At 42.5% G+C, this 119,002-nt stretch overlaps 3 protein-coding genes across 6 annotated transcripts; 1 reads left to right on the forward strand and 2 right to left on the reverse strand.

Annotated features, from left to right (window-relative positions):
- Positions 1–24,420: 24,420 nt before the first annotated feature.
- On the reverse strand, positions 24,421–51,201 carry GASK1B (golgi associated kinase 1B). Its single transcript, XM_035112486.2, has 5 exons — positions 50,271–51,201; positions 48,129–49,481; positions 36,172–36,386; positions 33,243–33,469; positions 24,421–32,734 (listed from the first exon to the last, which is right to left on the reverse strand). The coding sequence occupies exons 2-5, from the start codon at positions 49,096–49,098 to the stop codon at positions 32,527–32,529; spliced, it is 1,620 nt and encodes a 539-aa protein (XP_034968377.1). The 5' UTR covers positions 49,099–49,481; positions 50,271–51,201; the 3' UTR covers positions 24,421–32,526.
- A 2,401-nt stretch (positions 51,202–53,602) lies between these two features.
- Positions 53,603–58,949, reverse strand: LOC118083734 (1-phosphatidylinositol phosphodiesterase). The gene is made up of 2 exons (XM_035112487.2): positions 58,902–58,949; positions 53,603–55,931 (listed from the first exon to the last, which is right to left on the reverse strand). Exon 2 carries the CDS (start codon positions 55,912–55,914, stop codon positions 55,060–55,062), a length of 855 nt encoding a protein of 284 aa, XP_034968378.2. The 5' UTR covers positions 55,915–55,931; positions 58,902–58,949; the 3' UTR covers positions 53,603–55,059.
- Positions 58,950–64,783: 5,834 nt separating this feature from the next.
- TMEM144 (transmembrane protein 144) lies at positions 64,784–84,553 on the forward strand. 4 transcript variants are annotated; one of them, XM_035113234.2, is made up of 12 exons: positions 64,784–64,889; positions 66,655–66,857; positions 67,488–67,610; positions 69,956–70,055; positions 70,699–70,779; positions 71,548–71,626; positions 72,650–72,735; positions 73,022–73,140; positions 76,005–76,124; positions 77,276–77,373; positions 79,687–79,740; positions 81,676–84,552. In XM_035113234.2, the coding sequence occupies exons 2-12, from the start codon at positions 66,719–66,721 to the stop codon at positions 81,757–81,759; spliced, it is 1,083 nt and encodes a 360-aa protein (XP_034969125.2). In that variant the 5' UTR covers positions 64,784–64,889; positions 66,655–66,718; the 3' UTR covers positions 81,760–84,552. The 4 variants fall into 4 exon arrangements, with proteins under 4 accessions (XP_034969125.2, XP_060134657.1, XP_034969126.2 ...); XM_035113235.2 differs by having other exon boundaries at positions 64,823–65,119; XM_060278674.1 differs by lacking the exon at positions 76,005–76,124 and having other exon boundaries at positions 64,822–65,119.
- Positions 84,554–119,002: the final 34,449 nt, after the last annotated feature.

The raw sequence follows: 119,002 nt of genomic DNA on the forward strand, positions 1-119,002 counted from the left end.
GCTGAGAACACCACGGGCGATGGTGGCTTTATCATTCATATATTCAGTGCTCTTCAAGCTAATCTCCATTTCCACTCATAGCTCCTCAGGTGCCCACTGAAATCAATTGGACTTTAAAAATACTTAACTTTGCCAGCATTGCATCTGATGTTCAGGCAGCATAGTGTCTGATATATATATATATATATATATATATATATATATATATATATATATGCCTATTTTTCTTCCACACAGCTGCTTTCATCCAGGGAAGCAGGGCATTATTCAGCACCTGCAAAATAGGACAGTGTTAGTCACTACATTTTCAAATCTGTTTCATTTTTAAATGGGTCAAAATAAGACCACGACTTCCAAAGCAATCCAGATGCACAGACCTGCTTGGTAGAGGGGATTGGGATGGGGCCGAAATACCCCCTGCCAGCAGAGAGACATTCTGCTGGAGTGGAGGCACCTCTGACCTGGTGTGTGCACTAGTCCAGCTGCAAACAGATCCACAGGCATAAATCTCCTGTTGGTAGTAAAGGTAAAGGTAAGGGTAAAGGGACCCCTGACCATTAGGTCCAGTTGCAGACAACTCTAGGGTTGCGGCACTCATCTCGTTTTATTGGCCGAGGGAGCCGGCGTACAGCTTCCGGGTCAAGTGGCCAGCATGACTAAACTGCTTCTGGCAAACCAGAGCAGCACATGGAAATGTCGTTTACCTTCCCGCCGGAGTGGTACCTATTTATCTACTTGCACTTTGATGTGCTTTTGAACTGCTAGGTTGGCAGGAGCTGGGAACTGAGCAACGGGAGCTCACCCCGTCACCGGGATTCGAACCGCCGACCTTCTGATCGGCAAGCCCTAGGCTCTGTGGTTTAACCCACAGTGCCACCCATGTACTACTGTTGGTAGTAGCTCCCCAAATATTAGTGCTGTTGCAGGACTAGGGCATAGGTGACCTAGGATCTGCTGACTCCAAAGCTCTTCAACTACAGCAACCTAAATCTCCCCTTGCACCCAAAACCAATACTAAGGAAATAAAAAGATGAGGAAACCACCCCCAGTTCTTACCCCATCTAGCACAAGCCTGTTGGGCTTTGGAAGTAGGAGAATCACCTGTCACTTCACTCTGCCCCCCCCCCCCCGCCAACTCCATTGGACTGCTCTATTACCCAGAATGCCCCAGAACCTATGCTAAATTTCCTATGCTACAGAACTATTAAAGGTGCAGGAGGCAGTCTTCAAAACTCCCATTGTTCTAGGCGCATTTTGCGACAGGGAATTTCATTAGCGCAAGCAGTTTCTGAGCTCTGGGTGCAGTTCTGCGCTTAAGATTTCAGATTAAACCTGCAGAGTGGAAGGAAAGGAGGACCTTTTTCTGCCTCCCCACTTCCAGCCACTCTCTGAAGACTGGAGAAAAGACCCTCTGAAGAATATCAGAGGGGTGGGCAGGGGAAGGACTAGACCATGTGAAAAATGAACATGATATTTTAGCTGCAGTTCATTCATTTTCAGCTTTGTATTCTTGTTATAAAAAAGTGTGCCTAGACATTTCGTTGTTGCACCCATAACCTAGGTTGAAGGTGCCATTTAGCTCCTAGCTTTCATATCTCAGTCTCTACCACTGGCAGGAGCATCTCTAGAGATACTGTGTCACATGATAGAACTGCACAGCCATGTTCTAATCTAAAACATCATTCCGTCTACATTCCTAGTCTGCTGTGTGTGAGAGAGAGGGGGGGGTTAGTTCATCCCCCATTCCAAGGGATCAAGAAGACAGCTAACAACTTAAAATAGCATGTTGATGGGGTTGTTGCCATCTTTGTTTCTGTGTTTTAAATAACTGCATGAGTTGTAGAAATGTTTCAGATGTTGCCACTTTTCCCAGCACTGAGGTGCTTTGAAGGGGAAAGTGTCATCTGTTGCATGCAAGCCTGTCTTGCAGCTGCAAGGGGAGGTTAGTATCAAAAATGAGGTTAAAACCTGAAATCAATACAATATCCACCTAAAAACCAGCGCATGCAGCATAAAATAATTCTAGAAACATTGTATAAGCCCCCACTAGAAATCTTTAGTATCCAGTACTAAACATGGTTTTAAATGGTCTGGGAAAATAAAAATTAGAAAGTCTTTAATGAAAAGAAAGGCATTAGCATGCACACCAGCAGGCAAGCCTTGCTGGAAAGGGGATTCCATTATTGGGATGCCTGCACCAAAAATGTCTCCTCCTTAGTTCATAGAACAGCAGCAGCTTTGAAAGCCTCACACCATCCTGCAATTAAGCCAACTAGAAAAACAATCTCTTCCTCCACTTCAAAAAGCTGTATGGTAAAGGTGCTCTAGGTCTGCTTTTTAATGAGTCTCTCTTTCACCACTGACAGCATCTTCCATAAGTACCTGTCTATTTGCTTTTATACAAAGATGCATAGGTACGTAAGTATGTAGTTACAATTACATATGTGTGTGCAATTGGTAGAAGCAACTAACCAATATTTGCAACACTAGATGGCAGCAAACTTCATATAAGGTAGACCAAGATATATGGCCTAAATTAAATTTTCTTTCAGCTGTTGTGTCTCTATGGGACTTCTAAGGCTCAGCTGTTGCAGATTTCCTGCCAAGGAGAGCCGATACTTTTCCAATTCTGCACTTAGGGAGCTGCAAATTAAAGTTTTGCCAATCATGTTGAGAAAAATCAGTGTTACTTTGTTTCCTGTAATAATTATTAAATGACATGCACTAATACCGTACAGGCATGGTTACAGCAAAGGGCTTCAGACTACAATCTTAAAAATGCTTACTAGAGACTTATTTCCAAGTAAACATGTATAGGACTGTATTGGAAGCGAGACTGGTACATTGACATTTATGGCACTGAAGTAACTAGACCCTATTAAATCACATTGTAAGTGATGCACTGCAAAGAATCCATTATTCACGTGATATAAGACTTCTATTAAGCACTATATAGCAACCTAGTTTTATAATACAATATACTTTATGCATAACCCCACCCAATACATTTCCCCCGGTCATCACGAAGCATATACACGAGTATCTCTGCATGTAATCTTCCCAATAAAACTAATGTTTATATTTTTACTAAAGCAGAACTTTTATTTCAAGCTGTCAGCCTCCCGTGTAGCAATGAAGCAGGAGTGAACCAAGAGTGGAAAAGCCAGATGCTTCCCTAAAGATTTGTATCTTTTGAATGTAGGTAATAATTTAGAACGTCTGTTCTGCACTCCTTCCGTTGCTTCATTTCTTACACAGTTTGAACATGCTGGGTTCATTTATCAAAGGACTTGTTTTCATGTGTGCAACAGCAAAGATGACCAGTCATCAAAGTTGCGTCAGGCTTCTAGATCCCAAACCCAGTAATTTTTAAGGGGAACAGTAATGTTTTTAATTTACTTCACAGAGCTTTTTTTTTTTTTTTTTTTTTTTTAGGGCAAAGACAGTTGCAAAACCGGCTTGAGAATCGTTATATAAGAAGCCACCAGACTCCACAAGTAGAGGAGTAACGTAGCTGGAAAGATCTTCCGACCACTTCAATGCATTATGCAGTCCCAGCAGATGCAAAGCCAATCAGTTGACTCCACCATCATGAACTGAATTAGATTCTTGGCATGCCACCACAAACCATGCTAAGGCTGCATTCCTTGAAACAAAATAAAAAAAATTCTTCCAGTAGCACCTTAGAGACCAACTAAGTTTGTCATTGGTATGAGCTTTCGTGTGCATGCACACTTATTCAGGTGCTACTGGAAGGAATTTTTATTTTATTTTGACTACAGCAGACCAACACGGCTACCTACCTGTAGCTACATTCCTCTTTACACTTACCTGGGAGTAAGCCCTACTGAGTGGTGTTATAGATTTAGGGTGAACCCCCCTAAACCTTATAAATTAATAAATGCTAGGATTTGGGTTATTTGTGATATGAAGGGAGAATGCAAGCTGCAAAGGAATTCCTGGCCTAGCTTATGGGGAAAAAAACCTGGCTGAGCTACGGCTATCAAAAGAACAATAGAGGAACATTAACAATACAAGTGAACTCCTTCCGCCTTGCCCCAGATGTGAACAGAGACTGGAGATTTGGGAGGTTGCCAAGGTAACTGCTGGGGGGGGGGGAAGGATTGCTGGAAGGAAGGAGGAGGAAGAAGAAGAGCTGAGATCCATCTTGGGCAGGCTGGCAGAAGATTGCCTGTGCTGCTGTGGGCTCTCGAGAGGACTATGCTGTAAAATCCGGATTTCCCTCAATGCAGACTGAAGTTGTAAAAGCCACAGCAGTCTTTGCAGTCTCTTCCATCCTCCAAAGGGACACAGACCCTGTGTGGGTGCCTGGGACCCCATGGGCTTTTGCCACCGCTCAGCCGAAAGAGGGGCAGACACCCAGACTTTTGTAACAATATTTAGGTCTGAGTAAACATGCACGGGGGGGGGGGGTGAACAGTAGTTTTCCTGAAAGTTGGAATTGGCACATTGTTCCTGGTAATCATGAAGACTAGCTCATGTTAAACAGAGACTAACAGAGGCTGTTTTATCTCTCCTGACACCAGGAACTAACGTTGTGAGTGCAGAAAAATGTGCACATGGGATAGGGAACTTGTGGCCTTCCAGATTGGATTCTGACTTCCAACAGCCCCAGCCAATATCGCCAGTGGGTCACAGGAGCGTAGCTAGCTGCTCTGGCACCCAGAGCGGCAGGGGTGGGGGGATCCGCCCACAGGGGCGCTGCAGTGATCCGCCCAGGGGGACGCTGTGGTGAGCTGCCCACAGAGTCCGCCTGGCGGGCACAAGCCCCACGCTGCCGTTTGGGGCAGCACAGGCCCTGAGCCACCACATCACTCCCAGGTGAGGCGCATGGCTCGGGAGCGCTGCAGGCCAGGCCCCGTGGTAAGTACCACCTCCTGCAGTGTGCCATTTTGTCACACCCTCAGGGAGGACACCCGGGGGAAAAGGTACCCCCAGCACCCCCTTCCTATGCCCCTGGTGGGTCGTGATGGGAGCTGGAGCCCCACAATAGCTAGAGAGCCACAGGTCTTCCTCCCCTGATTCACACAGTAGCCAGGATTGGTTCTAAGGAGGAGGAGGAGTTTAACCTCCCATGCAGCCATCCCTCCTTGCCATCTGCACTCACTGCAGGCTTTTGCGCAATGTCTCTTCATGGCAGATGGAAGTGACTGAAAGAGTGGAGAAATTCATGTAGCGTGTATAAATGGCTTTGCAGTTTCAGCACAAAATCTCCAGGAGAAACTCTGCCAGCTTTTTAACGCTCAATCTCTGCCCCCCCCCCCAAAAAAACACCTTAGGGTGCTTCCAGATTGTAGCTGTTTTCGGGATGTGTTCAATCACAGACTAGCAAATTCAGGTTCTACAATTAAAGCTGATTTGGAGCTCTTGACAACAAACTTACTTTCCTAAGATTGGACTTTTTGCAATAAGAAAAGGGAGATAAAAATGCATTGAAAATGGGTCAACACTTGCTTTGCAGCAGCATCTATCCTCCCCAGAAAAATAATTAGAATGAATACTCATTAAACAGTCATCACTACTGGGCCAACTTCAAGGTGCTGTTAGTATTAGTATTATTATAGATTCATTTATACCCCACCTTTTTCCCTGACAGGGACTCAAGGAGTCTTATTAGCTGTCTTGAGTTGCCATTTAGGATCAAAGGGGGATATAAATATTTCAATAAATAAAAAAATACTTTAAAACCATAGATGTTCTTCCAGTCCATTTTGTTCTGTATTAGTGTGCAGTTAGATTGCCTAATTCTAAAAAGAAGCCTAAAAAGAAGACAGATTTGTAGCGAGGAATCGTCCAATGGTTGTTATTGAGGAAAAGTGAGACAGACCCAGCACAAACTGTCTTCTGGACATCTGGAAAGTCTACTTCAGTGTGAGGACAAAATGGGGCTTCAAAGAGGTGTTTCTGGATAAATAAATCCCAGTGTCCCGTAGCAGAAATTTGCACACAGGAAGCCATTCATGGCAAAGAGTGGACCCAGATGTTCCTTCAAAAAAAAAATGTTGACAGGCTCCAGCAGAGAACTAGAACAGGGGATGTGGCAACAATAAGTACATAATGGATATTGAAATACCACACCTATAGTGGCTAAGTTTTTGTAGTTTTTGTCTACTAGTGTTTTCCTATCCTAAATATTAACCCTAAAGTGTTGTGAATAAGAAACCATGTACATTTTAATGTTAAAGCCCTCTTTCAACTTATTAATATTTCTTCAGCAAAACTTTAGAAATATATGTGAAGTTAAATGCTTATGCACTGGCTATTTTAGGAAACCTGGAGTGTATATGCATACAGTATTATCAGCTCACAACAACAACAACAACAACAACAACAACAACAACAACAACAACTCATTTCTTGCTAAGATTAAGAACCAGGATGGAAATCTTAAAAATCTGTGTGGATAAATCTGGCCTCATGATTTTCAAAGAATCCATCCCTTGCTGCTACTGAAAATGCCCTGACCCACCACCGCCATACCTCTGATGCTGAGATAACATGGAGCATAACTTCTGTTTGTAGCTTATGTGTATGGGAGGTTCAGACGACAGAAGGTTTCTTGAGATAATTTTTTGAGATAATTTCCAGGGTGCTACGATGACACATAGGCAGGCAAAGTTGATCAGGAGAAATAAATAAAGAAGCAGAAGTGGTAGTCTTCCTTCCCATTTACCCACAATTTCTGTCAGCTGAGAAAACACTCATGACCCATCTCTAGAAACTTGTCTCGGATGGAAGGGACAGTCAGATTGAATGAAGGCCTTTTTGTACTTCCTTTGATTCATAATATTTTGCTCATTGGTGGCAGGAGAATCTCAGCGGCATCTTCTTCCTGACCGGTTTGAATCATCAAATTGCAGAGTTGGAAAGGAACATCTGCCTGCAATGCAGGAATAGAATAGAACATCTGCCTGCAATGCAGGAATAAAGCATCCATGACAGATGGCCTTCCAGCCTCTGCTTAAAAACCTCCAAGGAAGGAGAGCCCACAATCTCCACTGTTGAGTCATCAGAAAGTTCTTCCTGGTTTTTAGTTTGAATCTCCTTTCTTTGAACTTGAAGCCATTGAAGCTTGCTCCATATTTCATGGGAGAGTCCTTCAGATATTTGAAGATGGGTCTCATATCTCCTCTCTGTCTCCTCTTTCCTAGGCATGTAACATTAAACCTTTGTTAAAAATAATATATGGTTTATGTTGTGACGTGGGGTTTGTGATTTCAGCTCTCTTGACAAAACATGCTGGAGACAGTTCTCTAGTAACAGCTCTTTATTAAAGTGAACAAGACTGAAGACTGAGGAGAGGAAAGCTACATTTATAGGGACAGGGGACTAGCTAGGAAGGGATACATTTTGGAGGGAACAATATCAAGCAATCACAGTGCTGCCTTTTGGAGGAAACCAATAAGACAGAGGATCCAAATACAGCAGCTTAAATGAACCAATAGTAGCTGTACCCTCTGGAACCAAAAGGCAGTTACTTTATCCTAATGCAAATACAGACAATAATAATACAGATATAAAATCCTTTGACTCAATACACAACACCCCTCCCCCCCTAGTGAGCACAGCAGACGTAATCCCTCAGGTACTGTGGGGTCCTACAACTTCTACCTGATCTCCTGACAACAGGTGTTGCAGGTTCTGGATTGGGTGTTACCTGTGGTGGAGGGGCTGCTATAGGGGTTTCATCAGGAACAGATGGAGTCCCAGACATCTCAGGGTCCCCGACCTGTACCTCGTCATCATGAGGACTAGCAGACCCTGGTTCATTTGCTGAAGCCCCTGGTGACTGTACCTCTGGACCATTTTCACTCTGGTCTTGCAGCTGTGCGTCATTAGCCAGGGATGAATTATCTGACTCCTCCCTGCTGAGCGCCCTGCGCCTCAGCTGATCTATATGTCTCTTCCAAACTTGCCCATTTTCCAAGGTCACATAATAGGACACAGGTCCACTAGCCCGGGTGATCACACCGGCCACCCACCGCGGACCTCGTGAATAGTTCCTCACCCAGACCAGATCTTCAGGGGCGAGATACCTTGTTGTGTCAGTCTCAGCCTGGGGGGTTGCTCTTGAATTACGGTTTGGCATTTTATCTGGGTGGACATAATCCAGCACCGTTACCAGTCTTCTACCTAAGAGCAGCTCGGCTGGCGACTTGCCCGTCGCAGTACACGGCGTCGCATGCTGCAAAAATAACATTCGCGCAATGCGAGCCGACCAGTTACCCTCCATTAAGCGCGCAATGGATTATTTGGCTGTTCTTACCATGCGCTCAGCCTGCCCATTGGAGGATGGGTGAAAGGGCGCGGATGTGACCCCTCTTATAAAGTTATCAGCCAAGAATGCCCTGAATTCTTGGGATACAAAAGCTGCCCCATTATCTGATACAATGGTCTCAGGTAACCCGTGGGTAGCAAACAGCTGCCTCAACACCTTGATTACGGCAGCTGATGCCATGCTAGGGACCATCGCCACTTCTAACCATTTGGAATATGCATCAACGATAACCAAAAAGACCTTCCCTTGGAATGGCCCAGCAAAATCTATGTGCAGCCGGCTCCAGGGAGTCCTGGACTGCTCCCACCAGTGGACTGGTGCTCTGGCCACTTCTGGCCGCACCTCTTGGCATGCCTTGCATGTTCGTACCCATTGTTCTATGTTCTGGTCCATTCCAGGCCACCACACATAACATCGGGCTAGCGACTTCATCCTGACCATTCCCGGGTGTCCCATGTGAAGCATCTCAAGAACCCTGTTTCTCAGTGGTGCTGGGATTATCACCCTATCTCCCCATAGGAGACAACCCTTATGCATGGACAATTCGTGCTGCCTTGTCGCATAAGGCCTGAATTTTTCTTCATGCGGACCACCTGGCCACCCCCTCCCCACCCAAGTGAGCACACGGGAGAGAACAGCATCTTTCCTAGTTTTCTCAGCTATATCCGTAGCTGTTACAGGAGCCCCCGGAAGTGTTTCTAGCATCATAATGTGCTCCGCCGGAGCAGGATCCTCATTGCTCCCGCCAGGAAGGGGCAATCGACTCAGCGCATCAGCATGGCACAACTGTTTCCCCGGCACATGGGTCAAGGTGTACTGGAACCCATTCAGGAATATTGACCAACGCAACATTCTGGGGGAGAGAATTTGTGGCGTTTGTTTGTTTGGGTTGAACAACCCTAACAGTGGTTTGTGGTCCGTTTCAATGGAGAAATGGCGACCGTACAAATAATCATAGAACCTTTTGATTCCGGACACAATAGCCAGTGCCTCTTTATCAATTTGAGCATAGTTGCGCTCTGTGGGCGACAACGTACGGGAATAGAAAGAGATGGGCTTTTCCGACCCATCCGGTTCCCTATGACTCAGCACAGCCCCCAGACCGTATTGAGAGGCATCACATGCCAGGACCAGCGGCTTTGACTCATCATAATGAGCAAGGACGCTCCTGCTACTCAGCATTCCTCGCAAGGAGTCAAAAGCCTTCTGCTGCTCCCGCCCCCATCGCCACACATTCTTTTTCTGCAATAGTCTATGTAATGGTTCAGCTACCGAAGCTTTCTGGGGTAAGAACGAATGATAAAAGTTAATAAGTCCCAGGAATGACTGCAACTCCGTCTTGTTCTGTGGTCGTGGTGCCTCGATGATGGCCTTAATCTTAGCATCTGTGGGGTGGATGCCTGATGCATCAATTTTAAACCCCAAGAAATCCACAGTTGGCACCCCAAAACTGCATTTTTCTTTTTTCAGTTGCAACCCCACCTCCTTGAACTTGAGCAACACTGCACGGACACGCGCAACCAGTTCCTGTGGGTCTTTTCCAGCAATCAAAACATCATCAAAAAATGGCAAGACCCCCGGCAGACCTCTTAACAGGCGTTCCATGAGCCCTTGAAAAATCCCTGGGGCCACACAAACTCCGAACTGTAATCTGTTAACTCTGAACGCCCCTTTATGTGTGACAATAGTCTGTGCTTCCGCTGATTGTGGGGTTACTGGCAGCTGTTGGTAAGCTTGTGCCAGGTCAATTTTGGCGAACACCTTGCCCCCAGCCAGTTTAGCCAACAGATGTGATACGACTGGAATGGGGTATGAGTTTCCCCTGAGTGCCTTATTGATAGTACATTTGTAATCTGCACATATCCTGACTTCCCCATTTGCTTTAAGGGGTGTGACGATTGGAGTCTCCCACTTAGCAGAGTCCACGGGTGAGAGAACTCCCTGCTTGACCAATTTATCCAGCTCTGCCTCGATCTTGGGTTGCAGTGCAAATGGCACTCGCCTTGGTTTGAGTCGGATTGGAGCCACCCCGGGGTCCAACTCGAAGTCAACTGGGGGCCCTTTATAACAACCCAGTTTTCCATTAAAGAGACCAGCAAATTCCTTGCATAATACCTCACTCATCTCAGGGCAGGTTTGGATTGAATTAAGCCCTGAGATACTCAGTCCCAGGGCAGGGAACCAGTCAGTGCCCAGGAGACTGGGGCGACTGCCCTTCGCAATCACCAGTTTGAGTACAGCCTGTTTGTCCCGGAACTGTACTCTCACGGCACACATTCCCATAACATGGATGCGGCCTGCTGAGTACGACTGCAAGGTTGCCGGAAAGGGCTCCAGAGGGGGCAACTTACCCCTGGGGAAGAATGTCTTCGCGGTCTGGTCCGACACGATGGTGAATGCGGATCCGGAGTCCACCTCCATGTCGCACTGCTGACCCTCAATCTTCACCTTGACGTGTGCCTTGCCTTGCGCTGGAAACTGCACGGCCCTCCCGTTGATCTCCGTTACGTAGTGGCAGTCCTTTAGAAAACGAGTTGCTGTGGGCGGTCTGCGATGCTCCAGTCTAGGTGCTCCTGTCGCTCCCGACGCCGCCGATCTACAGACCCTGGCGATGTGACCCGTCTTTCCGCACGTCCGGCAGATAGCATCCCTGAAACGACAACTCTTCCTTTCATGGTTTCCGCCACAACCTGGGCAACTGCCTCGGCGATCTCTGTGCACTGTGCAGGCCTGACGCACCGACTCGACCCCACGGACTGGGCTCTGGCTCGGAGTAGCCTCTAGCTCGTCCATGGCATGCGCAACTTCTATCTGTGGCTTAGTGGCCTTGCGACTGGCATCAAGCTCCTCTCTTTCATAATTCTCCGTGGCGGTGGCCTCTTTCAAGGCTGAAGCAAGGGTAACCTCTTCTTTAGCCACGATGCGTCTTCTGGCTTTCTTGCTGCTCAGACCACCAATAAACCGATCCAGGAGAGTCTCTTCCAGATTTTGGAAGCCGCAGTGCTGAGCGAGCTTCCGGAGTTCAGCCAGAAATGTGGATACAGACTCCCCAGCATGCTGCTGCCTCTTATGGAACTCCATCCGCCGGGCCATCTTGGTCTCAGTAGGCGCCAAGTGGCTTGTTAGGCAGGCAAGAATATCTTTGAGAGATGTCTCACTCAGCTTCGCTGGAGCAAGTAATGCCTTGGCCAGCTTGAAGGTCTCGGGCCCACAGTAGCTCAGGAATGTGGCCCTTCTTTTGCTGGCATCGGTGATCCCTTGAGCCACTGCAAAGAACTCGAAGCGTTCGACGTAGTCTTCCCAGGTGTGGGGCTCTGATGGCTGGAAGGGCTCCAATACCCTTGGACTCTCCATTGTCCTAGCGGGCAGGGTCGTCTTCTCAGCTGGCCAGTGAGTCTTGTTCTCAGCTGCAATCCGGACTCTGAGGCAGGGTTGTGTTTAACCGCTCCTCAGCATTCCGGATCCCATCCTCGTCGCCAGTTGTTGTGACGTGGGGTTTGTGATTTCAGCTCTCTTGACAAAACATGCTGGAGACAGTTCTCTAGTAACAGCTCTTTATTAAAGTGAACAAGACTGAAGACTGAGGAGAGGAAAGCTACATTTATAGGGACAGGGGACTAGCTAGGAAGGGATACATTTTGGAGGGAACAATATCAAGCAATCACAGTGCTGCCTTTTGGAGGAAACCAATAAGACAGAGGATCCAAATACAGCAGCTTAAATGAACCAATAGTAGCTGTACCCTCTGGAACCAAAAGGCAGTTACTTTATCCTAATGCAAATACAGACAATAATAATACAGATATAAAATCCTTTGACTCAATACACAACAGTTTAATTTAAATGAGTAGTATGATAGTGCATGCTGCTATAAAGTGCTTGCTTTGCTCCTCCCTCAGCCAGACTTGAGAAAAAAAACTGGTTTAGCATTATATGTGAGCTACACTTGTGGTTTGTTTCCTCCTCGTGGGGTAATGGGACCAGCAGGGGGAAAGCCAGCTTTAAAGCAATGTCCACTGGCACACTTTTCATTGATATTACACCATAGTTTATTTATAACTGTTGTTCAACATTACATGCAAACTGGGGAATAGCTGATCTTTTCTTCTGAAGGTTTTGCATTTAGCAGAAGCAAGGCAAGCGCTGATTGTTATATCTCTGTTAAACACACAGCAACACTTCCAGAAAAAATAAATGGCAACCCTAACAGCTTCCATCCTTCAGTTGCAAGCTCCTTTCTTCCTTAGCCATGCTTCTGACAATTAAGTCTTTTTTCTCTCTTGTCATGCTAGTTTTGCATACACAGGGAGATTTTGAAGCTGGTGTCCTTTCAAACAAGCTATCCCTTGTGTCTGAAATGGTAGACTGTATCAAATGGTGGGTCTGTTTATTCTCTGAGCTTGCAGTTCATGAAATCTATGTGGGCATGCGGGAGAAACAGAGGCCCAGTTATTTCATTTTTGATTGAAATATTTATACCCCACCTTAAGTATGAATCCTATAAGGGCAGCCAAGAAACAAGCAAACAGATAAAATGATAATAAACTGAGCTGATTTAAAAGCAGAGACAAGTAAAAAAAAAGATCGCCATTCATTGAAAAGGGCACCACATCTTAAAAGGCCCTCTCTTGGGTCACAGCTAGCGATGGAAGAATCTATAAATTTTTGTTCTCTTAGTTTCTCATATATATGCAGCAATATATATGCAATATATACATATATGCAGCAATTTGCCATTTTTAAAATATAAAAAATAAATATAAATAAATATAATCCAGATTAAAATTCTCCAGCATTTTAGTGCAAATTTCTCCTAATGAACACATTTTTGCGTGCAGGTTTTCACTAAAGTACTTTTTTTTTTTTGTTATCAATTTCTGTGGTGGCTTCCCATTTTTGGAATGCTCTCCCCAGAGAGGCTCACCTGTCTCTAGGTGCCAGGAGAAAACATTCCTCTTTCACCAGGCCTTCAGCCATTAAACAATCTATGGTCTTTTAAAGTGGGGGGGAGTCTTATTATGATTTTGTTCTTCTTTGATTGTTTTGTTATTGTTTTTATTATTCTTTGTAAATTATGCTTTGGTGTTGTACGCTGCCCTGGGATCTTCGGATAAAGGGCAATATATAAATTGAATAAGTAATAAATTAATAATAATAATGACTGTTTCCCATACAGAATCCGCCCATCTACTGCAGCCAGGTGGTGGTAAGTCTATTTGCCCTTCTGGGGCAGGTGGCTTTGCTGGCAGGCCACGGGGCCGCAATCATGAACCGACATATGGCAGGCTGGATCGTTCCCTGCAGCCCAATTGACCAGTGGTGGCAGGGCTTTGTGGGTATTCCTCTGAGCGCAGGATTAACTGCCAAATGGGGGCACTTGGCCACGCATCCAGGGCCAAGGTAATAGGTGACCTGCCGGGCCATTCGGCTTCACCTTGGTGGATAGGCATTGGGTAAGCTTAGATCTTGAATGCAGGGGAGGTTGTACCCTACGCCAACCCCTCCACGCGTAAGGCATAGCTGCCAAGTTATCCCTTTTTTAAGGGATTTTCCCTTATGCTGAATAGGCTTCCTCGCGAGAAAAGGGAAAACTTGGCAGCTATGGCGTAAGGGTATCCTGTTATAAAGATCCGGGAGGAGCGGCTCCTGTCCAATGGCCAGGTGGGGGCTAGGGCCATTCCACTCTTCCAACGGGAACCATTTGGGGGATGCCTCAATTTGACGTAGGCCATAGGGCATCCCCTGTCAATTGGCTTCACCCTTAGTGACACTGCCAGCAGATGGGCTAGAGCAATATTTACAGTTGCTTGCCTCAGTGCTTGGGATGCGGGTGGCACTGTGGTCTAAACCACAGAGCCTAGGGCTTGCTGATCAGAAGGTCGGTGGTTCGAATCCCCGCGACGGGGTGAGCTCCCATTGCTCGGTACCTGCTCCTGCCAACCTAGCAGTTCAAAAGCACATCAAAGTGCAAGTAGATGAATAGGGAAGGTAAACGGTGTTTCCGTCCGTTGCTCTGGTTCATCAGACGCGGCTTAGTCATGCTGGCTACATGACCGGAAGCTGTCTACGGACAAACACCGGCTCCCTCAGCCAGTAAAGTGAGATGAGCGTGCAACCCCAGAGCATAGCTGCCAAGTTTTTCCTTTTCTCGCGAGGAAGCCTATTCAGCATAAGGGAAAATCCCTTAAAAAAAGGGATAACTTGGCAGCTATGCCCCAGAGTCGTCCGCAACTGGACTTAACGGTCAGGGGTCCCTTTACCTTTTACCTCAGTGCTTATGGCCAAAACCTACACATCTGTAACCAATAAAGTTGTGGCCTTATTTAAACCCATATCACCAACCTATTGTGTGCTGTCTAGTTATTTATCCCCTCGGGGAACAGGGTAGTCACCGGGCCTCGACACGCAACAGGAAACAGGGCCTTTCCATAGCAGCACCCTGTCTGCCAAACTCCCTGCCATGTAAGCTTTACTTTGCCCTCTCTCTTATTTCCTCCCATACTCACCTGCATTCCAGTTCTGATATGAAACAGTCAAAACTTAAAAACTCCCACTAGGCATTTAAAAGGATGAGTCTGAATAAATAGCTAACAACACTGTATTTGTCAGAGTATACATTCTAAGTTCCTTTGCTTTATGTTGCAAACAATGCATTTAAAAAGCTCAAGGGAAAAAGTGACACTGATGCAGCTTCTTATTGCTAGAGCTATTTTGGGCAACGTACTAGTATGAGGCACCATGATAGCCGTAATATTTCCTTTGGAGGAATGTGATTGTGAAGATAAGTGCTATTTTCTTTTCCTTAGCTTTCATACATCAGCAACTTTTTAGCCTCGTAGCCTGGTGATCTTTCTAAGCATTACAAACTATTTCTATTTTTATTTGGAAATAGACAGTTGGAAAGCAGCCTGCATGGGCATTGCACTTTTTTTCCTTTCCTGCATAAGACCTGCAGAGTGACGTTTCCTGTTTAACATTGGAAAAATCCACAGCAAGCAGGTTACCCACTTGGGTCTTGCTCTTAATAATTGCTGGATCCGGTTTATTTCAGATTCAATTGCAAGAATTCTCCACATTAAGAACCAAGCACAGAAAAGTGTTCACTTCAGAAAATGAAAACATACAAACAACTATTTAAATTAAAGCAATGATTGTACAAATATCAACTCCAGATTATATTGAGTGACATTCATTTTTTTCCTGTCTTACTTTACCAAGTTGCTGGTTTTCAGAGTATATTTGAAGGTCTAAACAGAACCAATGCATGCGCAACTTGCACATGTGTTTTTCGGGGTCAATTGGCTATATAAGGAGTGAGGTGATCTTTCAGGTATTCTGGTCACAAACTGTGTAGGGCTTTATAAACTGGAACCAGCACCTTGAACTTGTAGCAGCAAAACATGATGGTGTTATCCTGTCCCAGTAAGCAGTCAAGCCACCGCACTTTGCACTAGCTGCAGCTTCCTGACCAACCTCAAGGGCAACCCCACATAGAGTGCATTGCACTAATCCAAGGTGGAGGCTACTTGGCAGGAATGACAGCAGTCAGGTTCAACAGCATATGAGGAGTCCTGCTGGATCAAGCGAAAGGCTCATTTATTCCAGAATCCCTTTTTCACATTGTCCATCTAGATCCCCATAGGAAACCTGCAAGCAGTGAGCACAATAGTACTCACCTACCTTTGAATCTCTGCAGCTGGTATTCAGAGGCATCCAGCCACTGACAGTGGAGACATAACTTAGCCATCAAGGCTAGCAACCAATGCGGGGGGGGGGGTTCTTCAGCTAATTGTCCATTGCTTTTTCAACGTGCATAACATGTGTTTGTCAAGAGCTGGACGGTGCCAGTGCAGTTAACTCTTTATTCAAAGAAACCAAAACACCGCAAGCCTACATAGTGATCCCAGCAACTCTTCCCAGTAGGTCTTGCTCCAACAAGGCAGTTGTGAGGACTGAAGGTCCCCGCCTTCCCACCACTCCCTAAGGTTCCTCTCCAGGGTCTGGTATGCACTGCGTATGCACACAATCATTCTCTGCTCTGCTTTTTTCATTTCTCTGCATGTTCTAGGGGACTAGGCGTAGGGGAGCTGGTTGCAGCAGGGGAGGGGGAAGACTCCCTGGAGCCTATCTCAACTCTGCCTCTTGGCTAACCTCCTCTCCAGCCTCCGCTTCAGCCTCAAAATCTGAACTGCACTCTGCCACAACCTCTTCCTGCTCACTAAACCCTGTTACCTCTTCAGCTTCCAATACCTCATTCTTCCAGGCTGTTGCTGGTTCTCCCTCTGACCACTCATCACTGTTGCACCACCACTCCCCTGGCTTTGAACCTTCTTCTCCTGGGGATTCCCTTTGGGGTTCCCACCACTCCACTGCATCCAACCAGTCCACGGCAGTGTTTTAGGTCAGAACTTTGGATCTTAATCAGAACTGCAAAGAAAGGACAAAATGATCTTTGTATAAGAGGTGGAAGGAACAGGGGCAGTGGGGACCATACCCCCTGACTAACTAAAAATGTTGCAAGAGTTATGATCAGACAAAAATGCAGAATAGAGGGGTGGGAAGTCTAGCCCAGGGGTTTGCCTGTTCCAAGCTTGAAAGTATATGTTGCAGTAATGGGATGGGGAATGAAAACAGCTCTCAGCCTGATGACCAGGGCAACCCGAAATAAATGGAAGAGTGCTATTGTTCTAGAAAAACACTGAAGACAGATTCCAGGTGTTACTGCAAATAGAAGTTGAACAGGGAAGGTCAGAAAGATACCACCCAAAAAGCACAGGTGTTTGTTTGTTTTTAAGTTACTGGTGTTTTTTAAGTGTCTCATGGGGTCTATAACTTCTCAGCAGCCTGCTCTCTCTGCAAAGGTATATCCAAAATGCAATCAAGGAAGAATTAAGAAAATACAATCTTTGTACAAATGGCCCATTATTATGCAGCATCTGTTTGGAAACTTACAATGTAAACTTTTATAGGAGTTGCACAATGTTCCTTTTGCAGCTCCTTTTGTCTTGCCATTCCTCTGCATCAGGTTTTTTTTGGTTATGCAAGCAAATCATGTTGAGGCTGCAGAGAAGGGACTAGGTTTGTTAGCACTCCAGCCTCATTGGGAGATTCCTCCTTAATAAGAGCTAAATGAGCATATACGCAGAGGAGCAATCATCCATTATGGTGCTTAAACACCAATAAATATCCTGTTTAATATGCCCCAAACTGTTGTGCATTGCCGAAGGGGCCTGGACAAATCAAAATTTCATTTTTAATTCATGGTGCTGTGGGCACTATCCAGTTAGTTGCCTGTTACAGCTGCACAATGATTAAAAAACGGTGCTTGCTGGAGAAGGCTTCATCTGGTTTAGACATAGGAAGCTGCCTTATTCTGACTCACATTGTTTGTCCACCTTGCCCAATATATTGTCTATGGCTACTGACAGCAATAGCCCCCCAGGGCCTCAGTGCTCTAAGCAAGCATTGAAATGGCCTGATTGTAAATATGGAGTGGCAATGGAAAATTGATTTATGTTGACCACATCCGTTTCCCAGTTTCCTGGCATTTTATTGTTGTCCCACTGTAACCCTTATACTCAGGCCTTGACAAAGAAAGAGATAAGGGGAGAGGGGCAGCTGGGAAATCATTCGCCTCTCACACATATTGCGCATGCATGTGACTCAAAATCTGCACAAATTGTTTTCTTCTTTGATTCCCCTCTCTGTGCGTTGTATTCCTTATTCTTTTTCAAAAACAGAAATGCTAACCCAAACTCCTGCCCCAGAATTTGTTCTTCTGGGATTTTCTGGCATCACAAAGCTACAACTTTTGCACTTTGTGATATTGCTTGACATATACCCTTTTTCCTGATCTCCCTTCTACATGATTGGCGAGAATGTGGATTTGGGGGGGGGAGCGGGGGACAGCAAGAATCATTCCTGATCTTCTTAATCATAACTGTTAAAGTTGGGATAGAAGACTTTAAATTTGCTTACATAGATGGAGGGCTTGTCCACACTTCCCCCTTGACCCCTTGGCTAGAAATCCCCTTGGCTAGAAATCACAGGCCTGAGACATCGGTGGTGGCGCCTGCCCTGTGGAACGCCCTCCCATCAGATGTCAAAAAGGAAAACAGCTACCAGATTTCCAGATTTTTAGAAAACATCTGAAGGCAGCCCTGTTTAGGGAGGCTTTTAATGTTTAAGAAAATTAGTGTATTTTAATGTTTCTGTTGGAAGCCACCCAGAGTGGCTTGGGAACCCCAGCCAGATGGGCGGGGTATAAATAATAATTTTTATTATTATTATTATTATTATTATTATTATTATTATTATCCACTTGCCCATTCTTTCTAGGCACAAGTCCAAGTCTTCATTTGCCTTGCTGCTGCTTTCCCCAAGAAAACCCACTCTTTACCACTGAATCAGAGCAAATGTCATGGAAAACCTAATTGGCATTTGTTCAATGCAGCGGTAAGCAGAGGACTTCATCAGGGGGAAGTAGCAGGGCAAGCAGAAGTGTGGACATGAAAGCTCCTAACAGTACTGCAAATTTACTGTCCATAGATGTGATAGATGGTGTGTGAATTCGTCAATGAACAGAAGGAGAAGGTATGGTAGACTGGATAGCCTTGATTCACGTTGTTCCATGCATTCATTCCATCTTTCATCATGCATTTATTTCATCTTTATTTAACTAGCATGGAACAACAAGAATCACTTACTTATTCTATATTTTACAGCCCTGCAGCCTATGCATGTTTAAAAAAATTAATTTCAGCAGGACTTATTCTCAAGTATGTATTCATAGGCTTAGAGTCTTTGGGCTTGTGCATACTTCTGCATGTCCAATTGGAGAAAATGCCAATCCATGGAAAACCTGATTGACATTTGCTCTGACTTAACAATAAAGAGCAGGTTTTCCTGGGGCAAAGCAGCAGGACAAGCAGAAGTCTGGATGAGCCCTTCGTTTAAAGGCTGGTTGACAAAGCAGATTCTTTCTTATACAAATGAGAGTACATTAAGTCTTCATCAAACAGGTTAGCTAAAAAAAATCCATGCTAAATGAAAAGAAAGCTAGCAGAAAATTGCTCAAGTCTAATTGGATGGTCACCTTATATAGTATATAAGCAGAAGGCAGACAACTTGTACACATTTTATTTCCGCCTGCCCCCCCCCCTTACTGATACACCTCTTATATGTAGTGTCACCGCTTCAGGTTTCTAAGTGAGTGATACCACAAACTGTGAAATGTTGTTCTATATATTTCTTTTATGTGAACTATCCTGCTAGCAATGTCTAGATGAGAAGTATGGTCCCATGCTGTGATGCAGCAGATCTCAGTGAATTATCATCACGGCTTCTCTAGGAAAACTATCCCTTGTTTTTTCTAATAAGTAAATGGATTTTCAAACAAATCTCTTTTGATTCCATTCCCCCAGGAACAAGGGTCAATGCACATCCAATGACCTAAAGTACCCATTTCTGAGAAATACACATTTTTCTCCCCAAAAAGATTCCCACAAATATACATATCTCCTGTGAGTTCTGACCCCGATCATTTGTCTATGTCTGTTTTGAGATTTATGAATCCTTGTTATGTGTAACAGATGTGTCTAGCTACATAAGGCAAAATTAGATGTGATGCATTGCAGTGGAATACACATTCTTTATATGGAATGTTATAAAGAAAAAAGCCTCCCCAAATCTCATGGGATAAGGAATGTGACCTCTGTATGAAAATAGTCCACACTTTTATAAAGACAGCTCTGTGCGTGGAACTGTGAGCCACACAAACCCTTACATACATGGTAGAGGGAAAGGAGGAATAACAAAATAATTACAGAATTTCTGCAGACATTTAAAGGCATTTCCCCATTAAACGGGGGCAAATCAGAGGTGAAGCTACAACCACTGCATTGTTTTCTGATTTGCTTTGTACTGTTCATCAGCTGCCCTTTTGACCCAAGGACAGCTTTCTGCTCGCCAACATTTCAGTCATCAGTTACTTACAAAATTTCTGGAAAGCATCCAATATCACATTCATTGAACATATTCAGCATGTCAAGACGCATGACCAATAAAAATAGGACTCACATAAAATGTGGAATGAAATCAATTCCAGCTAATATGAATCTGAATGCATCAGGAAACTGAACTTGTGAATTTGGGGTGGTATTATCAGCTGAAATGAGCTTCTTAGAAAAAAAAAAGCTCACAGTAGACACAGTCCAAAACATGATACACAGAGGGAAGAAAATGCTGTGCATCTAGCAAAGGGTAATATGAAACTGGACACTTGGACTCATAATTTCTGTTATGGTTTATTGTAAAGGTCTGAGCAAATTTTTTTAATGTTTTGATATGTCCATTCCCATTGTCTTATCTAACGTCTGTTCCGTAGCAAAGGCTAATGAGCTGACGGAAGCTGAATCATGACAAGACTGGAAAATGAGATAGCTTGCCTTGTTTGGAACCTTTTAATTTAGAGAAAAAGCAATGATGACGTGACATGATAGAAGTTTACAAAGTTATATGTGACATGGAGTAAAGCTTCGCTCCCTCTCTCCTGAAAATGCAATGAAGCTGAATGTTGGAAGATTCAGGACAGATAAAAGAAAGGACTTCTTCCTGCAGCACTTAGTTAAACTGTGGAACTCACTCCCACAGGAGGCAGCAATAGCCAGCAACTTGGATGGCTTTAAAAGAGGATTATACAGATTCAATATTAATTTAAATATTTAAGGTTTATTTAATAGAATGGTGGGGCTGTGGCTTAAACCACAGAGTCTAGGGCTTGCTGATCAGAAGGTCGACGGTTTGAATCCCTGCAATGGGGTGAGCTCCCATTGCTCAGTCCCAGCTCCTGCCAACCTAGCAGTTCGAAAGCACGTCAAAGTGCAAGTAGATAAATAGAGACCGCTCCGGTGGGAAGGTAAACGGTGTTTCCGTGCGCTGCTCTGGTTCGCCAGAAGCAGCTTTGTCATGCTGGCCACATGACCCGGAAGCTGTCTGCGGACAAACGCTGGCTCCCTCGGCCTATAGAGCGAGATGAGCGCCACAACCCCAGAGTTGGACACGACTGGACCTGATGGTCAGGGGCCCTTTACCTTTTTAATAGAATGGTGGATGGAGCTTCCAAAATATTACATTAAAATACATCATCACCGATAAATAAAGTTCATTAAGTTTTATGAGGCTGTTCTTGGAAGCAGCTACCTTACAGTGTAAAGCCAGCAGAAACCAAAAAAATTCTACAGAATTTTTGAATTCTGAATATTCTAAAATATACCAGCTTTACATTGCCATATAACAGCAGCTGCAAAAATAAGGAGCTGCATGCAAAGTCACTATCCTTTCAAAGGCAAACTTCAGAATCATGACTTTACAAAAGTCAGAGCTTGCTTAGAGTTTCATATCCTTTTCAGAAATATTTCAGTAGCCTCTGCATCTGATAGACTGAGGCCTATAAATTATGCAGGAAGAAACATGCCACTTGATCCAGTAGGCTTGGTAATGCTTTCCTGTATGCCCAATAAAAATAGATCAAAGAATTTAGCACTTGTACAGACAAATGTTAACCTGGCAAAAAATGAAACAATATTTGAGAGGCACTTTCTGAAATGAAGAAGAAAACCAGTAACTGCAGATCAGACCAACACAACAGATGTTTCTTTCATCTTCCCATTAGGAGATCTGGAAGTACCATCTGCAGCAGAAAGGTTTCCCTTTTACTCTAGAGAAGGCAAGTAAACTCAAGTAATGGTTAATTTAATATTCCACATTGAATATAGTGCTTTCTAAGTGGAACAACATGGTAGCTTTGTGCTGATTAGGTCATGATTTGATATTGTAAATGTTCTAAGTTTTGTACCAAAGTTGTATATACTGTATATTCCGGCGTATAAGACGACTGGGTGTATAAGACGACCCCCAATTTTCCCAGTTAAAATATAGAGTTTGGGATATACTTGCCGTATAATAAATACGACCCGGCGTATAAGACGACCCCCGACTTTTGAGAAGATTTTCCTGCGTTAAAAAGTAGTCTTAAATGCAGGACTATACAGTATTTACTGAATGACATTGTATACATTGCAGCAGCCTTTGGCTATAAGCAATAAACTTGATACCATGGTAAAATAGGTAAGTATTATGACGTCATATGCGTGTTGGGTAACAGATGGGGGGATTGATATCTGTCCACATTTTAATACAACTCCACCTGATGAAAATGATGTACAAAAATGCAGTAGATATTATATTACATGTGACATTATATTGCTTATTACTGATGTGTTTGCTGCCCTGAGCTATAGAAGTCATGCAATGTACTCTTCCATTGTTAGCAGGTAAAACACTGATGATGGACATCATGCAGTCTCCTTGCAAAAGCATCATAAACCTTCCTATTCCACGTTCCAGCTTTCTGTCCTCACTCCAGAGAACAACTAGGACTAATTGCTCTCTGACTGAAATTAGTTAGGCTCATTCCTCACTGAGTTGTTTGTTCCCTTGCTGTTAAATCTTGGGAAGGAACCAGCAGTAGCCTCATGAGAACAGAAATAGCTAATTGGGCGGGGGGGAGTACTGTACAACATGTACAGGAAATTCGTGCTATGCATAATGGAATATTAATGTAAAAAAAAGGAAGTACTGCCTTGCTGTCAAGTTGGGGATTCATCAGATAAACTCATTTCTTAATCTTGGCCAGAAAAAAAATCCATTTTTAACATTGCCACACTACCATGAAAACATATTAACACCCTGCCTTTCATCCTCCCAGTGCAACTTCTAATGGAACATTATCTATTTTCAGATACCTGTTTGGTTAAGAGCATGACTTCTACTATGTAGAGATGGTAGATCATGGGCTCACATTCAGAACATTCAGCAGCAATGAAAGTGCAATGAACAAGACCCCTTTCTCCCTTTCTTCAGAGCTGGTAACCACATTTAGTTCCGGTGCTAAAGCTTCCCATACCCGTTGTGTGAGCAGCAAAGGCTTTTGCAGAAGAAGGAAGGATTTCAGATTCAGGAACAGCCCTGCTCTTAAGGAACAGAGGCAATTGCCTCAGGCGGCACAAGCTGGGATCTGTGCCAGTTGGCATCCCCAGTCCCACCACTTGCCTCTCCTGACCTGACCAGCCTGGCTGCTACCCCATTGGCCCGAAATGCCCTCCCCGCTCACTGGCTTTCTATTGAAAGGGCCAGGGGGATCCTTCCTCAGAACAAAGCATTCTGGGTTGGGTGGCCAGTTTGGTGTGGTGGCTAATAAGGCCTAAAATTAGTTACTGCAGTGTTAAATTCCCACACACCATGTCTAGCGTGCATGCTGAAACCTTCCATAGGCTTGTTTGGTAGGCAGAACTATTTCAATGAAGGCATAGCTGCCAAGTTTTCCCTTTTCTCGCAAGTAAGCCTATTCAGCATAAGGAAATTTCCCTTAAAAAAAGGGAGAACTTGCCAGCTATGCAGTGAAGGTTTTTTTCCTGCATACCTTTGGGATTCTTCCAACCTGCAAGGTGGCCAAACCTTCCCTCTCCCATCACGCCTACTTTCTTATGCTCCACTTTACTAAGAGAACGGGTGATATATTTCTTTGGCAATGTCTAACATACACAAACATTAAACTACACACCCTTTGGTGGCCTTTGAGTATGAGGAGAGACGTGACTTAATTTCCTATTTTCCCCAATCTCATGAACATTACTAGGTTTCTATTCATTAGCCAAAAAAAGAATCTATTTTATAAAGTGCAGGAAGGAAACAATGTTTGGTGGGAAACCAATTTCATTTTCCATGGAAACAGGCTGAAGAAACAAATAATTGTTTAGGACAGGGGGAAGCTGTTTCTCCTGTTTGCTACAAACACTTACGCAACTATACTGTATATTGTGCATTTTGATTTCAGTTTTGTCAGTTTTATATACTGTACATATTGATTCTAACTGTTGTTGATGCTGGCCCAAATCTAGGGTGAGTTAAATAATAGGACCAATTATGTTGTATTGATTTCAGTGGAACTAAATTAGTGTGCCTTTCTTGGGATTTGGGCCAATGTGTTTTTATTTATTTTCATTTGTAATACAGTTTTGCAAATCATAATGGTGGACACTATGAATACTGGTACATATTCGTATTAGCAGTCCACATGGTATGGATACACCAGTGGTTATTATCTATATTTATTCCTATATTCTAGGTTCAACTGATTCATCCTTCTCCAACCTGATCTTTGGGACTTCATCTCCCATCAGGTTCAGTCAGTTCGGTCAACAGTTAAGGGAGATGGGATGAATGGTTGTCCAAATACCTGGAGGGCACCAGGTTGGGCAAGAATGCACTAGTGTGTCATCAAAGCCATGCTACATATGATCAGGTTCAATACATGGAGTAGTGGGGGCAGAGAAGTGATCCTCCCTTGTCCCAGGCAGCAAACTGTCTTGGGCTAGTCCCGACTCGATGAACAGATCAAACATTCTTGCTTAGAACCAATTTATTTCTTTAAAAAACCATTTAGATGCTATGGCAGTCATATTAAAAAGAATAGGTTAGGAAGCAGAACCAATTCAAAATGCTAAAATCTGAAGCCAAGAGGAGAAAAGAAAAGTGGTTGGGGAAGACAGAGACGTTTTCTTGGTAGCCAATTTGTAGCTTACTTTCCTTGATGTGATTTAATTATACAATTATACAATGATGCTGTAAAAATATGAGTGGAAACTGAATGAATGAAACTGAATGAGTGGACTAATTTCCCCATTTTGTACAGTTTTGCAAAATACTTTTACATTTTATGGAGAATACATTGTCTTTTCACAAACTTTCTTTTTTCCTTTCTTGATAGCTTGTTTATAGCTTAAAGACCTGCTTCTTATATCCTTATTTCCTCTTATAGAATTTGATAACATTGCAAGTCCAAAAGTTAATTTTAGGTCACTGATATTTTTAGTTTTATGGTTTTGTGCTTCCTTTTGTGGAAAACAGGAAGTCCATGATCTTTTTCTTTTCTTTTCCTGAATTCTGTTGTATCTTCTTTTTCTGCTCTTTAGGGTCAAGGGCATGCAAGGCCCAAGAGGATAACTCTGTTTTTTCAACATTCCCAAATCAAAAAGGCTTCGGATAGGAGATAGCTCCCACCATCTGTCAGACATAGTTCTCACACTTCAGGCAACTGCCTTCAACACTGGCATACTTTCTTCTGTGTTTGTTATGAATTGCTGCCAAATCTGGACATGTTTCACATGGCCCAACAAAGAATATCACTGAGAAGTCAAGCTCACATTGCTCGGATGGCCTTCAAGGAATGCCAGATTAATTCCTGACGGGAAAATATCATTCCTCAGATGACGCTAATATGACACAATGAGATCACAACTGCAGCACAAAAGTCTTGCAAGGAAAACTGGGAGGGGGACCACAGTTCATGGTATGCATGCAGAAAGTCCCAGGTTCAATACCCTGGAATCTCCAGTTAAAAGGATCAGGTAGCAGCAGATGACATGTGCGATCAGAAATAAGTTTTTTTTCTGACAAAGAAAACAGAAAATGGAATTGCTAAGACATTGTATTTGGAGGGGACTGAAGATGCTTTCAATACTAATTCTATCTTTCAGCTTGCCCACTCCCCATAATCAATTTATACATTTATAAATGCTGTAGCTAAAATTAAAATGCTGCAAGTCCCCAGACCATTTTCACAAAATTGAAAAAAATCTGTCCTAAAGGTTTTTATCTTACAGGAAAACTGGAAAGCTTTCTGTCTGTCTGTCTGTCTTCCTTCCTTTCTCTTTCTTTCTTTCCACCGGTACATTTCTGTTATAACATTTCTTATGCTGGTTCCACTTTTATACAGTATTTGGTCAATTCTCCCTAAATCACTGATCATAGGTTGTCACTCTGAAATGACAGCCAATGAAAGTATTATTTGACTGTGTCAAGTTATCTCAGAGCTAAACAGATTCTGGAATGCAAACCCTCTCCATGCTTATGAATGCAAATACATTATTTCACAAAAGCATAAAAAAGAAAAATGTTGGCACGTTGTGGAAAGTAACAGCTGCCTTCATTTTGTCATGTTTCCCTTTCTGTTTAAAAACAACAACAACATCACTCTCTTATTCCATGCTGAAATACAGGCAGCTGTTCTATAAAGTGGACTAAAGATCTGTTGGCAAACAGGGTTTTTTCCTTCCAGAAAGTCTGCAATTTAGAGCTGCTTTAATATAGATTTTTCTGTGGGAGGAAAATCCTTTTTTATCAGTTTTGTAGAGGTATAATTTGTGCATATATCTGACTTGAAAAGCACTGGGGAATAAGCCCAAATGGTGCTGTGTTTTCTTTTATTACTTATTATTTTATCTATTCCAAATGTATATTTTCCCAAATATGTTTCCTTCCCCCAGATTATTGATTTACTGGCAGCCTTAATGTTACTTGGGAATTCTAATTAAAAAAATAACCATTGCAGTTTTGAAATCCGTGATTAACATCAGTGCAGCTTTGAAAGGTTCATTCTGCCATTTTGATTCAAAATGTTGTCCAATTATATCCAAACCTGTTGAAAACCTGCTCCTTGAATTTAGGATCTGTATGCAAAAAGTTGGTAACTAGCTGAAGAAGTGTCCAGATTTCTAGTGAATGAACAGCTTTCCAAAATAGATATTACATTTTTCATGTCCCTGTTGTAACTTATGATATATCTGTGGCATTCAGGCTACAAGTCAGTAACTCCTGATTTAGAAGATAGAATTTGGGTAGCCATAGCTCCGAGTACCACAATTCTCAGAAACTGGACTTCTTTGTCTTCTCCAGGTGCTTCAAAGCAAATAAGAAGCCATTCATGCAATTTTAACAACTTAAGCGACTTCTGGATCAAATCATAGACCAGATTGAGATTAAATCCCCATTTAATGTATTGGTACTAAAGAGCAAGAATTTTCCCTTTTCTAAAAGTATCACCAACATGCTAAAAGGGAGAAATAAAATAATTCCTTTAATGCCACACAGCCCTTCATAATTAAATTCTATATGAAGAATAGGAGCAGTAGATCCGGAACGCATTTCCCATCTTGGTAAAATTAATCATGTGCAACCATTGTCATGTATGGAACTAAGCATTTCAGCAAGCAGTGAGACAGTGTGGCCATGTATGTGGGAATCTTGTATGTGCTGGTGAGTGTTTATGACAAGTCTACAGTCATAACATACAGGCTATTCAAACAGCCACCCAAGTTAGGGGTGTAAGAATATGTCAATATTGGTACTCTGTTTCTCATTTTCCAATGTTGAATTCAGTGAAATTTCATCAGCATCTGAATGTGAATTTCTCCTAAGAAGCATATTTTTGAGTGCACCTTTGACCAATGTCCACATTTTCCCATGGATTTCCTCCAGGTATTATGCATTTTGGTATGTTGCTTTCAAAAATACATTCATTCTTATGCACATTTCCCCCAATATATGCATTATTTTGCAAAGTATTGCTTTGCTGAAGAACTGCACTGTAAAATTCAGATAGGCACAAATTTCAAAGAATGGCTGCTTTTCGGTTCTCAGGTTGTACAAATTTGATAGATTTGCTTTGAAATGGTGTTTTGAAATGGTGCCTGACATATCTAGCTGCTCAGGGAACTCAGAAGTGAGCTTTAGAAGAGCCTTGCAGGGTCAGGCCAAAGGCCCACCATAGTCCAGGATCCTATTCTCACAGTGGTCCCTCACAGAGGGAGCATGAATGTTCCCTCCACTTGTGATTCCCAACAACTGGCATACAGTATGCCTCTGACATTGGAGATAAAAACACAGCCATCAGAGCTAGTATGCACTCATAAACTTATCCTCCATGGACTTCTCAAATCTCTTCTGAATCCTCTCAAATTGCCACTTTCTTTTCACAACAGGCTTTTGAGAACTGAATGCTCTTAATGTGCTGCTTTTATTGTAATTATTTGTATGTTTATAATAGATTTTTATGTATATCTACAGTTTTGATTTTAATGTTTTCTAAGGATTGTTTTTCTTCTATGTTTTTAGCTGTCGTTTTTATCTGTAGGCCACATTGAGTGGGGGAGGAGGAGGAGGAGGAGATGGCTGATTCAAATTTCTCCCCCATCTCCCATCCCAAGCCATAGCTGGCTGATGTGCAAATCCATAACTACAGTAGAAATGCCACTAGCTTTGGGAGGGGATTCTGATTCAAAACACATGGTATTGTTACAATCCAGTCAAGATCTGTTTTCATAAAACAGGGCAGGTTCACTTAGTAAGGAAAGAAGAGGGGACCACAGCACTCCTTTAGCAACACTCTGTTTCATATGATGTCCTTGGCTCTTCGAGGAAAGTAGACACAAGAGGTTTTCATGCTTTAGTTACACAGCTGCTCATAGCAGATGTTGTCCTTTAGGGGAAGATCATTCTTCCGTTATCCTGGTGGCTGGCCAGTTGTGGGGGGATAAAGGAGGCCCTAGTGAAGTCTGAGAGCCAACATGGTGCATTCTCAGACTTATTCAGGCCAGAAAACTAGCATGTTTTTCAAGAAGAAGAAAAACCCCTGGCCTAGCCAATGCACTTTTATTTATTTTTATTTACTTGGGAAAGCATCTAAACATGTGGCCTTCTGGCCAGAGCTGGCCCTACCATTAAGCAGAATAAGGTAGCCATCTTGGGGAGCTGATTCTGGGTGTCATGAAAGGGAAGAAAATATTGTTGTATTTTTACTGTTAGGGAGGGGAAGAGGTGTTTCTGGGATTTTTTCCCCCCTTGAGTGCCAAAATAACTTGTCCAGCTATGCCCCTTCATGTGCATGTAAGCCCTGTTCTCCACCTGCATTCTTAAGTGGTACATTTCCAAGCGTATGACATGATTTTGAGCATCAGCCAGTTTATGTTGTTTGAAGTTATCGCCATTGCTTTCCACCTCAAATACACAAGATTAGCTTTGAACCTAAATATGTTTGGAAGACCAAGCACAGAAAAACCCAGAGGATATATTTAAAGGCAAGATACTGGCAGCCATTGCAAGTCAAATGAATAAACAACTAAAAATATTTCCATCAAACAAGGTTTCATAATCTATTTTGGGTTGTTTTCCTAAGCTAAGCTTATTCAAGTTTAAAATTAAATTAGTGACCTGTGCTTTTCAATAGAGTTAATATAATTACTTCAAAGCATCCAATATTTATAAAGCTGTGAAATACTGTTTTTAGTTTTTTATTTTATTTACCAAGACAACAACAGAGACATTTTTAAAAATCCTCTTATAAAACCAAAATATATTTAACTTCCACAGTGCAAGTGAAATATGCTAATGCTGCAAAAAATATACATAAATTCAAAGCACATACACAGATGGAATCAACTGAAAAGTTGTTAGCAACAACACAATCCACATTACCCTGTATTAATATTCTAGTGAGTCTTGCTAATATTTCAAATACATGTTTGCTTGGTTTTGACTTTCATTATTTAATTTGTATACATGTTTTCTTATATCTTTAGACTAATTTCAGCAGAAGGGTAGAGTTGCCTGCTCTCAATACACTTCATCTTTCACAGTAATGTTTGCCAGTGAGAGTTTCATTTAAATTTCATTTTACTGATCGTCTAACACAATGTGTTTTAAAAGGACAGTGCACATTCAGGTCAGGTTCCATGTTGACCACAAAGGAAAGTCCCAGAAAGTTCAGAGTCTGATTATAATTTCTGGTGTCTGCCAGTTCAGACATAAGGAGGGACTATTTCTTATCAAGCTTTGTCTCCTTGGGTAGACTCTTTGTGATCATGGAGGAATGAACACCCATCTCTCTAGTGTACGCAAAGACTCCAAGCACCAAGTGTGCAAATAGAATTTATTCACAAGTCTCTATCAAACTGGATGGGAGAGATTGGGGCGGGGGGAGTTTCGTGTGTGTAATGCTGAGCTCTAAATTGGAGCATTTCTCCTTAATGTTTTTAAAAAAAAACCAACAATGAACAGAGTTTTGTAAATAAGTGGGCATTGCGATGGGGCTCTGAACAGACCTGTTTTATCATGTGCAGCAAAAGAGAGCAGGGGATTCCTTAGCGTGAGAACAGCCAGCAAACATCCTTAGATTTTATAATTATGAAAATATTCAGTTGTTTAAAAGTTGGCATTTCACCCAATCTTTTTCTTGAATATTTCTCCCACACAAAGAGCTTGGATTCCTTGCTACTCCCATTGCTTCAGACTAGTCTGGAATGTGAAAATATGTCTGATCCCATGTGCCCATAAATGGAAAGTAGCCTGATACAGATTATTACAAAATAAGTGACTGAAACAGTGTACACTGCTCCGTGTTTGCCTGGGAAAGCTTTGTTTCATAGTTCATTTTGTCCTGTTTCCCAGGCTGGAATAAAAGCCTGCTGCTTAATTTAGCTGTCACCCTTGCCCCAGCAGTTAAGGTGAGCAGGAAAAATATTAACAGCATGTAAATGCCTGTGGTGAGTGCTTGTTTGGCACAAGCCATGGTTGGGGAAACAGGCACACAAAACACAGGGTGGATTTATGGATACAAAAAAGATCTGTTTTCTTTCAAGGACAAACACAGGCCATCATAATATGAGCTGTTCAATTATTTCCATTCAGCATGCCATCATCATGCATGTGTATAATTAGATATAGGAGTGGTTGCAATCTCTCATACAAAGAACAACAGGGGGGGGGGAGCTACTTTGAGAACTTATATTGCAGTGCTGTTGTGGCCTGGGGGGTTGGTTTTATGCTTTCCTTTGATGCAGTTGTCTCCCTTTTCAGCCAAGCCCTTCTGTCATTTGCAGCTGAATGAATAAAGGGCAACCACCTGAGAATAAGATTCTGTACGACCTGAAACCTATGACCCAGAGACTTGGGTTGGTTAATCCATACTCTACAACACACTCATCAAACTATACATTTCAGGATTCTTAGGGTGAGACACAGGACAATGCAGCTGGTCACTATGAAGCTATACAAATACTAAAGACTCTTGAGGCAGACTCCAGGATACCAGAGCATAGCTGCCAAGTTTTCCCTTTTCTCACGAGGAAGCCTATTCAGCATAAGGGAAAATCCCTTAAAATAAGGGATAACTTGGCAGCTATGTACCAGAGGTGCATTTGCCTCCATCCCATCATGAGTTCAAAGCCTATATCCTAACAATGAGATCGAAAAACCAGAACACAATGCTTTATGTCAAGCTTCCATACTAGTGACAATACCAATATTCATGTCCCTTTTAATTATGTTTTTATCAGTATTCTTACAAATATATTAACTGGAAGGAATGTCTTCAAAGTCACAGTTTATGATATCATAGAATACTCAAGAACTAAAGTTACAATTGCCAGTATTTTACATACTGTAAACCTGATTTCATTGGTTAAACAGCTAAACAAAGGTAGACGGTGACCCCCATGTTGGGGACTGGGGGCTTCTAGTTCTTTGTGGAATTTTTGAACAATGGTTGACAGATTGTAGATACAGTAAGTTCTAAAAAGAACCTCAAAAGCAAGTATGTAACATAACCATGAAACATCTGCTTAGTTCAGTGGATAACTTATTTCCTTATTTTTTTAAAAAAACACTAAATATAAAGTATCATACTCCTAATTCCAAGAACACTGAACATGGTCTTTTTACTAAACAATACTTGACACATACAGAAATATCAACAGCAGTTGGGGTCTGCTATTTTTGTTGGAAAGAAACATAGAAAAATCCTTGTATAAATGTTTTCCTGAAGCAAGTCTGCAGCGATCCTAAAAACCACTTTTTTAGAACAGTCCCATTGAAAGGAGTAGTCTAAGAGCTACAACTTTTGTCATATGTTTAGAGGATTTTTTCCCCCTAAAGTGAGCAACATCCATTGAAATCAAATAAATGGTGAAACTTCTACCATATGCTATTGGTGTCCAAAGGAGAAACAAAAATAAATATATGTATGGTTTATAAAGCAAGTGATTTGGGATGCTTACCTCCCAGGCTCCTATAGAGAATACCTGTTTTTTTTAAAAAAATGTTTGAACATTTGTTCATGTGTGCTTTATAAATTAAAAGTATTGTCAACAAGTTTCACATCAGGTGTGCCTGTCTGAGTTTCTTATTTAATGAAACTCTGTGACCCTTTCATTAGAACTAGGTTTTTTTCTCATTCCCCTATTCACCACAATCTTATGTGTGTTTACTTGGAAGTAAGTCCAGCTGTGGGCAGTCTTCCTTATTCCCATGTAAGTGTGCACAGGACTGAGCTCTCATTCATTCATTTGCAGTACTTTTGCCCCATGGGCATTAATGTAAGTAAGAAGAATTTTGGCCCTCTGTTCAATCACATCAATTAATTTATCAATGCCTTGACGACCACCTTGGCTTTCCCAAAAAATTCTGTCAAGGAACAAAGACTGTAGAAGCTTCTCTCGCAAACGCTGGCTTTTCAGCACGGAGACTGCCGATTCAGGGAACCTGCAAGTAAACAAACAAGTCAGCTCTGATCAAATTTCACGGGAACGCTTTTTTTGTCGGAGATTTAAGCCTTTCCTATTTTTATACATCATTATTTCACTTGTAGTAAATGTAAAAGAGGCAAGGTGAGTTCAGTCCTCGCCAAAACAAGTATGTCAAGTGAGAAGCAAAAAGCAGGTAGCAAGAGTAGTGAGACCAGTGAAAGGCTTGAAGATTCAAGAAGCAGAGTTAGAACAGGAACAGCAATGAGCAATATTTGTGAGATCTACGTATATAGGAAGGTAGGCATGAAGAGGAAAGGGCAGTGATTAATCAAAGTGTAGTGAGATACATCAAGGTCAAGAGCCCACAATTATCCATGTGGAAAGGGATAATCCATAGAGTTCTCATCACTGAAATTAACCCCAGTGTTCTTCCATCTCCCCAGCAGTGTTGCTTGATGCATTGTATGGCCAGACAGAGAGGTCTGGAGATCTGCATTCAGCCTCCCCACCCTATTAGAACTTACTCATTTATGCCTTGTAATATTTTGAAATCCAGATTGTCTTCACTTCTGTCAAAGTAACCTTTATTATCTATAAAGACCAAATGCCTTGGATCATCTTTTCTCTGGATAATGTGTGTCAAATCAACATTATCCTGGTCATCGCAATTCAGGCTCAATCCTTTCTGGACACAGGAATCTTCTTTGCGCGGTTTGAACCCACAGCAGTTCTTGTCCAAGCGATGGTAGATCTGAAAATCAATTCAGGTAAATCATCAAGATGTGATCATATGAAAACATCTACCAGGTTTATGGGATGCCACCAAAGCACATGTGAACATGAGGTATCACAACTGTTTAGAAATAAATTAAAATCCTTAATTCATACAGAGTTCCTGCTCCCTGACTCCCTGGAGAGTTGCTTCCCAGGCTTGAGAAGAGTCAGCTACATGACTCTGTAGAGGAGCTGTTTCAAATGTTACAGGGGGGAAAATAGACCCTAGCATTTCCAGAACCTTATTAACATTTGAAGACAAGACAGGCATATACAAATGTATAGGAAACTTGCACTTGACAACTACCTAGAGTTGTGGCATTCATATTCCCAGCACACATGCATGTGGCCTGCAAAAAAGAAAAGTTTCCTCAAATATGTTTCGCTCAGCTCTTATAATAGATGGGATGTGGTCTACAGGATAGCTATATATTCCATACTCAGCATGACTGCTTCTGCATGTGCAATTTTTGGCATGTTCATGTTTGTTATTATCATTCATTCTTGGCAAGGATCTGTTTGTTTGGGCCCAATCCAGCCACTTAGGTACAGTTGCATGCTTGCAACACTCTCCTCCAAAGAGCTGCCCATTTGTGTATGCCTGGAATGTCAATCAAAGGGGAAGAGGTCAGTGGCAATCAGCTCCCATGCACAAGGGTATGTGGGAAGAGAGTGAGGAGGATACAAAGGGAGACTAGATCATGTTGCAAGTTATGCAGCAATAATAGTAGCAGTACCATCTGACCAAATAGCAAATTACCATTCTGAAAAGTTGCACTACTTGTGTTATTAATTTCCTCTGGATTATTAATAATAATAAAATAATTTATATCCCATCCATCTGTCTGGGTTTCAACATATATAAAAACACAACAAAACATCAAACATTTAAAAACAAAATATCCTACACAAGCAACAAACAAACCAATAAATCAATAGAAACCACCAACAACAACAACCAGTTTACAGTTACTGTATACCCAAATTAAAATAACCGCCAACCCCAACTAAACATTTAACCAACACTAACCCAACAAAAATAAAACAGAGGAAAACATAATTAGAACAGTTTAAAACACTTTAGCCAGTTGCCCCAATCCAAGAGTTGTTCCAGCAATGTCCCAGTGCCCTCCTAGGAGCCTCTTTTAACTCTTCAAGGTGAGTCTGGGCTCCGCCCCCTAGGCCAGGTGGAAATGGGCCTTGCAGCAGGGAGCAGGCCTTTCTTCCAGCACTCGCTTCTTTAAATTTCAGTGTGGTAAACTCAGCATGTGCTCTTTCCCAAACATAAATCCATATTCTGTGTCCTTTCAGTTTACCAACACACTCCAGCTACTATTTCTGAATGATGATAATGGTGCCAGGCGTTCTGCTAAGCTGCAGTGTTTACGCTAGAGGCCCCTAAATTTCAAAGTTAATGTGGCTTAAATGCGGTTCCCCAGAGAGAAGACCATTTACTATATACTCCATTACTGAGAGATATATTAATGGTTCCACATGAACACATTGAGACTGCTACAGTCTCCATGCTATTCCTGTATGGTTGTTGCTATGCTTAGTATCCGTACAATAAATACCATGACTTTCTATTGGGTGCCAAGTATGACATACTCAGGGATGTACTGAGAGACATTGGACGTGACAATCTATTTTTAGTTTAGAAATCAATGTCCTGTAATAGCCATACCTATAGTGTTTGCATATGAATTATACTTACATATTGTATGTACTACCTTCGTGCCATTATGAAAACCTGCCACTCAATGATTTCTGCAATTTACAAGTGTACAGAAAGCTGAATTGTATTAGAAATCAAAGGGCAATTTATACAAGTAACTAGAAGTTACAGACAACCAGAAGCTTCTCCTGAATTTGCACCAATGGAATGACTGAAAGCTGCATGTGTAGAAACGGAACTCTAATAGTGCCCTGTTGCCAGCATCACATGCTCTGGATAGTATACTTATTTAAGGATACCTAACCAGGCCTATTTCATGTTTCTCCTTGTAATAGGTAATGATAGAATTAAACATTGCCTCCCATTATATGGGTTGGAGCTACGATTCCACCCTTTAGCTTGTTCTTGTGGTTGCTTTCATTTTCCCATGCAGTTGTGTGTTAAACTGTTCATCCATAAAGAGCCTCCTGTTCTGGGCTTACAAAGTGAGGAATCTTACCTTGTAAGAACTTAGCACCCTAGATGAATGAAATGAATGAGATGATTCCCCCACACCGTCATTATTAGCTCTGGAACCGGGGAGGAGATCCTCTGTGGATCATCGTACAACTCTGAGAATTTCAAGCTCTAGACAGTTTCATAATGATGTGCTTGAATTGCCAAGCCTGTGACATAACATTGCTACTTCTGCCCTAGTCAGGAACACAAGGACTTTGCAGTTCTTAAGAGTAAAGCCTTGGCACAAATGGACCAGAATTTACTTAGTTATTAATAAAGTAATTGAGTTATAATGGAAGGGCTAGGACATGTCAACCATTAGACCTCTGGGTAAGAATTCTCTGTCATACTTTGTTTTGACTTCTAATTTCTGTAACACTTTTGCATTGTAGAAGTTTCAAATGTGGCTCCCTTACCACTAGCATTTTTTATATAAATAGTTTATTCAATAAAATGTGTTGCTATAATTAATCCTGTGTACCAACAATAAGTCCCATTTGCCTTACCTGTAAAAGAAAATCAAGTAGTGCCATCTTGGACCACTCATAGTGATGGATATCTGTACATCCCCACTCTGTTTTGGGTACTTTGCCATTTTGCCAACATTTTTGCTTTAATTGTTGCTTGTAAGCCCCCCATGTTAACTTCAATGACGAGTGTGTGTCATTATCGGTCTGAGCCAAGGAGGTATCCCAAAGAATAATAGGACATGGTTGATCATCTAATGAGAAAAAATAAGAAGACCAAACAAAACCATTAATGTACTTAAGATTTGCATTTTTCAACCCTTGATCATTCTGTAGGCATTTCCTAAAATCACAGTAGTTTTCCACACATGTTTTTTAAAGAGGTATTTTAAAGATGTGGTAGGATGAATAAGAAAACAGCAATGATTTGACTTCCTTTGGTTAATGTGGTCATACTCCACATGTAAAGGAAGCTACCACAGTAAAGGAAGAACCCTGGACATTATAATTATCATCATTGTCTGAGAATAACTGCTGACTTTATGCTACAAACCGCTTAAAACAATACTACTCTATGAGAAGATATATTAAATAGATTAGAAGTGGTTTGACAGATCAGCAGCTGATGTAAATCTCTGTAGCACATTCAATTTCAACAAAGCAATATTCGTTTATGAGAGCGTCGTCATTAAATGATATATGCATGAGCAAGCCGTGAATTCCATCTTATAACAAATAGATTTATAGCCTCATCTTTACCACTCTGGGTTTTTTTCCCTCTTTAGCGATGTATGATTTTGTAACTACAATATCTTAAGAGAGACAGGATGTATAAAATATATGTGGCTGAATCACTCCCAAAGGTAAACCTACAGTGAGATTGTTCAGGCTATCCAAGATAAAAGCTGGGCAACTCTTAGCACATGGCATAGAGTGCTTTCATGCATTCTTGATGCATGCTGCATATGTTATACAGCACACATTTGAAAGTGTAAGTTTTAAAATCTGCTTAGCTCTGCATCTGGAAAACAGAGGTGACTCTGCCTAGTTCTCAAGATCAGGCTAAACATGAAGTGGTGGGTGTCTGCTTCCCCCCTCCCATAGAATTCAGGGGGTACCCAAGGGCCAGACTGGACATAGGTTGTGAAATGATCCCTCAGAATGCTCAGATGAGGATGAGATTCAAGCCACTTTCCCCTGGGCAGGACCTACAGTAGCTTCTCCCATGCCCTCCCAACCAGAGGATATGGCCCTACCTCTTTCCTTGGACTCAGGAAACCATATTGAACAGTTCCTCCGTTTCCTAGAGTCTAGGACACAGACGGTGCAAAAGTCAAAGGATACAACATCAGACAAAGGCCCTTTAAGGAAAGCAGATGGCTTCAGATGGCGCCCTGTTGGAGCAACATCTTTCATAGCTCAGCTAGCAAGGCCCATTAGGAGCTGTCCAGGGTCCTGATTCTTGCTGACTGGTACCCTGCCCAAGTAGATTTGACTAACCTTGACCATGCCTAATCTGACCTTCCTGAAAGAAACTTAACTTGATTAGACCTTTCCAACTTCCCACGGGAGAATGAAACCCTGAGTACAATGGATAGGTTAGGTCCAATATAACAGTTTTCTCTTAAAGCAATATGCCACCTAGTGAAGCCTCAAGATGGATTGGAGCTGTGATGTGGGGAGAGGGGGCATTAAACCCTTTACCCCCACTGTGGTCCCAGTTGGAACTGGATGCCCACCACACGCATGTTTGCATTTTCTTACTATTGTGAATCGGAAGGGAGGGGTGGGCCCAGCCACACAGGAGCATATGGCATCACAAACATAAAAGAAATGTGCAGGAGAGGGACACTGAGCCTTCCTCCCCTGCCGCCCAAGCCCACTTTACCTTACATTCTCTCAGTCTCTTTCTCTAGGCATTTGTCTCTCTCTTCTGCCTACTTCTGCTATGGAAAGGAAGAAGAGCATTTGGAGCAAAGGGCTATGGGTAGTCAGCTGTGAGAGAAGGAAAGCATCAGCAAACCTCTCTCCCATTTCACTGCTAAAATGAGTCTTGCCCACCAACTTCCATTTTACATATGATCAGAATAGGGAATACTCCCTGTGAAAAACATTTCCCTATGCAAACAAGCCTAGGTGTGTGGGAGGAGGCTAGGCTGGAAGCTTTCTCTCCAGTTTTCAGGGAGGATTTGTGTGTATAGAAGATAATTCTCTCACACCAGCTTTTTAAAGTGGTTCAGCCACGGCACAGATTTCTGTTGGTTTATTTTCATTATTACATTAATATCCCACCTTTCCCTTTCCCCCAATCATGACCTACAGCTTTCCCCTCCTTAGCATTTCCCCCCAACTGGGTCACATCCGGTATCTGAATGGGCATTTGGGATGAGTAGATTAAATCAGGGTGGTGAGGAAGGGATTGCTCTGTCTAGCAATCAAAGTACTTCCCCACCTCCTCCCCCACTTTATAGCCAAACTAGCCAGTATGTCTATAGTCACAGGTCATGGGGTGTTTTTCTCCCTGCAAATCAGAGAAGTACATGTCTTCCTTATTCATCTCCTCTGTATGTTGACCCAGTCTTGCTTTACAAAAGCACATTCCTCACGTGAAGCCCTTCCTGTTTTTCTTTTTACTTGCTTCCTCCCCTGGGCTCATGATGGGGAAGGGGGATAGGAGAGACAGAGACAGAGAGACAAAAGTTTTGTCTTGAAAAAATGTGAAAACTTGCCGTTCGGAAAGAACAAAATGCAGCTAAGGTGAATCAGCGGAAATGTGTGTGATTCACAGGAAACAGACCTAGCAAACATCAATCAACCCAAACAGTGCTATCTCCAATGTGCTCCGCCAAAACAGACTCAACTGAAACAAATAAACCTTGTCCAAAGAAATACAGGAGGGGCAAAGCTGGAAGACACTGAGTGCCACATTATAATATGAATAAAATGAACAGAAAAATAATTTCTTCTGCACCCCATCCTAATGGAAACCTATAGCCATACTGCAATACATTTTCTGCTGATTAAGGGTTCCTCCAGGTCTTTTTATTGCACATCCGTGATTCTTTGTGCTCACGATGTTACCAGGGTAGTCATATGTGATGCGGCTTTCAATAGCTACTGCAAAAGTTTTGGTGTAGCCACACTGCTTCATCTCCTATCAGTGCATATCCTGCAACTTCCTGCTAAGCACCCCATAACATTTCATACACAAAAATATTCCAGTTTATTTTTGTCCTGCTTTCATTGCACTACAGTTCCTCTGGGCAGCAATAATGAGGCAGCGTTGGGGAAGAATTGCAAATGAAAGCAGAATAAATCCACCATTATTTCACTGTTATTGTGTCAAGAGCAAGTTGCAGAAGACTCTCAAAACAAAATGCCCGTCTGGAGGGGCCCTAAGTCACAGCTACATTAAAGGATTCCTCGAGTGAACAAGGAATCCCCTCAGAAGAAACAGCAAATATAATTGTTTAGCTAAATGACCCAACAGCTCACATAGCAGATCTACCAGCCAGTGTGACTGAAAGGCCACGTCTCTCACCTCAAAGAATATCATCTATTTTATTTAGCCTCAGCTGATATAAGATAGACCTTGAGCTAGAAGCAGAAGCCATTAAGCTCCACACACACACACACACACACACACACACACACACACACACACCGGTCCTCCCAGCAAGCAGCCTCCATTAGCATTCAGCCACACTGTAGGTGGGGAATGAAAAGGAAATGGCAACTCAGTGGCCTGCTGTTTTGAGATGCCCAAGGATTGGGTAGGAAAAGCTATTACTGCAGCCATGAGAATGCTTGTTCTGCACTGAACCTGGAACCTCTAGCCAACCTCCCATCATCCCACCATTTTGACTCTCCATTTCCATTAGAAAAACCACGCAGCATATGGATCACACAGAGCTCGCAGGAACATAGGAAGAAGCTGCCTTATACTGAGTCAGTCATTGGTCCCTCTAGCTCAGTATTGTCTACACCAACTAGCAGTGACTCACCACAGTGACACGTAGGATTTCTCAGCCCTACCCAGTGTCAGGGATTGAAGCTGGGGCCATCTGCACAACAGATGATCTAACTCTTGTCCTGCAAGTAGCTGAGCAAGAAATAAGGCTATGGAGAGAAGGAGGGGAGAGGGAGAGAGAGGGTGAGCGCAATGCAGAATCACTAGCTTGGTGATAAACACAGCATTGGTGACATACCAGCTATTTTTACCTAACTTGGTTTCCATCTCCATAGCAACTTAGTGCCTCGCCTACACTAATGTATTCTCCAGATTTCCCAGTGTAAGAATTGCAATTTTGTACATTCTGCTACATAGTCAGCGCATGAAAAAAAATCACCTTAGAGAACTCTTGCCTGCCTCTTTTCCCTTAAAGGCTTTAATTCCCTTAAAGGTTTTAATTCCCTTAAAACCATGTTCTCTTCTGCAGGTTCAGTCACCTGGTTCTTCAAACACAAGACTCATTAAACCACAGGCTATAAAACCTCTGAAGGATTCAGAACTTAAGTTGCTCTCAGAGGTCCATGCATGCAACTGTAAAGGATGGCAACGCATCAGTAAGATTTTGGGAGTGGCCTAAGCAAAGTAAAAAGGCAAGAGGAACCGAAAAGCCCTTAAAACCCCAGAGTTGCTGCCAGAGACATTTCCATTGCAAAACTATAACAGTATCCCTCACATTCCCGTTAAGTTCGCAGGCAGGGAACAAGGTAAACTGTAGCCTTTCTGTAGCTAGCTATGCATTCAAAAATTATGTCTTCCCTTGCATCTGGACACATTTAAAAAAATGCAGCTGAGAAACAGTCACTGATACAGACAACCGTCTCCCAGGATATCAATCCTAGACCTGCAAGTCTATGCAAGTAAAGATGGGGGCATGAATCAAGGGTGCCATCTTGACTTCTCTAGTTACTGCAGAGTGTAATACCACTTGCATGGCAAATGTAAATCACAAGATGTTGGCTGCATATTCTGGAGCTGGAAAGGGGAAATTCTATGAAGTTCAGACAAACAAACAAAGGGCATGGGAAATTTGTCATACGAAGCAGGTTTTCCAACTTAAGGAGGAGTGATATTGTAACCCAGACCTGCACAATATTAAGACCCACCAAACTAAGCACAGCTCATTCACAAATTCATGTATTGTGAAGGTTTATCAAAATCCTGGCAGCTCACAATTTGGGATGGGAGAGAAATTCAATTCCATTTGCATTTATAGATGAACCTATGTCATCCACACTTTCAAATCAATATGCAAACTGAAACAGCCATCTTTGGAAATCCACACATACTGTCTCTGAATTCTGCAATGCAATTCTCATGCCAAGAAATATGTACAAAATGCAAATACCAGGGTTAGACATGCATACAAAAAGTATGTATTCATGAAAAATACATTCAAATATGCACTATATCAGGTGAAATTGTTTTGCAAACTTTTGTAGATTAGGCAAAATTGCACACAAAGATGTGTACTGTATATTGGGAGAAAATCGCATCAAAATACTGGTGAATTTTCATGCAGACTTAGTTTTATTTAAATCACAAACTGATGTAGAAATATGGAGTGGGGAAATGAGAAACTGAGAAATATTGAAATTGACAGATTCACCCATCCCTTGTCACAATACAAGGCTAGCAGGTCCAGCCCAAGACATGCAGGAGGGAAAAAATAATCACCGATATGACCTATAGTTTGTACTGTGGGATACACAAATATAAGAATATAAAAAGAGCCCTGCTGGATCAGGTCAAAAGCCCATATAATTCCATATCCTAGCCAGTGGCCAACCAGATGCATAGCTGTCAACTTTTCCCTTTTCTCACGAGGAATCCTATTTGGAATAAGGGAATTTCCCTTTAAAAAAAGGGGAAAGTTGACAGCTATGCAGATGCTTAAGGGAAGCTTGCGAGCAGGGCTGAGTGCAATAGCCTTCTCCCCACTTGTGACTCCCAGCAACTGGCATTCACAAACTTAATGCCTCTCATAGTGGAGGGAGAACATAGCCATTGTGGCTAGTAGTCATTGATTGCCCTATCCTCCACTGATTTGTCCAGTCCACTTTGAAAGCTATCCAAGTTGGTGCCATCTTTACATCTTATGGATGCAAATTCCATTGTGTAGCTGTGCGTAGTGTGAAGCAGTGCTGTCTCTTGCCTGTCCTGAATCTTCCAACATTCAGCTTCACTGCATGCCCTCAGGGTCTAGTATTGTGGGAGAGGGAGGAAAGACACCTCCCTATCCATTTTCTCTACACCATGCACAACCTTCCACATTTCTATCATTTCCTTCCTTACTTGTCTTTTTTTCTGAACTAAAAGCCAACAAACATGGGAAGTGACCCAGTAGAAGCCAAGGTGGGACTCTCCAGATATTGTTGGACTCCCAGCCTGCATGATCAGTGGTCAGGGATTAGGAGAGACTGTCTCCAATAGCATCTAGAGAGTGCCAGGTTGGTTACCCCATTGTAACCATTCCTCAGAGGAGAGTGGTTCCAGTCTCTTGATCACTTTGGTTCCTCTCTTTTAAACCTCTTCCAGTTCTAAAACATCCCTTTTGAGGTAAAGTGACCAGAATAGTACACACAGTATTACAGCACTTAAACAACAACAACAACAGCATCTACCTCAATCTTCCTTTGGCCCCTGGTAATTATGTTAAATATCAGGATATGAAAGCAAGCTGTGAACAAATGCACTTAAATCTGATCCAGGGCATGCAGTAAAACTGAATACTTCAGCAAGGACAGGCTTTCTACTTGTCCTTTACACAAACATTAATCATAATGTTGACATCCAATTTTAAAGGGGGGGGGACAGCATCGTAAACACGTTGCTTGTCGGCTGCTGCTTCTTTTTTTAAAGGCGGCACTCTGACTACGCTTATCAGCATGTGGCGATCGCTACAGTAACATGGTAAATGGAATCAATGGAGCTTCCCCTTCTGTCTGGGCCAAGTTCCCAGCCTCTGTTGGTACAAGACCAATTACGGAGTGAGCAAACACAATGAGGCTAAACGTCAGTCAGATGCTTTTTCATACTAAGTATATTTCAGATGAAGGCAACTCTGAATTTGAGATCGTTCCTTAGCTAGCATTGCTGCGGCACTTTTGCCAGCAACAACAAGGGTTAAAGTTCTGCTTCTCACTCGTCTGCAGAGGACGTGAACAGAGGCAATGTTTCTAAGAGAGCTTAAGATGTTTTGTTAGCTGCTTGTTCACATGTTACACTGAACACAGATGCAAGCTGATTCTACACACGTACAAGTGTTTGTGTGACAGAAGGTGCACGTGCTGATTTGCAGAGCTCAGTTGCTATGCATGCAGACTGGACAGTTGTTGAACATTAATGGGTGGATAACTGTCCATGAGTACAGCTCAACTAGTAGGTACATGAGATAGTACATTTGTCAAGTGTAATGTGTGAACATCCCTACAGCCAACTCTCTTCACAGGTTCAAAACCCTGCACAGCGCATTTGACTAGAGAGGATCACAAGGCAAGAGGATCTAGTGTGGCAATGAAATCTCCTCCATAGTTAATACCTTCCAATCTGAAAGTAATCACAGCTTGGAGCAAAACCTGCTGTTGAGCAAGTGGGTGGCTCTTCTACTCATTAATGGTGGCACTCAATTTCTGCCACTCCCCCTACCCCATGAAGTGCTACATCCCATACTGTACCCCCAAAGTTTCCAAATATTACGGAATGGAATTCAGGTATAGGGCCATGAGGTACTGAGAGGAACTTGCTTGTAATTCCTTTGGATCCAACCTATTAGCTATTCCCAACTCTTGCCACCAGCTGTTGTTGTTTTTTTCTGGCAACATTTGTGTTTCAACACCACCAAAGAAACCTGCTTCTTCACCATTTCAGTGACTTGCTCTGTTTGTGGATAAAGAGACCTTTGTCAAATCATCATGTTGCAGAACACAGAGCTATAAATAATAAAATACTCTGCATGTCAGGAATCTGATTGTGCCCTGACATTCCTGTCATACGGCTTATTTTATTATTTGCTTTTAATTCCCCCATGTTGATTCCACTTTTCCGCCAAAGTGGCCCTCAGGATGGCTTCCCTCACATTTACTCACACCCTATAGTTCTCCCCACACATCCATCATTTCCCTGATTATTCATTTCACCATTAACAGAAAGCCCTCTTTTAGAGTGGAATCTTTTCCTTCCTTACGAATGAGTGGCTCTGCTAAGTAAAAGCATGAAAACCTGGGTGCTGGAATAGACCTGGAGAGAAGCAGGTCAGACTTCTACTCAGTTTGACACTCCTTAGGTAACCTCAGGACAGCCTCTGTCTCTCAGCCTCATCCAGCACCCACAGGTTGTTGTGAGGAACCAGCAAGATAAAAGAAAATATATAATATATAAAAACTCCTGCTTTCATATTTCCTCAGGCTGAGATCCAAAGAACCATGTAACTAGTTCTGTTCATCTAAGGCAGGGGTCCCCAGACTACGGCCCGCGGACCAGATGCGGCCCAATTGGCCTCTCAATCTGGCCCGTGACGACCCCTGCCGCCCACTGCCGCCGCCCGCTCTGCATTTCTACGCATGCGTATGGGCCTCTCCCGACCCAGAAGAGGTCATTTCCGGTGCACTTCCGGGTCGGGGGAGGTGCACTTCCGGGTCGGGGAGGCCCATACGCATGCGCACAAACAATTTTCGGCGATTTTTCCAGCCTGGAAGCGCGCCACTGCGCCAGTAAATGGGTGTGCGCATGCGCACTGGCGCGCACTTTCCCCACCCTCCGGCCCACTGCGCGCACACTCCTCCGCACTCCGGCCCGCTGCACTGGCCCAAAGGCGGGTAAGTCTGGGGACCCCTGATCTAAGGTTTGGACCTTTTTATAACAACGAAAACAATTTTCCCCCATGCATGGTTTGGGGGAAAGTGCATGGGGGGAAATTGTTTTCATTGGGGGCAGCCAACCAACCAACCAACCAAATAAAGCCCCAAACAGATCTTTGACTCCTGGACCTATTCCACCCAAAGTATACATATAATAGAAACCTTTATTCTTATCTTTGCCACTGCTCACAATCCAGGCTCAGCAAACACAGATGGCTGAGGAATTGGATCTATGCACTTGCTGCAAGTTTCTCTCGCTTCATACATACCTATTTGTTCATCCTCCTCCACTGCCCCCCCCCCTTTGGATGAAGGGCCATCATTCAGCCAACATCACATGTGAGCTCAGGGACAAAAGCAGCAAGTTTGCAACTGACATTACGAATTATGGTTTGTTTGCTTTGCAAGTCAGAACTATGGGAGGCTTCCTTCTCTTGCAGCCCCCATGCCTTTATAAATTTTGATCTGTCAACAGTAATGAATCTTAGGGGGAAAAGTTGTCAGGAGTCAGCTTTCCCTTCTAATAATGCAGACGTGTCACAGAACAATGTGAATTAATTCTCTTGATTTAGAAAGGTTCACAATTCATTTGGGCAACTGCAAACAGAGTGCATTTTGTTAGCCTGTCAAATGTGAAAAGGACTTCAGGCAGGAGAGGGGTAAGGGGGGGAGCAAGGGGGGATGCAAGCAAAAGTTGTTTTATATGAGCTTCCTAAGTGCATCTCTGAAAAAAGGCTTCCACCAAATGAATGACAGCTTTGAGGAGCTTATTTTGTGAGATGTTAACATGGCAGCAAATTTGTCTTTATATATCACATCGGTGCTGAGGCAGGCTGAAACGGAGACATCATGTGGAGATGTCAGCCCCAAAGCTGGATTTCAACAGACAGAGAAAGTCACTGGGTACAAATGTTTGTGTAACCTCACCTGGAAATACATTTTCTGAGTAAGAGAGAACTGAAGAGTCCAAATGAGAATTTATTGATTATCTCATGTGTTTGATTTTCTTGATTTATATGTACTCATTTGGGGGGGGGAGGGGTTGTGTATATTGCTTTTCTATCACAGAGATGTGGGGGTCCAAGAGAGCTTGGTGAATAAAGCTAATTGACAGCTCAATCCTACTCATACTCAGAAAGAAATCCCATTGAATTCAGTGAGGCTTAACCCCAGGCTAAGTGAGTACAGGATTGTGGCCCAGGTTTGCTTCTGACCCCAAAATAACAATAGTCTCTTTCCACTTCACCACAAAAGATTCTCCAACACAAGGCCCATTAGAAATCATTGGAAGAACTCCCACTCATTTGAGTGGGACTTGTCCACAGTAACTACCGGTATTGATGGTTAAAAGGGGATGCTTCAAAACCGAGCTGTGGCTGCTCCGCATTCTGATCTCATCTGTAGCTAAGAAACTGCCTGTCGAGAAATAACCCAAATGAAAACTGGCTATTCACTTCCTCCTACTCATGGCATAACAACAGCTCTTCATGTCTGGAACATCACCAAGGCCAGAACATGAGAATGAGAAAGGGAAAAAAGAAAGAGAAGTTCAGTCTGACAATCTAGAATAATAATGCAGACTGAAAGCAATGCTTCCTAACGTTAGGCTAAGAGCTGTCCACGAGGAGCCTGCAGTCAATCATCTGTGTGATCAGGATCCCTAAAATGGATTACCTCATTCCTTCTGAAAGCTCTGCAGCAGTAAAAGCTCTCACTAAAAATAACATATGCATAATGTGCCTTCTATGCTCTGCTAACCAGAATATCTCTCGGAAGCAAGCAAATAAAGCACATCGTTGCTCCAAGAAATCTATTGACACTCTCGTAGGGTCTGCCACTGGGAAGGCTTACAAAATGTAGATAAACCAGAGACTGTTATTTTATCTGCTTTCTGCAGCCTGCTGTCAGTAATTTTTTATTTTTTCCTTTACTCGTCTTTTAATGCTGGTAACGGATTTTGTATAAAATAAAGTAACGATTCCTCTAGGTCAAAATTAGAACATAAACAGCAAGCCTGTTTTAGCACTGATTCATTCAAACGCAGTGCTACCTTTTCCAGTTATCACTACCGTACTGTGCTATATTACATTATTCTGACTGAAATTTCTGCCCAAGCCATAGTTTAGTGCAACTGTGGCCTATGAGACACATATACCGAGGTGGTTCTATTTTGGTCTCATTTTCATTTCATTTCCAGATTCGCCTAATATAAGCAGTCTTGAAGTTCAATGCCTAAAGTATTCAGCATCTTTTCTTGGCACACTGAGAAATAAAAGAGTTAAAAGCAAAGTCCTCATTATATTTTTTCACTGTTTGAATTTTGGGGACTTTGCTACTCTTCCCCCCCTTTTTTCTCATTGATAGTAGGAATCAAAACTAGATAAAAATGGCTGATTGTCCTCTAGTCTGCCTGTCACAGAAAATGTTGGTGCTATGGAATGCATCTGTGATAACCAATGGTGTTGGAGGAAATCTAGCTTTTATCATATTAAGGGCCCCACAGTTCACCTTAATCAGTCTGAAGAATTCCCTGATGTTTCTTAAACTCTGGGCAGAAACCACCAGGCACTGCTGTTTCACATCTTCCATTAAATCCACGTTTGCCCACAGAAGTGAACAGATATTGCACTGCTCCATCAGGGACACTATCTTTGGCTCATAAAGTTTTCTAGTATAAAAAAACCAAAATCCAATCAAGGCCTCCTGTCCAAAACCCTGATGTGGTTTGCTATATCTGATGGCAATTTCAAAGCTCTGCCACACTATCAATTTTCCCTTCTCATCACATTCTGCAACTTTTATATTGACTATGGATAATGAATCTAAATAAAAATACCCACACCCCTCTACTTTACATTAATTACCATACAAGCAAAATTGGAGTCGCTCCCCTCCTACATTTTATATACATTCTGATACATTTATACATTCCAAAGAGGAACAGTTTATCAGGAAACCTGAAATCCTATTTTCGCTATCTGAAGGATTTTCTGTTTATCTTTTGACTCTACTCTTCAGGGCATTTGCACTGCATTTATTTCTGGTTACTGAACACATATGCCCAATAGTTGGGCCGGGTGTGTGGATAGGAATGCCCTGGGTTCCTATCCATGATGTAAACCAATTACCTTGTACAAATTCTGATTTCCTGCTTATTGTAGGCAAGGTCCGATTCAGCCCCAGAATCCTGTCCAAATGGAAGGCAAACACTTCACTCATGTCAAGAGGTCTCTTCATGAGGCCACAGTGCCCTTGGCTGCAAACGCCTCCTTTGGCTGACCTGTTAACCGTAGCAGCCCCCTCAAGTACCAGAAGTACTCCATACTGAGAAGGTGCCTCTTGGATATTTTCTATTTTGGAATCCGCCAGGAGACGCATGCTTAAGATATCATCTTTGCTCAGCCAAGGTGGTGGGCTTTCACTGTACATCCTGATATTGCTCTCCAGAGCACTGGGCTGTACATTTGCTCCTCTTAGCAGAGGTCTCCCATGTCTCTTGTCTTTCTTGGGTGTTCCTTTCTCTTTGAACTTCTCCTGGTGGTCCCTTGCTTTCTCTGGGACTTCTCCTGCTCTCCTCTTATTCACAGAATTATTAGTCCCACGAAGCGGCTTTTGGATTAAGCTCTTCTCCTGGCCAGCGACAACCAATGGGTCCTTAATTTCGTGGTGCAAAGGTACTGTTTGCTTCTTCCTTCGCTTGGGCTTCACGGTGCCTCGGATGTTGGCAGGTTTGCTGCGCTTGGACCGCAGAGTGATATACACCACGTTGGGCAGCGCTGAAGTATCATTTGCTCCCACCTGGGGTCTTTCCAGATCAGAAAGCAAGAAGGTGCCATCCAATGGGATTTCGAGGGAAAGAGTCTGGGCAGCATCTTGGAGATTCTGGGAATTTGCTTTCGAGGGTCTCGCTCTGTGCTGTGGGACAATGTGACCTACTTGGCTGACAAGGAACCCCAGATATATCACAAAGGCTGTGCCCAACAACAAATTCCTTCTGGTCCTTGGGCACCTGCCGCTCCAGAGTCTCAGCAACTGGGGTGCGCACAGAGAGCAAATGAACCAGTTTAAAATTTGGCATGTCTGATCCAGGAAGCTCATTTCTCCAATGAATCAACATGATGAAGGTAGCTTAGGAATTCACTGGTTGCCTGCTAGGGTGATGGTGATGATTCATGCCTTCTAAATTATCAGATTTCTCCTCCTCTTTTTCCAGCTCTTCGTGTGTGTGTGTGTGTGTGTGTGTGTGTGTGTGTGTGTGTGTGGTGTACACACACAAACACGCACACAGTGGAAATGCCCAAGGAATGTGAATGTTCAGTTGTAATTAATCTGACAGGCTGCCCCAACAAGCTGTTAAAATCTTATCTGCCACCACAGAGGGTATGAGTTTGTTTCAGAGAATGAATGGAGTCGGCTGTGTAAACACTGTTAACTGAGTCACTGTAGGAAAGTCTGGGAGTCCCTTCTGGGCTGGCGCACGGCTATAGAGGAGAGAATTATAAATACCATTTTATAGTCATCATCATTCATGGAGTTATTTTTAAACCCATGTAAATCTTTATATTGTAAAGCTACAGCTAAGATATATATATGGGTATACAGTATATTATATGCACACCGAAAGGGAAAAGATATTAAAATGCCCCATATTATGTATATCAAATTAATAGACACCCATGAAAATACCCTTCCAAGCACAGCACAAAATGAATTTATTATCCACAATAACTGAACATGTAATAACAATTGTGAAAAGGAGACATCTTTCCGTAATTCAGTGAAATCAGAGTTTCCTCTCCCCATGCTAATGATAGGGAAGATGTTTTATAAAACCATTTTTGCCTCCTATAATTATGTTCAGATATTGCATTAGCTACCCTACCCTCCCCCAATCAGGCATGCTTACATTATTTTATAACTCTCTTAGGCCTAACTTGAGCTAAACATATCCGCCAACTATTAAAATGCTTCCTGACCCTGCATTAAAGGTACATTGCTATTAATTGCATACATACTGGTAAGTGGTGTCTCCAAAAATGGTCTGGATGTATTCACAAAACTATGCTGCTGCAAATAACAATTCTAAGCTGTTCCTTGTTGCAGCACATTGGTGTGAGTGCTCGCAGTTCAAGAGCAACAGTTATATTGACAATAAACAAATGTGTACATGTCTGAACTTTATTACACAAGCACACACATCCCTTGCAGTGGAACAAGAAATCACTTATGTTCAATTATAATAAGTTCATTATTTTGAAAAAGCATCTTACCTACACAGCTTGTCTCAGTCTTTGTCTATTAAAACCACAAAAGAAACTGTGCTGGTCCATGCAAAAAAGAATTAAAAAAATCCAAAATCCACAGTTGGGCAGTATCTTTCTTAGGGCCATCCAAGCTGTCACAAAATAGAGAGCAAGCTTTCAAATTATCCAAACCTGTATTTCTGTGTTCAAAGTTCTGGAACACACAAGTCATATCATGACTCTACAGCTCATGTTTTGGAGATTTCACTGCAAACTCTACAGACCTTCAGAATGCTCTGACTGTACAGGGCGGTTGTTTCCAGATAACTGCTACACACTTACATGAACTTTTCGTCATTATTTTTTAAGCTATTTTAAATTCTGCATTGGAAAACCCCAGTGTGATGTCTTGTTTCCAAAAAGAACAGCCTTCTGTCTGTTTCTTTCTAACTCCTGGGAGCCCCCTAGTGCAAAAAAACAGTTAAGAAATACCAACCCTCTTGACTGAGAAGAAACATCTGGGAAGTCTTGACAATTTACAGCAGCACACCTCAGCACATCGAACTAGGCAGTCGTTTCCACTGAATGGTGTGAGGCTGGCTGTGATTCATTCATTATATTGGGCCATCAATGCCCCAAGAAGATTGTAATCAAAAATGCATAAGACAGAAAGAGGCAAGAGGGAGGTGGTGGTGAGGGTCCACAAGGAAATATATGTTCAGTTCAATTCAATCCATCCTAACCTTGAAGATGGGCACTAAGGGATTAAGCCAAAGATGGGGTAACAGCAGCCGTCCAAGTATTGTTAGACTCCATCAGCCCAAGCCAAGCAGGGACAAGTCTCATGGATGATGGGAGTTGTAGTCTAGCAATGCATGCAGGGCTACAGGTTCCCCATCTGTGGGTTAAACCAACACCCCCCTGATTGAGGAGAGTCCTGCAAGTTGCTGAGGCCCAGAGAAGGAGCCCATCCGCCATGACACAGCCTTTTTATTACTGATGCTCCGTAATGTTGTGCACAGCCCTGGGATCTTTTGATAAAGGGTGGTTATATATATTGAATAAATAATAATAATAAACTGAACTGGGGGGATTTGTGTGTATGCTGTCTGAACAGCCCTCTAGTTGTGCTTTGAGGCACCTTGGCAGTTAAAACTAGATTCTTGGTCTCTATGAAGAAAACCTGACTGCAGACATAAAATAAAAATCTTCAAACTGACGGGATTAATGATAGCGAACTGGTGAGGTGTATTAACAACTTTGCATTAATCTTCTTAGCATATTTTTAATATTCCTCCCTGCTTGACAAAGTATTTTCTTTCCCGGTGAAAGATGCTCTGAGGATGCATTAAAATGTCGGTGACAAGAGCCGTATGGAGGAGCCAGAGTCCTGGTACTCTTCTCGCCTAAGTAGAGAAATTCACTTCTGACAAATCCCATAAGCTTCCCCCATGTATGAAATTCAACCTGATTACATTATGATCAGCCTCTGCTGCAATTTTATGTTTTGTTGAAAATGCAAACAATATATAAGCTACTGATATTTTAGTGGGTGCTTTTGTACTCAAGTTTGTTTTAGGCCAGGCTTGGAATGAATTCATTCCGTTGAACGAAGAGAAAAAATGCCTTGTGCCTTTGTTATGTATTGGTGTACTGTATATAGTTTTCCCTCAGGTTCTTGGCAGTTGTTTTAGGAGGGAACTTTTGGAGGGAACTTCGAATTATGTTTTGTTACATTGTTCGAGCCCGCCTCTATAAAAGCAGGCCGGCTCAGCAGTAAGTCAGTCCTGTTCCAGCCTCCAAATAAAGAGCAGCTTTTGATGAATCACTGTGTTGTTGACTCAATATTTAATACTGGCGACGAGGATGGGATGCAGGGTCCATCCAGCTTTGAGGCCTGAGTTTGAGGCCTGAGTCAGCACTGCAGCACCGCCCTGCCGCTCACTGTGAGCACGACAACACTGCCATGATGGACTCTGCAGAGAACCCCAGTGACCGAGAAGGGCCCGCGTGCCTTCACAATCAACTGCCACCGCTCAAGTGACAGCACAAGGTATGAGAATGGCCGCCAGGCACTGTCGGCCACCACCAGATTTTGACATGAGCCACCCGAGCAATGGCCACAATGGCTCCGCCGGATAAGGAGCTATGTTCAGCTTCAAGGGTTCACTAGGGAGTGGACATGCTTCTCACAGTGCTGGGAAGTTCCACCATCACCTTACTGGAGGGTTTGATGGCACCTAAGGACATTGAGGCCTACTCCTTCGATGAGCTAATGAATGCAATGACAAGGCACCTCGCACCCCAGCCGACAAAGAACCACCGCCATGCAAGACAGCCACCTCCGCCGGAAGCTGCTGGCGAAAGATGACATCACGATGGCGGAGGCCATGAACATGGGAACGGCTTTCAAGAAGGATAGTGCCCACGAGAAGGCTCCAAACCCCCGAGCTGAAGAGGGCACCCATCGCATCCAGCGGGACCGGTCATATTCTGGCAAGTTTCCACCGAACCATAGTCTGACCTGACCGCGACTGCCGTTCCCAAGCTGCATGCGCGTCATCGAACCAGCATCGGTCAGATACACACAGTACCTGCGCCAGTTGTGGGGAGAACCACGATCACAAGACATGCAGATTCCGTGACCTCATGTGTCGAGGCTGTGGTAAGGCAGAGCACATCATGCGTGTCTGTCACTCCAAGAACGCAGGAACACGAACCAAACAGCGCGTTCATGAGGCCCTCAATGAGGAGGTGCTGCAGTCAATCTCTTCAGCCAGGGTATATCAGTTTTCGTCCTCAGGGTCCAATAAGCTTAGGGTGCAAGTCAGAATTGGTTTCTGACCCATGACCTATCCCGCCTCCTCCTCCCCCACCCCCTGGCTCATCCCTTTGATTGGCCCCACCCTGTCCCGACCCATGACCTATCCCGCCCCATCCCCCCCATCTCCCACCCAGACGAGCCCCCACGTCCACTCAGCCCAGTCTGGAAAGCCGAGCTGAGATGCTGTGGAGAGGGAAGCTTTCCTAGGTGCAGCACCAGTGTAGCTGTCTCTAGATGCTGCTGTTTTGCAACCTCTCCTGTGCTCCCAGCATGAACTTTCGTCTGAGTTGCGAGTTCTGGAACACGTGGTTTTTGGGGTTTTACCTGGCCCAGGTGCGACATCTGTCTATGCAAATGGTATGGGGTCACTCGCATATTCGCTTGGGACATTGTGTCAAAATTTGAACGCAATCGGTCAAGCGGTTTCGGAGAAAAGTGGAGACACACACACATGGCCAGTTTACATAGATAGATAGATAGATAGATAGATAGATAGATAGATAGATAGATAGATAGATAGATAGATAATCAGTGCTTTATTTCTATTAAAAATGTTTAGGGATACTCTCATTGTGACTCTAGAAAACCACCATTTTATAGTTCAAATTGGGGAAAATAAATACAGTAAATGCACTGGCAGAGGAAGGGGTGTGGGGGTGCGGGTGTAATCCCTGAGGGGGGGGGTGACAAAATGACAAAAAGTGGTTGTTGGTTGTTGTTGTTGTTTTTTAAAAAAGGCCTACAACATGGTGTTTGCGTCTGCCCACCGCCTCTCCCTCAGCCGCCCTACAGCTGAGGGAGAGGCGGCAGAGAGGCTCCACGCAGTGTGCCCCACCCCCGGCTGCAAGATGTGTGCACCGCCCCCAGCACCCGAGCGCCTACCTACACCGCAGAGTAAATGGACAAAAGTACAAAGATTCACAAAATGTTTAGGGGTATGCGTACCCCTGCATCCCTTCCAGAAAAAGCACAGCATATAATAAAAAAAACTAAGAATGTCACCACACTGCACTTCGCTCGGCCACAGACAAGTTGGTGCTGCTAACTGCAGCATAAAGGCAGCTCAGAAGTGATGGGGTGGTGAATGTAAATGTGAGGAAAGACTTTCTGTCCCTCATTCCCCACCCCTGCCATAGGCCATGATGGCATGAGATGGAAAGGGACATGGAAAGCACCCAGAAGTGGCAGCCAGCCACTGGCTCTGGAGCAATGGTGGCAGCAGCTCAACATTTTAACTTCTGGTGTCTAAGGTTGAAAGGATTAGCATGGGAGAGTGAAATGAAGAGGAGAAAGCCTCCCCCCCCCCCGTCCACTCTGCTGCTACTGCTGAGCTGTCGCCATACTGTTCACAGTGCCCTCTGTCATTGGCCAAGTGAACTGCAGCGTGACAACATTCTTATATTTTTATTATGTGTATAGAAATATGACTTTTCATGTGCATTTCTTTTTAACATACAGGACTCTTTCTGGACTCTGCCTGGAAATGCCATCTCCATGCAAAGCATGGACTACCATTGAGCTCTGGTCTCACTCCCCTTAAAGCACTTCACTGAACTTCATGTTGGCAAACAGAACAAAGTCAAATCGACTAGTTAGTCAGTAGTAAAGAAATAATGGACAAAACAAAGTGATTCTGGACACCACTAGGTGATCACAACCTGCCTACAAATATCTGTGATTATAGATTAGGCCCTCCTTAACTTGGCTTCCTTAGTACAGTCATACCTCAGTTTAAGTACGCTTCGGTTTGAGTACTTTCAGTTTAATTACTCCACGGACCCGTCTGGAACGGATTAATCCACTTTCCATTACTTTCCATTACTTTCAATGGGAAAGTTCGCTTCCGTGGACCGTCTGGAACGGATTAATCCACTTTCCATTACTTTCAATGGGAAAGTTCGCTTCAGGTTAAGTACAGACTTCCGGAACCAATTGTGTACTTAAACTGAGGTACCACTGTACATCTCTAAACAAAAACTAACCTCTACTAAGCTAAGTGGTTGTGTGGCCACTCCCCATCTCCAAATTACTCTCCACAATGGTGCGAATCAGTCCTGTACCTGGAAAATCCATTATCACCACACCCCAGCGCACAACTTCCCCAGCCTGAGCCCTCAGGTGTTCATAGCAACATGGATTGATGTATTTGGCTAGTTCCTCAGGGTTGGTGAAAAGCCCATTACCAGAGCAATAGGTAAGGTGTATGACAGCTTGGTCACCAATAGCTGCTGCATTAAGGTGCTCCTTAACCCGGTCCCATTTGCGCTCTGCAGAGAAAACGTGCCAGGCATCGCCAACACTCAGTTCCTCATACGGCACTCCCAGCACCTCTTTCTCTAGTTCCTCCAAGATGACCACCTTGCCTCGTGCCTGGCCTAAGGTGGGAATGGCCTCTTTTGTCCAAACACAGCCCTGGCCTTCTTCATCCAAATACTGCCGCAAACGGGGGGCAAAGTCTTCTTTGGGAATAATTGGGAGTTCCTCTTTGACCCTCATAAGTACAGTCTCCTGTGGGTGTTCCCTGAGGAAGCTCAATGTCTTGTTCAGAACTTCAGAAAAATCAGCCTCCTGGAAAGTGTTGACATGGTAGATAAGGAAATGGCCACCTTCGAGTTTGCAGCGGATATCCAGAAAGCGCACGCCAGCAGCCAGCTGAGCCTCGAGAGGCCAGCTCTGACAGCGGATCTTCGAGTCACCAAGGAGGCTCATGGAGTCATGGGTACCAGGGATTGAGACTCTGGAAAGGAGAAGATGGTCAGGTAAACCTGACATCCAGTCAGGGAGGGTAACAGCGGGCCATGGAGTGTTGTCAAATGCCTCCGTCTGCTCCTGATTTTCAGCCTCCATGGTGAAAATGAAATTTCCTGCAAGGGATAGGAAACATCGTATCTTTACCACTTCCTGTAGTAACATAAGGCAGCTGAGAACTTGGGAAACGAATGTTTCTGCCTTTCTCTATGTGTCGACATGAAAAAAAACATACACAGAGAGAGAATATACGCGTGCACACCAAATTCAAGTTATTCAGTGTGATGTATTATGGTATATATACAGTACAACTACAATTTTAAAAATATACAGTTAAAATCAAGTCCCAACAAGCTTTCATTAACCATTCTACAGCAGCTAGCATCAACAGCTAGCAAAGACCAAGATGAACATGGAAGTTTTCAGCATACACTGGTATTGTATAAAAGTTGGTGCATCCTTTATTTCCAGTGGGTAGGCCATTGCAGAGCATGGCCGCCACCACATAAATGCCCTCTTCCTCGTTTATATCTGGGAGGTTGATGGGTAGGTGCATGGGTGAATACCCCCATGAACACTTAGACACATTTAAATCTCTCAAGGTAGCAGAGGAAGAGGCATCCAAAGTTTCCCCCACCCATTCCCTTCTAGATTTGAATGTCCTCCCCCTCTCTGCTCAGCAGCATGCCTGATAACTAAAGTGGTTGAGGGAAGGGGGTGGATGGAAGGACCAGCAAAGGATGGGGCAAGAGGAGCTGTGGCTGCCTCATCTCTCACAGCATTGGTGGATTTAAAGGCATATGGGAGGACTTCTGCTACAGAAGCACCGCCACTGAATCCCAGTTCTTCAGAAGAGCAGCCCACTTTCAACACACAGGCACTTATCTTCTGTTTGGGGAGGTTAGCGCTCATATTTTTAATGTGAAAAACCCCTGGCTTTCAAAACTCAACCCTTTAATTTTCAGAACACCAAGCACATGAAATTCTTTAGGAGGATTTGCTGGAGTTTGAATTGCATAAAAATGGTCAGTAACTGTGGCTGCTCCGTCTTCATGCTTGGAGGCACTAATGCTTCTGAATATCAGGATGGGCATAAATTGCCTCTTCACAGCTCTGTAAGGCAGTAGGAGCTTGGCAGGGAGCCTGTAGAGGGGGGTCCTGGTTGTGCCCCCCCAATACACCACTGACCCAAAATACCCTAGGTTTTGCAGAAGTACAACTAATCTTTAGGGGAAGAAACCCTCAGGGGAAGGGACCCCCCCACTGGTGGAGGAAGGGGTATGCAGGGTGTGTGGCCCACCCCAGGTGTCATCCCTGAGGGGGGGTGACATCACTGCAGCGCCCCCCTGGTATGCTCGCCCCGCCCCCGGGTGTATAGCATGTGCGCCGCTCCAGGTGCCAGAGCCACTAGCTCCATCTCTGGGACCGCCCCCCCCCAAAAAAAAAGCAGCTCAGAGGAAAGCTGGACTGAGCATGCTTAGTGGCATTGAATGATCATGCACTGCTGGGAAGAGAAACAGGAAACCTACAGGCAATTTGGACATAATGGAATGCTTGGAATCCTTAACACCCTGCACTGCAACATTTTGTTGCAGGTCTCAGTTCTCTGACCACTGGTCCTTTTGTAGCCAAAATGGCATACACAAGAGGGTATTATATCAGCTTTTTTTTTTTTTGCAGTAAGATAGTCTTTATTGAGATTATAAATTAAAGCTCACAAATCAAACAAAACAAATCAAAGCAATCAAAACATACTCAAATCAAAATCAAATCAAAATCATACATCAAATCAAAATCAAAACAAATCATAATCAAACATACATACAGCCCGTCTTCAATCCCCTCCCCTCTTCCCTCTGGCTTCCCTCCGTACCAATGTTGACTTCTATCTTAAAAGTTGTTCTCTCTTCTATTTACACCATAAGATCTTATCTTTCTACTATCCTCCTGTTCCACCTTCATATCCCTTAATCCAAGCATGTCAGCATATCAACCTTGGAGCAAATGTTTTGCCAAATAATCTTCATAACACCTCCATTCACTTTCTAAATTTTGCTTCGGTTGATTCCTTATAGCTGCTGTTAATTCTGCCATTAATAGATACAGTGGTACCTCGGGTTACGAACACGATCCGTTCCGGGACGCAGTTCGTAACCCGAAATGGTCGTAGCCCGAAGTGCCATTTTGCGCATGCGCAAACCGCACATGCTGCTTCTGCGCATATGCAGAATGTGCGCGCGGTGAAAATACTTCCGGGTTTGCGGAGTTCGTAACCCGAGGTGTTCGTAACCCGAGGTACAATTGTACTCATTTAATTTAAAAATCCACTCCCCCTTTGATGGGACCTTTTGCTCTTTCCACTTTGATGCTAGAACAACCCTCGCTTCTGTACTGGCGTAAAGAAACACTTTTTCCTTTCCTTTAGGTATTTCATTATCTATTAATCCTAAGAAATACACCTCCGGCTTTTTGATTATTGATCTTTTTCAACATTTTCTTTATTTCCTCATGGACCAGTAGCCAGAAAAGTCTAATTTTCTCGCACCCCCACCACATATGCACCATCGTTCCAACTTCTTTATTACATTTCCAGCACAAATTATTTTTTAATTTATATATTCTATACCTGCTCAGACACAGAGCTTTGAAGCCCGGACCTGTGCCAGGAAAGCACGGTGCAAAAGGAAGCAGGCATGAGTCCTTTACCACCTTTTCCTTAAACTAAAAAGCTCAGAACAGTGAAGGTAAAGGTAAAGGTAAAGGGACCCCTGACCATTAGGTCCAATCATGACCGACCCTGGAGTTGTGGCACTCATGTCATGTTATTGGCTGAGGGAAACTTTTCCCCAATAAGGGAACTGCTCCATTGTGTTCTGGGAAACCCAGGTTTGTAGAACAAAAAGAAAAAGAAGCAAACTGATGAGGACTGAACATGCTCAGTAGGCAAGGAATGCTGAGGAAAATAGAGAAAACAAAGTGCTGGAAAGAATCAGAGGGTGAATAGGGAGCACTCATAGTGGAACATTTTGGGTACAGTTCCCCCTTGTTCTATGGTTAACCAACTCTTCTGCCCCAGATCCACTTACTTGTTTTGGAAATCACGATCCTCTCCTGCCCCTCTCACTTCAGAGTTCAGATTTAATTGCTAAAATGTTACAAACATATTAATTAACATTTCATCAGTTTGTGGGTGTCACCTTACTCAACAGGCAGGAAAGACGGGTTTGATTGCCTGCTTAATAAGCCTCGTTTGCAAATCTGGCAGGGCTTTATCAACCAATCTGGAACATCATGCCAAACACCTCCCTCGTTTAGCCAATCTTCACCAGCTTCACCTGGGCTGGACTGCCAAAGTTACTCGAGCTAGGATGCTGGTGCACTGCTCTTGACACATTTCAAATGTGCCCTTTGCACTATGGGCTCCTCCAGACTTGCACTTGTGCCTAGAAAACATGGGTCCAAGCAGTTTCTCAAAGCTTAGAAGGCCCTTCAGAACACACCAGTATTTTCTTGTATTCTTTCATTAAGTACAGTGGTACCTCTGGTTAAGAACCTAATTCATTCCGGAGGTCCGTTCTTAATCTGAAACTCTTCTTAACCTGAGGTACCACTTTAGCTAATGGGGCCTATTGCTGCCACCGCACTGCCAGAGCACGATTTCTGTTCTCATCCTGAAGCAAAGTTCTTAATCAGAGGTACTATTTCTGGGTTAGCAGAGTCTGTAACCTGAAGCGTTTGCAACCTGAAGCATTTGTAACCCGAGGTACCACTGTACTGTCCATGGAGGCCCAGGTCAGTTCTGTGTCCAGGGCAGCTGTCTACCAGCTCCATCTGGTACACAGGACGAGACTCTACTTGCCCACAGACTGTCTCTCCAGAGTGGTACATGCTCTAGTTATCTCCCACTTGGACTACTGCAATGCGCTCTGTGTGGGGCTACCTTTGAAGGTAACCTGGAAACTACCATTAATCCAGAATGTGGCAGCTAGACTGGTGACTGGGAGTGGCCACCGAGACCATATAACACCAGTCCTAAAAGACCTACAATGGCTCCCAGGACATTTCCAAGCACAATGCAAAGTGTTGGTGCTGACCTTTAAAGCCCTAAAGTTGGGAAAACCTGAAGATCCAGGACAAACCTGTAAACCACAAGACTGTTGTTTTTGCTACTACATTTCTTGCCAACTTAAGTCTGAGCATTGTTTAATCAGGACCACCAGAGGGCAGTCAAGACATTCAATTATGATTTAGTTTCTACAATAAATATGTAGCCATGCAATCCAACCACGTCTGCTCAGAAGCAAGTCCAGCTGAACTGAGTGTGGTTTACTCCAAGGTAAGTGGAGTTAGGATTGCATAGGCCACCGTTTTGGAACAAATCCACAAATCTAGCCTACATCATCCTGGATCCAAAAGAGCAGTTCATTCATTCATTCATTCATTCATTCAGCGTTCCACATGCCAATGCAGCCAAGTTTGCCATGCTACTTGCTTCCCCTTCATCCCCCTCTCTTGTCACTACAGACTCTGGAACTCCCTCTTCCTCATATCTTTTAAAAGCACTGGTCCGTCCGCTTTTGCAACCCATGAGCGTAGCCCCCCCCCCGCCCCATCACAAAAATTATTTTAAAAAACTTGAAAGTACAGTACTCAGTTAAGCTGAGGTTCTGCCCTCCCCCCAGCAGAAGCCTGCCCTCCTAACCAAAGCCTTCCCCTTGTAATGTCCCATGGGGGGTATTTTTACCCATGATTTCCCCAAAAAAAGCTGAACAACCTTAGGGGGAGATCTCCTTTTAAAAAGCTGATCAACTTTGGTGGATCCCATTTAAAAAGTTAAACAACTCTGGCGGATCCCGTATAAAAAATTGAACAACTTGGGCAGATCCCCTATTTTAAAAAGCTCAAAAACTTTGCCCCCCCCCAAAAAAAAACAAAAATTCTGGCTACGTCCATGTTGCACCCTTACTCTGTGGTGGCCTGCAGGTGACTCAAGGGGGTCATGAGTTGCTAAAAACAGCAGAACAGTGGGGACATTTGCTGTGTGTAAATACAGTGGTACCTTGGTTCTCAGACTTAATCCGTTCCGGAAGTCTGTTCTAAAACCAAAGCATTCAAAAGCCAAGTCGTGTTTTCCCATAGAAAGTAATGCAAAATAAATTAATCCATTCCAGACAGTAATTTAACATGATTTTTACTATCTAAACAAGACCATTGATCCATAAAATGAAAGCAGCCACACAATCACTCAATCAGCAGCTGAACTGGGTTCCACACAGTCACAAAAACGAAACAAAAAAGCAGTAAAAACAAAAACACAAAATAAATAGCAAAACCAAGACAGACCTCAGCTACACACTCAAAATGGAAGTGTGGTGCTCAGAATGGAGGCATGGCACTCAAAATGGAGCATGTTTGGCTTCCGAAAAAAGTTCGCAAACCGGAACACTTACTTCTGGGTTTGCAGTATTTGGGTTCCAAGTTGTTTGAGTACCAAGGAGTTTGAGAACCAAGGTACCACTATATACCAGACAAATAGTGTTGCTTGCTGTTTGATAATCATAACCATCATCACCGCCTACCTCTCAATTTAGTCACGGCAAGGGAACAAAAAGAAGAGGCCTACCTAGACCCTGGTGGGCTGGGTTTGGCTCAGTGGGTCACAAATTTCTTCAAAAAAACAGAATGAGGTTAACAGCAGCAGAACTTGTGGATTTACTGATGCATGAACATAATGGCTTACCGTAAATCCTAACTTCCCTTCCAGAACAGAAGTAAGGTTTCCTACCGTCCCCTTTCTTCAGCAGACCCTGAATACCGTGTTTCTCATATTATAAGACACGTCTTATATTTATTTTTTCCTCAAAAAAACACACTATGGCTTATTTTCAAGGGATGTCTTATTTTTTTCCTCCTCCTCCTGCCGCGGCCAGCATTGCTGCTGCGCCTATCACTATGTCTTATTTTCGGGGTATGGCTTATATTCCTTGAATGCTTAAAAATCCTGCTATGGCTTATTTTATGGGTATGTCTTAAAATATGAGAAACAGAGGTATCTGTTTCTAGGGTAAGGGAATCATTAGTAAAGGTATGGATCGTGATGCAGCGGGCTGAAAGTGGAGGGAGAGTGTGATTCACTTCCAAGTAAAAGTGATTAAGGGTCGGTTGAGAAGCACAGCTATAATGGCTGTTGCAATCACAAGAAAGGAAACTGACATGTTAGAATAATTTTGGGCAGAATACAGTCCCAGCTCAGTTGGAAGCAAGGTTAGGTAGAAGGGGTTCTAATAATAGAAAGACCATTCTAATTAATTGCAGGAAACCAAAGCTGTCAGAGGAAAGTTAAAAGAGGCGAATCGTTAAGGAAATCAAGGCTGGCTGACTCAAGTTTGAGTCAGCAAGACTGTCAAGAACATCTGACAGCCTCTAAAAGTCACCTGAAGCTACAGACTGCAATGCAAAATGCCACGTTCTGTATTATAAGAATTTTGGAATAAGCCTATTTCTGGGGGAAAGCGAAAGCCTCGGGAAAGAGCCATAGCTCAGTAGCTGCCACTTGCGCCTAAGAAAACGTGATCATCCTTTTTTGGAGACGAGTGTCCCCTGTCCTGTTTGGACTTCAAATGCCATTTACCTTCCCGCCGGAGCGGTACCTATTTATCTACTTGAACTTTGGACTTCAAACAGGACACCTTTTTTCAGGTAGCTCATCCTCATTCTCAAAATTGCACGGGCAGAGGGTAGGGTAGGTCTGGGAGGAGGAGTCTGAAAGAGAAAGTTTTAGCGTTGGCAGAGGGTGCATCACAGAGAGCGTGAGAGGGAGTTTGCCATTCACGGGCCTGTTACAGTTGAGTCTTGGGTTTTGCACAGGCAAGGGGCGGCAGGTGGGTCAGAGAGTGAGAGGCGGGATTTGCTGCGGCCTGTGCAGGAGATAGGGGTTTTGCATGCACAGAGGGGGCAGGTCAGGTCAGACTCATAGAGCAAGAGAGGGAGTTTGTCAAACCAATTCGCCTTACAAAGCCGAGCTATGCATGTAATGTGCAATATTTTTCTTGCAGTTGTAAATCATAGTGCTTTTGTTGTTGTTTTCACTGAATAAAAAAGGTAAAGGGACCCCTGACTGTTAGGTCCAGTCGCGGACGACTCTGGGGTGGCAGCACTCATCTCGCTTTACTAGCTGAGGGAGCCGACGTACAGCTTCCGGGTCATGTGGCCAGCATGACTAAGCCGCTTCTGGTGAATCAGAGCAGCGCAAGGAAATGCCGTTTACCTTCCCGCCGGAGCGGTACCTATTTATCTACTTGAACTTTGACATGCTTTCAAACTGCTAGGTTGGCAAGAGCAGGGACCGAGCAACGGGAGCTCACCCTGTCATGGGGATTTGAACCGCTGACCTTCTGATCAGCAAGCCCTAGGCTTATCTCACTTATTTCACTGAATAAAGCACTGCAAACCCTGTGTCCCACTGTAATGGATTGAAGTCATTTCTGCAAAAGGGAAAGTAATTTTCAGTCCCCCAATCCCCACCCCGACCTGTCCCACATATTTTGGCAGGAGCCTTCCCTCTATGAGACAAAATATTTGCCCTCATAGGCTTGGTCACAAACACTCTCCCACACAATTTATTGAATGAGCACCAACATATGATTCCCCCCCCTGAAAATTAACAAAAAACTATCAACCATATATAACAAAAGTTAATACAATGCTGGCTGCATAAAACAGAGCTGCCACGTTTACAGTGATACAGAATTGCTTGCACTATATATTTCAGTATGGTTGGATAGCCCAGGACACAGACACACCTGTCTGCTTATTTATCACCATCTAGAGTAGCCATAGGCAAGCTTGGCTCTCCAGATGTTTTCAAACTACAACTCCCATGATCCCTGACCACTGGCCCTGTTAGCTAGGGATCATGGGAGTTGTACTTCCAAAACATCTGGCGAGCCAAGGATGCCTATGCCTGATCTAGAGATCCACATTTACATGAATCTTATCCATGCATTGGCAGAACTGTCCGTTTGGGGATCTTTATTGGGTACAGCTGCATACCCCAGATATTACCGTGTTTCTCCGAAAATAAGACACTGTCTTATATTTATTTTTCCTCAAAAAAACAAACACTATGGCTTATTTTCAGGGGATATCTTATTTTTTTCCTCCTCCTCCTGCCACGGCCGGCATTGCTGCTGTGCCTATCACTATGTGGTATTGCATTGGAGACACCCAATGTCACATAGCTCATTGTTGGAGAAATACATTTCAATACATTTCAATCTTTCCTTTACCTGCATTAGATACACCACCAGCACCAGGGGATTAATTAGATATACTGTATGCAGATTCCTGCCTGAAATCCTGGAGGAGCAAGGCAGTGCAGACCAGACCTAGATGCTGCAGCGTCGTATGTTGTTTGACTGCGATTCCCATCATCCCCAGCCAGTTTACCTGGTGACCAGGAATGATGGGAAATGAAGTCCACCAATACCGTATCTAGGGACTCAGATTGTATCTAGCCCACAAACACTGCTACATCTGTTAAGTCTTCAAGGGTGTGTGTGTGTGTGTGTGTGTGAGAGAGAGAGAGAGAGAGAGAGAGAGAGAGAGAGAGAGAGAGAGAGAGAGAGAGAGAGAGAGAGAGAGAGAGAGCTGCAAGGACACACACACGATTACCATTCAGGAATTTCTCTTCTGGTCGACTACAAAAGAGGAAAACTTTAACAACCTTATCAAGTCTGCCTTAAATAAAAGCCATGTCTTTCCCTTAGCTCCTAATCGCGTGATCACGTAGAAGCGCACACGTGGCATTAAATCCACGGCACAGAAAAGGAGGGGGTGCAGAATTGGGTTTAAACCCAGCGGTTTCTCTCGCCAGCCGTCCCTCTTCGGCTCTCCAACGTAGCCAAAACACAAAACTGGCCGGCCAGCCTGCGAAACGCCTCCCAAATGAACGTAGCCCTGGAGGCACATAGTGGGAGGGAAGGTGGGTTGATCACATGAGGACAGGGTGGAGCTCCTCGTTCCCATCCGCAGTTTAGCGTTGACCAGGAAGCAGAATCCGCAAGGGAAGCTTTGTAAGTAATTTCAGGAGACAGGTTTGCATATCTGATTGAGAGCACTTGAGCAACTTCTCGGCGAAAGAGGTTGAAGGGCAGAGGAGCAAGTAGGAGCTAAATTCCTCCCGTGTTGCCGGTTTGCAAAGCAAGACTTGGGAGAAGGAGGACCCTGCGGCTGAACTACAGCTCCCATCATCCTTTGCCACCGGCCGTGCTCCTAGGAACAGTGGGAGTTGGAGTCCGGCAAGGTCTGTAGGGCCGCGGCTGCCCCATCCCTCCTTTGGGGGTGGTGAATGGTATAAAATCTGAGGGTTTTAGTTCAGTGGCCACTGTGGTGGTTTGTTGTCTGGAAACAACAAATATTACCAGATTGGGGATTAAACAAAATGTTCTTGTCTAAATGAGTGGAACAACTCTGCATGCGAACAGGTTTTCAGACCTGATCTTGCTAGTTGCAATTCACTCCCACAGCATTGGCAGGTTTAAAAAAAATCGCATGTTTGGACAGGCTGCTCCTGACTCGTAATTTTATGACCACACACTGCTTTTTCATGTTATGTATTTACTTTTTGTTTGTAATTTTATTACTGCAGTTTGTGCGAACCGCTTGGAGATTTTTGTGGCTCCTATAAGTGATGCCTTTCCACTCTGCATAGTGTCCATTTATTATTTCATTTATGTGTGCCCGCAAAACACTGTAGCCCCTTTGTTATGAATTGGGGGGGGGTGGCATTGCAGTGAGCTCCCCTCTCTCCCACAGCCAGCTGCATATTTTAAGCAGCTCCATGCAAAATGCCCCCTCATGGTGTGTGTGTGTGGGGGGGGGTCATCTGTCAGTAGTTCACTGGCTTCACTTGGGTCTAACCATCCTTTAAATTCCCACAATGCCTCAGAATGATGCTAAGCTGGGGGCATTGTGGGAAATTCAAAGTGTGACTAAATACAGCTGCCCGATGCTCCATGGAGTAATTCCCCCCCTCCCCTTTTATGGGTGCTCAGAGCAGGGGTGAGCAATTGGCCCTGCCAGCCCTCTGGAGCTCTGGCAGGTGCCTGAGGGTTCATGTGCTGCTTCAGCCCTGCCCTCCTGAATGCATTTGTTATAAGATGTTAATGTTGCCCTCCACCTGTCTGTTTGTTTGTCTGTCTGTCTGTCTGTCTGTCTAAAGGGGAAAGGAGATCTGATCCCAACATTGCTGTGCCCATGGCACTGTCCCACCATGCAGAACTTCTGAAAGATGCATCTGTGATGTGTACAACTGCATAAACTTAGGGTTAGGAACCCTGTACTTCTGCAATTCATGGTGGCGTGGAACACCTGTGCTCATACAACTGTCACTGTGTAGGCAATCACCATGATGTTCAATGCATGACAGTCAGGAATGGGACTGCCTGGTGCCCATGGGCTGATGGGCAGAGTTCCACTTACCCCTCCATTCATTGAATATGTGCAGTGTGTGTGTGTGTGTTTAGAGAGGGAGAAAGAAGTTGTGTATTACCCTAATGGAAACCCTCCTAAATATTAGTGTTAATTATATACATTATATATATATATATATATATATATAGATATAGATATAGATATAGATATAGATATAGATATAGTATATGAAACCTCCATCCATATTAAACATTGCTACAACCCATGCTGCATTTAGATTTATTGTTCAATACCCATAGCAACATACCGAAACAGAGATCATAGAAGAATTCTAGAATGATTCTTGCATATAACCGTTGGGAATACTTTTGCCGAAATGTGTTCCCTTTATTTCTCTGGTTCCAGAGCTGCCAGAAACGGGATCCAAGTAGCTCCTTAAAGACTTCCGAGTCTCTCTTGAAGAACAGAGATGGACAGCTGGCAAGGAACCACCAGCCCTGTCAGCAGCAACGTGACAGATCTAACAATTGGTTTCACCTCCTCAGCAATAGCTGTCATCTTGTTTGGAACAAACTTTGTACCAGTTAAGAAATTTGACACTGGTGATGGTAAATGTTTGTGCTTAAACTGAATTGCTATTGTTATACTTTACATGGTACATGTTGCAAAATTTCCATACTCTTTAAAACAACAGCCACTTTATATTAGGTTCACAGAGTTGAAATATTTCTATAACTAAATAAACATTGTTATAAATGAGATTTAGTATTTGACTCACCCACTAAACAAGCTGAGTAGCTGGTGTTTTCTAGAAGTTATCACATCATCAGCTCAGTTGGTAGAGCATGAGGTTCTTAATCTCGGGGTTGTGGGTTCAAGCCCCATGTTGGGCAAAAGATTCCTGCATTGCAGGGATGTGAAGGGTCAATGCAAATGAATTGCCCCTGCTTCTGTTTGCAACAGACGCCAAGCTTTTTATAAAACCCAACAAAGCATGCTTTGAATGTTGTTTTTCAGTAAACTACATTTTAAGGTAAATGCCTTAAATTTCCTTCTGTTTCTGACATCTTCATTTCCCAAATAGTTTGGAAATATTCCGTGATATCGCAGCTGCTCAGCCAAAGACGTCACCACCACCAAATCTCACAAAGTTTCTTATGATATAGACTAAAACTAAACAGCCATGACTGCAGAATGATCTGCTGTGCTTAATTATCTTGAATTTATTTGTGTTCTAGGAATGTTCTTCCAGTGGATTCTCTGTGCTGCTATCTGGATAGTTTCTTTGATTGTTAACCTTATTCAGGACAGCCCTCGATTTTGGCCTCTTGCCATGGTTGGCGGCTCTTTATGGGCTACAGGTATGGCTGAAATAACACTTACCTTGTCACAATTTAACACCAATTCACATATGAATCTATTCACCATTTGCAGATTGCAGGAATATTGTAAAATGCAATTGTTAATACTGAGAATAATAATAATAATAATAATAATAATAATAATAATAATAATAATAATTTATTATTTATACCCCGCCCATCTGGCTAGGTTTCCCCAGCCACTCTGGGTGGATTCCAACAGAAGTATTAAAGTACAATAATTTATTAAACATTAAGAGCTTCCCTAAACAGGGCTGCCTTCAGATGTCCTCTAAAAGTCTGGTAGTTGTTTTTCTCTTTGACATCTGGTGGGAGGGCGTTCCACGGGGCGGGTGTCACTACGAGGGAACCGCCAGAAGGTACGGGCAGAACGATGGAGGTGGAGACGCTCCTTCAGCATCTCCTTCAATATGCACGTATTGGCCTTCTTCAAACACTTTTTGTCTTAAGGCAGGATGGGTGGGGCTTTAATGATAACAAAAACAATAGTAATGTTATTATTTATACCCCACTTATCTGGCTGGGTTGCCGCAGCCACTCTGGGCGGCTTCCAACACATATACTTTGCAGGCATTTTTTATTACAAGAAAATAGAACACAGTTAACATTTGCTTTTCATTTTAAAGTAAAACCTGCACTGCCAGCTACTCTGCAGTGTAAATACGCCATTAATTTGACCTTAAGGTGTGCATCGTGGTTTCAAATAAAAAGCAAGATACCAAGGAAACACTTTGGCAAAGCTTCATAATAAGCAATGAAGGGAATTACCAGCATATTTGCTCTGCCCACATCCACACCTTGGTTCGCATTCTGATCACCCTCCACAGGCCGAAAAGTGATATTCTGCAGCACGGCGCCACCTGTGCTCTGGGAGGCTTCCTGCACATTTTAGAATCTAGGAAAAAAACTCACAGAGGGTGATCAGAAGGACAAAGCCAGAGCACTTGTCCTCATACCCCCTTCCCACCTGTTCACTTAACACGACGAGAGAATCTCTGAAGAGGGCTATTAATTTTGTCTCACATCCATTGCTATGTAATTCAGCATGACGAGAATACTAAATGCTATTGCGTGGTAAAGGTAAAGGGACCCCTGACCATTAGGTCCAGTCGCGGACAAATCTGGTGTTGCAGCGCTCATCTCGCATTATTGGCCGAGGGAGCCAGTCTACAGCTTCTGGGTCGTGGCCAGCATGACCAAGCCGCTTCTGGCGAACCAGAGCAGCGCACGGAAACGCCGTTTACCTTCCCGCCAAAGCAGTACCTACGATATTTATCTACTTGCACTTGACGTGCTTTCGAACTGCTAGGTTGGCAGGAGCAGGGACCGAGCAACGGGAGCTCACCCCGTTGTGGGGATTCGAACCACCGACCTGATCGGCAAGCCCTAGGCTCAGTGGTTTAACCCACAGCGGTGCATAAAAAAAAATATCAAGTGCTTGATCCTACAAGGACTTTCAGGGTTCTTCCAGCTGTGATTTGTGTGTCTTTTTCCCCTCTCTGAGATTTCATGTCAAATCACATAAAGGCTGTTAGAGCAAAAGAGTGCCAAGTGTGGCATTCAGTTACTGTATTGACAACACTGGGCTGACCCAGACTAAGTCTGAATCCAACCCACGGGGAATATTTTAAGTTTGCTTACATTGACCAGGAGACTGTAGTGATGTTGCTGCGGGGTTGTGCTGGGCTACCACCCCCACCTGTCAGCCGCAAAGTCATCAGTTATGTGAAAGAGACCTTTGTGCATAAGGGCTCTGAGCATACACATTTGTATGTATTTAGGGCCTATTCTGTGAAGTGGGGGGCATGGCCAAAAAGAGTAGTGGCAGATATGGCTGCTCAAGATGGTTTCACAGTCTCCTAACACATCAGATGAATGTGTGGTGGGAGTAATTTGCACCCCCAGCATGTAAATGTACAGTATGTGAGTACGGAGGAATGACAAATTGTTATCCTCCAGTTCCTTACATATGTTAAGAGGCATGTAATTTGAATAGTTAATGTACATAAGAGTTGGACACTGTACACATTCACCAAGCCTCATGGCGAATGTGCACATCATCCATCCGCAGGGAGGGAATTGTGCATAATTCCTGGTCAATATACAAAATCCTCAACGAGTTTCGGGAAACGTGTATATATCTCGGTTGAGTTTTGTACATTCTCTGGCCATGATGCGTAATCTAGCACATTAAATGTAGTTATTTATTGTAGGTTATGCTTATTAGCAGTTGCATTAATAATACTGATATAGCGCTACTGTAGTAAGATTATACTGTATTAATAATCAGCTAATTTTGCTTTTGTTCTTTTCATACTGTGCAGGTAATATAACAGTTGTCCCCATTGTTAAAACCATTGGGTTGGGCCTTGGTCTCTTAATCTGGGCATCTTTTAACTTGCTAACTGGCTGGGCAAGCTCAAGGTAAGCACCCTGACATCATTTATGTATTTGTAACATTTAATTAAAAATTACCATTAACAAGACCAATGTCTTGACAAAAGCATTTTCTCTTTCTCTGTAATGTACTTCATCGTAATATACGGTCTTGCCCCAAAGATCAGGCTCAAAATATTATCTGGATACTTCCATCCTGATGTAATTTCCTCCCTGATGTAATTTCTCAATCTTTATACATTCACAAGTTGACTTCAAGATGTTATTATGTGTGTGTCAGATATAATGTCAGCTAGGCCCTATAAACCATATGAGGATCCTTAATAGGCTGAATTAAATGTTTCCACAAGCAATTAATAGTTGCTTATATTTTTAATATGTGCAATGCACAAGACTAGCCTCAACTACTAAATATTTTTCAAGACAGTATTTATATTGTTCAGATGGTACATGAGATCGAGACATCTTTACTTCCAGGAATGGATTCATTTATATCTTTGTATAAACCCTGGGAAAAAATCAATGTTCTTTGCCAAGCTATCATTCGCTTGTACTTGTGATTGCCACACGCAATTTATTTATGCAAGCTAAATAGCTTTCCCTGCACTTTTCTATGCCCATCTCATTTTGGAAACAATTTAAAAAGAGTTTTTAACCTTTCTGTTCACAGGTTTGGCTGGTTTGGGATTGACCCAGAAGAAGTAGCAAAACCAGCTTTAAACTACATTGGAGCTGGACTTTCAGTATTAAGGTATGCATAATCTTACTATATTTCTATTTTGAAACACTACTTATGCATATAAGTGTGTGTATGTGTGTGTATGTGTACATACATATATGCAACTGAATCAGAATTTAAAAATGACTGAGGCAAAGTGAAACTTATATTCTTTTGAGTCTGCAGGTAAGCATATGTGTTGAAGGCTGGTTCCTAACCACATACAGGTACTAGGTAGGAAGGAAGTTCCACTGGCCCAGTGGAATTTGCTTCTTAGTAAATATCCATAGGATAGCACCATTTATGGAGCAATGTTGTCCCTCAGCAAAATGAAGTAAGGAAGACTAAATCATGTATGATTTAACAGAGATTCCTTGCATTGCAAGGGGTTGGACAAAATAATCACAATTCTATGACTCTTTAACACACACACACACACACACACACACACACACAGTCATGCCTTGGAAGTCGAACAGAATCCGTTCCGGAAGTCTGTTCAACTTCCAAAACGTTTGGAAACCAAAGTGCGGCTTCCGATTGGCTGCAGAAAGCTCCTGCAGCCAACCGAAAGCCACAGAAGCCCCGTCGGAGGTTCAACTTCCAAAAATTGTTTGCAAACCGGAACACTTCCAGGTTTGCGCCATTTGGGAGCAAAAACATTCAATAACTAAGCTGTCGAATACCAGGGTACGACTGCGTGCACATGTGTGTGTGTGTGAGAGAGAGAGTGTGTGTACTTATATGTATAAAATCCTACAACATGGTGGTGTTTAGTTCATGATGATATTTCATTTGCAGTGCCATCCTATTTCTTTTCATAAAAAGTGATGTTGAGAGCTCTTCACCGTCATCAGAGAGCACCCCACTATTAAGACATGTAAGTTTTTGCTTTTGTTCATGTTACGCTTCCGCACTAGAAAAAAGCATTATAACACAGAACTTATTCCAAACACTTTCTTTTCAAGATAGCCCCTATGAGGCTTCCCACATTTTTTTCACAACTTTAAAGGTTATTGGAAAGAAGAGAAAGTACAATTATTTGTACCCTCTAAGGTTAGGAAGCAGGGACGTGGGTGGTGCTGTGGGTTAAACCACAGAGCCTAGGGCTTGCCAATCAGAAGGTCAGCGGTTCGAATCCCCGTGACAGGGTGACCTCCTGCTGCTCGGTCCCAGCTCCTGCCAGGCTAGCAGTTCGAAAGCACGTCAAAGTGCAAGTAGATAAATAGGTACCGCTCCGGCGGGAAGGTAAATGGCGTTTCCATGCACTGCTCTGGTTCGCCAGAAGCGGCTTAGTCATGCTGGCCACATGACCCGGAAGCTGTACACCGGCTCCCTCAGCCAGTAAAGCGAGATGAGCGCCACAACCCCAGAGTCATCCACAACTGGACCTAATGGTCAGGGGTCCCTTTACCTTTACCTTTAAGGTTAGGAAGCAAGGAAGATGTAGCAAGACAAACTTATCAGGATACAGGTTCCAATGTTGTTCAATTATCAATTAAAAAATGAAAATAACTGGGGAGTTGAGAAATCTCTTTTCTTGGACATCTCAGTGTGTGTGAGTGCTTTTAAATGGTTTTCTGTGTTTTCAGTGCATTTTTTTCCATAGTTACTTATTCATTTGTTTTTTAATATCTATATTTATTGTGTATTTTTGTACCTGCATTAATTTTTGCTGTGAGCATCCTTGGGTCCTGCACTAGGAGAAAGTGGGTATATAAAGAAAAGAAGAGCAATGAAATGAATAATATCCGCAGGGGCACCAGCTGTGAATTCTTTAGTTATCAGCTCCTAGCTGTCAGACTTCCTTCCTCATCCCCAAGTGAATGAGCATACCTAGCACAATCCAGGTCTGAATGTTTTCAGAAATCTTAGCCTTAATGACTTTCCTTTTCACCAACAGTCAGTCAACAGCTCTGAACATAGCGCTGAAAACAGGACTGATGCTTCATGGGTAGACCATCTTTCTCCGCTAGGAAAGAGAATGATGTAAGTTGTCCAGCCCTTTCTGGTGAATTACCTCTAGCCTACCTGGCTTCCTGTTTCATGCTTCCTTTGGTGAACTTCACAAGGCAATAAAGACGACAAACTGTAACCATTCTGTGGCAGTGATGAGTGCTCCAACAGCTCTTTCAAGACAGCAATTTCTAGAAAACTACTGGCAGTTCTCCAGCATGTTTTTGGCCGCAGCCCTGCAAACCTGCAATGAATGTTGTAGTCCAATGGGTGTCTTTGAGTTTATAATATCTTGATCTTTCTTTCTTTTTCCTGGAAGAGGCTGCTCCCTGGCTGTGATAGCTGGAATGTTTTATGGTTCAAGTTTTGTGCCAGTGCTTTACATCAAGGACCACGGCAGAAGGAATGGAACTAAATATACCGGAGCAAGTCAGTTTGGTAAAGGCAGATGAATTGTTTTAATATCAAATCTAAACCAGTGGGAAATTTTGCTCATTCACGATGGACAAAGGGGGAGGAAAAAGTCTTTCCCCCTTTGCTTATCTGCCCCTTGTTTGCTTGTTTATTATATGTATTAATCACCTCATAATATAGTTTCTCTAGATCATTGGTGAGGCGTTTCTAGCTTGCAGGCCAAATTTGCCCCATGACATGGTTTGGCCCAAGCCACACCCACCTGTCCATACTTGATGTCATATGACATCAGGTGCCAGACAGATAAAGTCACGGCGGCAAATTTAAAAGGAAGAATTAGGAGCACACTTTCTCAGCCCTAGGCTACTGTGCCTTTAAAGCACATTCTTTCCCTCAAAGAATTCTGGGCATTGTAGTTCACCCCTCACAGAGTTACTGTTCCCAGCAATCCTTAACAAACTGCAGTAGTTCATGCACTGATGACATCAACATTGAATTACAGCAGTGCACACTATGTTGGGCTTCTCTTGCGCTTGACCTGAGAACTGCAGTTAGTGCAGAATGCTAGTGCAGTTGCTGATTTCTTACCGGGTAAAGTTTTAAGTTGCTACTATTGTTATATCAAGCCATTAATGGCTTGGGACCAGTTTACTTGCAGAATCGCCTTATCCCATACATACCCACTCAAAGGCTTTGATCTGTGAAACTGTCAACTTCACTGTATTCTTTCCGGCACTTACAATTGTACCTCGGAAGTCGAAGACCTTGCTAGACTAACGTTCTGGCTCCCAAACGCCACAAACCCGGAAGTGATTGTTCCAGTTTGTGAACGTTCTTTGGAACCCGAACATCCATCACGGCTTCCACAGCTTCCTATTGGATGCAGGAGCTTCCGGCAGCCAATCGGAAGCCGCGCCTTGGTTCCCAAATGTTTTGGAAGTCGAATGGACTTTCGGAACAGATTCTGTTCTACTTCTGAGGTACCACTGTACTTGAAAACCTTTTTTCATTTTGGCAAGCCTATCCAGACACACAGGTGTTGATGTGTTTACATATTTTCTGCTGTTATTTTTAATTGTTTTAAAATGTTTTAGAATTGATGCTTTTAATATTTGTTGTAAACCACAAAAAATCATTTAGTTCAAATCAGTGAAATATTTAGTATAGTATTTACAGTCACATTTACATCGCACATATATACTGAGCAAAGCCTCTTGATCATCTAAAACTGGGGAAGGTGTTGAAGGCCTTCTATGAACAAACGTGTGGCTAAGGTATGAGCAAGACCTTACCGTGTTTCCCCCTTTTTAAGGCGTAGTCATAAAATAAGCCATAGCAGCATTTCTAAGCATTTGAGAAATATAAACCGTACCCCGAAAATAAGCCATAGTGATAGGCGCTGTGTGGAAGAGAGCACTGAGCTCCCCGAGTCAGCAGCAGCAACGCCGGCCGCAGCAGTGTTTGCTGAGTCCTTTCTTGCTTTTGGGACTTGGTTACTGTGCTGGCTTGGGATGGTGTGTGTGCAATTGCTGTTGCTGCTTCGTGTTTTTCAGCTGGATTCTCTGGGTTCTAAGCACTTTCCCCCGTTTGTTTGCGAAGCAGCACTCGGCTGCAGCCCCTGCCTCTCCCGGCGGCTGCAGGAGGCTGCAGTTGATCGCTATCTCCTTTTCCATTTCTTTTGTCTTTGAGCACCCGGCCCCGCCCCCTCTCCCCTTCGTGGAATGAAGAACGGAGTTTTAGCAGCATTTCCTCATTATAAAAAAAAGGTCAGGAACTTTTACTTTAACCTCAAAAATGGGATATTTCCTCTCTCTAAAAACAACTCTGACCTGAACACCAATAAAACGGGGGTAGATCACCTCCAGTTTATAAATCCGCAAGTAGATCGCAGTCTCCTGGAAGTTGGGCTCTATACTTTGGCTGATTGCAAGCCTTTGCATCTTTAAAAAACAAAAACCATGCGCTTCTCAGTCTTAATTTTCCTTTAATTCATCCCCCTATACCCTCCTCCAACCATTGCCTCCTTCCATTCCTTACCCCCCTCCCTCTCTCCCCACTTCCCTCACTCCTGTGCGATCTCATTGCTTTTTCTGTTGTGTTGTCTATTTTATATTTAATATTATTACCCTTTATGATGTTATTTTTTCCCTTGCGATAATTATTTATTTTTTATCTTTAACTTTCCTTTCCATATTTTTCCATATATAACTCAACACTTTCAAATTCATTCTTAACTCTTTGGATAGAGTGCCCCCCCCCATTATTGTTGTTAATTTTACAATTCCTGGATTTTTTATGGAACCGAACAGCTTGGGTGCTTCAGAATGTGCCTTCTGTTGCTACAGGGCTATGGGGCTTCACTATTTGACCCCCCCCCCCCAGGTTGGGATTTTTAAAGTAGCTCTGTGGGTCCCAGGGCGCAGAATCACCCACGAACCTTTCCTTTGTCTAAACAGACCTCTTCCCCCCTGACTTTGGAAGGCTGTGCTTCAAGGGTGATACCAGGGGTTTTTTAAGACCTGCGCCTCTTAAGGATTGTTACGGTCCATAACTTCCATTGCTTTCTACAGGGTTGGGGGTTTAAAGCACTGCCACCCCACCCCACCCTGCAGGCGCTCGGAACTGGCAGCGCCAACAACGCGCCCAGCAGCGCGCAGAAGAGAGCACCGAGCATCCTGAGCCAGTGGGTCCCAGTAGTACCAGCACTTTTTTTTAAAAAAGACACCCCCTGAAAATAAGCCACTGTGTGTTTTTTTGAGGGAAAAAAGTTATAAGACGGTGTCTTAAAAAAGGGGAAACACGGTACCTGAAGTAATTGCTGCTTTTCTAGAATATTGTTAATTTCCTAAACATTTTCTACATGCATATGCCTCCCATTTTTGTTTCAGATTTAGATTACGCCTTTGCCCATTTTAGTGGCATCTTCCTTACAAGTACCATCTACTTCCTGATCTATTGTGCCTTAATGAAAAATAGACCTAAGGTTTATCCTGAAGCCATCATCCCAGGTAGAATTCTGAAATGCATATGCATTTCAGATCACTAGCTAACATACTTCGTTCTGTTGCTATTAGACAAATGTAGGCAATGTTTAAGTATGCCACTCTGGGTACCTTCAAGAGTGATGAGGTTTCTATCCTGCACACAGTCTTTAACAGCCCTTTTATTTAAATAAAAATCCAGAAGGTATTTTGGGGAGGTACTTTTAATAATGTAGTAGTGGAAAAGTAGCCAACATGGTGCTCTCTAGAAGTTGTTGAACGCCAGCTCACATCATCTGGACAGCATCAAGAGACCACTGCACTTGTGTCTTGTGAAAAGAAACATGTTACATATGGAAGAATACATCTGATCAGCTCATTCAACAAAGAATATGTTTGCATTTGCAAGGATACATACAGCTGTGCCTGCATCCAGAAGCAGGTGGGGCGTTTCTGCTGCACTGACTTGACTTAGTTCCCCTTAGCTCCTCAAGGGACACAATGGCTGGTGTTATATAGTGGCTGTCACCCCAGGCTAAAAATCAGGTAGTCCCTGCTTCATATTCATTTCTGACATTAACTCCTGGTGAATTTAAGGTGAGCTGTTCTGCTTCAGCCTCAGTTCCGCCCATTTACAATAACCATGACCGGATTGCTGTTAAAGAATAGGAAAGTAGCCAATGCAGGCAGGCTAAGAGCTTTGAGCCCTTGAAAGCCCTTTGCAAATGCTGCATGGCCTTAGGATTCGAGCTGGGCAATATATTGGTAAATTGTCTGAAACCTGTATGGCATTCAGATTGCAATGCCCGTTTCAGACATTTTGGGCTGGTAATATATCACACTAGCTCAAAATGCTTGCAGTGGTGGAGTCTCCTTCTTTGGAGGTCTTTAAGCAGAGGCTTGACAGGCATATGTCAAGAATGCTTTGGTGGTGTTTCCTGATCGGCAGGGGGTTGGACTGGATGGCCCTTGTGGTCTCTTCCAACTCTACGATTCTATGATTCAGACGGCTCCTTCCTCGGAGGTTTTTAAGCAGAGGTTGGGTGGCCATCAGTCATACATGATTTAGCTGATATTCCTGCGTGGCAGGGGGTTTGACTAGATGACCCCCGGGGTCCCTTCCAAGTCTGTATTGCTATGATTTCTATGGGTAATAATATATGCTTATTTGTTGTCAGGATTTGTTTCTGGTGTATTGTGGGCGATCGCCACTTCCTGCTGGTTCCTAGCAAATCATTACCTCAGTGCTGTGGTCAGCTTTCCAATAATCACAGCGGTAAGTACCAAAGAAGGACCTGCTCATGAACTAAGGTTTCAAAGGGTGGGCTCTTTTGCACATCAAACCACACATACACCCCACTCCTGCCTTTGTTATGGAGTTTTACCGTACAATAGAGTGCCATGAAATTCTACTCAATATTGATCCAAAGCAGAACTCTGACGTATGGTTAGCAGATCAAAAACTTAAAACACGTTGCAGGATTCCCAAAAAATAGATCAGAGGCAATTACATTTCATCCAGCAGAGCTTTACTGCTACTGAAGGCAAATGAGCATAATGGTCACAAATCCAATACATTCAGGATTGGCACTGTCCATAAGAAATCCAGTCGCAGCATACCCAACTTCAACTTGCAATAACTTATAAAAAGTCTAAAACCTTAACACTATATACAGAACACCACATCAGAAGGAAAAGAGATGGAAAGAGAAAGTGAACGCTAGGCTCCTTCTGGCCTTACTTTTATAGTAAGCATGACCTTGACCTTGGCTATCATTAGATAGTAAAATTCATGGTAAATTGCTGTTGTTTGTAAAAGTCTGGAATGGATCAATTTATTTTGCATCACTTTCTATGGGAAAGCACGCCATAGTTTTGGAACGTTTTGGTTTTGGAACAGACTTCCGGAACGGATTAAGTTTGAGAACCAAGGTACCACTGTATAATGCAGTTCCACAGCTTAGCAGTTACATGCAGTTGTAACATAAAGTCTCCTTGCTGCGTTCCAACACACAATCAGCTCTGGCCAAGGGCAAACTGACTTCAAACACCTGTGCATTTATACTTTAGATTGTGCTGAGTCACTCTCACATGTTTAGCTAGTTGCAGGTGCAGGACAAATGCACCCAGAATTAACCAGCACACCTAACTTAATCCTTTTTTGTCCCTTTCTCTGCATGCATAAACCCTGGTACATTGACAAAACTCCTCAAAATTGCTGTCCCAAGCCAAATACAGAGATGGGGGAACTCCAAGAAGAGTTGACCCCTTGAAGGAAGCATTCAAAGCAACCATTGAGAGGAACTGTGTTAGAGATTGTATTGGGGGAGGGGGCAAGTTGCTCTCTTTATTCTCCAACCCCCTCCCCAGTTGAGAAGAGGGAAGGAATAAAAAGTCCTTCCCACCACAAGCACCACTTTTCATCATGGCAATCTGCAGTTGCGCCTGTCCTATTGACTTATAGGGTGCAGTAAATTATAACAAGCTGCAGAGATGAGGATCACTCAGCACATATATCTTGTCCTTTTCCAGAAGGAGGAAATTGGAGATACTTCTGAGCCATTTTGAGATAAAATGTGCAGGGGCAGCTGAGGTCAAAGCTGGCAATAGAAAAGAAATTCCAATAAATATTCTGGCTACCGCACAGCAGGGTACTAAAAATAGGAACCTTTGTACTTCATTTGTGGAAATGGATGTCTGGGATGAGCAGCGAGGTAACTAAGATTGGAAACACCTTGAAAAGCAGTGGGGAAATTGTGCTCTAGACATAGGTGGGGGGGAAGGAAAGCCACTTTCAGAGCAAACCCTATTACAGATGTTGTGTATGGGCATCTTTCAGCCTAGATGTCTGTGACCTGGATGTCTGTTATATGTGCAAAGAGTAACCCCGTGGCAAGCTTGGAGTAAATCCACTTTCGCTTCTGAGTAGACATATACTGTATAGGATTGCAACTGTAAATGTGTCTTTCCATATAGAGTCATAGAACTGTAGAGTTGGAAGGGAGCACGAGGGTCATCTAGCTCAACCCCCTGCAAAGGAGCCTCCAGATTGTTTCTAGTATGGAATTCAGTTACATATCAGCATACCATATTCGGGTTGTGCCATTGCAGCTAATTTGGAGCTCTCGCCAAACAAATCTTCTCCCCCCTCAAAAAGAAAAGGGGGGGAGGCTTTTTTGTGATAAGAAAAGTGACAGAGAAGCATACTGGAAAATGTGGGATAGCACTTGGTTGATGCAACATCCTCTATCCTCCCAACAACAAGCAAATCTGAATGGATTCTCAATAAAACACAGGCATCTAACCTCCCTGCAAACAAATCAGCACGATGGCTCAATTAAGCAGGTATCTGGAAGTGCCCCCCCCCCCCCCGAGGTTTGTTTTGTTTTTGCGGGATTGGCATGCCTTTTATTAAAGGCCATTATCTTCTCACATTCTTCCTTCTGTCATCATCATGAGCAACAATTTAGCACACGATTACGTTTTAGTGAAGGCAAGATTGAATTTAAATAAGATAATTGGGCTCTAGCAAATCCTCATGAACAAATGCTATTATGATTATTCATCGTGTATTAAACTTGTTCTCTAGGGTCCTGGCTTTATAGCTGCAATGTGGGGAGTCCTGGTATTTAAAGAAATAAAGGTAAGGGCTGCAACATGTTCCTCTCATCTTTGATGTATCTGCATCTGAAAAATGATGCTTGGGAAGTTCTAAGTAGCTGGGGGGTGGGGTGGGAAGAGGCAGGCAAAGTAGAGATTTCTTTCTTTCTTTCTCCCTAGTAATACTATGGTAGATCCCGAGGTCATCCATTGAAGCTGCAAGGTTCCCAGAATGATTCTTCCCACAGCACATAGATAAACTATGGCGTTTGCTGCTATGTGACCACCAGCTAAGATGGCTTTAAAAGACCCCATTTAAACAAATTTATGGTGGATAAGTCTTCTCATAGCTGCTAGTTTTTTGGAGCTATGTGCGTAACAAAATTCCCAGTGACAGCTTCCACTAAGGAAAGGAATTTCCTTATGTTATGCATTTATATTATATTGTTTGTTATGTTCTATGTTGTAAATCGCCCTCTGGTCCTTTAAATGAAGGATGGAATATGCATTTTAAACATTAAAATAAATCAATAAAGCTTTTGGGAGGGGCAGCTTGTAGTGAGGCGGGATTGTGGAAAAGCAGGGGCTTAACCAGCCACTTCCCTGATACATACATACATACACTCACACACTAATACACCACTATTCTCCTTACTGGTTCCGGGTTTGAAAGAGTAAACCCCCACCTGAAACACTGTGGGAGGCTAAGAAGGATGTTGTGGTAGCAAAGTGGGGAGAGACAAGGACCTCCTCCTCCTCTGCACCCCTTTCCAGAGCTTCAGTTTTCCTAGAATGAGCAGCTGCTGGAATTTGTTGCCCCAGGTCCATGTATAACGTCTAGTCCTGTCGTTCCTTGCTTCATTGAGCCAGCCTATTTTCCCTACATGGGTGTGTTTGTTTACATTCAGGAATGGCTCATCCAGTGGGGCAGAGTCAAAGCAATAGTCTCCTGGCAGCAGCATTGCTGCAACTCACTAGAAGGGGGAACAGCAAGGTTGGGTTGGTGGGTATGTACCAGTAGGAGCACAATTCAGAGTGTTGGTGCTGACCTTTAAAGCCCTAAACGGCCTTGGTCCTGTATACCTGAAGGAGCGTCTCCACCCGCATCGTTCAGCGCTGAGGGCCTTCTGGCGGTTCCCTCACTGCGAGAAGCAAAGCTACAGGGAACCAGGCAGAGGGCCTTCTCGGTAGTGGCACCCGCCCTGTGGAATGCCCTCCTATCAGAGGTCAGAGAGATAAACAACTACCTGACATTTAGAAAATACCTAAAGGCAGCCCTGTTTAGGGAAGTTTTTAGTCTGTGATGTTTTAATGTATTTTGATGTGTGTTGAAAGCCGCCCAGAGTGGTGGGGGAGACCCGGCCAGATGGGCGGGGTATAAATATATTATTATTATTAGCTCTACCATTGTGCCCACCCAGTCCTGACCTTTCTGCCACCTCAATTCTGTACCTCTGGATGAGTGTCTGCAGCTGTTACTGCTGCTGCGAGGCTGTCCCTCCACACGTTACTATCACATTTATATCTCACCCATGCTCCAAGGAGCTCAAGGCAGTGTGTGTTAGGCTGAGAGATAATGACTGGGCCACCAAGATCACTCTGTATAAGAAAGGGACCCAGGTGTCTCCAGTTCAAGTTCAACACTCAAACTGATGTTACATACTGTTTTCATACAGGTAATTTGGCATATCTTTCTATACAATAAAGTCAGTGTGCAACATTTTACAAATAACACAATACCAAGTCTGACTTCTGGAAAATAATGCCACTTCTCTTTCTTCCCCACACATCCCAGGGGGTAGTCTGAAGGTACATGAGGGCACAACCTTGCTGAAACCAGGCAGGTCTGGGTCTGGTGAGTCTGGGACCCCCTAGGAACCAGAGTAGGCCATCTTGGGGGTCATAATGGTCGGAAGGCAAGATACAAATGTAAGAACATTTGAAAAATAACAAATAATCCCTTTCTATGTCTATGCAGGGGCTGAAAAACTATCTGTTGCTTCTAATAGCATTTTGTGTTATTTTGGCTGGGTCGCTCTCGACAGCTTTTTCTAAAGTCTGAAGAACCACTGCCTGAACCAGCAGGTGGAGCTGTGGCTTAAGGCACGAAAGAGAAGATAATATCTGGCATTTTCTTGGGTCGCTAATATCATCACTCTCGCCAGAGAGGCAAGGGGCAAAAGTCCATAGAGCAAGAACTTTTTGTGGAAAATGCAAGGCATTCATCATGTTTTCCACATTTGGGAAGATAAGGGAAAACCTTTGTATGTTCTCTCAGCTGGATGATTATGGGCTGAAATCCAGGTCAGAGGTTTTAATGATCCCATAATGTTTTGTGTTACAGTTTGTTGTTTATTGGGGTGAGGGTAACGTATAAAAGGAAGAGCTCAGTGAAGTGTAAGTACTGATTACTGTGCAGAGGAAGTAATGCTTGTGCTGGGGCATTGCATCTTTCTTTTATTTCTAATACAGGAAATTTAGACCTATCTCTAATACAGGACCACCCAGATACAGATACTCCACCTTTAGGCAAAGACACACAGAGTTTGCTCAGCAAACAGACTGATGAAGAGTTCTGGAGAACTCAAAGAGCTTCCTCACCACTTTATGACATTTTGGTTTACCCTTGTAGATTTTGTGTTGCTTTCTTTTTAATGAACCCAACGTAGCTACCAAAAATTTTCTGGACCATCCTGTTGAGAGGGAGCACAATGCACCAACCCTGTTGAAGCCAAGCAGGTCTGGTCATTGCCTGGATGAGAGACCATCTGGGAATCTTGTGTAAGCCATCTTGAGCTCCAAAATGGGGAAAAAGATGGGAGATAAATGTACTGAACAAATAAAATAATTTTAAGCGTGCCCAAGGACCTGCACTGGAGGCAATTCCCAAAGTTTGGGCAATTTCGGGGGAACTGACCAGCTCAAACATTGGGATGAGCATCCTAATGGTTTGAGATATTCAGCAGTGGAAGAATCTGCCTCGGGAGATTTTGGGCTGTCCTTCACTGGAGTTATTTAAGCTAAGCTAGACAGTCATCTCCAGTGGTGCTGTAATGAACCCTGCTTTCCCCTCCAAAATGGGATTGCCTCTATACATTCCTCCTATCAGCAAAGCTGTTATGATATATATGCACTGTATTTTTCCATGTATAAGACTAGGGTTTTTTCCTAAAAAATAATGTTAAAAATTAGGGGGCGTCTTACATAAGGATACATCTCTCCCCCCATTTTCTTAAATTGGAGTCCCCAAAAATAGGGGGTGTCTTATACATGGGGGTGTCTTATAGACAGAAAAATATGGTATATTGTCAAGATATGGAATGTTGTAAATAAATAGGTGCAAATGGGTGAAAATATATTTCTAATTTGATGAGGCTGAGTAAAAGGATTAAGAATGCTTATCAAAGTACTGATGTCATGAGAAAGATGAACAGATATACTCTTGACTTGGAAGAGTAACAGAACATGGCGGAACAAGGGCAATTGACCACACCCTTGGACCGGACTGAGAATTACATTTTGCTAACCAGAAGGAAAAAAAAGGATTAAAAACTCATAGCAGGGCCTTGGATCCAGTCGAGCAGTTGTTATCTGATTTTTACCTTATCGTTGATTTTAATTAATTTTTGGATATTTTATATGTCTATTTAAAAACCTTTTTTTTACTGACAATTTGATTTTCTCAATGACTTTGAGGTTTTATTACAACCAAACAGTATAGAAACCTTGTGAAAATAAAACCGTAGCACAATTTCCAGTGAAATTACTGAGTTTCCCAGTTTGAACCATGAAACCGCCCAGCCTTGTTTGACAGGCCTGGAGAAGGAAGAAGATGAAAGGTATAATAAAGATGCTTTCGTTCCTTGTGCATTACCTGTTCTGTTTCCAATTCTAGTCCATCTGCTGCCCTTAATTATCATGTTCCAGGCAATTTCTAGGTAGCAAACATACCATCTGTTGTGTCTGTCACCCCGCTGACTTTCTGTATCTGTGGTTTAACTAACAAAGGTCTAGCTGTAATTAATTTTGGCTCCATGAGACAGAAAAGCATTTCCTTATGGAATCCCATTCCCTCTATAAACAGCTTGATATTGGCCTGTATCCAGGCCTCCCTTTGGGTAGCATGTGTTGACAGAAGAATCCCTGATAATCCTGGATAAAAAAAGCAAGCATCCTTCCTCAACCCTTTGAATCCTGGGTTTTGACATGGTTATGGGATGAATATGCTTTTGTAATTAGGGTGAATTATCTGGGCTCAGAGATTGACAGAGGGAAATACATCATCCAAGTTGTTTCTGTTATATCTGTCTGTAGCTTCTTTTGGATCATCTGGTGGAAGCATCTTCATTTTAAATGAAGCTCATGCACTTGAGAAAGGTGCAGAGTGAAGTGGACTGGGGGGGATCCACATTTGCTTGTACAGGTGTGTTTTTTTGTTCTTTTGAAAATCATTTTTATTTGACTTTACAAGTGCAAAGTAGTTACAATACCAAATGCATATCCATAAAATGAGATTTCTCTGAATCTCACAACTCCCCCCGCCCCCGCCCCAATTCCCTCCATGGGTCCTATTGTCAACATTTCCATCTGCATATTATTTCATAGTCTATATTTTGTCTATATTTTGTATCTATCCATTGTCTAAATTTTGTATCTATCCATTGTCTAAATTTTGTATCTATCCTTATTATCCGTAATATTTGTTACTTTACAAGTGGTATTAAAATCCTGCTAATGTTTTCATCTGCTTACAGTGGTCTCCTAAATAAATTATAAACTTTTCCCATTCTTTCTTGAATTTCTTGTCTTCTTGGTCTCTGGGTTTCCTGGTCAGTTTTTGCATTTCAGCATAGTCTAACAGCTATGTTTATAGCTATGTTTATAGTCTAGCAGCTTAATTTGCCATTCTTCTCTGGTAGGGACTCTTTCTTCTTTCCATCTCTGGGCTAGTAGCATCCATGCTGCTGTTGTCGCCTACATAAAAAGTCTTTTCTGTTCCTTTGGGATGTAGGTTTTTTAACAAAAGCTATTTTAAACATTTTTTTCAATTCATTATATATCATTTCCCAGAAAGCCTTTATTACTTTACAAGACCACCACATGTTATAAAAGATACCTTCTTTTTCTTTACATTTCCAGCAGGTATTTGTACTTGTTTTATACATTTTGCTAGTTTACTGGGAGTTAAAAACCACTGATACATCAGTACAAGTGTTTTTAAGGTCTGCACTGCTACTCATTTGGGACCATGACAACACACATGCCAACCACACCCGTCTGGGCAATGCATGATTGAGGTCAATCCAAAGGGGGGCTATGCACATACACCACCTTAGTGGGGTTGGGAATCCTGGTCAATCAGGGTTCACCCCCCCCCCCCCATGGCAGGAGCCCTGTGCACATACTGTATATCTTATCTGTTTGTTGGTTCCAGCCAATTAGCACCAGTTGGCACCAGCCATCTACCAATCATCATCTAGCATTGGTATCTGAAGAAGTGTGCATGCACACGAAAGCTCATACCAAAATAAAAACTTAGTTGGTCTTTAAGGTGCTACTGAAGGAATTTTTTTATTTTATCATCTAGCATTGTTGTTGTTCAGTCGTTTAGTCGTGTCCGACTCTCCATGACCCCGTGGACCAGACAACACCAGGCACTCCTGTCTTCCACTGCCTCCCACAGTTTGGTCAGACTCATGTTGGTGGCTTTGAGAACACTGTCCAACCATCTCGTCGTCTGTCATCCCCTTCTCCTTGTGCCCTCAATCTTTCCCAACATCAGGGTCTTTTCCAGGGAGTCTTCTCTTCTCATGAGGTGGCCATAGTATTGGAGCCTCAGCTTCAGGATCTGTCCTTCCAGTGAGCACTCAGGGCTGATTTCCTTCAGAATGGATAGGTTTGATCTTCTTGCAGTCCATGGGACTCTCAAGAGTCTCCTCCAGCACATATCTGCTATCAAATGCTGTTTATCTATTACTTTTACACTTCACTTCAAATCTAACTCAAGCAGAAAGAATAGGAGATGCAGTGTTGCAAAATAAGTCAGTTTATGAGCTGAGAGCAACACTGTTCGTCAAAGGAGCCTTTACTGAAAGGTTAATTAATTTTTGTTCTATTATTATTACCATCCTGCTCCTCTACTGTATTTTGTAAACTGAATTTTGCCTTCACTATTTTGCTCTTTCCATTACTCAGTAGCCCAGGCATTGTTCTAAAATTGGAGCAATCAATATTCATTCAGTTGCAGGACTGCCTCAAGCTGCATGTTGCCCCACCCACCCACCCAAAAAAAGCATACTTCTACAAAAATGAATGCTGCTGATCATCTGATTTATTTTGTTATTATATTCTGTTCCTCTTGTCTAACCATTCAAGCCGAGGGTAGGAGTCTGTCTTTGACCTTTGTGTCTATGAATATATTCTGCTACATCTCATTTGTGCTTACTTTGAATATTGTGGGATTGCCTTCTTAAACCACCTTTTTAAAGCAGATCTTAGGGCTGATTCATAGAATCTTGGAGGTGAAAGGGACCCAAGGGTCATCTAGTCCAACCCCCCTGTAATGCAGAAATTTCAGCTAAAGCATCCATGACAGATGGCCATTCACACACTTGCATTATTTCATGATTCTGAAGTGATTGTTTGAATCCTATTATCCTGTCACGTGAGATAGTGAAAGTTCTGCCTAGTGATACTGTATATTCCTGCATATAAGACTACTTTTTAACCCAGGACAATCTTCTCAAAAGTCGTCTTATATGCCGGGTTGTATTTCTTATACGGCGAGTATATCCCAAACTCTATATTTTAACTGGAAAAGTTGGGGGTCGTCTTATACGCCCAGTTGTCTTATACGCCGGAATATACAGTGTACTTGGTTTGTGATGGCCATGTCTCACAGTAACAACAACAGCAACAACAACAACAACAACAGCAACAACAATTTATTACAGTCAAAGACCAGTTCACATAACTCAATAGTGACAGCGTTCATAAAGATAAAATATACAATTAGAATAAAGGTAAAGGGACCCCTGACCATTAGGTCCAGTCGTGACCGACTCTGGGGTTGCGCGCTCATCTCGCATTATTGGCCAAGGGAGCCGGCATATAGCTTCCAGGTCATGTGGCCAGCATGACAAAGCCGCTTCTGGCAAACCAGAGCAGCACATGGAAATGCCGTTTACCTTCCCGCTGTAGCGGTTCCTATTTATCTACTTGCATTTTGACGTGCTTTCAAACTGCTAGGTTGGCAGGAGCTGGGACCAAGCAACGGGAGCTCACCCCGTCACAGGGATTCGAACCGCCGACCTTGTGACCAGCAAGCCCTAGGCTCAGTGGTGTAACCACAGCGCCACCTGGGTCCCACAATTAGAATAGATTACAGCAATAGCACATGAGTTAAAATTGAAATACACACATACATCCATAAGACTGAGATTTGGGCTACATTAAAAATTGATCCTAAGGCGCCCTAAGAGGGTGATCTGTGCCTACAAATCTGGGCACAGAATCTGGCTACCAGCCAGGTTATCTTGTGATCTTTGCCTAAGAGGAGAGAATTAAGTTTAGACTTGTCTGGAAGATCGGCGAGCCTCTTCAGCAAAGGGTCAATGGTTTCTCTACGAAACTCAGCATAAAAAGGACATCTGAAAAATATATGTTCGGGGCTTCCTATTTCCCTTAATGGGCAGGTGCAAAGTCTCTGTGCCTACGGGACTCTTCCATAGGAGCCTTCCAGAACCAGTGAGGGCAAGACCAAGCTTCTAGCAAGAGTGAAAGCCCTTCTTGCATTTCTGGATGCGAGGAAATTGAGATATGTTGCTGGAGTGGCTACGTATCTCTCATTTTCTCATGTCTCACAGTGTTTCAGCCCTATTGTGATAAAAGACACCTATGACAACACACCATTTATTTATTTATTTATTTGCTTGCTTGCTTGCTTGCTTGCTTGCTTGCTTGCTTGCTTGCTTGCTTGTCATCAAAAGCCAAAATTCTGCAGCCAAATCACCAGTCTCTGCCAATTCAAGTCAATCATAAAAGCTGCAAATTACAGACGTTTTGTTTTAAGCCTTCATTTTCTAAACCATGAATAGTTCATGGAATATATTTCAGAATAGAAACAGCAGAAATTCATTCTAAATTATGACATGACATTTTTTTAAAATAATACTCATAAAGCAAATAATAAAGCAAATATTTGAAAAGGGGCGATATGTTTATGTCAAAGCTGTTGGTTTCATTGGGTTGAAACCAACAGCAGTGACATCACTGTCACAGGGTTAGAAATGTATGAACCAATGAGGCAGAGAAGCATCCCTCTTATCTTTAAATGTGCAACCTTTAGATAATGGGGGGAAACTGGAATGGTTATGGTACTAAAATGCATAATGGAATAGGCTTGCGTTTTTAAAAAAAAGATAAACAGAAGTTTATCAGAAATGGTTGACTCATCTACCAGGTAACCAGCAAAGTTAATCAGGGAATTTGTATTCTAGGCTTTTTTTAGCATTTACTTACAAAATGCTTAGACCAGTTTTATTCCGTTTTTCCTGTACTTGGAGACCAAAACACATCGCCAAATACCAGATACGTATCAGCTTCAAGTTTAATTGTAAAACCTGCCTTAGAATTAAGGTCACCTAAGGCAGAAATGCAGAACTGTGGCCCTTTAGATATTGGATTCCTTTCATCCCTGACCATTGGCCATGCTTAGCTGGGTCCAAAAACATCTGGAGGGTCACAGCTTCCCAGTCACTGATATAAAGGCATATTGAACCTAGTCTAGCCTAGGAATTGAGGTGCTGCAAGCAACTTTCTCTGGACCAAGTTGAGCTGGATTCTTGTGCAGTTCGTTCAGCCACAGAATGCATTGTATGTATAAGCTAGTAGTGTATGTATGTATATGCTATGACCAACTCTACTACAGATACCCTTTTCTTTCAATAAAGGTAACCAACAAAATGGCACAATGAGGCATTTTATCTGTAAGGACTCAGCTATACAGCTGCAAATAAAACATTTTAAGTGTGTTTTAAGTGTGACACAGGATGGCGATGGTGAGCCTTATGGAAAATTCAATGTACAGTGGTACCTCGACTCGCGAACGACTCGATAACCAAATTTTTCGACTTACGAATGGTGGTAATCTTACGAATCTCTCGACATCTAGAAAAAACCTGTGGCGGTTTTAGATAGGTATTTTTCGACTTACGAATTTTTAGATAGGGTTGCTTCGACTTACGAATTTTTCCGTTTTCAATGCATTCCTATGGGAAATCGCATTTCCAATGGTGTTTTTCGACTTACGAATTTTCCGACTTACGAAGGTGCCTTCGGAACGGATTAAATTCGTAAGTCAAGGCACCACTGTATTTTTAAAAATGTTTTTTTAAAAAAATTAAAAAGCATTTTCAAAAAGATTTTTATATGTTTATAAAGATTTTTACAATACCTAAGTTTGTAAAGCAAATTTCTGTATACATCAACCTAACAAAACATATCACCAAGCTTCTTGGAGGAAACCACAGAAATCACTGTTGCCTCATAGTGAACTAGGTTTCTGGTTGTCTTACAAAGTAGAAAATACTGTGTTTCTTTAACTGTAAGGAAGAGCCTACATTTGGCAAGGTCAAACATTTGTTCCTTAAGCACTGAGACAAATAGACAAGTAGATAGAACCTTGCCAAGTCAAAAGCAGTAAGTAAAACCTGGAAATGAAACAGACATTCCTCATTGTTGAAGAATCCTTGAAAGGCACATTAATTAACCAACTACTATCCATCTGGGACGCGGCTGGCGCTGTGGGTTAAACCACAGAGCCTAGGGCTTGCAGATCAGAAGGTCGGCAGTTCGGATCTCTGCGACGGGGTGAGCTCCCGTTGCTCTGTCCCAGCTCCTGCCAACCTAGCAGTTCGAAAGCACGTCAAAGTGCAAGTAGATAAATAGGTACCACTACAGCGGGAAGGTAAAAGGCGTTTCCGTGTGCTGCTCTGTTCGCCAGAAGCGGCTTTGTCATGCTGGCCACATGACCTCGAAGCTGTGCGCCTGCTCCCTCGGCCAGTAAAACGAGATGAGCGCCGCAACCCCAGAGTCGGTCACGACTGGACCTAATGGTCAGGGGTCCCTTTACCTTTATCTTTCTGAAGGATGGGGAAATAGTGGACTTGGACACCCAACTCCCAGCCATTGGCCACGTGGACTATGGCGGATGGGAGCTGGAGTCCAACAACATCTGGAGGGCACCATGTTGGTGGTCAGGTGTCTGTCATTATGAAGGATAAAAGGCACTGTGTGTCTTAAGTTTACTTGTACTGAAAAGAACAACCCACAAGTGTTTAAGGTCCTGTCCTTTTTCATACAGCACTGCTAGTTTATTTGAGTTTGGAAGGTTAGGTGTCCCAGAAGAGAAAAGATGTAAACACCTGGCGACTGTCCTGACATCTACTGGCAGGTGAAAGGGAACCATCTGGGATGAAGGCCATTGCCTAAACTGTTCTAATTCTGTAGTTCCAGAGTCACTCAAGCACATTCCCATTAGCTTCCCATGTCATTTGCCCAAGTAAAATAATGTTTTTTAAGTCCCTTTCTATGATTTAGTCTGAATTTGAACCGTGGTTTGAGGAAACTAAGAAAAGAATATCTCATTTAATCTTGAAAAGCAGAAGATATAGGCACAAACATTTTCTTCTCAGCACTGATTTGAGTTGAGGGGAAAATATTTAAGCACATTATTATTTATAATGTGCCAATGAAGCACATTAAAGCATTAAGCAATGTCTTATATTGCAGCAGGTGTGAGTTTAGCAGTTAACCTTGGTTAAGTGACCTAAAATTAAACTGCCCAGGAAGAATATATTCACACCGTTGGATTGACTTTTCCTAATAAAATTCAATTTATTCCTAATCTAATTAACCCCAACTCAGAATTGCCACTTTTAATTAACAAAAAGGAGAGGTGAATGCAAGCAGATAGGTTAGGGAACTCCCTTTCGTTCTAAAAATGAAGCCCATGATGAGTAAAGACATCTTTTTTTTTCCTGAGTGCCATACAGACATCAAAGTGAGCACAGACCTGGAAAAAATCACCTTTGTATCAATGGCCAAGACGGAAGAGTTAGTGGATATGTTCTGATTTATATTCATGATGTTCTGTCCCCTGATGGTTGCCCCAAATAACCATATCATATCTTCCCATAGTCTTCCAAATATCTTGGAAGAACTGTGATCACTGTACTGCCAGTAATCAAATGTTCTTGATGTAGGTTTCATACAGCATCCGAATCATGCTCTGCCACTGAGCTATGGCCCTTCCTCACACCTGGGACTTGGCAAAACAATTATGGAATTGTCTATTGGTTGCTAGCTAGCAAAGAAGGCTGGCTATAGCTTTGATTCCACTTACAAGTTTCTGCGACAGAAAACTCATTAAATTGTACAACTGAAATAAATGGTAGTGGAAATCTACACATTTATTTATAACTTGATAAAGTATAAAATACTGTATTCCATCTATTCCAATAATCATTCTGAAGAGCCCGATATTCTTGCTGCATGTATATTGGAATCTCTTTCCAAATATTTTGTTTCATTGCTTTGTTTGTTATTGGTTGATGAAAGGAATCATTTTAAAATTGAACGGCTAATGTAATGATACATTTCAGCCAACATAATTGTGGTGCCCGAATTTTAAAATAAATAAAACGGTTTAAAACATTCTTCCAGCTTCAGAAGCAAAGGCTCATATTTTTAGAAAGTGTGAAATTATTCCTTTCAGTATTTTCCATGCTCTCATCTCTAAACACAACATGTACCAAAAGAACAATCAGACAATGTGTCTGGAGGAACCTCTCCAAATTTACACTATGCATGAAACTTAAAATCTTTTTTGACTTTTATAATATCATGACCTGGCTAAACTAAATAAAAATGTATCTAAAAACAAGCAATCAGTGCTGGAGATGCAAAACTTCAAATGCAAAATATATTTCACAAACTGAGCTACCTAAGCCAAGAGGGTCCAGCCCTTCAGATAAATTAATAAGCTTTTGTCCTTATTTGAACCAGTGTTACTACATGAATTCCTTTTTACAGACAACCACTATACGGTTGTTGAGTGGCCATTTTGTGAAAGGCCCTACAACACCAAAACAGTAAATATAAACAGAGACTTTGACATATTTTACAGGGTCAATTGTTATATTGTCAGAGGGCAAGTTCTAATCAGTACAATTATAAAGTGTTGTAAAAGAGCTGAGCCCTCAGCTGTTCTTTCTGTGAGAGGAGAAAGTCTCAGAATCCAGGTATTCATTTGGGAAGGCAGATAATCCTCAAATAATCCTTTTATTTTTAAAGGCACCTCCATTTGTCTTGTTCCCTCTCTGTTTTTTGCTCATTTGTCTAGTCTTCCACTTTCCTGTGATAGCTCGGTCAGTAGAATATGAGACACTTAATATCAGGGTTGTGGGTTCAAGCCCCATGTTGGGAAAAAGATTCCTGCATTGGACTTGGTGAACTCTGTGGTCTCTTCCAACTAGTCAATTCTATTATTCCTTTCTTCCTGTCTGTCTGCCTGCCTGCCTGCCTCTTCTCTTTCTCTCTGTTACTAAAAGTTTGGGGAGGTTGTGAGAGCTGGCTCCTTGGTGGTGGTGGTGGGGAGTTTAGAATAAACCCTGCTCTGGAGAGATTCAACATATGCATATTCATCACTCACTATCTAATTTCTTGAAGTCTTAGCTGAAGAGTGGCAGCTGAAGAGTGTGCTAACAGTCTCCACTGTTATTGTGGTGTGGTACACAACTTATGTGAATGGTGGCCTGTTTCTCACACACTGGAGGCTTGATCTTGCAGTCAGTGAGTGATGAACATGAATGTGGTTAACACTTTACTCTAGGGATTTCCAAATGATATGAGTACCTTTGATTCTCTTCAACCTTTCTCCCTCTGTGTATTTTGCCATGCTTCTTTGTATCCTTGAACATGCTTCTCATTATTTTCCAAAAAGGCCCTTCATTCTCAAGCCCTTTTAATTTAAACCCAGCTTTTGTGCAAAACATTTCATAGGCAGCTGCATTATACTGAATCATAGAAACATAGAATTATAGTGTTGGAAGGGACCGTGAGGGTCACCTAGTCCACGGGTAGGCAACCTAAAGCCTGGGGACCGGATCCGGCCCAATCGCCTTCTCAATCCAGCCTGCGGATGGTCCAGGAATCAGCGTGTTTTTACATGAGTAGAATGTGTCCTTTTATTTAATATGCATCTCTGGGTTATTTGTGGGACATATAGGAATTCGTTTGCTTTTTTTCCAAAATATAGTCCGGCCCACCACATGGTCTGAAGGACGGTGGACCGGCCCACGGCTGAAAAAGGTTGCTGACCCCTGATCTAGTCCAACCCTGTGCAATGCAGGAATCTTTTGTGGGGCTCGAACCCACGACCTTGAGATGAAGAGTCTCATGCTACACAAAGTGAGCTCTCCCAGCACAAATGAGTTAAATCCAACCCAGCCTGTCTGTACTGACAGCAATTCATATCTGAGACAATGGGTGCTTCCACCTGCAACTTAATATTGCAAGCAGGGTGTAGGCAATGATATGAAATACAGGCTGTCGTTTTGATGCCAGTTACATCATGCTGTGGAAAATGTGCATGCATTAGGAGCACTGATCTCATCAATGAACATCTATATGAAAGCACCTAAAGACTACATTTCTGGCCCCATTAAACTCAATAGTAAAAATTCATATGGCTTTAAGATAAGGTTTCATGTACACAGGTTCCAAGTCTTTGTAAAGGCTTTTTTAAATGGTGTTGCAGTAACTGAGGAAATTCTTCACATGCCTGCCGTTGTTGTGTATAATGCAAGAAAAACATTGTTTTTTGCTCTGGACCAGAAGTTCAAGCATGCACATAAATAGCCAGAGCTAGTTATTGTGTGTACAATATAATATTAATTGTCAAGGAAACAGCATTTTTTCAAATCCTTCCACTGATTTTATCATAGAACTTCCCCCCCCTCGCTTTTAGATAGAAAGTCTCTAAAATCTCATCATTCATTACATTTTAACAATTGCCCCCCCTGTTTTTTTAATCCTTCAGCATGGGTTTCATTTTGATCACTTAAACAAAAAAGCAGAACACTTAAGCCTGTGTTGCAACTTCATAACATTGTGAGTTTCCTTGTTCCTGCCACCGGCAGCCAAGGCTGTGGAGGCAAGTGTGAGAGAACACAAAGTGATGACTTCATAATGTGGATTAAAATTCATATATGTCTTCCCATATACATAAAAATATGAGGGCATCATGTGTCTCCAAAGGAAACTGACAGCACAATTCTATGCATGGCTACTCAAAAGTCCTATGGAATTATTGCACAAATCAGCCCGTATTGCTTAGAACTGGGGAACTAGGATACGAGTGTATGCAAAGTTAATTATATGTCACAATTTCAGTTGCCTTTGATTATTAGTTTATGGAAATTAATAGGGTATATATATTTTTTTAAAAAAAATTGCATAAGGCCCTATGTTATTTTATTCCATTGCTTGAACAATTCCTTGGGCCTTTGGTTGTACTTTTATAATTCAATAGCAGACCTCTTCTCTTCCCCTTAGGGTGTCCCTGCTACATATATCATACATTAACTTTTCCTAATCTAGGTGGCTGGGGAAAGAGAGAGAATATCTCTTCACCTTTTTATACAACATCCAGAGCAAGCAAAGGTACGAAGGCTGCAAACTCAGTTTTCCAAAGATCCGCCTTCCTTCAAAGAAGCTTCAAAGAAACAGAACCCATCAAAACTAACCAGTGGTGGTATTGCAAGTCCATCTGTCCAATCCAATTAACTTTTCAGCCACATTTTTTACCAACAGGAGGCTCAAATTAAAAAATGTATCTAGTCTTTCCTTTTTAAAGCCAGGAATATAAAAATGAAGCCAGCTGTTGAAACTTGGAAGCTCTGTACTGTATGCAGCAATTTCTTCAAATATTAAGTGCATGCAGAAATTCTGCTGGGCTTCATAATTTATCCCTTTTAGATCTAGGGCAAAGGCACACAGACCATTTTCTGGTTAGGTGCTGGGTTTTGCAGGTTAATCCAGGACAGTAATGATGATGTCTGATTCTTAGCAGCTTCTCAGTAGCTTATAAAAAAAACTTTGTTCAGTCCTCATCAATGGCTTGGAATAATACAACCCCAAAAGGCTTCCAGCTAGCATAAAGAAGCAGATTGCACTGGCTACCAATTAGTTTCCGGTCCCAAGTCAAAGTGTTGTTTTTGACCTATAAAGCCTTAAACAGCTCAGGACCGCAACACCTCAAGAACCGCCTCTTTCCATTTGAAACTACCTAGACCCTGAGATCATCTTCTGAGGCCCTTCTTTGTGTGCCTCCCCCTCAAGAGGTCCAGAGGGTGGCAACATGAGAACGAGCCTTCTTTGCAATGGCTCCCCATCTGTAGAATGCTCTCCCCAGGGGAATGCACCTGGCGCCTTCATTATACACCTTTAGGCACCAGGCAAAAACATTCCTTTTTTAACCAGGCCTTTGGTTGATCTGATTTACATCCTATGCCCTTTTAAAATGTGGTGTTTTGGGGGGGCTATTGGGTTGTTTTTTATTTTTATTATGTATTTTGGGGTTTTATATCCTGATTGTATTCTGTGAACCGCCTTGAGTCCCCCAGGTATAGGGCAGTATATAAATTCAATAAATAAATAAATAAATAAATAAATAAATAAATAAATAAATAAATAAATAGATCTTGTGATCTTCCCCCTGTGCTGCTATGAGACTGAAATGGCTAGAAACACATGAATTCTGAGCGATCATGGTTTGGTGCCTGTGGAACAGCAGTGAAAAGACCTCTGGTTGGTGCGAAAACTCCAGCTCAATCCATGCCAAATTAGTCACAACAAATCTGCTGTTAAGATAAAGAAATGAACCTCATTTGTGACCATTTTAAGACTGATTTAAATTAGCAGCAGGAATAATTATTCCTGGATAGTACTCCACAAACTTTCTCACAACTTGATTGTAATTCTATATTTCTCCCCATGCTTTTCTCCTCCTGGTGTGTGAGCTTCTCCAGACTATCGATTAAAAACAAAATAATCATATAGCTATTGCCCTGGATCCAGGCAGTGACTTTCCTTAAGGTAGTGCTTCTGTGGGAGAGATCACATTTTCTTTGCATTCAAAGACTGCAAAATATAATCCTGGCGCAGTATATTCATTATTCTCTTCCTCCTTATAATTCTATAGCATTGCCAAGCCCAGACTCTAGAAGAAGTCAGTCTCCAACTCAGGAGGATGGCAACAAATCATGCCTCTTAATGAAAGGTTGGTTTGGGACCCATTGCCTTCCAATTGTCATTGATTTTCTTAGGATGAAAGGGCATTTTAAAAAAACAAGCAGCAGCTTGCAAGCAGACCCAAGAAGTCCAAATGGCATTCTGCAATAATAATGCCTCCCTGTTATTGCTGCCCTGTGAAATGATGCATTTAAATTCCCATTCAGCTACTTGGCAGGAGGGCATTGTCAAAATAAGTTTCACCTAACAGGAAGCCCCTGTTCAGAAGTCAGCTCAGTGTAAAGCAGCATTATTACGGAATGTTTTCCACCTGAGTTCTGGCATTCATCACTTAGGTCCATATTGTATTTGTCAAGTCACTGGAAATCTATGCTATTTGGCGTCTCAGGCTCTTGAAATTGCAACTGGCGGATCAGCCACTTTTTCAGCTTGTACTGTTGTTGCTTTAAAGAAAAGTTTACCATGTTTACAAACCACAGGTCAGGTATAATGGGTCTCAAAGCAGAAATTATTATTTATTAAGGAATTAGAAGATTTCGGTTTAAGGGTGCTTTCAAATAGATGCTTATTGTGGGCAGGGCCAGGCCAAGACAGTTTGGCACCTGAGGCAGACCCCCAAATGGTGTCCCCCTCCCCTCCAGAGAAGAACGGGTGAGGGGAAATCTTCCATCCGCTTGCTTTCCAATATGATCTGTGCACCATATTAATCCCCCCTCTGGCAGTACATTAAAATTACTTGCATTACTGAAAATTCATTATTTTATTCCATTTAAAAAAACCAAAAAACTTAAAAGCAAACGCTGAGGTGCCTACTTTTTCTGATTCCTCCCGCTATTCTGTCCATTTCTCCACCTATAGGTTTCAAGTTTACGATGATGTTTTCTAGAGACCTTAAATTGTCCACAAAGCACATCGCAGAGCTGTTTCCTGGTAACAAAAATAAGCATTTCACACCATCATTTATTGCTATAAATGCATCGCCCCCAAGGATGAGTTTTGTAAAAGGGATTTCAATGCCACAACTATGGCTCACAAAATATGTGGGTACCAAATTCAGAACAGCACCCAGTATTTCCAGTTCTGCCATCCCTTCCATGAAAATTAAAAAAAAAAACCCACTAATTATAGGAGAGCACAACTCAGCTAAAGTATCATATTTTCTGGAAGGTTTTATTGACCAATGTGACTGTTGCATCCTTCAGGTGTAACATATATGCTTCTATAATTTTTCTGACTTTTATGTGTTAATATGTTCAGTGTAATCCCCGGGTGATAAATTTTAAAAGCCTTATTAAAATAAATAATCTAGCAGGTAGTGTAATTTTAATGCAAGTTTAAATCATTGTTTTATAGTTTCTTCTGTGCCCTCTAGCAATCTGCCTTGGTGATATATGTGTGCATTCCTGAAACATGCCACTGACCGAAATTGTTTCTCTGCTATAAACCTTGCCTATCTTTCATCAAAACAAGGAAACTCTAACCGGCATAATTCAGTTTGTGCTCAAGGGACATACAGTACTGGACATCTAGAATGCCTGGCTAATCAATTCACATACAATCTCTCACTTGACAGTGATGGAAAACTAACCTAATCTGGCTTGTTTTTACAAACTTAACATTGGCCAGATTTTCTCCTAAAAATATGCCTGTAGGCATAAGCATTATCACTTAAATAACAAGTTGTTATTGAAGACTTTTGACATGTAGATAACACAATTCCATTATATCATTCAGCTATATTTTATGGCTGAAGCATAACCAGCATGTGATCCCATCTGATTTTTAAACATATGCCTGTGATACCTCAGTAATTAGAGTTTAAGACTTATTCAAAGCCCTACCCATGGTTAACACCAAACATATAAGCAGGAAACAGGGCTACATCAAATAGCCCCACCAGAGAATGCAGATGACCAAAGGGCTTCCACACAATCTGGAACCCCAATCACTCAGGGCTCCCGATTGCATGGAAGCCTGTACCTGTAGCAGCTCCCCGCTTCAGATGTTTGCATTAAACAGGTGAATGTCAGGGATAAGGGCTCTCAACACAGACCTGTGTCTCTCTCATGTCCAAACAGGGCTTAAATATGGTTCCACCAAATACAATTCTGTGCAGGCAAGTGATAATGAATGAGTGCATATTCCATTAAGAGGCACCCTCACAAATTGAAAAGGTGGCATGCTTTTCTCTCTCTGGTCCCAGGGGGGTTTCCGTACTTCAAAGTCCTTGCTGAACAAAGTCCACATGCAGTAGCTTACAAGTTTTCCAAGTCTTCTCAGATAAGCTCTTCTCAGAGTGTTCAGATAACTTCACAGTTTCCCCATTAGTGGGTTAGGACAACTGAAGATAATGCCAATGTATTCACATCTGGCAACCAATGTGCCCCTTTGGTTTCAGATAGTACATGGCTAGAAACCCTGGGACACAAATTTTCATGACCCTCTAGCAGCTGTGGTGGCTCATTTACCAGAAGTGATGTACGTATTTAGTGTTAACTCTGGAAGTTTATACTCAACACAGACCAAACTAAGCCACCTAGGAGGCTTTTTTGCAATAAGATAATTTTAGAAAATGAACGGTATATATCACAATTCTGGTGCTATGATGTAAACTGCCCCCTAGTTAATACAGGGTAGGAGTTTCTTGCCTTTAACTGTTGCTAGAGCTCCCTGTGGTTACTTAAACCAACACAATCAGCAGAGGAATGCCTTGACTTTTGGCTGACAATGAAGCCATTTAACCAGCAAAGAATTTTTGACACAGTACATTTTGTGATAGCATCAGGCTGATTGCTCAAATGACCCAATCTTTCTGTACAGTTGAGTTCAGCTGGATTCACTTTAAATGTTCTGTACAACCCAGGCCAATATGTCCTGTTGCAGAGACAGGAAATTATTTGTCCCAAATATTAGATATACCGAAACAAGGGTGGACAAAAAAGGCATACATTATGCATGCTGTAATAACCAGGACTGTTGCCAAAACAAGTTCCCAAGGAAATTATCTACATTACATTGGCGAGAAGGCAATATCCCCACAAGTCTTCACAATAGTTTCTATTATTAACATTAATAAAACCATTTAAGTGTTTCATATTCTGCGGATACATCGTCATGGTTATTTCCCCTCTTCTCCTGCCTACCCAAAGTAAGTTGTTTCTTCTCTCTATATTAAAAAAAAAGTAAAATGGAATAATTTAAGTTCTCAAGAAAGTAGACATTTACAACAGAATGTGCGAGAGGGTTCAGAGCAAACCACTTATACCAGTTTTGGTTTGGACTTCTGACCTGTGAGTATTCACAAAATATGAGAGATTTATAATTGCATAAGCTTTCCTCTTGTTTTATACACTGAAATGATTGTTTACTGTTCAATCCATTACAATCCTAGATTTCCCTAGTTTCTGTTTGCCCGTGCAAATATATGCCAAATTTACCCGTTCCTCTGTTGTGTCCCTCAGGAAGGGCTCCATGTCTTCTTCCGAAGAAAACTCCTCCCTCTGGGGCATGACACAAAGGGAATTAAGGCATCACAAACAACATCAACTGATACTTATCTCAAGCCTTGAACATTACATTTTTTTTTTTGAAATTGTGGCATTTTGTGCTGGAATCATCAGTCTTATTAAAAAAAATTAAAAATGAAACTACTCCATTCTGCAAGAAAGGCTTCAGTTTTATTTGTCTCTTAATGACATAATTTGATGTGAAAGCTTCACTGCAATAGCACTTTTCTATAGCTTACTATAGCAGAGGTCTTAGGTTGGAATCCTATTGCTCTTCATGTGGAGTGTCTTATCTGAATTGATATATAACAACTGAGAAATTTCGTTGTTCCCGCAAGGAGACAATAAAGATTTCTCCTATTCTATTCTTCCATAGTTGTGATGTCACAAGTCTGGCAGGAACTAATACGCATCTAATAAAGTCCTTAAATACTATGTGTCGCCCCACCCCTGCAATCATAGAGCAAAAGTAGTATTAATAGAGATGTTTTCATAGTTTGCCTGACTAAAAGTACCCAATCCCAAATTTCATTTCTGCACCACCGCTGAATATAAGTGGCCCCCATGAACCGCCACCCCCTCCAATAGTCTGGAGACATTGTACTTGCTGGGGTATAGTACCATCTACCTTGGATTGACTAAAGGGACCCCTGACCATTAGGTCCAGTCGTGACCGACTCTGCGGCGTACAGCTTGCAGGTCATGTGGGCAGCATGACAAAGCTGCTTCCGGCGAACCAGAGCAGCACACGGAAATACCATTTACCTTACCGCCAGAGCGGTACCTATTTATTTACTTGCATTTTGACGTGCTTTCAAACTGCTTAGTTGGCAGGAGCTGGGACCAAGCAACGGGAACTCAGCTTATTCTTGTCAAGCCTCTCACTTAAATACTAATGCCATTGTAATTATATGATTCAGTATAATTCCTACTGCAGTTTGATTTTATGGTAAAGTGTGTGTGTGTGTGTGTGTGTGTGTGTGTGTGTGTGTGTGTGTGTATATATACACACACACACACACAGTGGAACTTCGGTTTATGAACACCTCGGTTTACGAATTTTCAGTTTACGAACGCCGCGGACCTATCTGGAACGGATTAATTCACTTTCCATTACTTTCAATGGGAAAGTTCGCTTCAGTTTATGAACACTTCAGTTTATGAACAGACTTCCGGAACCAATTACACCCATGCTTCGGGTTAAGTACGCTTCAGGTTGAGTACTCCGCGGACCGTCTGGAACAGATTAATCCACTTTCCATTACTTTCAATGGGAAAGTTCGCTTCAGTTTATGAACGCTTCAGTTTATGAACAGACTTCCGGAACCAATTGTGTTCATAAACCGAGGTACCACTGTGTATTTATATATATATATATATATATATATATATATATATATATATATATATATAAAATGAGAAGTACTTATAAATGGCCGTCTACACAGCCTGTTTATTATGAGGTTTATCTAATCAATACAAAAGCTTAGTTGGGGTGTATTTTAAAAAAAATTCTTTGAAAAGTATCTTCAAAGCAACTACTCTGGAAACAGCAGATAGGTGGAGCTTTTTTATCCATCTTTCACACTCTTTTCTGCTGCAATTAGAAATTAATTGTGAAAAATGAATGCGCATTGCACAAGAAAATCCATTGATTCTAATCATGCCCTCTGGAGAAGCCGAAAACAAGTCTGCCCCATCTTTTGGGTGGTAGACCATCAGATATTTGAAGTCAGTGGGCCATGTCATCCTTTCATCTTCTCTTCTCGAGTCTAGGCTAAATGTACTGTATTTATATTTCAGCTTTTCTCCATGGGAGATCAAGGTGGCATGTATGGTTCTCTTCCCTTTTTATCCTTACAACAACCCTGGTAGGTTAGGCTGAGAGACTATGCCTGGCCCAAGGTCACCCAGTGAGCTTTGTGGCAGAGTGAGGGATTTGAACCTTGGTCTGCCAAGTCCCAGTCCAACGCTCTAACCACCACACCACACTGGTTCTCATGCTCCTCCTCATAGGTTTCCAGATTTATACGCCACCTTGAGCCACTCAGAAATCCCAAGGCAACAGACTCGTCTTCAACAACACAGACTTTATTAATCAAGAAGACAGATAAAGGACTCAAAAAAGGTTTATTCACATTTGTAGAAGCCAAGGTTTATTCAAATTTGTACTTTTAAGGATACTCCCCACAGTGACTTAAACGTCAGAGAAACACAAAAATATAATTAGTAATATAAATCCTTCTCCTCATCTGTACCTGGGATCTGATGTCATCATGCATTGTTATATAAGGCTATGCTGTTTAATTGTGTTTGTACTGTATGTGCTGTTTTGGAAAATCCTGGATTTTGGAAGGATAAAACTAGGAGTATGAGATTTGTGTGTGTGTGTAAACGTGCTATTGCAGTGCCTCAGAGTTCTGCAGAGCTACATGTCTCCAACTGGGCTTGTCCGGTAAATTGCCCACTAGATCTTATCAGATGGTAATTTACCTGTGTGTTCGAAGTTTTAATTTTATGCCACTATTTCCAAGCAGGACCCAGGTGGCGCTGTAGGACCCAGGTGGCGCTGTGGGTTAAACCACTGAGCCTAGGGCTTGCTGATCAGAAGGTTGGCGGTTCGAATCCCTGTGACGGGGTGAGCTCCCGTTGCTTGGTCCCAGCTCCTGCCAACCTAGCAGTTCGAAAGCACCTCAAAATGCAAGTAGATAAATAGGAACCGCTACAGCGGGAAGGTAAACGGTGTTTCCGTGTGCTGCTCTGTTCGCCAGAAGCGGCTTTGTCATGCTGGCCACATGACCTGGAAGCTATACGCCGGCTCCCTCGGCCAATAATGCGAGATGAGCGCGCAACCCCAGAGTCAGTCACGACTGGACCTAATGGTCAGGGGTCCTTTTACCTTTATTTCCAAGCAGATTAGGAATATACAACTGTGGGGTTATTAATACCTAACTTAGATCATATATCTCTGACACAAGACAATGCCAAACAGCAAGTTACATTAAATGCACTATTGCATTTAGCATGACTGCTTTTTAAAAACAAAACAAAACAAAAATAGCCTCTAGGTTCTGTGATAGAGCTTCTGAAAAAGAAACAACAGAAGCAACAAATGTCATTTTATATTACCCTTTTCATAAAAGTTATCTGTTGTCACATTAGCCACCGTAAACAGCCTAAATCTAATTTTATGGAAGAGACCATTTTAAAGAATAGAATGTTATCAAAACTAAAGACAAACTCGGTTTTTTTTAAAAAAAAATGTTTTAGTACGCAATGATCTAGCCTCTTGTCATTCTAATAAAAAATTGTCCGATGTTCTTACTCTTTGTCATTTGTCAGCAACGAATTGGCTAGTATCTGTGCCAGCAACTTCAAGCACTGTTTAATGTGTGTTAGAATTTCCATCTTAATAATAGTTTTCTGTTGCCAGGTTGCTACAAAGCAGCTCCCTAAGCCACTATTATTCAGTACCCTGTCAAAGATCTCATATCTACATTAGGTGTTATTATCAACAGTGGTTTGTTTTCTATGCACTCAAAGCAACTTTTTCTTTCAAAATAGAGGTGTAGAAATTGAAGCTTCAAATGCATAGGAGAATAAATTGCCAAGATTCTCATCATATGATAACATTCTTTAAAAGCCCTAAATGGCCTCAGTCCAGCATACCTGAAGGAGTGTCTCCACCCCCCATCATTCTGCCCGGACACTGAGGTCCAGCGCTGAGGGCCTTCTGGTAGTTCCCTCACTGCAAGAAGTGAGGTTACAGGGAAGCAGGCAGAGGGCCTTCTCAGTAGTGGCACCCGCCCTGTGGAACGCCCTCCCATCAGATGTCAAAGAGAATAACAACTACCAGGTTTTTAGAAGACATCTGAAGGCAGCCCTGTTTAGGGAGGCTTTTAATGTTTAGTAGATTATTGTATTTTATTTTTTTGTTGGAAGCCGCCCAGAGTGGCTGGGGAAACCCAGCCAGATGGGCAGTGTATAAAAAAATTATTATTATTATTATTTATTATTATTATTATTATTATTATTATTATTATTATTATTATATTATTATTATTATTATTATTATTATTCAGTGGATAATCAGTTGAGAACCTCCGTTGGGACAACACCAGCTAAAGATGGAATCAGGGATGCTGTTTGAAGAGGTCACGGTTTAGGCAATGATGGGGAATGTGTGACTCTCCAGATATTGTTGGACTCCCAAGTCCCAACATCTCTGATCATTGACCATGCTAGCTTGTTGAGAGGTGGAATCCAACAATATTTGAAGAGCATAGACTCCTCACCCCTAGTGCAGGTGGATACTGTACACAATTCTTGGACTGTGAGTGTATCTACCATAGGTAGGCAAACTAAGGCCCAGGGGCTAGATTTGACCCAATCGCCTTCTCAATCCAGCCCGCAGACAGCCCGGGAATCAGCGTGTTTTTACATGAGTAGAAAGTGTCCTTTTATTTAAAATGCATCTCTGGGTTATTTGTGGGGCATAGGAATTCGTTCATTTGTTTTTTTCAAAATTTAGTCTGGCCAAGGTCTGAGAGACAGTGGACTGGCCCCCTGCTGAAAAGGTTCGCTGACCCTGGTATATACCAATCCAAGATTTGTGTCCAGCTTGATAGGGTTTCTGAGCTAGGACACACTTAACCAGCCTTTCGCTTAGTTTCCAAGCTTGTCCACATCAGAACAGAATGTAGATTTGCAGGGTGCTATCTACCCCATTAATGTAGGATTATCCACATGATATCCTTCCCCCAATTATCCCGATCATTCTCCTGGATCTTTTTCCTTTTAAAAGGGTTTTTCAATCCTTGGGAAGTTTGAAATGACCAGGTTTGAAACTGAAATGGAGGGAAGGACTGGGAAAGCACTGGAATGGAGAAGATGTCATGGGGATGCCCCAAAATTTATGGAGAGAGGGGCAGGTGCAAATCCACACTTCAATTGTTATTTAAGTACAACTGACAATGCATTTTCAGAGAACCTAGCACAAAATATTTTCTTTGTAGTAGAACATATTTTCCCCTAAGTCATTTTATCCTGTTATTCATAGAAAAACATGACTGTATTTTTATTACATTTATATGCATCCAAGGAGCTCAAAGTGGCATACATGTTTCTCGCTCTCTCCATTTCCTTCTCACAACAACCTTGTGAGGTAGGTCAGACTAAGGGATAGCGACTGGCTCAAGGTCACCCAGTAGGCATCATGACTGAGTGGGAATTTGAACTCTGGTCTCCCAGGTCCTAGACCAACCATCTAACCACACCACCACACTGAGCCTGGAGCACACACTGGATTAAACCCTAAATGAACTACAGAACACATTGATTAAAAGAACTGAGCCCTTCATCTATGCAATGCTGAGTGGGAGGTTGAACATTCAAGCCAATAAATCATTCTTTAAAAGCAAACATTTTATTCAAAGTGTAAGCAGGAATAAATGATTTATAGTTGTGACTTGCCAGACATCCTGTGCAATCAAGCATGCTCAACCTCTTCCATATCTGAACCATTTTCCTTACTTGTCATTAATCTATGGCTTTCATTTAGTTTCCTACAGGTCACAGCAAAGGGAATACTGTACAGTGACTTTATATCAGGGAAAGAACGAAATCCATAGAGAGTGAAATATCAGGCATGCATTGGACAATTGCAGTGAGCCAATACTTTTTTGCCCATTAGACACCACCATTGCGAAGCAAATTGGGATAGCTCAGTCAGTAGAGCATAGCACGTTTGGCAAACCCTCACCGTGATCGACTCCCACCCGGAAACCTATGTCCCCACCTTGGAAGGACGTGTGGGTCCAGAATTGGCCTCCACAGTCACTTATGGACTCGCTGTTAAGACAGTATTCATGGAAGACAATCTTACTCGGCTATGAGTGATCACCAAAGAAGAAGAATCTCAGGGTCATGTGTTCGAGTCCTATTCTGGGCAAAAGATTCCTGCATTTCAGGGGGTTGGAATAGATGACCCTTGTGAGCCCTTCCAACTCTATGATTTTATATGGAGAGTCAACTTACAATTCTATTATTCCATGGGTGCTGCCCTTTCTTTCTTTTCTTTTTTTCTTAGTAGTTAACACCAGAGGTTAATCATATAGGTACCGTATCTTTCATTTCTATGGAACCTGAAAAGCAAAAATCAAAGTCAGCCATGTTCACCCACAAGAAAAATTCCCCTCATTAGAGCAATGCCATCCTTAGGCCAGTCGATCAAAATGTTAGAAAATATTGTGCAAAATTTTGAACACTTCATCCAGCTAGAATACCATTTTGTCCGCCAAACAAGAATGAAGAAGAGGGAAATCGGAAGGGGAAAGGTTTGGCTGATATTGAAACCATAGGCAGAGTCTGCATTTCTGCACAGTCTTGCGGAAGAATGTGGGAGGAGGTACCAGACATTCAGATGAGGCTTCACTAGGTGCTTTGCAGATTTCTTATTGCACCTAGGGTTGCTGGGGCAAAGAAACATACAATGGTTGAGCCCCCCATTCGCAGAAATATAAAATCCAGCTGTTTCTCAGCTCAGTCTCCATCCTTAGTTGAAACAGACAAGTTCCTTGGTTGGTAGAAAGCAGAGAAGTGAGCTGTAACACCTCCAGAGCTTTTTGGCACTTACAGGATCACACGCCTCCTAGCAGCTTTCATCATTTTAGACCTGTAAGTTCAACTGCTGTTAATATAGTGGTGTCTCTTTTTCCATCAAACATTTAAAAGATGGACTTTCAGCACCCCATATAATGGGTTCATTTGAATGATCTTATCCCTGTTAAAGGCAAGGCCTGCCAAGAGCATCCGCTCTCCAATCTGCAGCAAGATTCATAGGCTTTATATAGAAAATGTTGTTTACTATACTTCTAAAAGTTTGAAGTGATAACTTTTTAGATTGTTTTTCTGCTTCTAGGACAGCTGTAGCTCATCATAAGGAATATGATGTCACCTTGGAAACCAAGCATTGATTCCAAATTCAGTGACTCGCTGACTCTCTAATGCAATTGAGTTGTGCTGAGAATTCAACTGCTACGGTGGGCAATTTTTTTTGCATTAGAAATTCCCCAGAGGTTTTGAACAGAGATTAGTAAAATGTATTAAACCAATGTGAAGTTAGAAAAATTAAATTCGTATCTTCAAAGTCCACCTTGCCTACAGCTAGCCTATGGCATCATGTCTCATTTAAGGCTAGTTTCTCAATTACAAGCAAGACGCTGTCAGCAATTTGCTATTTTGTTTTATACAAAGAGGTGCAAATGATCAGTCGGTATAGTATTTATTGGCCTGCTGTATATAAAAATATATCTAATGCAAAGCAGAGAATCTAATTTCAGGCAGCATGGTTATTTTCTCTAGGCTGAAGCAAACGTATCTTAGTATAACTCTTATTCTGAAAAGATTCAATATCCAAATGAGTTCTGTGGGGTGGGGTGGGGTCACTTACATACCAAAATAATTACCGTATATGTGACCAAGAGTATAATATATGAACCAGATACACTGAAACAACCAACTTAAATTCAAGGTGTGCTGTTGAGTGCAAACTATGTGTTTGTATAACTAGATGCTTATATAGCATTTTGAGCTGGATTATGAAAGAAAACACATCTCTGGGTGCAGACTATAGGTACATATACCGTATTTTCCCGTGTATAAGATGCCCCCATGTATAAGACGCCCCCTATTTTTGGGGTACTCCAAATTAAGAAAGTACCCCTCAGCACTAACCCACATATAAAATGAGCCCCAATTTTTAACCTAATTTTTTGGTTTAAAAAAAACAACCCTAGTCTTATACACGGGAAAATACGGTACTTCTAGAGGATCCTGCAGTTCCATATCTGTGCACAACTAGGTATCCTGATTATACAGAGCTCTTACATGCAAGTAGGTGCTGGAGCATTGGAATTTTCTGCCAACAATTGTGTCCAACATATGTTTGTTACAGAAAGAAGAAGGCAGGAGCAGGGCTAAAACTGTGGGTCTGCTCCCTGCCACTACAGACGTGCCCTATATGGGAATAATGCATGAATCGGGCTATACTCTGCTAGCAATGTTTCAATTCTTTCCTGACTCCTGTGTCTGCATCCAGCCCCTGCTTTTCTACACCTTCCTCTACTGAGTACTCAATCCAGTTAATCTTCCTTCTATGTCTACATGAGGCTTCCCCAGACAGATCTCTTCCAGGTGTTTTGAATGATAACTCCCATCAACCCTGATCATTGGGCTTGCCAGCTGAGGCTGATGAGAGCTGTCGTCCCAAAGGATCTAGAGGGTGCTAGGTTGGGAAAGGGTGCTGTAGATCCTGTTCCACACCTTTTCCTGACTCTGGCCCATAAGAGCCAACTCATAGTGTCCAGGTCCTTTCCCCAATTAATAATAATAATAGTAATTATTGTTGTTGTTGTTGTTGTTGTTGTTGTTGTTGTTGTTGTTATTTGCTTATACCCTGTTCATCTGTCTGGGCCTCCCCAGCCACTCTGGGCGGCCTCCAACAGAATATTAAAAACACAACAAAACATCAAACATTAAAAACTTCCCTAAACAGGGCTGCCTTCAGATGTTTTCTAAAAATCAGATTTATTTCCTTGACATCTGATGGGAGGGCATTCCACAGGGCGGCGCCACTGCTGAGGAGACCCTCTGCCTGGTTCCCTGTAACCTCACTTCTTGCAGTGAGGGAACCGCCAGAAGACCCTCGGAGCTGGATCTCGGTGTCCGGGCTGAATAATGGGGTGGAGACGCTCCTTCAGGTATACAGGACCGAGGCTGTTTGGGGCTTTAATGGTCAGCACCAACACTTGGAATTGTGCTCAGAAATGTACTGGGAGCCAATGTAGGTCTTTCAGGACTGGTGTTATATGGTCCTGATATAAAAAAAATCTTTGAGGGGGTCAGCCCCCTCCCCCACCAAGTTGATGGGCATTGATATATCAAAATGGTGTGCATGCACTGCATCTTGTGATGTTGTGGGGTGGGGCTTACCTCCCTCTCCCCAATATTTTATTCAAGTTGGCCCCCTTGCCCTGGTCCATCTCTTACCTACATTACAAAATATAATTGGTGAAACAGTCATTCCTACTCACTCAAGGAACTCTCAGAACTCTCATGACCTCTAACGTAAGTCTCAGCATCCTTCACAAAGACCACATCTGCACTGTACATATAAATAAGTACCACAACCATTTTAAACAAGGGTGGCTTTCCCCCAAGAATTCTGGTAAGTGTAGTTTGTTAGGGGTGGTGAGACCCTGTTCCCCTCACGGAGCTGTACTTTCCAGAGCTTTCAATCCCTCTTTCCAAAGAACTCTGGAAATTGTAACTCTCTTAGTATTCTTAACAGAGGAGCAAAAATAAATAAATAATATATTACGCATTTGTAGGATATGTGGACCCGTAGACTACAGTTGTTGACTTGTCCCTCTGTTCCTGCTGTCATCTTACAAATTCAGTGGCTGTTGACCTCCGCTAATCTGTAATCTTGTTTTAACCTCTCACTTTTGGATCGCATCTCTCTCCCAATTCCAAAATGTCCCGCAGTCATAACTCTGGAAAATAAAAAGAGGCTGACTACACCTTGGTTAGGGAAAGAATTTGACTGCTGTGATTCATAATGTCACCGCCTCACAGCTAGACTATTTCAATGCCCTTTAGGTAGACTGCCTTGCAGATTCAGCAAGCAAACAATATGGTGAATCATCTTTAATCTGTGACCACATTCTATGAGTGCCCCTGCATCCACATTACAGTGGTACCTTGGGTTAAGAACTTAATTCATTCCGGAGGTCCGTTCTTAACCTGAAACTGTTCTTAACCCGAAGCACCACTTTAGCTAATGGGGCCTCCTGTTGCTGCCACGCCACCGGAGAACGATTTCTGTTCTCATCCTGAAGCAAAATTCTTAACCCGAGGTACTATTTCTGGATTAGCGGAGTCTGTAACCTGAAATGTCTGTAACCTAAAGCGTCTGTAACCCGAGGTACCACTGTACTTCCTTTATTATTACTTACGCATTTTACTTACTTTATTAATGTGATTTTGTTATTGTTTTAAGGTATTCAGAGTCATGATATTTTTCTCCCTTAATGTTAGTGGTATGGAAAATTACAGAAAACTATAAAAATATATAAATAAAATTTTAGGAGTTGCTTTTCTCTCATGTTGGTGAACCTAATACCAGAAACTGTTGGCTTTGTTACAGAATATTTGGAACTGTCCTAAGAGACAGCAAAAAGAAAGGGGGGGGCGAGATTATATATCCTGCGGCAGCAGTAGTGGTGAAAAGGAATGATGTTTTACATAGAAGTAAGAATTTTGTCTGCAATTACGTTGAGCAAAAGTTTCATAAAGAAAAAGAAACAGTCTGTTGCTGATTAAAACAAAAATCACAAAAATAGGAAGCAAGGCTGTCAATTTCTCTTCAGGAAAAATAACAGCACAAAAAAATCCTGTTGTTTGGCTTAAGGAATACAGTATATGACAGGCAGGGGAAATTATCCCTTGTCTCAGTTTAAGAGAGAACAAAGGCATTAAACAGGCTTACTTGGATGAAAAATCTTTGATTAAAAGTTTTACTGCTCTTGTCCAGATTCATATTACTTAGCATTAAATTTATCTGTCATAGGGGATTTGAGAGTATGAAAGTGGTTCACTAGAAAGGTTAAGTAGAGAAAACGCAGTCCAGGTAAAGGAACAGAATCTGAACAAAAAGAAGATCTGGTTATTATCTGGAGTTCTTAAGGCGGTGCCTGAACTTTATGTTGTACACTGCCCTGGTATCGATGGATACAAATCTCATATATATCATAATAAGCATACAGCTTATTAGGGATCAGCATTCCCACAACATCTTCTGGACCTTGTTACAAAATGTTACCTTGTGCTTATGGTACCTTAAATATACTTCACATCAGGCTTCCCTCCCAGCTCCAGCCCCCAAGACATTTTGCATCTGGTCTGCGTATCCAAGTGATCATTTTGTTGCCTTTTAATAGAAGGCCCCTCTGATTTATTTTAATGAACTTTGAAACCCAATTAGGTTTTTTATTTCCTTAATTACATTGAGAAGAAAGGCAGCCAAATGAGCCATCATTAGCATCAGGCACAGTTTCCTGGACTATTTTCCAAAATGTCTGAATGATCTTTTAGCCTCTCTTCAAATTGTTTCATGGAGCCAATAAATAAATTGTTCGGGGCAAAGATAAAGGGCACATTATTATTTAAATGCAAATTGGTTCCAACAGAAAGAAATCTATGAGTTAGGGATTTGAAATTCTGCACACACAAAATCTGGAGATTTGCGCTTGGAATGCTTAGGCTGTGCACATGATATACCTTTAAAGCACATACCTTAAAGCACCTTTAAAGAATTCTGGGGGCTGTAGTTTGTTAAGTATTGCTGGGAATTGTAATTTTTTGAGGGGTACCTCCAGTGCCCAGAATTCTTTGAGAGGGAAAATGTGCTCTGAATGTGCCTTAAAGGTACAGTGGAACCTCGGTTTATGAACACCTCGGTTTGTGAATTTTCGGTTTACGAACGCCGCAGACCCATCTGGAAGAGATTAATTCACTTTCCATTACTTTCAATGGGAAAGTTCGCTTCAGTTTATGAACGCTTCAGTTTATGAACAGACTTCCGGAACCAATTACACCCTTGCTTTGGGTTAAGTACGCTTCAGGTTGAGTACTCCGCGGACCCGTCTGGAACGGATTAATCCACTTTCCATTACTTTCAATGGGAAAGTTCGCTTCAGTTTATGAACGCTTCAGTTTATGAACAGACTTCCGGAACCAATTGTGTTCATAAACCGAGGTACCACTGTATATTATATACGCCACCTTAGTGTCTGCAACTGGCTATGTTATGTAAACTGGACACATTTGCATTGATTCTGATTTTTTTTATTTTAGTTATAGGTCCTATAACCCATGCTGGAATAATATAGGAGATGCCCAAATTTTATATTTTTGTTTCTGTCTTTTTTAGGATCAGGCTATGTCAAAGTAACAGAACATAGGAAATGTAAATAAAAGTCAGGTTTTGCTCCTAAAGAAAGCTGCTTAAATAACAGGTGGCACCAGGCCCGGCTCGTCGCAGACCCCCGGTGGCGCAGTGCACCATGGCGGGGGGCTGGTAAGCTGGGCGCCGGCCTGGGAAGGAGGGCGCTGCGCGGCAAAGCTGCGCAAAAAACAATTGCGCCCTGCGAGGGCGGGGCGGGCGGCGGAGCGATCTCCGCCCCTCAGCACCAGGGCGCGCGATCTGCTCAAGACGGCCCTGGGTGGCACCAAAGGGAACTAACTGAATGGACTTAGTTCTTATAAACCCAGAGCTCTCTTCCATTCAGGCAGCAGGTGAGTGTAGCAGTGCACCCAGGCCAGGAGTTTGGGGCAGAAGTCAAGGCCCACACACAGCAGAACAAGCACAGGGTTGGTTTGAAGAAGATAGAAAAGTTTACAAATAAAAAAAAGCAGTGGGAACAAATTGCTGATGTGTGTGTGCTAATTTGGCTCAGTTGGTAGAACATGGGACTGTTAATCTTAGGGTTGTGGGTTTGAGCCCCATGATGGGCAAAAGATTCCTGCATTACAGGGGGTTGGGCTAGATGACTCTTGTAGTCCCTTCCAACTCTACAAGTCTATGATTCTATGTCAGGGGTCCCCAGACTTACCGGCGTTTGGGCCGGTTCCCACCGCGCTGATCGCGCGGCGGGCCAGAGGACGGGGGAGCGCGCGCCTGTGCGGGCCGGCAGGCGGGGGAGTGCGCGCCCGTGCGCATGCGCACGGGCGCTTACTGGCACGGTGGCGCGCTTCCAGGGTGGAAAAAGCGCTGAAAATCCGTTGTGCGCATGCATATGGGCCTCCCCCGACCCGGAAGTGCACCAGAAATGACTTCTTCCGGGTCGGGAGAGGCCCATACGCATGCGCACAAAGGATTTTCGGCACTTTTTTCCCGACCCAGAAGAGCGCTGCCGCGCTGTGCGCCATAAGAGCAGGCGGCGGGCGGCGGGGGTCGTCGTGGGCCGGATTGGCAGGCCAATTGGGCTGCATCCGGCCCCCGGGCCGTAGTCTGGGAACCCCTGTTCTATGTGCAAAAAGAGTGAGAAAAAAGAAATAGAATCCTGAAAGTGGGCACGGCTGGTTGGCTGGAACCCTGAACAGGAGCGCCACACACTGCAATATTTTGTTGGAGATTCCACTTGTGCTGATATAAATCTAGTGCAAGTTTGTTCTGTGGATATATATATATTTGCCCTGTAGCCTGAGATTTCTTTCTGGTCTAGACCAGCAAAGCTGAAATGAAGCTTTGAATCTGCTTCTTGTCATTGATCCAGTTGCAAAAGGAACCTGAGGGACATACAAAATTTGCTGGGAATTTGGCGATGTTCTCTTGAATCAGCGTCCAGGAGAGAGCTGTGTTCCCGAATGAGAAAACCATTCCTTGCACAATTTCTGCTGGTATCTGTCTGCAGTATTGCTTACCAATTCAAACACATTAGCCCCTGTGTATCATATATTCTAGGTTTGACACAAAGCAGATTCTGGGGATATGCCCCAGTGAATTCTCGCTCAAATTAATCTTTAAGAGGTTTCAGCTGCTTTTTCATCTCAGTCATGTTAATACAGTTTCTGCAGTTCTGCTGCTCATCTCCATATATTTTCTTCTGCTGACAAAGCATGAAGGATCACAGGGAAAGCTATGCCAAAGTATCTGAATACATTTGGTCAGTCATCCTGACTCTGAGTCCATAGATATCAGTACTTTCAATGCTTTGCAAAGCAAACAAGTTAAACTGTGGTGCTCTTGTACTAGAGTCAATTTATTTGGATTCAACTGTTTTGTGGATTCAACTATTCAAGCATTGCTTTCGGTGGCTTCTACAAAAGTAACAAAATCAGTGTTGAATGTTGGTCATTGGCATTAGCAATTATTCTTGTAGAATCCATAAGTGCTGCCTATCCCAAACAGGTTTCTAAGCCTCTGAATATAGTCTGCCCTCATAATTGACAGGATCGGTCGATTTACAGGTGGGCAGGGGTGGAAGACAGTTTTATTTGGCCCACCTTCCTATGCAAACCTACCTAATTCACACCTCCCAGGTGAATGCATGAATCAAAAGAAAATTATCCTCTGGATTTCACACTAATCTGAATTTGGGGGTACAGTTCATGGCTCAAAACATACCGTATTTTTTGCTGCATAAGATGCACTTTTTCCCTCCTAAAAAGGAAGGGGAAATGTCTGTGCGTCTTATGAAGACCCGCTCGCAAGAACAGGCACAGGAGCCGCGATTGGGAGAGGCGCAGCGCAGCCCCTCTCCCAACTGCAGCTACCAAGCCGCTTGCAAGAGCAGGCTTGGTAGCCGCCGTTGGGAGCTCCCGTCCGTCCCTTCTCCTGGCTTGCTGTCAAGCAAGAAAAGCAAGAGCCGCTGTCTTTTACAGCAAGCCAGGACGAGGGACCAAAATTAAGAAATTTTGGAATATGATACATGAGGAAATTAAAAAGTTGATTAAAAAACCACACACAAAAAGAGCAGAAACATATTTATAAGGAATTTTGAATGGAGACATCCCAAAAGATAAAATTAATATTTTCCTGTACACGACAACAGCAGCAAGGATGTTGATAGGCAACAATTGGAAAGGAAATTATATTCCAACCAAAGAGGAATGGTTGAATAAATTATGCGAATATTTGGAATTAGCAAAGTTGACTGATTTTTTAAAGACAAAAACCAAAAAATGTAATTCAGAAACAATGAAAATGTTTAAATGATTATGTAGAGAAGGATCAAATGTAAGGTATTGGTTATGTTTAGAGTAGACTTGCGAGAGATTTAGAAAATTTATTGACTGAAATATTTGTGAAAGATTGTAGGGGGGGGAATACGGAATAACAGCTATAAGCTTGCTTAAAATGTATATAGGTAATTCAGTGTAAGTGGTGGAAGTCAATTAATGAAATTTTATTATTATTTTCATATTGAGATATTTGCAGAATAAATTTGGAAGAAATTCTTCTAATTTTTCTCCTGTTTTCCTTTTCTTTTTTCTTCTTCTTTTTCTTCCTTCTTTCTCTTTCTTTCCTTTTTCATATATATGCGCTTATTTGAAATATACTGTGTGTGTGTAATTGCAATATCTTGTTTATATTTTGTAATAACTATGTTAATTAAATAATAAATTTTAAAATTAAAAAAGAAAGAAAAAAGAAACAATTGATAAGTGTATCATAAATATTATCAATACATTTTGTTGATCAGATTGTTTTGTGTTGTAACCCAGGGGATTTTCTTTGTCTCATCTAAAACAACACAGCAAGTGTACATGCCCAAAGTCAACAGGCCCCTAGGGACCTGCCAGATTAAAAGAGCCATTGCATACCATTAAGTGGTGCTTGTAAACACACAAGTTCTGCAGATCGAAGCGGAAGTATTGCAGAGAATGGTGATGGCTGTCATCAGCATAATAAAAAAATTCCTTCAGTAGCACCTTAAAGACCAACTAAGTTTTTAAAAACTTAATAAAAGTTTTTTTATTTTAATAAAATAAAAAAACTTAATAAAAGTTTTTTTTTTAATAAAAACTTAGTTGGTCTTTAAGGTGCTACTGAAGGAATTTTTTTATTTTACTTCGATCCAGACCAACACGGCTACCTACCTGTAATCAGCATAAAACAGAAAGTGAAATGAGTCACAATAATAGAAGATCAAGCACGACATAATCACATGTTCTTAATGTCCCCCCAGCCCAGAACATTCCGTTTACTCAGATTTATTTTCAAAAGAAGGAACTTCTAAAAAGGTAAAAGGAAGTTGAAAAGGTCAAACCACTTCAAGTTAATTGCTACAAGGGGCTTGGATGGTACTGGAAATCAGAATAATAGAGGTTAAGTTACATCAGAAGCAGAAAACCAGCCACTGATCTGTTTATGGGAGACTGGGGAGAGAGTAATTTCAATGGTGTTTTATCTGAAAGGTTTTAGTTTTGGTCCTTCTGCAGATCTTGGAGTTCTGCTGATGCCTCCTTCTTGGGCTATGGATGTTGTCATTCTGGCTCTATAGGGATCAGCACTTGGGAAGGATTTCAGCATTTGCCAGCCTGGTGCTGTCCAGATGTTTTGGACTACACCTTCCATCCATCCCAGCCATTACATTCTGGCAGGGTCTGATGGTATTTTAGTCCAAAACATCTGGATGGCACCAAGCTGGTTAAGACTGGATCAAGGGGATAGAATGTAATTAATAATGCCACTTGAAAAGAGCTATGCATAAGCTTAAGGAACTGCTGGATGAGATCCCAGAAGTTCTCAAAGAGAAAGGAATCCAAGATGGATGGGAGTTTCTTAAAAGTGAAATATTGAAGGCACAAATGAGGACAATTCCAACAACAAATAAAAGTGGGAGGCATCTAAAGAAACCAGTGTGGCTGCATAAGCTTACAAATGAGCTGATAATTAATAAAGGCAAATTTAAGAAACAGAAGAAAGGGGAAATCATTAAGTAGGAGTATATATACCATGTTTCTCCAAAAATAAGACACCGTCTTATATTTATTTTTCCTCAAAAAAACCCACTATGGCTTATTTTCAGGGGGTGTCTTATTTTTTTCCACCTCCTCCTCCTGCTGCGGCCGGCATTGCTGCTGCACCTATCACTATGTCTTATTTTCGGGGTATGGCTTATATTCCTTGAATGCTTAAAAATCCTGCTATGGCTTATTTTATGGGTATGTCTTAAAATATGAGAAACAGGATATGAGTGAGTAGCCAACATTTGCAGAGTGAAGGTCAGGCAAGCCATAGTTCAGAATGAGCTCAGGCTTGCAAGATAGGATAAATTAATTAAAAATGTTTCTTCGGCTATGTTCAAAGCAAGAGGAAGAACAAGCAAGTAGTAGGTCCTCTGTGTGGAAAAGACAGAGAAATGCTATTGGGTGGCAGAGAGAAGGCAGAAGTGCTCAAGATAGCTCTGTCTTCACCTGAAAGTAAAGGAATGCCAAACCTGGTGATAACAGAATAAATGATGCAATGAGGGAGCTGCAGCCCAAGATAAGAGAAGAGGTAGTAAGGAAACAGTAAAGGTTTTGACAGAGTCCCTCATGATATTCTTGCGAGGAAGCTGGTAAAATGTGGGTTGAACAAGGTAACTGGCAATATCATAGTCATCTTCAAATATCTAAATGGCTGCCGCATGGAATATAGAGCAAGCTTGTTTTCTCCAGCTCTGGGGATCCAAACCAACGGATTTGTGTTACAAGAAAGGAGATTCCGACTAAACATCAGGAATAACTTTCTGACAGTAAGAGCTGTTTGACAGTAGAACAGACTCCTTCAGGAGGTTGTCGACTCTCCTTCACTGGAGGTTTTTAAACAGATGTTGGATGGCCATCTGTCATGGATGCTTTAGTTGAGATTCCTGCATCGCAGGGGGTTGGACTAGATGACCCTCAGGGTCCCTTCCAACTCTATAATTCTAGGATTCTAAGTGGGTTAACGGACACGCACAAGGTGGCAATCATCAGGTATGTCTAAACATTTGAATATCTATTTGTTTTATACTCTGCGTTTAATTTCAAATCCACAGCGCTAGATCCCAATGCCCCAAGTAAACACGAACTAACTATATTCCTGTATAAATAGCAGTCTTGCTACAAAACTTAAAATATTTATATATGGATTGTGAAGTATTTGCCAAACATTTCAATGCTGCCCTCACAACTGGGGTGAATTCCTTCTTGTTCAAATACGGCAAAGTGGTTCAACTGCAGATATAGTAAAAAAAAAAAAAAAAATCCTCAGAGTGCAAATATTACCCATCGTATTGTTAGGATGATTGGCAGTTGTTTGTTTTGTGTAATGGTAATAGGCATTTCTTTTTAGCTATATCAGAGCTCAAATTAAGGTGGAGGCAATTTTAACCTCAAATACAAATGCAAATATTTGGGTATTGGCCTTTAGTCCTTTTCTTTTCTTTTCTTTTCCTTTGAAGGTTCACAGGAACTGAAAGTTCCAACAGTTATAAGTAGCCGTTAGATAAAATCCAAAAGTCATTGTAGTATAATACCTAACGATCCCAAATGTCACAAATTAGCAAACAAGCTTCAAAGTTACAGGTGCCCAGAACTATTTTTCAAGCTGGACATTGGGCAAAACACCCACATGAGCATGTTTTTGGGTTATGCTACAGGTTGCTTCAGGGCACTAGTCTACCCCCCGTTTTATTTAATATCCAAATGAAGCCACTGGGAGTAGCAATTAGAGTTTGTCGGGGGGGTCAAGGTGCTATCTGTATTCTGGTGACACTCAACTGTATTTCTCCCTAACATGTGATTCAGAAAAGGTTGTGTGGGCCCTGGGATTGGCCAACTGCCTGCTCTGGACAGGGTTGCCCTCCCGCTTAAGGAGCAGGTCTGCGGGTGCTTCTGGACCTTGTTCTGTCACTAGAGGCCCAGTGGCTAGGAGCATCTTTTACCTGCTGGGACTGGTGCAGCAACTATAGCCATTCCTGTTCTATTATTTTGCAACCAATGAGCTAAGAGAGGGGAGCAAAATGCACTCATGAACTCCAGCTCACATCTCAGATATTTTAGGGCATGCCTATAATATCTGAGTGGATGTGGTAACCGAGTAATTTCGTTGTTCCCGCAAAGGGACAATGACAATAAAGATTATCTTACCTTATTATCTTATCTTATAAGCTATAGCATTAGGAGGGTGTTCAGCACAGTGAGTTCACATCCACTTAAACAATCACACATATTTATTCAATTAATTACTCCGGCACTTTTCAGTGTACAGTTCTTGGAATTCTTATTTGTCTTCAGAGCAGCATAACAGGAAAAGATTAGGGTAAACATAATGCTCAAGCCTCTTCAGTGGCCTTTGCAGTGGAGTAGAAATCCCAACCTATTGTTTCTCATGTCAAAAACTAATGTGCATCCCATGGGCCCTCAAGCAAGAATACTGTTGCATGCACTCCCAATCTCTGAGTGGTGTGAGATTCTAGGTGTTCCAGGTGTGCTTACCTAGGGTTCATGGTTCCTTTCAGGAATGAGGAGCAGTGAAAACTGTCCTATCTTTATTATATATGGTTTAGTTACACATATATACAACCTGAGCCTACAGTGGAGGGGTTCACAGCATTAACACCCCAAAAGGGTCTTGTTTTTCCCATAGCTGCAGCCTTGGATTCAAGCATGCTCTCCCTCTGCCTTTTCTAGCCTGTAGCCTTTTCCCTCCTGGGTCACATCCCACATTCTTTCAACTCTAAAACTCTGGCTTTTTGATCTTCTAACTAACTCAGAGTTGAAGGAGGGGCCCTACCAACTTGGCATCTGACACAGAGCTCCCTCTCATTGGCTTTCTTAATAGCCTATCAGATTCCTTAATGGGCGCATCACACACCCCAGAATACATGCCATGCCCCTGCGGGTGGCACACCATGCCCTTGCAGACGGCATACCACGCCCCTGGGATGCACA

The sequence above is a fragment of the Zootoca vivipara genome, chromosome 9 (assembly GCF_963506605.1).
Source record: "Zootoca vivipara chromosome 9, rZooViv1.1, whole genome shotgun sequence".
Taxonomy (NCBI): domain Eukaryota; kingdom Metazoa; phylum Chordata; class Lepidosauria; order Squamata; family Lacertidae; genus Zootoca; species Zootoca vivipara.

Excerpts from the sequence above, each read along its gene's own strand:
- GASK1B (XM_035112486.2), bottom strand. The coding sequence starts at position 49,098 with ATGAGCTTCCTGGATCAGACATGCCAAATTTTAAACTGGTTCATTTGC. Across the intron at positions 36,387-48,128 it reads GAAATCAGAATTTGTACAAG|ATGATCAACCATGTCCTATT; the intron begins GTAATTGGTTTA and ends TTTTCTCATTAG. Across the intron at positions 33,470-36,171 it reads TACTTGATTTTCTTTTACAG|ATCTACCATCGCTTGGACAA; the intron begins GTAAGGCAAATG and ends ATTGATTTTCAG.
- LOC118083734 (XM_035112487.2), bottom strand. The coding sequence starts at position 55,914 with ATGGAGGCTGAAAATCAGGAGCAGACGGAGGCATTTGACAACACTCCA.
- TMEM144 (XM_035113234.2), top strand. The coding sequence starts at position 66,719 with ATGGACAGCTGGCAAGGAACCACCAGCCCTGTCAGCAGCAACGTGACA. Across the intron at positions 67,611-69,955 it reads CGGCTCTTTATGGGCTACAG|GTAATATAACAGTTGTCCCC; the intron begins GTATGGCTGAAA and ends CATACTGTGCAG. Across the intron at positions 70,780-71,547 it reads GCTGGACTTTCAGTATTAAG|TGCCATCCTATTTCTTTTCA; the intron begins GTATGCATAATC and ends TTTCATTTGCAG.